Source organism: Myripristis murdjan, chromosome 17 (genome assembly GCF_902150065.1).
Source record: "Myripristis murdjan chromosome 17, fMyrMur1.1, whole genome shotgun sequence".
NCBI classification, from domain to species: Eukaryota; Metazoa; Chordata; class Actinopteri; order Holocentriformes; family Holocentridae; genus Myripristis; species Myripristis murdjan.
Window position 1 is genome coordinate 20,538,696 of NC_043996.1, and position 144,179 is coordinate 20,682,874.

A 144,179-nucleotide genomic window follows, 5' to 3' on the forward strand; every position below is an offset into this window, starting at 1 on the left:
ATATAAATCTCATGATTTGTCAGGTACATGATGCTGACCACTGTTTTCTTATAGCATGAATTAGGACTATATGCTTATCTCATGGTATTATATGACACACATGGGGTTTATGATTGATTGCAACCATGATGCAATGTAGTTTATAAAACTTCCATGACAACAAAGTGTGGAAAGTGCAGAATTATATTTATTTGTCAGCCATGAATTTTCATGATGGCGTCATATAAATCACATAGAATATAAAACGCTGGCAGCTGGATGTTTTTGAATGCACTTGTTAGCTGTTGGTAGTTAATGACTAAATATGCATCTCTCTGGCTCTCTGGATTTTTCCTATTGAGTATTGTTTAATTTAGAATATGGTGAGTCAACAACTAAAGGAGGGAGCATTTGCTATTCGACAAGTCTGGCTGAAGCCTAAGCAAATTTTGTTATGAGGCCCCCCCGGAGAATGCTCCTCCCTGACAAGTGTACAGTAGGCAAAGTATCAGTGCATAACAAAATGCCATTTAACGTAACAATCTTTATTAATAAGAACAAACAATATACAATATACAATGGCTTGGGGGCCTCGTGAAGTTCTTGCTCCGGGGACACTGCGGCGTGCACTGCCTTTACGCATGAGGCCCCCAGCACAACATGAGACCAGTTAGATCTCACTTTTATCATTTATCAATAAGTGCAACCAAAAGCCTCTTTGAGCTTTGAACACAGCCGATATTATTGCATGAATTTTAAGTGATGACAACAGACTAAAATACTACAGTACTAGTATTACCTGGGGACCTCTTGTAAATTTTAATCATTCAGGTCATCTTTGATCTTGTGATCATATGAACTGGCCATGTCCATAATTTGTAAAGTAAAAAGTTTGTTTTTTTGTTTTCTAAGACCTGCTTCTGCATGTCAAAATGTGTAAATATGTAAATATACCTGGCTAGTAGATGTGACTAGGCGTTTAATTGGGATTCAGCTTTTATATGAAGTTTGAACAGAAAGTTCAAACAAACTTGAGGAAAGCTTGTTCTCATTTTGCCTCCAAGGGGTCACTCTGCCATTTACCAGTCATTATCACCATTTAGTGACAAGGAATGAAAGTGAATTTTACACCGCTGGAGACTGTCTTTCTTGCCTGTTCACGTAAGCATCTAAAAATAACAAAAGTAACAAATGAACAAGAAAACTATGGTGGTGTTGGTGGTGGTTGCATTTTGAAAATCCACATAGTGTTGCTTGGTTGTTTGTATTGTAGCTCTTGAGTTGTTTATACTACATTATTGATTGACTTACTTAAAAGAATTTACATTTAGATTTTCTTTTCATGCATGCGCTAAATTTTATTGCCACAGTTGGAGCTTGATTACTTAGATAGGTGCATTACCATATGTAATAGCCAATAACAATACGTCTTTGTATTTAAATAAAAGATGGTGTGTTATGTCATGTGCGCATGTATTTCTTACCTTACACATTTTGCTTCAGGATAAGGGATGACACTAAAATAATAATGATGTTCATGAGACACTTTGGCTCCATGCAGAAGATCCTTCAGACTAATTTGACACATTCTCAACCACTTTCAAGAAAACACCCCTTAGCATTCATTGCAACTTTACAAGGGTTGTGTAATTTTTGCTGAGAAAATTAATTACCATAAATCTTACAAGGGTGGTTTGACCAACAGCAGACGCATACAAAATAAATATAGAAACTGTCAGTGCCTTTTGAGCGTAACACTCATCTCTGCTTTGGGTGATGATTAATGTATGCAATCAAAACATTTGCTGGCAACAGCAATCCAAACTGGATATTTTTATTACATCAGAGAAAATGTGATTTTTCTTTTCTTTTTTCTTTTTTTTTTTTTGTCAGTATCGCTCTTGTTATGTGAACAGAGGAAGCATTTTATCTGCATGCAATTGTGTAGTGAGGAAATAATACACAGAGACAAGCCTTTTTAGAAAACTCCAGTCAGTCTTTTGATTTAGCTTGTGATGGGGACACAGAGCAAAGGAAAGAGGTGATGATGCTAGTATCATCATGACTGCCCTGTCACTACACGTGGACAAACTGTGCAGGAGGGATAGGGGACAAAGGAGCCGATTAGTGGGACAGAGCACTCGTAATACACTCCCAGGGGAGCAGTAAGTAAGGCAGCTCAGTGCTGCAGCCAGGTTCACTAGGCAATTAAGAGAGCTGGGAGAGTCACAGTGGCTTAGCCTGATGCTCTGCAGCTCTGCTCCGGTGTTGAGAGCAGAGGGTCACTCTCAACCCCTATCTGTCCACCTGTGTGTCTTAATGCACCCATCCACACAGGCTGCAAGAGCTGAGAACAGAGCCAGTCAAGAGCCAAAGGGACAAGGAGGGGGGAGGGAGGGGGGTGCACAGCAGTACATGTGAAGAATTATTCTCCCCCTTTCCCCATAATTGTGCCTGACAGATCCTTTGGCTCCTCTCCCAGATCACTCGCAATACATATATTTTTCTTTATGCTCTTGTTATCCTTGTCTCCTTAATGAATTATTTATGGTGGTGGTGGGGGGGGGGGTAGAGTGAAAGGGTAGAGAGCATTTCCCTGGGAGTAAACATACCGATAAAAGGAGAGATGACTGCAATAAAATGATATGGAAGACATCATTTGCCCTTTTACCGAAATGGGTTTCAAAATAAGCCTTAATGTGCCACGCAGCATTTCTGAGCTTCAAAAAACACACACTTGGAGGGAGAGAGCCATGCAACTCAGCAACGTGAATCTCAGAAAAAAAAAAAAAAAAAGTTTCATCACAAGAGCTGTCTTAGCATTGCAGGGCTCTTTTGTTGCAAACTCATCCATCATAATTCATTTGTAATGCACGAACAATTGATCTTAACTGCAGTAATCCTGTCTACCACATAAATTGAGTAGAGATGGAATCCTCTTAATTATGTCATTTTCTGATGCAGTTTGTCCTCCTTGGCAAAGTCAGCACAAACAGCAGTCATCAGATTGTTTCCATCGCAGTCCTTCTCGCTATTTGAGAAAAATGTCAATCAAAAACTCGGAGGCAAAAACACACTCTATTGGAAGCAGCGAAATACTAAGCCCCCCCGGACAATCCTCAGTAGGTGTTTATTCTCTGGACCAAATTACAAGCAAGACAGTTCAGCAGGATTGATGCCTGGAGGGGGAGAATTTTTAACCACAAGCAGGTTCATGAACACTCCCTCACCTGGTAGAGGTCCTGAGAGAAATCTCTGCTCCAATTTACAGCTTCCGCAAGAATGTAGGAAATGAGTGTCTTGAAATGAGGAACTGAGTCCATGAATCTGGAGGTGAGGCGAGCACCTTCATGGAAAGATCATGGGGTAAACAATGAGTCTCAGCGGCTCTCCCCCCCTCCGCATGGCATGTCTGCTTTCAGGCTTTAATACCGGGATGCAGTCTTAGTTAAGGAATTCTTTTTTTTTTTTTTTTTCTTGGCTGATCTCATTCATTCTGCAAAGCTCTAAATGAGATGCACAGAAAAAATGTGGAGGTGATTTGTGCTCCCCAGTGTGAGTCCGCGTGAAGCCTTTCCTTTTGATTGAGACATACTTGCAGAGCTCCTTTGTTGCAGCATTGTATTAGGTCAGGAGAGGACAATGATAGGTCAGAGTGGAAAGCCTGTTAATTGAAGTTCTACATAATAAAAGAGGGGGGAGGGCAGGGGAGGAGGAGGAGGAGGAGGAGGGGGGGTCTGCACATTAATAATTGATCAAACAGCCGTTAAATGGAAATGTGTTTGCATCAATTAATCATCCCCCCAGATGCCACTAATCAGCCTTTTCCATCAGAGTATCATAGCAATCCTGCCGACTACACTAGCGGCGCTGAGCCTAACCCATCATTCATCATGTTTTACTGTGCTCTTAAACCTGGCCTCAAATCTATGACAGAGTGATTAAAACACCAGTGCCACTGAGTGCTGCGGGCTTTACTCACAATCTCCTAGAAATCGGTTGCAGTGTATAGTGTGTATCGGGTGAAACGCTATTACCATTTCCCCATCCGTTTTATTGATATTCTGAATTTTAACAGATTAGCGAGCCATTTTGCAACAGTCTGTGGTGGCAGCTAATTGCTCCTCTCAGAATATTCAATTCAAGCATTTCTGAAGTGGATTTCATGTGCAGGTGCCACCATTAGTGGATTTAAATCTAAAAATGACTGTGGAGAGACAAATACAAAGAAATAAATGCAATTAACAGCAAGAGCTGAAATAATAACAATGATAATAATATTACTATTGCTATGACTACTATCACAACTGCTATTACAGGACTACTACTACTACTAAAGTATTACCAGTGCTGGAAAGAGTACAACAAATTGCTCCTAAAGTAGAAGTACTGTTACCATGCTGATATTTTACTTAAGTTGAAGAAGTACTGCTGTAAAAACAAAACAAAACAAAACAAAAAAAACAAAAAACTGTTTAAATAAAAGGAAAAAGTAGCTCATTTAAAATGTACTAAGAGTAAAAGTTACCGAGTTACTTTTTCAGATTTGTTCAGCTTTGTTAGGTGTGATATTTCTGTGCAGTTATTAAAAGATGTGCGCACACAAGTTGGTGCATTGTGCAAAATTACTGAGGGTTGACCGAAGTGAGGACTCAGCTGACAGATGTGGAATAAGTGCGTAAATAATGGTTGGTCTACATGGTTCTCATCATCATCTCACCAATATTGTTTCTCTTTTTCTGCACTTATTCCACATTTTTTTGCAGTCTAAATGGTCCCTGCTTCCACTGACCTGCAATTTTTCATCGTCCAGCTTTCATTGTGAAATAGTAGAACCAACAAAGTCGAAGCAGGTTCCTCTTCTCATCTCTGCCGACTGAGCTTTTATTGTGAAACGTTCCACAACCTGTCGCTGATCATTTGTTCTCTGTAATGGATATGATTTAAAATGTAGTGAAGTACAGGTACAAGTAAGGTACAAGTACACAAAAAAGCTACTCATGGACATGTTAATGTAATTAGTTACTTCCACTTCTGAGTACTACTGCTACTATCACTACTATTGATACTGCAACTACTATTAGTACTACTGCTACCACAACTACTACTACAATTACCACTGTTACTACTACTGCTGCTGCTGCTGCTACTACTACAACTAGTATTACTACTCCATTAATACTGACATTGCTGCTACTACTGATACTACTATTAGTACACACAGTACTACAACACACACTACTACCACAGTGCTACCAACTACTATTCCTATTACACTGCTGCTACTGCTGCTATTACCACTACAATGTTACATGTAGGCTTTTCTTTAAATTGCGTGCAGAAAGTCTTGATTTGTTTCTGTGACAGATGAAGGTAGGCTCCAGCTCCTGTTCACAGACCGAGCGCTTCGCCGAGCTCAGTTTGTTTTAAATGCTTACCAGCAACGTATGAGGGCGCTTTATGTTTGATCTGTTAAAGGCGCAGTCTGTGCCTCAGAAGTGTCTTAGGTATTTTTTTTTACAGCTGTGTTTTCTGTGAGGAGCAGGCTTGTGTCTTTTTGTTAATTATTGCAAAGGGAGATGTTTTTTTTTTGTTTGTTTGTTGTTGTTTTTTTTTCATCTGTGTGCCATTCATATTTGGTTTGACATTGTTTGACATGTACGGAGGCGTGCTATATTTGTTCTTTCTCTCATATTGTGTTGTCGCTTTGGTTTGTAATGTTTGTTGTGTCTTGTGGAACCATGCAGGCTGAGCACCTTTTATATTTACTTAGAACTGGTAGTATTACTGTGGTGCTACTATTACTACTAGTACTAGTAAAGTACTGCTGCTATAACATGTGGCATGGTGTTTCAGTAGTAAATACTGTCAGTGAGACCAAGAAAGACCCATTTTCTATCATCCAAAGTGCACACAAAGGCCCAGAATGCTCTTCAACACAACAACCTCCACAAAAATAATAATAGCATCATGAAATATGTATCTGCAGTTTGCCATGTCTTGCCCGAGTCACCTAAGGATAAAGTGGTGACAAATACAATGCGTCGCTTCGAGTCACCTCCATCCAATCTCCCTGAAATCAGAGCCCCCATCTTTAATTAAGATGAAAGCATAAACTGATTCCTTCGATATTTACTACATCGGTGAACATCCAGGTTAATCCAAGCAGGGATTATCTCCACTGAGCGCAAGTGACCACTCATGTAATAAGCGCACAGGTAAGGTGAATCAGTTTCAGACGGCCTGTGGAGTCAGCCCCAAGTCCTAATATTAGACAATTCCACTAAGTCATGTTGGAAAATGTTGGCATTGCCTTTATTTAAAGTTTAATATCTCCAGGCTGTGTCTCAGGCCTGATGCTTTTGACATAAAAATGATCAATGACAGTAGATCAGCCCCATGGGAAGCGCGGGATACACATCACATGATTAATGGCTTTGCTGGCTGTCATGAACTATACTGGACCAATATGATGAAGGCTTCATAAATCATAAGAGTTCTGACACATGAAGTTTTTGTGCACTTTATAAAAGCCAACATTTGGTGTGTTATATTCACATTACTCTGCACTGAGAATAACAGGGGAATTTTTCTCACAATACATTGTAATTGTAGACTGCTAGACTGCTGTCAGACTGCTAGACTGCTGTCAGTGTTTCCCATCGCAAAATTTCTCCAATCCATCTAATTCCGCACAAAGAAATGTTTCTCGAGAAAACCTTTAATATGCCATACTGCCTTATTACCTTTCATAAATTAGCTTTGATATCCTCTTAAAATGCGCTGTGTGATTTTTCCAAATTTCCCAGGTGAGAATCTGTGTATAAGTGTTGCATAAATACAGCTACAGCATGCATGTATCTACAGGCTGCACAAATGCAGACACCAAAAAACAAAAACCAAGTGAAGGTGGTGAGACAGAGGGAGAGACAAAGTAAGAGAGAAGCAGAGAGGTGGAGGTCAGAATTAATAGAACTTTGAACCTTGAAAAAGCACTGCACAATAGTGAGGCCATTACAGTTATAATTATGCTCATTAGCTTAATATCTCGTCCTCCCTGTCGAGGATGATCCGCAACTCTATTGAGATCCATCAGCTTTGTCTCATGGGAGCTGGAATGAACATATGGCACGTTTAATGGTGTAAAAAAAAAAAAAAAAAAAAAAATCATAAATCTGCAATAATTGTTTATCTGACCAGACCTTGGAGAATACGGAGCATTTATGAGAACCCTATTGCAATACTTTCACAGTACAATACAAATTAAACATTTTTTTCCCCACACACACACAGATATAAAGGGAATCTTTTTTTTTTTTTCTAACAACCAACTGTACAAAAGTCAGCAAACCAAGTTATTACTTTTTCTCAGGTCTTGATACTATACTTTAAAGTTGAGGCTAGCTTAACTAACTGAACCATGAAGTAAATTTCTCAGAAGCATGATCTCCACAGTGAAAGTGATTGTGCACCGGTGGATGGTGCTTGTTTCAGTGTGGAATTGTATCGAGGGGATGTTGTCTTGCATTTAAAATCAACCGGCGTTCCTTGGCAGGGATGGCATCGATCTCTCCTGCAGGCCAGATCTTCCATTGTCTAGTTCACATGTACAGTCAGTTCTCCACAGCTGAGGTTTTAATCGTGTACGACAAGGTCAGCGCACAGTTCCATAAGAACATAATCACCCGCATTGTGGATCTGCAGGCGTCTTTGCAAAGCAGAGCTGAATAGTGTTACCAGGTAAATGGAACCAGCCCAGAAGTTAACAAATCACTTTCATTGTATGTTCCCATGTCAGATGTTCACAAACTTTTCTTTGGGAAACTTTGCTTGTCAAGACATTTTTCAGTTCTTTTTTTTTTTTTTCTTTTTTATGAGTGCTCTTTGTTGATGCCATATGTCCCTGCCTTTATTTTTCTATTGCAGTGGAGTGTTGCTGGAATGGAGGTGTTTGTTACTGCATCTCTGTTAATGATTTCACAAAGTTCACGAACTAGCGAACAACTGTTAACTGACAGCGCTTAATAACAAACAACCCCATGCCAGCGCCAGTATTTTTCACTGTTTTGACTATTTATGATTGTCTCTTGGCTCTTTGCGAAAATTTGGGGAAATTTCCCACAAAATCACATATTTTGAAGTGTGGTTTCAGTTCTTGATGTGGATCATACAGTAAGAGAGCTGTGTGGCGTCACTTTGGTGCATAATATTGGTAAAAGAAAAAAAAAAAAGATCAGTTTACGCCAGTCTTTTTTTTTTTGTTACTTCTGGATAATCATTGAACCATGGAGTGATAGAATACAACTTACTTCAATTTGGCCCATCTTGATTAGCCATAATAAGTGTCGATGTGGGAGTTATTGCTGCAGCAACCTGAGTTTAAAAAAAAAGTTTTTAAGTTTTTCTTCTTCAATGTGGAATTCATTATTAAAAGATGGAGGACTGCTACACAATGATTTGGTCACATGCACATTTCTCCATTGATGGAAATAATAAAAATTGAATTCATGGAAATTTCAGGTTGTAGTATGGTTTTAGGCACATTTACCCCCCCTGCATCTCAGTGCCTTAATAATTCATTAGTTAGCATGTTTGAGTAAATAATAGCCAAATAGTTGTTATTGATACCTGATGGAATGTGTCCTAATGAGTGTCATGAACCAGATGATTCATGAATCATTTATTATAGTGAATCTAGAGTTAAAATTTCCTTCAAACTGTGGAAAGAAAAACATAATCAGCTTAGCTTCAAGGCTGCCAACAGTTATTAAAAACACATTTTGTTAAGTGCGTCGCTCAGGGAAATAATTATTTTGAACAATTGCCGGATGACTGAAAAGACGTTTGATGTGTTGGACATTGTGTTTTACCTTTCTTATCGTTTTCACATGGATGGAGAACAGCCTTGCTAAATGTTATTTTAGAAGTGCCACTCATTATTGCACAGAGAGCCTTCATGGGAGGAATGTTTCTGAATATGCAATTAGCCATCGCACAGAGAAAGGACTTTGAAAGGTCGGCGAAATCTGGAAAAAAAAAAAAAAAAAAAATGAAAAAAATGAAATGTTGGTGTAATCAGCACAATCATATGTCCAGTGGTTGATGCAGAAGCCGGTGTTTGTGTGAGTGAAGGTGCCAGAGGACACCACATCCTCATTAAGCCCAGCATCTCGGGCTGGGAGCACGCAGGCCTGACCCTTTGATTACAGCCGAGCCGGGGACAAAGGCAATCCAACCAAACAACCCTCACCTCTATGATTAATACTGCATAAGCGAAGGCTCCACCATGCCTTTTTGATCATATCAGATAATTTCTGGCTTCCTTTAATAATAAAAAACAACCCTACAAACAAGATTTGAGAACACGGGAGAAAAGAGACCAGTCTCTCTTGAGATCATACCACATTCCACAACACTGGGGAGGCTGGAAAACATGAAAATAAATAAATAAATTAATTAATTAATTAATAAAAAAAAAAAAAAAAATTAAATAATTTAATTTAAATGTAATACAAATAAAATTAAAATACAATAAAATGTAATATATATATATATATATATATATAGAGAGAGAGAGAGAGAGAGAGAGAGAGAGAGAGAGGTGTGTGTGTGTGTATATATATATATAAAATATTGTATGATGTTTTGTTCAATTATTTCAATGAATCTAGGTGACTTGAAAATATCTGAAACAGAATATGGTATAACTAAACAAATAAGTAAGCAAGCAAATACATAAATACATATCTCTCATAAAGTGAATGTCAGTCTCCAGGCAGTCCAAAGCTGCAGCCGGTTTTGATCTTAAAGGCACATTCTCTTTGTCCGCAGCCGTGCGTGACTGTGTCACTTGAAGACGAATGAATAAACAGAAATTCAGCACAAAAGAAAAAAATAACAGACGAGCTGCAGATATGCCGGAGAAGAAAGCAGGTTAAGTTGTTTCTGCCTAAATTAAATATGGAAGAGGAGATATCAGATGTTATAAGAAGAAAAAAAAAAATGAAAAGTGATCATGAAAAATGAAAAGAGCTCAAGGTAATGTAGCTGACAGAGGTGGAATTCAGGAGAAAAGTCCAGGCTTTCCTTCAACCATGATTTCCCCAAGAACTAAAATGCCCAAGCTTTCTCAAACCCACTCTTCATTGATGAAAGTCAACGGGTTTGTGGAGGAAAAATGAAAAATACATCAAGCGCTGTAGTGCTTTTGTGTTATGAGATGACATATGTAAGTAATAATTCATTCCTTCTCTTATTTATTCCTAATCGTTCTCAGTGATTATGCTTTTGCCTATGAATTATTAGCTTCAACCATTAAGAGCTTTTCTTGGTGCTTGACACCTTTGTTCCCCTGCTTATCTTGGTTCTTGTCAAGATGATGGCTCTTCAGTCGCGAGATAACATTGAACTAAGATGAAATTCATTACATGTTCATGAAATAGTTGTGGAGTATGCGATAACCTTTAAGGGGGATTGCACAGGGCTCCTTTGATTCCAGGAAAACCGAGAAAAATAAGGCTGAAAATCAAACGAATGAAAGCTCAAAACTGCAAAATAACTGTTCCATGTAGCTGAGTCAAAATATAATAATTGGCACTGAAATATGCTGCTTGTTTGCTTTGTATGGCATAAAAATGGTAGGGAAATTGACCGCTGCCTCAGAACTTGACAGGCTGCAATATCTATTAGGCTTGAAAAGTGAGGAAAAAATACGGAGAAAACAGTAGCCTCTGCAAGCTCGATGCAATGTTATGACAGAGGGTTTCTGTGCTTCAGAATAGACAAGACAACAATGGAATATTTTGGCACTCAACACTCTGGTTAACATTCACTGTGTTCAAAAAGACTGTCTCATATTTTCAAGCCCATGTCAGAAGTGTTCTTGGTTTGAGAGAGGACAGAGTTTGTGTTGTGCAAACTGAACTCAAAGATATAAAATCAGATTTACAATTTGGTGGTGCTGCTTTGTAAAGGTGAACGTGGTCACCTGTAAATGGTGTGTGAAGATGTCTGCTGTCTGGTTTAACGTCCTGCACAAAGTGACTGTCATGATGTCAGTCTCAAAAGTTGAAATCGAGCCAAATTAGGTTCAAATACCTCGTCATGTTACTGCACCACCAAACTGATTTGGAGCGGTGTAGTGAGTGTTTTGGCTTGGCTGCCTTGTTGACTGTTGTAATAGTGGTAAATGATGCAAAGTATTGTGGATCTGTGGGACTCTGATGTCTCCTATTGTGGTAGCCATCTGCACGATCACATGCGGCTCGCAAGACTTCCTGAGCCTTTTTGGATGAGGGGAAACAAAAATGTTCAACTGTTGCGCTAAAGCACCACTGAAATGGACTCGCACAGCAGATTTATTGAAAATTACAAACTGACTACATTTTATTCCCCTGGAACACAAAAATTAAATTGTTTGTTGACCGGGTTTTCGGAAAAGATATTTAATTATCACCAGTGCTGGCTCACTGCGCCTGCTGACCCTACATTAGGTAATATTTTATACTTTGTTTGGCATGTAGTGGAGTCCTGCTGTGCTAAAGCTGAAGGATTTTCCAAGTGCCTTTCAATTCGTTTGTCGGCTTTCACTTGTGGCCTTGTGAATTCTGTTCAACAGATGTGCCATGCTCTCGAATGGAAAACCGCAAAGGTATTGTTAGTGTCTCCACTCTTTGTACAACATGTATTATCTGTGTAATTACACTGCAAAGTCGCTGTGAAGTTGAGGAAAAGGGCGGCGGGTAGTTCTGGAGGGTTATGATCAGATAATCTCTGTACAGGGTTAAGAAAAGCACAAGCACGAATAGAAAAAAAATATATATTGTCAGCTCTTAACTGCAGTGGGAAATTATTGGGGAATGTTATTCCAAAAGTAGAGAAATGAAATGAGATCAAGCTGACAGACAAGGTGTAAACACGGGTGCTCGACGTGGCTGCTCTTGGTGACCAGACGCTGCCCCCTGTCCACATGTGGCAGTGATTAGAGCAGGACTCCACTTAGCACTCAATCTAAAATAAGGACAGGAAGAAAACCCAAGCCAGAAGGTTTTTTTTTTTTTTTTTTTTTTTTTTTTTGTCCTTTGCAGTGCTATAATGCTGCCTATTTCATAATGTTCAAATATGGAGATGAGGACTATACTGTATTATACTTCAGTGAATGTGCAGCATGTAAGAGTGATTGAATTTTACTGTGTGCAAAAGCCCTGGTTTTGGTGTTTCACAAAGAAGAAGTGTTAAGGTAACTGTCTCCAGCTCTGTGGAAAACTTTTAATAAGTTGGCAGATGGATGTGACATGATATGTATGCTAATCTCCCGGTGTGAAACATGAATGAATATGGAATAGGAATATGGAGGAGTGCCATCCGCACCTGCTGTTTCAGTACACCTGGCCATTACGCTGCCGCACAGTTGCTGCTTGGACAAGTTTCCTCAAGTTTGTCCATCCTGTACCTGTCGTTGTGCAAGGCATATCTTCTTTTTTATTCAGTCTGACATTCAACCCTACACCGCTCCAGTGCAGTTGCTTAAAGGAGGATGAAGCGCCTGGGATTTTCTAAAACTGCATTTCCCCATTTAAAATCTGTCTTTTTTTTTTTTTTTTTTTTTTGTAACTTTAATTAGCTGAAATACCACATTTTTACTGAGCTGGAAATAAACAGTAAAACAGATTTTATGTATTATGTTTAATTCAAAATTGTCTCAGGGGAGCTATAGAGCCGCTCACTTCCCATCATCAAACAGGCAAATAGCGAGAGGGATCAGAGGAGTTAGAAAAGAAAGCTAAAGTCTGGGAATAATTACCATCACGCTGTATCTTAAAAGTTTCCACGGCCGAGGCTTAGACTTGTCAACATCTCATGCAAGGGCACCTTATACGGGGAGGCCACCGCATGTGCTGTTTGCTGGTACCTATAATCTCCCTGGCATCGTAATAATGATCATAATAATTTGATGGTGTGAATTATTAATTAAGAGAGCGTGGCAATCCGTTTGGGACCGGATTTAGACGCCACAGAATTCGCAGCGCAGCCCCTGCCAGGACAATAGAAGCACACATGGACACGGATACAGTGAAATCACAGCCGCACATAGACACAGACAAAGATACACACATCCACCCACACACAGACACACAATACAGTTACAGGAAACGGGGAGCATGGATGGGTCCAAATACCCAGCTAATCTTTGTGGAGTGTTTTGTCATCACTGGCTATTCTGTAAACCGGGCTGCTGGAATGCTGCGTACAGTAAGTGGTGCCCACAGCCAGTGCTGGGAGCGCCCCTGCCAGCCCGATGTGTTCTGCTTGCAATCACAGCCCACTGAGTCATGGCCCAGTGGAAAATGTCAGATAAACATCACACTGGGAATGAGGTGCCTCTCTCCCTCTCTCTCTCCCTCTCTGTGGCGGTAAGTAGTTTAAGAATAGCACACAAGAGATGGAAGTGCTTATTTTAAGTGACACCGATGAGAGTCAAAAGGTCAGACAAAATATACAAGGCCGAGCGGGACAACACAGCGCTCGGCGGATCAGATGACCGGGGTATACATTGCAGGGTATGATGTAAGTTTTAGTCACATTCAAACATCTTTCCTGTCACCCTGTATCATGTGCTGTCCAATGGAGGAAAATGCCACAGGAAACAGAAAGCAAGTGAAACAAGGTTGAAGCTCACAGCTCTACAGAGGAAACACTGCATCATGAATTGAGAGGTGTTTTTTTTTTTTTTGTTAGTAAAGGTGGCAAAAGGTTACAAGCGGTCTTCATTAGAACAAACAATAGGAAAAAATTTAATAAGGCTGCAAGCCCGGGCTTTGTCTTATTTTCAACCGTCTAATCTACACCTTCACACAAACATTCACACAAGCTTGTCATAATTTCCTGTGAGACCTGAAAAAACACGGCGAGGAACAGCTCTCACCGGAGGCTGCTGGTGTAAAAATCACAGAAGGGCCGGCTCTGATATTTCATTTCTGCTGAGCATTTCTCTCCTCATCGACCGGTGGGAGGAAGCCGCCTGTGAAACATCTCTTACGGTATCATGTTGTATTACACAAACTCTGGCGCCGTGCTGGAAGCGGAACTTTTCCACATTGTAACATTTTTTTTTTTTTTTTTTGTCAGATGTAATAGCTTTGACTTGTACTCGTTTAAACAAAACAGAATATGAAAAAGAGCTCCTTGGCTTTGAGGTAATTATAGCATGAAAGAAAAGGTTCAATAGCACATTATGCATGCAGGCTTCGTTCATGTGGCTTAACAAGTATAACGCACTTACTGAATTTCAAAAGACCTGTTAAAGCCAAGTTTAAAGTTCATCAGCGCCCAAATCTAATAGTGGGGCTCTGCATTTTAGGTAGCCAATCCTGACCTAACTTTAACTGATGTTATATGGTTAATTACCAATAAATCACCTTTTTGTAGTGGATTCTGACTCTGACTTATGTTCATAGGCCTCAGAGGTCAGACACCACATTGATTACAAGTTTTTATCCAAATATGTAAATTCTGAATCCAGCGTATTTTCCGTTTTGGAGAAAATCCATGGTGTTTTCACCCGCTCATCCCCGTCACAGTCGGTGATTTAACCTGCCGTTTAAAACTTGGACGTTTTCATCTGCACATGGTTCTGGATCCACTTGAATTCTGTTGAGGCTTTCCAAGCAAAATAATTATTTTGCTAACATAAAGCTAACACTGCAGTGCACATTAATTTTGTCGCTGGCTCTTCTGTGACTGGCTTTGCCCAATAAATTTACAACAACAAACATTCTAGCTTGCTGATGTGGCATTAAAAAAAAAAAAAAAAAAAAAAAAACTGGCAAGCTGGCTACTGTGTTTGTTTCCTATGTCTGTCTCATTTCTTTCTCCCATCTATTTAAATGAGGACATGAATTCTGAGGCCTATAGCGTCGCTGTAATGAGAGACCAGTGGGTGAAATGTCAGAGAAAACCCTGAGCTTCAGTCAGGTTGGAAGAGAGTGACACCAGCTAACCTTGAGGTGAAATGTGTAATCCAGGACTTGTGCAAATGTAAATAGTGACATCTGCTGTATTTTAACAAGTAGACCCTGTGTTAAACCCTCTGGCTTGGGGTAAAAGTGGTATTAGGGGATGAAAATCACAGGTTCACTCCATTTGCTTAGGAGTTGCCGTGGTGCTGCTCAGCTCTTTCCTGCAGCCGCGGCACAGAGAAGGAATGAGCAAGGTGCCGTCCAGTCCTTCTTCCACCCTGGCGTTCAGCTGCAGTGGCAGCCGGTGAACATGGCAGCAGAGGGTCTTTGGCAGGGCCAGTCTGGTCCAGGCTGGTCCAAGCTGCAGCAGTCTGCTGGCTGCAGTGCTGAGGCGCTGTGTTTAATTAGGCCCATCCTGCTGAGCCGCCGCTGTTTATTTCCCCTGTGACGCTCCGCTGATCTCCACTGAGCAGCCAGAGAGAGAGAGAGAGAGAAAGAGAGAGAAAATCTTTATGCACACAATTGCACACAAAGGTATGTATCTGCACACACTTACTGATGTTGAGACACACAGAGAACCTCACACCCTCACCATACAATAGTACACTCATATACTCAGACAACTTGCTATGTACACATTCATTTCCTGGAAAATTTCATTCTGAGCACACACAACCGCTTTCGGCAGAGCCAGAGGAGCCGCTCATAGTGCTCACCCAGTGATCCTCTGGTCTTAGCTTGCATTAGCACATTATCATACTGTAGCAGTGCGCTGGCTTCACACGCCTCCCCGCTCCTGTGTGCTGAGATGGTGAGTGCTCTCTATTGGTTTTGCCATCATTTGGACACATGATCAATCCTGCCCACCTCCCTTTGCTTCAAATTAGTGTCATGTTTCCCACCAAGAGAGATGGCCCATAAAATCTATTATTAATGTAGACATCAAACGTACACACAGAGTTGGGGTCCATTGGCAAGGTCACTGTTCTAAGAATGTGGATTATCAAACTTTGGCAAAGGGTTTCATGAGCACAACCTGAACGCCAATGGAATTTGGTGTGTAGTTCAAATGTCTTATTTTATTTTATTTAAATATTTGCTGCATACCTTATCTATGATTGTACGTTGTGTCTATCACGTAGGGCTGAAGGACGTGAGCCTGTAAAACAAAACCTGACAGATGTTGTGACTGATTCAAGATTTTAGTAGGAATGTTCATTTTTGCGTCATAATTTTAATTTTTACTAAAAAAAAAACTATTCAGTTGCTGAGATCTGTACCAAGCTAACATGATTTCGTACATATGAAAGTGCAATTTGCCAGCCAGAGTGCCTCTGTAGCACCACAACTCTTAACCCTCCTATAATGTTTGGGGTCAATTTGATGTTTTATTTAAAGGGCTATTTAGGTAGTCGACAAAGAAACATCAAGTACCTGACACATAAACTTTGGTAACAATTTTAATCATAATAATTTTGTGGAGGTTTAAACTGCTGGGGTCAAATTGACCCCAAACATAAAAGATGTTCGTAAATTTGAACATAACAGGAGGGTTAATTAAGAATGATATTTTGTCAAACCTTTTAACTTTATCAAATAATTATAGCTCCTGCCATGTGGAGATTGCACTTAGCCATACTGTGATTTTGATAATATTTAAATTATTTGTTCGGCCCTCGTGGTATTCTAATGCAACATCTCTGGAGAAACAATCAGAATGTAAAAATCTGTAGAAAGTTGAAGTCCTTGTTTAACAGTAGATGTAGTGAAACGCACGCACATGCACGCAGAAAGAAAATGGAGTGTATGTCAGCAGGGAGAACAGGGGGCAGTAGCCTGGTCTCCCTGGTGCAGAAATCAATCAAAGAAATGCAATAGCCCTGACAAGAAGTTTGGTTGGACCTCTGAGCTCCTCAGGATCCCTGCAGGGTAGAAACTCCGCTGAGTTCTTTTAAACATTAGCTGTTTAATTTAAGTGCGGGTCCAGTGAACTGGAAGAGAATTGCTGTTTATCTCCACTGGGTCTCTACGCGGCTGGGAGAAGCATCAGGTCAGCACAACACTGCTGCCAAACGGAGAGACAGAGATAGATGGATGGTCGGAGCACCTCAGTACCAAACAGCCCAGAAGACACAAATTTCCCTCCGTGTGATTTAAGCACCCGGCTAAACAAATCTGAGTGATGTGAAGATAGAGAGAAAAAAAAAAAAAAAAAAAACAGAATAATGTGATGTCTGCATGTCCTCTGCTAGTTTTTACTTTCTTTATTGTAATCCTGTCGCTGTAAATTGAGAACTAACGGAACACATGGCGCGTTAGAAAGCCAGTGTGACTACCCTGGCACTTACCAAACTGTGAAAGTGGGACTGGCAAAGCAGCCATATGCTCAGTGCCAGATTCTTCTTGTTGCAGAAATGGAACTCACACACACACACACACACACACACACACACACACACACACACACAGCTTCATACAAAATGCAATGGGGAAAAAAAAAAAAAAAACAACAAAAAACAGAGTAGGTGACTGTAACAGTATCCTGGGTGTTTTTCTGGGTGTCATGATATACTGATAACAGGACACTTATATTAATTTCATCTCAGTGTTAACATTCAGATGAGCAGTGTACGATCCCATAAATCCTATCCATTGTCTCGGTAGCAGCACCAAGTCGATACGATGTTCACAAATTTGATTTTGGTTCTCTGGTTTCTGGTACAGCTGGAGGCTGTAAGAATTAGATTTTTTTTAATCCTGTTTTTTTTTTTGTTTTTTTTCCTTTCTGTAAGCTAAATATGAGAGGACTATGTCATGAGATGCATCTCTATAGCGTCTACTTGGGTGTAGTAATTCCCAAACCACATGGTGTTACTGACTCTATATAATAAACAGCTTGAAAGTGACAAAAGAAATGACACCCAGGAACTCATTTGAAGTACACAAGTGTATGTGAAGCATAATGAGCTGCCTCCCTGTCGCTGTCACCTGCGATAGATCCATCAGGCTCAACATCACAGGCCTAATGACGAGATCACCCAATAGGATAAAATGAATACACGTTATGGTATGAGGTTGCCATGGCATTCGAGCATTGAAATGGGATGCGTGGCGGCGGATTTATTTATGGTGTTAATGTATTTCAGATGACCTCATTTTCTCTATCATCATGTCTACTTGACTGAAGAGGACAGAGATTAACCACAGAGTGAATGTGACCTCCCTTGTCCATCATTCTTCTCTCCTTCACACAGTCCACTGCACCCAGCTTTGCTTTTTTTTTCTCAGACTGGGTGTCCAGAATGACCGTGAACTTGGATTAAGGAAGGTCCTTGGCACCAGCCTTATTTCTGTAGGATGACAAACAGCACTCTCAAAGGGAAAGTGTTTATTTGATGCAAAGCCTTGGACTGGAACACTTGGAGAACGCTCCTGAGGAGGAGTCGATTGCCGCTGATGTTTGCTTAACCTGATTAAGAAATGCACTTATCACTGCAAGGGCACCAAAGCAATTGTGATTTGGAAAATGTGCACCTAGCTATTACAGTATTCATGTTTTTTGAGCCTGGCGACCTTAAATAAGATAAATATGAAACCGATAAGAAAAAATGAGATTCGTGCTCCAGTGTTTGACACGTCTCCCAGAGCTCTTGCGTTAAATGATCAGAAATATCAAGCGATAAAAAGTGCAATTCCCATGGTTAGGTGATGTTGCACAAAATGTTTTATGAGACACTTACTGGTCCTCGTTTATCAGCGTTTGTCGAATGTTTGGGCTGCAGAAAGCCTCTCTCTGAAAGACAAACATTTGTTTGGTGTGTTGAAAGGCGTCGGAATCCAAGGACTGATTCATAACACTGAACCTTCTTGCCAAATGTTTTTAAAGATTAGCCACAGTCTAACTGGCAGTTTAATTATTTCTGATTGCACATTATTAGCAGGGCTCTCTGTGCACATTTTTTATGTCGCTCGTTTGGCAAATGAATTCCATTGTTGATTTCTTTTTTTCTCCGTGGCGCTGGAGTTCAGGACAACACTGCTGGCACCGAAAGTGATTGGAAGAAAAAAAAAAAGAGCAGTGACAGGCATGAGCAAACAGTCTCAGCGTGATCAAAGCCACCGGGTGGAAGAGAACACTGTGTACAATGATTGGTGGGGGGGGGGGGCGGTGGTGGTACAGTAGTGAAACAAATCACTCCAATACAAAGTTTCTCAGACAGCGCCGTTAATAGGATGGAATGGAGATGTGGTTCACATCTATTTATCATTACTTCCATGCTAATGTTGAACAACGCCTCTGTGACCTGCACTCACTTGTGTCATAAGTTTACAGGCAGCCTGGACCTGATTTGAATGCACGGCACAAACGCCACTGCATCATAATTAAATAGTAGCATTTATTTCTTTTCATCTGAAAACATGTTACCATATTATTACCTCAGGTGTGACGGTAAACAACAACAAAACAGATGTCAGAATGTGAGGTCCCGGGCCCATTGCGTTGCACCATAATCAAGCTGACGAGATAACAACCTCTGTTCTGTATCAGACTCACAATCTGGCTACTTACTTAATTACCACATGACATTTCTCCTCTGCCGTGAACATTTCATATGGGAGCTGCATCCCCATAAAGGGAGGAAGATCTGTGACAGCCGTCCTCACTAAGCACTGTCATTAGATGGTGAGTGGTGGCAAAGTTCAGGAGACGAGCCCTGTGTTAGGCCTAATGGTTTCAAATTGGGATGAGGAGTCAGTGGGGACAGGATGAGCAAATGCGTATTGTGGGACGGTGGGACGAAAATGGAGGCAGTTAAAAGAGTCGCAAGTGTTTGAAATGTGGTGGACAATGTCAAAAATGTAAAAAAGGAGGTACTTATCAATTCAAAATCATAAAACATCACCCTTTTACCTCTTGATACACAACATCTCAAGGCGTTCCTGGTGCTGAGTTCTTCAACTACAGTGCAACTGATAAGTTTAAGACAAATATTTGAATATTTTTGAATTAAACTGGTGATAGCTGATACTTCACTGATACTGATATTCCACATCTGTTGCTCATCTTTTTCGTTCAAAAAATTCCAAAAAAGTGTTTGTATTCAGAATTTAATGGCATGGTGGAAAAGCCTCTAGTAAAGCTTATATTTTTATTAATAAAAATATAAACAGTAAGCATTCAAAGAAATTACATCATGTCCGTCATAGCAAGCCAATATTTGCTTATTAAAAATAAACAATTTTTGTTACTATGATGTATTTGTGATATGTTATGTATTTGATCTATGGTCTACTAATAGGAATTGTGCACTGTATGTTGTATGTATGTATGCATGTGTGTGTGTATATGTGTGTGTATTGTGTATTAATATGTAGATATATGTACTTATTAGTCCAAACTCACTGGACACTTCTGGGTCAGTTCCTTGGCAGGATTAAAATCAAATCAGTTCCCTCCACACACAATTAAAACACCACTCAGGAATGCTGCACTGTGTGTCCTCATTGTTATTTCTCCAAATGTTCCCGGAAACACTTTTTGCAGTGTCGGTTCCACTCTGCCCTCCTCCCTTTTCACAGTTTGGGTTTGACAGGCATCTGAAATACCTGGTTTGTCTGTGGAGCTTTTCACAATGCCCCAGATCCATCATCGCGGGGCCATTGAGGCTCATTGTGTGCATCCATTAACTGTATCTATGGTGGAGCCTCACAAAGGGCCAGCTTGAAGAGGGTCACTGGTGCGTGGGCCCCCACCCTCATAAATCTGGTGCAGTCCAGAACTGAACCTCCCTTGTGCTCAACTAATGGTGCTCTAATCACTCGTACTACTTCTTGGGTGGGATTGAAAGAGGGGGTATGGGGTAGGGCAGGGTGGGAGGGAGGTTGGGGTGTGAGTGGGGTGTAGGAGGGGGATTGTGGTGGGGAGTGTAAAGCATTACTCATTTGTTTTCAAGCCCTGAGACCAATGAGCCTGAACTAATCACCCGGCTTTTTGTCTTTTCCACAAAAGTGTTTCGGAGGAGCACAAATTGGCCGGCCGTTTTAGAGACATTTCCTTTGTCACGATATTGATATTAATCATTGTCGTTATCCCCACTCCAGCACAGTGATAATATCCATATGAATAAAATATAGACTGTGCATAAGCCACTTCTCGTGCAAGCTTTAGGACGGGTCTCATTGTTCCTCATTATTGAAATGGGTCAGCACCTCTTCACCTCTCCGCGCCGCTGTAGAAAAACATATGGGTCGAGAAAATGTCCAGAGACCTGCAATATTAATGCCTGTGTAAAGCAGGGAGGATCTTCTCTGCAGTGATATCCTGCCGTAAATATGAAGTTACATTTTGTTACAGTGCTGAAAGCCAGCCCTATAGTCATTATAGGCAGTAATTGGTTCCTTTATGATTGTGGATGTTTACAGCATTGCAGCATTGTTTACAGCATCTGCAATATTAAAACCTGTAGAGCCACTTTGAACTATGTTGGCTTAATGTGTTTCCTGCCACCTGCACTTACACTCATTGCTACAGTGGGTGGTGATAATCGTGCTATCTTTGCACAAAAGGCTAGCACGTAATCAGCAGTTATTTTCAACAATCTATTACAATATCGCATTCCTGTTAATCGGCAGAAGCATGTGAAAGTCAACTCATACAGCAGGCAAAGTTCAAGGCAAAAAAAAAAAAAAAAAAAGAATTAAATTCAAGCAAACGGCTTTGAAGTGGCATTATGTGGGTCAGTGGACTGAGACCATGTACATACCATGACGGCATGGGCTCCGGTCCAGCTTATGACTTGTGACCTGTGTCATCTTCTCTCTCGCTTTGGAGAATGTCCTGCTGCCTGCAATGGCTTTATTTTATTCATCCCTCTAGAAGAAAACTGTTCTCCGTTAAGTGTAAATGCTGGCTTTATGTAGGTCATAAATTGTTAACTGTTAGTTAATGTGTTTCCATGAGTTGTTTGACTACACAGCAGTATCCCCACCAGCACTGCCACGCTGGTACAGGTGTCCCACTAATTTGCCTGCAGGGCCCTTGGAATGACCAGCTCCCTTGTGTTCCACGACATCATCTAAATTAGGTCAATTTGAGAATGCTAAACAGGATATGTGTGTTGCTTCAAAGGGATGGTAGATCCAGTTAAGAATGGGGGTTTATCTAGTATTATTTTTGAGATCTATCTTTCTCTTAATCATCTACCAAGATTTGAGAGTTCCCAAAAGTCAAAAACAGTTGCCAGAAACACTTGTGATATTATGGAGTTCTCAAAGTTGCATTTTCTACACTAATCCATTCCAGCAGGGCGGCGTGGGCTTTAGTTCCTCTGGTGGGGTAACGATATCGTCCTGACCCTGGTAAGACCAATCAGCTGTCAAGCAAATTGAAAATATCCTGCTTGTTGGACCTGAAATAATTATGGCTCTCAGCACTGCAACATGTTAGCAATGTTTTCATAGATAACGCTGCTGTAGAGCCCACTTGCTGAGTCTTATAGCAGCACAATTGATTTAAGCAAGTCCAACCTTGACACTATTGCTAGTTAAAGTACCATATTAGATTGTAGAGTTTTGCTAGATTTCGCATCCTCTGATAGTGGTAGTTTGGTAAAATATTCCTCAATAAAATGGCAGGTTTATATCCAGGCATAGCACAAAATTGGCATGCCTCACTAACAAACTAACAGTTGCTTGGACACTGTTTCTTGACCCTGGCAAAGGATAAGAGGAGCAGTTGATTCAGTCTATCAAATGGGAGTGAAGAATAAGACTCACTAGAAATCAACTGATAAGCCTCTCCTGCATAGACCTCAGGCAGTTTCATGATGATGATTAAAAAAAACATTTTCGTAAAAAATTACCATCCCTTCAATACTTAGTACCTTGCAGTTTGTCCTCTGGAAATGAGGAAAATAATTTGCACATACTCCTGCACATTTTTCCTCGGTTGTTTCTTCTTTCCTCCTCCAGCTTTGTAGGCAGCTCAGCCAGAACGTCTCCCACTGGAAGCTGTGGGTGTCCTCTCACATAAGAGGTGCTCTTATTGGTTTCCCTACTGTACCCTACCCACACACATCCGTCAGTTCTCCTCTCTAAGCCAATCGGTCCCTTCAAATCCTGGCAGCCATCACAGCATCTGAATCTCAAAGAGACGTGTCCACCTTTATACTGTCCCCAGATGCTTGGAGATGCAGACCTGTGAGACTGACACGAGCAGAGCCAAAAAGAGAAGGATGTCTCTGCAGAAGGACCTCCGGTGCTTCTCTTTCCCCCGTACGGTGGATTAAACCTCAGGGGAAGTCCAATGCTTAAAAGACAATGACTTTTTTCTGCCAAACGCTGCATGGCTCCTGTTTGAATATAGCCAGTCCTATCCCTTTAATCCACATTTTCAGACCAATTATTCCATTTAGATAATAAACATTGTTGATTGCTTGATATACAGCATGATTATCACATTCACTGTACTCCCACACTGTGGAGAAAGGGATGTTTAGACTTGTCTAATCATAATGCAGAACTTAATGTGAGGTACTGTATCTTTAAAAACCTTTGAGTCTCTCCTCACCTCTTCACCGTTATTAGCAAATGATCTGTGTGACCTGCAGCTGATAGACTTTATGTTATGGAAAGCGTGTGGGCGTCCCCGCATGGCCAGTGAAATGCTTTTTTTTTTATTGTTTTTTTACATGCAGCTATAACAAAGGCATTCTTAATGGATCTTGAGGCTCATTTGGTGTTGCATTTTTCCCTGTGACACCGTGTCACAAGTTTAACTAAATGCTTTCCCTGATGTAATCTATATACAGTAACACTTTATTATCAGTGAAGCATACGGAGTAATGTGGCAGAGAAAGCCATCTCAGATTTTCATTTGGGGTAATTTCAAATGCGTAAACACAAATGTCGTCCTTGATAAGGGTGTGCGCAGCAGTCCAGCAATGATAATAGATGGCCAGTGATCCACCCCTGTGTTATTCAGCACTCCCCCAAACGTGCTCATCAGCTGCAGGGATTACCATTCTGCTCACATCATGGGTCCCTCTTCCTTGCCTGCCTGGGGAAAAAAAGCCAAAAGGCCAGAAAACATATCCATCCTTGCCCACCTTTTTGGTTGGATTTGGTAGCAATAACCACTATTGGAATATAGCAAAATAAACTAATTATAGTGTTAATAATTTCAGTCTCACTCACGCAATACAAATCCCATTTTTAAATGGAAGACAGAAAAGAATTTCACTCTCTTGGTAATCTGTGGTGTTGGAGCAATGGCTAATCTCAGAACTGGTGCAGATTTTGATTATATCATGGATAATATACGCATATGTTTGATCACTCTTTATTTATTAGATACAGCAAACAAACAAAACATGTATTTTGTCACTGCAGGTTCTGTCTTCCTCCTCAGAGCATGAAAACACGCCAGAATATTTCCCTTGGATGAATGACAGAAATTCATCCAAGTCAGACACCCAGTCAGCCTGTCAGTCCACGTCTTTGAACTTTGCTTGTACATCACAACCGAGCAGAACACACAGGTAAGATGCAGTGTGCCATTCTGATGTTTAAAAATACTTGGAACTTCACTCTTCCTTGCTGGATATCCATAGATTTTTTTTTTGAGAGTCTCTCCTTCCTTCCACACTCTCATTAGTAAATGATCTGAGTGACCTGCCACTGGAATGTGCCTGAAGCCGTACGGCAGGTTGGTCTGCGTCTCAAAATGACACCGGCATCACCATAATAATCCTCAATAGACACATGGGATGAGGAATATGGACTCGTTGCTGGTGTAAAACCCGGCGCTATACGATGAAGCCGCGCCAGCCTTATGTGTCAGAAAGCAGGCAGAAGGAAGGGGACAGTGAGGTGGAGAATGAGAGCAGGTAAAAGGAAAAGCAGTGAGACGAGCCTCACCTCTCTCTCATTATAAGGTATGATTGATCACAGTTTCATGCCATTAATGGTGTTGGAGCTCACATCAAGACACGAGGATAACAAGGTCGTGCTACCACCATTTTTTGCTGCCCGGTTCCTGGCTGACTTACCTCTGGGTTAACAGAGGAGGAATAACCTCTGATTTTGACCCATATTTCAAAATCTATCATGGGCAAATGGTTCGCTTTGTTCACTATTATATATTAGGAAATGCTTGAATTCTATAATACGTAATAATGCTGTGGGGATGCATGTGACAGCATATTTTGCACATGGAAGTTAAGCCTTTTCTGGATTTGGATAGTAATGCCATGTATTAGCGACATCTCCCATTTAAAACACTAATGGGCAGTAATAGATTTCAAGCTGTAGTGTGTTATATTAAATTAATTATCGATCCCAGCCTTGTATGCAATTGATGTCTCAGTCCCGAGATGCCTTGTTATTGATGTATTTTCACTGAGCTCATAAAGCATCTCTGAAACTCTGATGCGTAGGGGAACGGAGCTTCACGCAGACACACACCAACATGTGCAGACATTTTCAGTGGCAGAGATACATTCTGAGCCGTGCTTCATGTTGAGCTTGCGAGAATCGATGAAAAATAATTTGCATTTTAAAATAATAAATGAATATGATTGTTGTAATCATAGTTCCCAAACCACACGAGGACTTGTAATGGAATTTGTGAGGTCATAATACTTGGGAGGTGAATTCAGCAACAGCTCTGTTTCTTCATTTAACCTCATGCTGTGGATTGTCGTTTGGGATTTTGAAGCCACAGAGATGATTGATTCGTTCTGACAGGCACTTATTTTTGCTTGTTTATGTAAAATGAATAGTTCATGAAGTTTTTAAGCACTGGCACTGCTGTCTTCATCTGTATTTTGATACTGCCTGCTATTTGGACCAGTTTTTATCTACCAATATGTCTCTTTTATAGGGGAAATCTTAGTGATATAATTGCGGAGCAGTTTGTTTATGTGTGTGTTTGTTTATGTGTCCCACGATTCCTCCTCTTTTCCTTTTGGGTCAGTGATCTCAAAGTTGGCTTTAAGGGGTTTTGGGGTTGCTGAGTTGATTGGTCACGGTCCCGAGTCTATTGGACCATGTCCAACCTGAACCCTATCTCGGGAATGGAAGGAAAACTGCAGAGACACAGGACCGGTTCAGCGTCCCTGAAAACTCCCACACAAGCCTCAGTTCCTAGTCGCTACGAAATTCAGTTCCGGAGATCCTACTAATATGATTGGAGAGTGATGTGTGTGTGTGTTCATATGCGTTTCCCACCATTCCTCCAGTCCCCTCCAAACCACTCCATACTATCCCCAAAACTGTTCACTCACCAGTTGTATTTAATTTGGAATCCCTAGCTACTGTCACTCCAAACTACTTTTTCCACCGTACCAATGGTGACAGTTACACAGAGCATCTAATCTACCGGAAATAAGACAAGACACAAATAGTTGCACTGAAAATGCTGGAGAGGAACTACATTTTATCCAAGAATGTGAGCGCAAATCATCGTCAACAAGTAGTCATGCTGCCAAACGTAAGAGATTGGCGCGATTAGCGACTCTCCAGACAAGTCACGTAAGAATATGGAAGTTTTTGGAAGTATTGCTGATTCACCGTTAAATAATAAATAATAATAATAAGATAAAAATAGTTTTAAAAAAGACCCTAACTAGTCAGCTCATAATTTGTTTTTCATTCATCTTGTTCTGATTTGTTGCACACAATCTCCATGTATTGATGTCCAAGATATAGAAATTAATACGTATTTGTTTTCAACATATGATTGTGTTACCATTACCAACTACCATCATAGATCACAATGTGATTATGCATGTGAAGCCTCACTCTTTCGTCAATGGTGTCCAATAGGCATATGTTACAAATGAGTCTGTGTGGTACATCTGGTCTCCATATATTGCTGTTCAAGATATAGAAATGAATGAACTCAATTTCATCGAGTGAAATAGTAACATCGTATATATATATATTTTTTTTTTCATCTTTCCAATCCACAAGAGACATGCAAATGAGCCAAGGACACCAGGTTAGAAATAAGGCCCAATGTGACACTTCTGAAATCCCCTCTGAGTAAAATCTATGCCTGGACTTTGGACTTCTAAAGGACACAGCTTGTAAAACTTTTTGACACAGAGTGAGTAGACATTCACAATGAGCCACCCTGCTTTTGAAGCTGTACTCCACTTAGAATTGAGGGTAAAGGGTCAAACCAAGAGAAGAAAGCATTTGTAAAAACGATGGCCTGAAGAGAGATTAGGCAGCTGAGGGTGAAAACTCATTTAACATCATCCAGTTGCCGTGTAAATCTGTTTCACACCTTTTGAGGGTAGCTGGCGCAGCATCATATCAGCATGAAATACCAGTTTCAGCCATTTATCATATCAGGGAAATTTTGTCAATTGAATTTAAGGACTGAAGGGATAATAGGTAGTGTATCACTGCTGTGTTTATCAGTACCGACCCAGTCACAGTACAACGGGCCTGACAACGATGCGTTTTATTTCAGCGCTAGCAAATGATTTAGAGCTGCTAATTCAACATAATGTCACTCAAATGCAATTGATTTCGAACAAAGTTTGCACTTAAGGAACAATATTTTCTACTTGTTGAACAAATGACTCATTGATTAAAATGTGTTTAAATCAACGTGCGCTGTCTTATCACATCAACCATTGTCTGGCAATGTGTGAATGAGCACTGATGTTCTTTAGACTGTAGTCTCGAGTTTTGTTCCTGTGGCTGCTGTCACTGTAGCCCTCAGCTATTCATATGAATGGGTGACTACAATAGAGCCAGTAGACAGGAAAAATGACCCAGTACCCTCTTTTTTCCTCTATATAGACAATAACACAACTGTCTCATTGTACAATCAGCAGCACATTGATCTGCTGCTGTCTAGCCTTCAGCATTCACTATTTGTTAGCCCCTGTGCATGTAGAAAAAACACACACACACACACAGTAACAGGATTTTTTCTCATCGGGAGAAATTATCCAGCTATTGTGTGGATATGGCCAAAGGATATAAGCGTTAATGCATTCCATTTAATGGCACGAGGTTGATGGAACGTCAAGTGCCTGTACCAGTGTCAAATGACATATAAATCCAAAGGCACTCAAGGGAGGCTTTATTATTGCCTCCTTTTCCTTATTACTTCATTGACAAGATTTATACAACAATTACTTTATTTCCCAGGAAAAGAAAACTTTAAACCATCGCCACTTCCTGTTTTGCATAATGAAGTTGTTTGTTGTCATTTTCAGCTCCTGATTTGGAATGGAAAGCAAGTGCATCTTTGAAAGAGAGGGAGAACGAAAAAGAGTGATTTTGTGTGTGCATGGTCTGTGATTACATGTCCTTTGTGTAACCCATCGAGCATTCATGCAAGAGAATCCTCACCAAGATGAGAAAATGCTCTGCGTGCACTCATGGCAGCAGAAAGTGACATTGAGCGTTCACATACAAGCTGAAAATCACATGTTCGGTGCGATATGCATCTTATGAAAGAAATAGCGCTCATCATTTTTTTGTCTCAGCGCGCCTCCATTCCGTGACCACGGTGTCACGGCTGTGTGTGGAATGAGAATAATGGCGGGATGGGGCCTGATAAATGAGAGCTGATAAATCAGTATCGTGAACTGAGGCAGAACAATATCTGCTGGAACAGAGGGTGAGCCATTCTGGAGATATCATCCCGGAGAACAGAGGGCCGTAGATCAAGACTGGATGTTGGTTTGATCGCTGCATCAGCCCGGGACTCATGAATGGGCTGTTTCTGCTCTCTGTGGGTGAAGCAATCCAAAGAAATTGATCCACTGCAGTCAGACGGCAATGGTGTTGAAATGGGATTGATTGATTCTACATAGGTATATACAGAAATATATTAAAGCATGCACGTGCCCTCTGTGCGTGCTCTTTGTTGTCCAGCCTGCTTACTTATACATTCAAAGGTAGCACACGGGGGCTGGGATACTTTCAGAGATATGCTCTCGCTGCAGCAGGCCAGAAATTTATATCAATAGGCCGGGTAGCATCTATCTTCTCAAAGTCCGCCAAAGGTCAGGAACAGCATAACTTAGCGGCTGGTTTGCATCAGATTCCCGGCTGTGTTGTGCATGTTCACTGACAGTCCCCCCACGGTGGCGGGGCGTTGCTATGACCGTGGCTGTGACACTTGCTCAGCCATCCAGACACGATGCCGGGATGGCTCTCTAATAAATCTGGGATGGTGAGGGGGTGTTGGTGAAAGCATTGTTTCACAGTCAATAAAAGGGGCCCTGGGGTGCTTGTAGGAACTGCAGTGTACAGCCATTTTCCAAGGAAAACACCTTTACAGTGTTTTTTTTTTAAGAGTGGGGGGGCTGCAAGTTTTTTCATGTATTTTAAGATATCTTACTTTAAAAAAGAAAAATACAAGAACCATCTCCACAGCACATATTGCAGCATTGCATGTAATAGGAGAAGACATGGAGTCAGTGCACACGAGAGCCAGATTTAACGCCAGGATAGACAACAAAGCTCGCAACGCTAGCCAGTCAGTGATGGCACATTCATTATTTATTTGCTATTTTGTATTCCTGAGGTGTTTTGTGTGTGTATGTTTTTTTTTTTTTTTTTCAAGCACTCACGCAACATTTTATATGTCAGAGACATCCGTGTAAACTGGCAGATAAAGCCGATGTCATTTTCATTCAATATAATTAGCTTTGCAAATAATTTCCTGCATATTTAAATTCTCCCTGCATTACTATTTTTATCCATTGTCAGCTGGCTAAAATGTACAAATGAGATACTGTTTTGAGTAATTAATTTACCCATCCTTGCTGGAACATATGGCAAAGAAGCGACGACAATATGCCACTCACACAATAGTCATTCCAATTACCATCCAGTCAGTCCAAGTCAAAGATTATCATCCTCCAAACATATTGTCATTTTAAAACTCCCTGGGAATATATGTCTCGCTACGTCTCTCACTCTAACTTAACCTGACAGATACAGACTTTTCCCCGCATTGTTAAACAGCTGCTAACACTGCATGTCTGTAAATGTTACAAAACTTTTGGGTGTGGAAATTGAGGGAGCTGTGTAGCAGCTGGCTTTATGTCCTGGGCTCTCTTTAGATTGCCAGCATTCCTTTGCGGATAATCCATGATGTGAAATTGAAGTGCGGGGCTGGAATATCAATGCCTTTTCCTTTGCCCCCGCTGAGGGTTAAAAAATGAAACAGGACTTCAGTGCTTTGCGGATACGAACCCATTGGAGCAATCTAAACATCAGGGTGACAGTATGGCAGCGTAGGAGTAGCTGTAGATGAGTTAGAGCTGTGGAAGGGGCTGCATTAAGAGCTTTTATATACTGTAGCACAAGGCTGCGACTGCAACACTATTCCTGTTTTGTGTATAATTTAGCGGTATAAAATGTAGCCCTGCTCGGCCGGTCCACAGTCATTACCTGTGGGAACATTTAAACCGCAAAAAGGTGAGGTGAACTGATTTGATAAAGCAGTTTTGAGAGGGTGAGTCAACAACCACATCTGTGCCTGCTGGGGCAGGAACAAAGTAAAGAAAGTAGTTTGCAGTGGAGCTACCCATATGTTAGGGAAAGGGAACCGCAGGAACCACATTAAAACCAGGCATCTGGATTGAAAACCTCAAAAGCAACGGAAGTGACCTTGGGTGAATCAAATCTGACTCAGCTTGCAGTTGAAAAAACTGCCCTCCAGGTCAGGCAGTTTGTTGTTTAACACTACATCCGGCGGAGCAACATAAAATTTGGTGTTCCTTCTGGGAAATGGAGTGCATAGCTAAGCACATTCTGAGATAAGTGTTGCGCAGATGAGGCCATTCAAAAACAGCTCGGAATAACTCGTCAGGTCACGAAAAGGGGGAAGAACGAAAATACACTGATTTTTTTTTTTTTTTTTTTTGACAAGGATGTTAGACTGATTGCAGCTAATTTACACCAGTTGGGGAAAACAAAAGGCAACTACGGTTCAGTGGTGATTTATAATCGCCAGTCATTGTGTTCTGCGCGAGGAGTACAAAAGCAAACTTGCTCCTGTCTAATTCGGGTGAATTAATAAGCCATGTCTGTGTCTATTCAACTGGGTGCAAACAGTGAATTATGAGGAGGGGGAAGGAAGGGCAGGTGAAGGCCAAGCGGCTGATGGTCTGTGACTTTAAGCATCTAAAGACAGTTTGCACGTGACAGCTGGGGCAGATTGTTACCACTCGCACTCCCCTTGCACGCATACACACACACACTACACACATACAGTTTTTCACCCTCCACATTTCCCAGGAGTGCAGATACACCCCGGGTCCCTTGGGGCAGGTTTTAGGGGCGTCCTTCATCCTGAGGTCAAGTCCACTCCGGACTACAGCACCTCACACTCCAAAGCCCTGATAGCAGACAGGCGCTGGATGGATTTCTTATTTCCATGGCCTTTTGACCTTGAGTTTGCTTAGGGAGGCAAAGTCGGAGCTACAGAAATGATCGTATTGTTTTCTTGTTACCTTCCAGCCACATAACTTATCATCTCTGGACTTGTATGAGCCCTTAGCATGTATTTTTGTTGTGTGTGCAAACAACAAACTGATAATGAGTAAGGGTGTGAATGATTTATTATTCCTTCTGGTATTTTTTTTTTTTTTTTTTTTAAACAGCTATTGTCCTGTGAGATAGATTGTGCATAACACTATCTAATTAAGCCTCTGAAACAATGCTTTGTTTGAGAATAAACAAATGAATAAAGAGGCAGTTGTTAGCTCCAAAATTAGCATTTTATTTGGATGGTTGGGGTCAGAGATGTATAATTTGTATTCCAGTACATATGGTTATCCACAAGGCTTAAGTCCAAAACCTTTCCCAGTCTTAAAGCTGATTCAGTAATTAGTGCCTACCATGTCATACCATCCCACCCCCCTTTTTGGTACAAATTCAAACAGTTGTGCTGACAAGATCGCTATTTTTTTTTCCTATTTTTTCTATTTCTTTTTTTGGTCAGATTTTTTTTCTTTCTTTTTTTAATACAAAAAACTCTCTTAACTTCTACACATTTAATGTCACCCGAATTTTTATTTTTTTTTTTTCCACTTTGTAAATAAATTTTGGAAACAACATTTGTCATTTTTGTTGTCGTGAAAAGATAAAAACATGCAAAAAACTTTAATTTGTAGTCCAAATTATACATTTACAAGTTTGGAACTTTTTGCACTTCTTCATATACTACATCAAAAGAAAAGATAAAGAAAAAAAAAACATTATGTACACACATCTTTTTACAGTGAAGTAAAAGTTGAAAATATCAGATGATGACTAAGGCAAATGAAGTGTACATGGATTAGACCAAAACAGTTGTTGTTTTTTTTTTTTTTTTTGTAAAATACTACATCACTTCAGAAATAAAGAAAAAAAAAACTTATTCTGCTACAAAAGTATGATTGATTACTCCCTTTATTTGCAACCAGCTGCATAAGTTTAATTTTTTTTTTTTTTTTAGTGAAAAGGTCTAGAAGTCTAGCGTACTGTACAGTGCTGTTCTTAACTGTTTCTTCCCATCCTAACTAACAAAAGGATCCTCCATTTCTTCATCTTTGTAGTTTATTTAAATAATCATTTCCAACAAACAGGAGCATTGTGTAACCAAAGAAAAAAGCATGTAGAAGCATACCATAGTGTAACATACTTTTTATGTTTGAAATCACTCCAAAAGTCAGTACCATTAAAGCCTTGAACATAAAACTAATCATTCAGATCCAAAAAAATGTACAAAAAGGCACATTATATCCCAGTGCTTCTGTACTGTGAAATTCAAGTGTAACTGAGCGCATTCAATACCAACGATCCAAACGGTGACAGTCCACCAATGTTCCCTCCCATCGTCTCCAAAACTGGACCACAGCCTATGCCTAAGCCTTCAACAAGCATATGTATGCGTAGACTACAACAATAAGCCTAGGTTGGTTGTTTTTGAAAAAATTTCAGAATCATGTTTATTTTTTATTTTATTTTCTGCCACAGTTCCGTCACTCCGTCAGAGAATATCGGGATATCAGAAGCTGTCCACGTCCATCAACAGGAAAGAGAATTTTTTCTTTTCTCCTTCATTATTTTTTTTTTTCCTCATTCTTCAAAGGGGGGCTGTGTGTCCTAGTCGTCGCTTCCACCGTACATGTCTGCCAGTTTTCTGAAGCGAGGGCCCCAATCGTTGAGGTAATCGTAGTCCTGGTCACCCCCGCTGCTAGAGGAGTTGAGGGAGCTTAGGGAGCCAGCTGTGGAGCCGCTGCCCTCATAGTCAAACACCAGCAGGGAGTCATATGGGGGAGCGGTGGGGTCGTTGTCTGCCGCCTTAAGTCCCTGTACAGAAGTCAATAAAATACACAGTTAGATGAGGAGATTAAGCCCAGGCTGCACACTAACACTGTGTGCATCAGGAAATGACTCATATCAACACATCACTACCCAAAACAGGCTAATCTACTGCAAGCCCAGTCAGTCGTGCTCCCTCTTGTACATGTCCAGGAAATCAGGTCCTTGTCCGGATTAATCAGGCTCTAATGTTCGCGAGTCTCCACTGTATTTTGGTTGAGAATCTCCTGATGTTTCTGGGATGGAGGATTATCCAGTGCTTGATCAAAAGCCAAGATTGAGCATGACCAGCAGCCTCAGATCACTGGAATCCTCTGCACCGCTGAGGCAGCCCCTCCCCGCCTCCAACCCTCAAGCCTGGCCTCCACACACATTCACTCTGTTCAAAGGCCTAAACTGGCACTGACACTTTGTGGTCCACTGTCTAGACATCAATAATATCTTAAGTATTTCATATGTGTCTGACTACTGCCTGACAATTATCAGTAAGTGTGAACACTGTGGAAGAGATGAGAGGAGTGTGTGTGTTTTGTGCATGCAGGCGTGTGTGTATGTGCTATCTTGTGGGGCAGGAAGGTGGGGGTGGTTCCATTTTGAAGATTGTGCTTAACATTCCCAGAAGCCCTCATAGCATGAGGGCTCATGAGGTCCTTATGGATTGCTATTGATTTCCAACCTCATTCCTCAACATGACTCAGAAGACTTGATGGATTGCTAATCTAGCAGTGGAGATGTGCTTTGGCCATGAACCACTTTGGATCTGGTTCCTTTCTTTTATCGCTACAACTGAGAACTCCTCACAAATAATAACTGAATTAAAAGAAGCCGCACGACACAACAGAGGAAAGAGAAACCTCAGCTCGTTGGAAACTTGTCAAAGATTTATAGGTTCCTCCTTCCTGCCATTACGGTGCTGCAATGCTCTGAAATGAAAAGATGGATTGAAATAAAGTGCCAGGGCACTTAGTGATTATTTTCCACTTGTTAGCTTTCGTTAAATGTTTGCTCAGGGCTGTGGTGCTGATAATTTGGTGCAAAATATGACAGATGGATCGTTCATTACAATTATAACCGTCATTGCTCTGCTGGTTTCAGCCCCCTCCGTCTTGAACCGACACCCCACTGGCGGTCTCATAAGGTTACTCAATCACAGCACTCACCCCCCTAATTCCATTAAAACTGAGTCATCCACTGTGCTGGAGACAATCGCCTCTCTTAGTCAAATAGTGAACTGTCCTCACTTTGTGTTTTTGGCGTCACTCTCTGTCCTGCTGATAACAATAGAGATCTGTGCTCAAACTGACTAACATCCGTCCCTATTCAAAGATGTCCTTGCCAAGGCATCTAAGTTCATCTGAGACAAGGCACTACATAAAACAATTAATACAATCACTTCATCTCTGTGTGCCTCTGTGCAAGTGTTTGCCCTCCCTGTCTACCTGTGACCAGAAGAGGTCAAGTCAGGTTGGAGTTCATGTGCAAAATGTTACCCCCCTCTGCGGAAACAGGTTATTCCTTAAATAATAAACCTCTGTTTGGCCTTGTGAGAGGTTAAAGTCCTTGCGCTAAACCTATGCTTCATTTTTCGTCCCTCTTATTTAATTAAGAGCCAAAGACTCCCGGGGCATGGGGTTGTGTGCACATTCTAAGCTGAAAATCAGAGCTTCCCTCCTCCTCCTCCTCTTCCTCCCTCCCTGCTCCTCTGGCAGCTAGCCCTTATTGGTCAGGTCAGATTCCAGCTCCATGTAAGCAGCGGATCTACCATGACTGAGCTTCAGCGACATTCAAATCTGGGACTAAAAACAGACCGTGAATGTGAATTTCTGGGTCAGGATGCTCAGACTTGAAATGTCCCAAGGGTCTTGCAAGGAGCGAAACAAAAACACGTAAAAACACTCTATGATAAAGAACGGTTTGCATTTTTTCTCCACCATCTTTATAGAGTGGTGTGAAACACTCAGTTTTGCCCGAAATCAACTGCGACAACAGGTGTACTACATGATTTCAAGACAGTGGCAAAAAACACGAGTGGGGGCAGGGAGGTATATGGAGGGGGAGAGAAGAGCCGAAAGCACAAGTTCTAATCTAAAAACATGGGAGCAATCCAAAAACTGGGAGAGGATTCCATTTGTAATGCTGTGAACTCTTGGAACTGGTGAAAAATACATGACTCTTCTTTTCATTTTACATTCTCCCTTCATGCTGGAGTCAATGATGGCCTCAGGCAAACGAGGGCAGAAAGCCAAAGTATTGCTTCTCTCATCCCCTATTTCTATACAGACACGTCTATAACTCTGTTCTTTCTGGTGGAGAGCGAAGAGAAAAAACAATTATTTCCAAGTGAGTTAGTATCATGTGCTTTTCTGACTTGATACATGCCCGAATAGATATATGTGAGATGCTAAACATTCTCCTGCCACTGAGGAATGATGAAAACTATTTTCATAATAACTGGTTCAATTTAAAGTTTGCTTCTCTGACTACAGGCGACTGTACATCCACAAGAAATTAAACTCATGTGATATGAATCAAATTGTTTTTTTAGATATAATTCTGTATCAAACTCAAAGTTTAAAATGAAACCTGCTTTGTGGCAGCAACCCTTTCATTTTGGCTCCTTTCCCTTTGATTTGCGCTCTCACATTTTGGCTCCTTTCCCTTTGATTTGCGCTCTCCATACAGGAAAACAACCCCAGCGTTTTCAACAACTCTGTCCCATTAACAGTTATGTGATTGTTTGGGTGTTGGCTGGTAGTTTTACCTCGTTGATGAAGTCTCCGATGTCTCCAGGGTGGGGTGCTGCTGACCTCATGGGGTACTGTGGCTCGGGGTGGAGGGGTCTCTCGTCCAGACGGCGGATTCCCACGGGCTTGATGGCATCAGGCTCTATCGTGTCTGGCTGCTGGAGCTGGCTCAGGTCGTAATCCTGGGGAACACAGAGACAGATGGGAGTTAGCACAGAGCACTACTCCTCAGCACCAGACCTCAGACCAGCTTGATGAAAGACCTTGGCATGAACAAACCCCCAAACCACACCCATAAACACATTCTGAATAGAAAAGGATGTCGTAAAGATCAGATTATGGCAGACGGGAAGAAAAGTTTATCGTTGTTGGGGAGAGATTTCAAAGTTAGAGTGTAGTGCTTAATTTGAGTACAGGAGGATGAGGGAAACTTTAATCTGCTTGTTTGCAAGGTACAAGCGAAGGGACAATTTGATGTATTTAAAAAGAGACAGCATTAAGGGGGTCCAAGCTGAGGACCAAATCATAAGTTGCAGAGTGTTTGTACTTGTGAGGTGTGCAGCAGGAAGGGTGTGCAGGCGACTGCTTTGCTCTAATCAGTGCCCAGACACGGGATGGTGGATATGCATAAGCCATTGCTAATCCTATTAACATTACCAAGGCAACCTGACTGACTCGCAGTTTGTGCAAAGTCATGGGCAGGGAAAAAGGAAGAGAAAAGGAGGAGGGAGAGACACAAAGAAAGAGAGACACAAAGAAAGAGAGACAGAGAGAGAGAGAGAGAAAGAGAAAGAGAGAGAGAGAGAGAGAGAGAGGGAGAGATGAGCTGAGGTGAAGTGCAGAGTTAAGCTGAATGGACTGGATGGCATCATGGTGACAGAGCAGATATGATAGAGAAAATGCCATCTGAGAATCAGGGTGTGTGCCTAATAAGCGTGTATGATGGATTGTCCCTCTTTAGAAGATTTTCGTTAATCCATCCATCTCTAATATCCCCCTTCAAAATTGTCTTTGCTCAGTTGCACATGTACCTACACACACAGATGTGTGCGCACACTCACATGGGGGAAAAAAAATAAAAAAAAAAATATAATGAAAAAGCTGCAGTCACTGATATAAAAATAAACAGGAGAATAAATATAAACCCTGTGATGATGCACAAACAACCCAGACACACAAGCACAACCAACTGCGCAGGCACTTGACAAACACCTACTCAATTTCACACTAATAAGTATCATCTCAAATCCAAAACAAACACATTGATTATTCATGTGTAATTTGATTTCATGGGAATGAAAGTAAGCTAGAGGCCAGCTGAAGAAGAACAATGGTCACCACACATCACACAGGAAGTCGTTTTTAGTCAATTTCAGTCAGACCCCTGTGTAACCTTCTATGGGGTCACATAAGAGGTCAGGAATTAGTGACAGCAATTGCAACCAAGCCTTATAATGGCTGAGCTAAGCAGAAATGCCTAATGACATACCAGTCCCCTTAGGGAACTGACTCTCGACACATACACTGGCCTAGTGACATGCATGACCCACATTCAAATACTGGAGACTGAACACTCCAAAGCTCCATAAACATCATCTGTTGAAGGATGTAGCTGAGGCAGTGACAACAGTGAGAATTTAGAAGACATGACAGGAGAGTCTGAACCTCAAAACTTGACCTGAAATTAAGGTGAAGACTCTTGTTTGAAGAGGCTGCAGTTTCTCTAAGATTTCTTAGAAGAACTGCAAGTAGATTATTGATTTTCACAACAAAACTAGATGTCGTTTTTCAACTGGGAAAGCTGCATAAAGGGATAATTGATTTTTATAACAAAACCGTGTGGCATTTTTTTTGTCTGGGAACTGATTTTTTTTTTCCAAAGAATGTTTCCAAAACCAAATCGTTAAGAGTTAATGTGAATCTCTTTACTGTAGGCCATTTCAAGAGGGACTAAACTCCGTTTTTTGTTAACCTTTTTTTTTTAAACTTTTAAACTTGTGCACACCAGTTTCTCAATTTAACATCGTTTCTACATTATTTCTTCTCTCTCTGGTGAGCATGGCCTGATCAGCTGTCTTCTCTTGACAAAATGAGTGCCTCGCAACCCAATCCAACCAGGGCAATGGCAGCAGCAACTAAAATCATATACTCGGAGAGCAACCAATGGTGTGACACTTCAATTTCCTCCCCAGCGGGAGATAGGGAGAACAGAGGTGGGCATTATAAAGACCACATCGCTGGGAAAGTCAGGTCCATTTTTTACCCAACACTGACTCCCCGACTCTACAGACAAGACCATTTTCTCCTGGCGCCCTGCCCTCCTTTGCGCCACTCAAAATGGAAGCACTTTTTCCCTCAATAAATCTGTGCACCCGCTTCTTTGCCTTTGAGGGATGTTATATCACACAACAGTTTCCTTTTTCAACAAGTTCTCTTTCAAAACAGTTTCAAAATCACCAACTGTGACTTTATGTGTTCCATGGTTTCATGTGTTTGTGTGTGTGTGTGTGTGTGTGTACACAGTTTTGTGTGTTCCCTCCTGCCTAATCACGGGCAGATGTGTAATGGCTTTCCAGTCATATTGTTACCTTAGACGGAGCTTCATTATTATACCACAGCAGATGTCTGTCTCTAAATGACATCAGCTTTCCAATTACAAGTCTCTGAGGCTAATTTAGTGCTGAGCTGGGTCGGACTGGGGTCTCCCACTCATTGCTGCTGTACCTGAGCCACTGGACCACTTCAGCCAGCAGCAAGAAAAATAGCCCATTTGTTATATTACTGCCAATTTTATGAAATGATTCCATTCTGCTAACAAGGGGTCATTAGGACAATTGAATTTGTGTGTATGTGCGGTCTGTGCCCGATCACCACTACGAACAGGGTGTTATGGACATATAACATGACTGATGGCCTATGGCAGTGACTGTCAATTGTCAACACATTTGGCCCACCAAACTTTCCCATCCGACCAGGATATCTAGCATTTTTTTTCTTCCTCTATGGAAGCAACACCAGAAACGATTGAGATGGAAATTTTACTAGGAATGAATTTCGAACCCCAAATAACAGTGTCTGACCTGTGGGCTATATAGACGTTATAAATCTATGTGTCTGCTGATCATTAACTACCTGCAAGTAGCCGACATAACCCGGTGCAGGAGTTGGGTTTACGTGATTCACGAAGCTGCACTTACTTTGCTGGTTGTGCACTGAATAGGTAAAGCTGAAACAAATTCCCGTCTTTCATGAATGGAATCTGGCAAGCATGGGGACGTTTTCCACCAATCAGGACACTGCATAATAGTGTCAAAACCAGTTAAAGTTGATTGATATTGCCTGCAAATCAGGACTGCATTCTGCAATTACGTTTACGAATTACAGATTTTAACCATCACTCCTCTGTGATGGCAGAGGTCTGCACTAGTGACCGCTTCTTCTAGTTAAGCATGTAGTTATTATGGAATTTCCATTTTATTTAACAGTCTGATCACACTGGTTAATAAAAATAGGATTCATTTGGCAAGACAGCAAAAAATATTAAACGATGATAAACACAAAAACATATATTTTGTTATTTGTAAGTCTGGCCCCCACAGCGTCTGCTTGGAAATATTCTTGTTTCAGTAACTCATTCCAAAAACTCATTCCAATATGTTCAGATCCAACTACACTGAAATATTTGTGCCTTATCGATTCCCGTTTTCAATTCCCAAAGCAACTTTGCACCTCTTTCTTAATAGAAAAATTGGCAGTTTTTAATTCACTATGAAACTGACTCACTCCTCATTATTCCATGTTCTGCTATGTGTGTGTGACTGTGAGATGCAGTGACGCTCATGTTTGTTTTTGTTCTCCACAACACAGAAGCGGTTTAAGATTAAAATGAACAGATGGAAAGTGTAGCTATACTTGCATAAATCATCTAGTTTGTCCTCTTTCTCACCATGCCGGAACAAACTTCAGCTATAAGGACCCTGCTGTCGTACTGCAAGAAAGTGAACTGAATACACACTTTCCTAGCATTCTGAGAACACACACACCCCTCATGTCAACCTTGCTGTGCAGTGTACAGTTTTGGAGACTGTTGTCATATTGGAAGTAAGAAAGGGTACCGTCATTAATACAACAGTAAATAAAACAGTGATATTTTGGGGGATGGTAGTGATGTTTAAATGGACCCATTTTGAGATTTAGTATATTTGTGATTCTATTATGGTACCGCATATAACAAAGCAACCAATAAGCTAATGCTAATGAATATGATGGTAACCTGTGTGGGCAGCACCACTTTACCTGATCCTCCTCTCCTCCGCCTTCCTCATCATACTTGAGGATGTTGTCCCGCACATCATCCTCAGGATCAATGAGAAGCTGTTTGGCCTGACGCTCTTTGTCGCGCCGCTTCATCCATACCACGAACAACAGCACGAGAACTGGGAAGGAGACAGGGAGAAAGGGTGAACTCAAATAACAAAGCGTAATAACTTACATATTTTCATACAAATGTAATCTGATCCAGCGTTTTAGAGCTTGGATGAGGGCCTGATCAGGGCTATCTTTTTGTTAATCCTACAATAATCTAGTGATATCTCGGATGATGTTTAGCTCTCTTTATAATCCCTGGGTGTTTGTGTGTGTGAGTGTGTGTGTTTGTGTGTGGCATGCAGTGTGGTGAGACACTCACTGAGGAGGATGATGATGCAGAGGAGAATAGAGATGATGGCACCCGTGCCCAGACCAGCGGCCATGATGTGCTGCTGGTCGGTGCAGTCTCCATTGATGTCACACTGGCACACTTTGACCCGCAGGTAGGAGGTGTTGGACATGGGCAGGTTTCCTGAGTCTGTAATGATGATGGGGATCTCATAGATACCACTTTCAAGAAAGCCAATCTTCAGGCTCAACTGGGCATAGTCACCTGGAGGGAGAGAGAGGGAGAGAGAGAGAGAAAGAGCAGGAAGAGAAAACCGGAGATGAGTGAGGGAAAAGAAACATTTAACTGTTCAGTGATGCATGGTGCCTCCTTGTCAGAGTAAATAAATATGAAGTGGTGAGTTCAGAGAAAAAGCGGCAGTTTAGTATTGCTACTGTGCTTCAATACAACACAATACCATTCAAATAAAATAATGGCATGTTTCCTTAGCAGAGGAGCCTGACAAAACATTTCCCACAGTGGGGATTAAATCAAAACTATAAATGTAGTCATTTGCATGTATCATGTTCACAGCATGATTATGACCTTATTACTACAAATATGCAGCAAGAATTCCTACCTGGAAGTTGTGTCAGCATATCTAATCCAAAATACCGTCAGGATTTAGATTTGAACCTTATAAATCTACTGAATGGCTTTTGATAATGCTGCTTAGGCTAAATTCCCAGCAGCTATAATCCACATGCCTATTATCCTATTAAGATATATTCACCGCGTTTCAACTCACACTATCTAATCGCTAACACACAATAAATGAGTCCCTCCACTCCTGTGTGTGTTAGGAATTAGCATAGACAATTAATGACTGCTGGATATGGCTAAAATAATATATAATCGAGAGTTAGGGCTGGGAGATACGGCCAAAAATGTAACCACGATCAAATGAATGATTTCAGCCAATATAAATCACTATTTGAAGATTCATCAAGTAATTATTATGTCACATTTAAAGGCTAGTTTTTGCTTCTCTGTGAAGCTGTCTGGAGAGCGCTGTCTAGTAGGTCATAGCTGTACTGGACCCTATGTAGTGTACTATTCAAACAAATTTATTGACTGCGGTTTTAGATGTCAAGATCAAATGCTTTAATTGCTAACCAATAAACCGCTGAATGATTCATATTTTTACTAATTTTCTAGTTGTCCATATTTCAAGTTTATTTCCAGTCCATTTATGCTCAATTGCTTTACCACTAGCAAATACAAAAACATATATTTTGTTATTTATAAGTCTGGCCCCCACAGCGTCTGCTTAGAAATATTCTTGTTTCAGTAACTCATTCCAAAAACTCATTCCAATATGTTCAGATCCAACTACACTGAAATATTTTTGCCTTATCGATTCCCGTTTTCAATTCCGAAAACAACTTTGCACCTCTTTCTTAATAGAAAAATTGGCAGTCACTATGAAACTGACTCACTCCTCATTATTCCATGTTCTGCTGTGTGTGAGTGACTGTGAGATGCAGTGACGCTCATGTTTGTTTTTGTTCTCAAATACAAATATAGGCCATTGTTGCCCAAATTGGGTAGGGAGCACAACAGGGGTCCTTACCAGGGTCTCCAGTAAAAAGAAAAATGTGGCCCAGAATGAATCTATTTCCTTGACGTGAAAAAAAATCTGGGGACCTCTGATATAGGACATCCCTGTTCAAAAAACACCAATGCTACCTTGGTAACAGCTAGGTCTTACCACTGAGTCTTGTGATGGTCCAGTTTCTCCTAACATCTGAAGGCCTGTGGGCCAGCTCAAAGGCGAACGGACCAGCGTTTGGGTTCAGGTCTCCATCCAGTGCTGTGATGTTGATTGCATTCGGTTCTGGCTTCTCACAGACCTCTGCCTCCTGGGGGAACACGCTTGGAGCGTTGTCATTGATATCTAGCAGGTAGATCTGGAGAGTACCTGTGCCGCTTGCTGGAGGCACACCTAGATGGGCCAAAAAAAGGAAACACACACAGCACATACATATTTATGAAAATATTGATTTAAAAATTTACATATGGATAGGCATATATGCTATTGAAATGCACACTTTGATGCTACAACCATTATGCAGGCGACACAGAAAAGCAAAGCATTAAGTTTATTCTCTGGGTCTCATGCTAAAATAGGGCACTCTAAGCAGCTATTTGCTCTGGAGGGAGGAGACCCATCCAAACTGCATACTGATTAGGGGTGGGAATCACTTGAGGCCCCACGATATGATATTGTCATGATACTTATACGCCATGATATGGTAATACCGCGCTTTTTAAACATTTGGCAATATGCAAAATGCGATAATATATATTGCTGTTTTTGACATTATTTCAAATGCAAATTACGTCCCAAGGAAAACTTTGTCAGCATTTGTTTTATCTAATAAGATAAGGTTTTCAGTTACTGCATCTCACTTCAATCATTTATATTGCAGCAAAATGGGACTGTAAAGCAGACATACTGACCAACACTGTCATAAAACTTGGTGTTCAAGTATTGATACATTACTGCCATGCACAATGTCGCTCAATGTATTCTCAAATGAGTAGAAAGGCAGAAGAGAGAGATATCAGAACATTTGGTTAGCGTGTATGTGTATGTGTTTGTGTATCTAAAGAATGTCTTCCTGGCGAAGGACACGGGATGGGAATACTAAGGCAGACAAACAGAGCCCACTGTCGCTCCTCTCAGGCTCCTCTATGTATTCACTGAGCTAAGAGGCTTTTTTACCATTCAGGCCACGCTCAAAGGAGCTAGTCATCCAAACCTGACCCATTAATGCTGAGAAACCTCTTTATTGGTAGAGTTTTTAAGCCTATTGGCCTGAGCTATGCTCCGTAGAACAGGGTAAACCTGAACAGAGGTAAATCCTGCCAGTGCAGGGAAGAGGTGAATATATCCACATGGTGGCTGGTTCTGGGATTGCTACAACATTAACCTTCAACTAAGGTGGTCACTGTACCAGACATGCCGAGTGCTTGGTACAAGGTTGACCTTCAAGCATGGAGGCTGCTTTTGTGCCTGAAAGGGAAAGCAGTTTTCAACAGATTTGGTGCATTTGTGCACTATTGCCTTATACAAAACATCACAGACATAGTCAAATTGGGGTAAAAGATTGACCTTCGAAAGGTAGACTACATTGGTACCTTTTGCTGGTCTACCTTTCAAAAAGGCAGCCATTACCTGTCCCTGAATGCTCTGATAATAATGGCCTGGAATGGAGTGCGACTGTAAGAGGCTGGCTAAAACGCCTAAAACATGCAGCCAGTGCATCACAGAAACACTAAGAGGATATTTTTGGCAACTTCAGTCCCACTTGACTGGTTACGTACCGTTGTCTGAAGCCATGAATGTTGCATTGTACAAACTGTTCTTCACATAGGGTGACTCTCGGTCCAGAATGGCAATTGTTGTGATTCGACCAGTGTTAGGGTCAATCCTCAGCCAATTGGCTGGATCTGACAGTTTGGAGTATCTGAGAGAGGACAAAAACAGAGATTAAAATAGTTCTTAAACAGTATTTCTTTACCATCCATTTAAACTTCAAATAATATTCAACTTTATGCTGAATTTTCTGTAAGAGATTAACCGCGAAAAGTGAGCACCAGTCAGTTCAGCGAGACTGAAATTTGTTAAACGTTCTGCCCCACTGATTTGGGCTCATTTCTTTTAAATATCTGTAATGGTTTAACTAGTCTGTACTGTGACAATATTTCTGTCATCCTCCTTTTCTTTTCATACGTACCTGAGGGTTTGCTGCATGAAACGATCAGGGTCCTGGGCGGTGAAGGTGGTCAGTGCTGACTCAGGTATCATTCCCTCTTCCAGCTTAATGAGTTTGGGGTTGGGCTCGAAGTAGGGGCTCTCATTGACATCGATCACCCTGATGGAGACAGTGGCGGTGGATTGGCGAGGGAAGTGGATGCCTCTAGCCAGGGGAACCTCGTTCTTTGCCTCCACTGTTAGCACATATGTCCTGCTGATTTCATAGTCAATCGGCTGGAAAACAAGAACAGGAAATATATCTATATTGTCTTACATGTCAAAGTAAAAGATAAAAAAAACAAAGTTAATTAAACAGAATAAAATAAATACAAGTCTACACATTGTTTGCCGAGCAATGCAGTGGCTTAGATGCAGTCGCTGACAATGCATAAAATTTTGGTTGTGTGATACTGGTAAGGTAAGTGAGTAACAAAAACAACAAGCTTTTTGTTGGTGTTCCTGAGAAACCATATTGTGAACACATACAGACAGTATGCCACAATGTGGTCAGCTGTATTTCTGTGGTCAGCTGAAGGGCAGATAATAACAAGTAATCATCAGTAGCAAATGAAGCTGTGCACAAAATGCAGTCTGGTCAGTCCATTCAGAAAAAGCCTAACACGATATTATATTCAAAAACTATACTGATATTTGACATCAAATTAAATTACTTTAAACATTTCAGAAATTCCCAATCTCATCACAAAAGATTATGATTCCACTGACAAGATTGCTAAGTTAACAGTTTAGCAATCTGGAAGGGCAACACTGAATGAGTCATCAGCTAATTCATCATTAGGCTAAGCACACCAAGAGTTTCCTAGTTAGGCTGCAGAATACACTCACACCATATGGTGTAATTGCCAGAGCTTAATGGAAAGGCACATCATTTGCACAAGTTTCTTCAAAATCTCGTCTGCAGTTTCAGAGATATTGCATAAGACAAGGGCAAGGACGGGAGCTGATCTGTGCCCCACTGCTGCTCAATTCATGCTTCATGGAAAACACAAATTACTGACCTGCAGCATAGCTCACTAAAGCATATGTACTGTGCAGTGTAGCACACTAACAAGTCCTATCAACAATTCATTTGAAGGGTTGGACTTATGTGTATTGTATGTATTCAAGGTAAGCATCTCTCAGGGGATACAGGGGTGGAGTTTGGAGGGACAGCCTTACCTTGACGACGGTTACCAGGCCCTCGTTAGTGGTAGGATCAGTGGGCACGGAGAATCTGCCAGTGGGGTCGCCCCCGGTGATTTTGTAGACGGCGTTCCAGGCTGGTGTGTTGGGCTGGTCCTTGTCAGTCACCGTCAGGTTGGCCACGATGACATTCACACGGTTCTCAGGCACCTCACCGAAGAACTGCATGAATAAACCATGAACGTACAGCACAGCGAGCTGTTAGTGATACTGCTGCGGCAGCAGAAAATACACTGTGCCCTGCTTCAGAGACCAGCAAGGCCTATCCCAGGTAAATAGACAACTATAGCAACTTATCATGTCGTCATGGTCATCTCACTCCCATTCCTCCCCTGATAGCACAACAGTAGCTTTAGACATTTCAGTGATTCACAAGTGCACTAAGTGCCTCCTCCACTCTGGTAGATTTGCCACCCCAGTGGTTGCATGTGTCAACATTTGGAGGGAATATTACAGCTTACACACGGCTGGCAACTTGTATATCTGTGCGACTTCAAAAATGCTAGGCAGGCAGAACTGTGTAAGTGAGCAGAAATGATGGTTGAGAACATATAGCCACACTGGAGTGGTAATGGTCTTCCTAGTGCTTATCGTGTTGAGGCCTCAGATATCAGTTAGTTGCTTACCGTCTCAGCAGTGAACTCTGGTGGATTGTCATTTATGTCAGTGACTTTGATGACAGCAGTGGCTGTGTTGGAGAGGCCGTACATGGGGTTACCTTCCATGTCAGTGGCCTGGATGATCAGTGTGTACTGAGGCACTTTCTGTGGAGGAGAGCAGAAAGAGAAACAGAATTAAAACACTTTTCAATTGCCTTGTAGCAATGACAATCACCTAGTCACGTCTGGATAATATGAATATGTATGTATATCAGCATGATCGCATTGGCCTAACATGATTCAAATCAGAACTGGCAAGCTTCCTAATTGTGATGACTAATGGTGGCTTTCAAAATAATATGTTCCCATTTATTCCCTATGGGGGGGATGTGAGTTTCTGAATACAAGTGTGAAATTCACACCTCTACTATGCACACCATCATGAAGCTAACAAATGACTCCTTTCACATTAAAAGCCACTCAGGTGACGGACCAGTTGCTAGGTAATGAGAATCGGGCAAATTACTTTCACGGTGGCAACTGGCGGACATAAAACAGCGGCCCCAGGGCGGAAGTGATTGAGCAGCCACCTAGCCAGATTGCCCTCACTAGAATTGCACCAACTGGCTCCGGCTTTATATATTTATTTCGTTCTTTTCTTTAAAAAAAAAAAAAAAAAAAAAAAAATCTGAGACAGCTATGCCATGCAATTAAATGAAAGATTGCTACCATTTTTAGCGCTGGAAAGAGAAAAAAGATAACAGGAGTAAAGCTTCTGTTTAACAGAAGGACATGCAGTGAAAGACAAAATGAGGGAAGAGAATCATTTAGCTGCTCAATGATGCACACTTATTTACTCTTACATGGGGGTAACCTCCATGTAAGAGTAAATAAATGTAAAGTGGCCGAGTCCTTTTCTGCTGCTCATTTAGAGTTGGTAATCAGCATCATTCAGCTTGGTTCATTAGTTTTCAGCCAGTCTGGATTTTAGCAAAAAATACCAGCACTCTATTTTGTCTTCATATTTTAAAGAGGCACTGCTCATTTATGAAAACATAGAGTGTGATATATTGATATATACAAAGAATTGCAACAAGCAGCGAAGGGAAGAAGAAAATGAATCAATGTAATGGATGGCGTTCTAATGAGAGTGTGTGACAAAACAAAAAACAGACATAAGAGCAAATTAAAAGAAAGAACAGCAATCCAGACAGTATGGCAGAAAGAAAGGCAAAAAGAAAGAAAAAAGACACCTCTCGGTCCAAGCCTGCTGCCACTGTAATGATGCCTCCTGTCTTATTGTTGATGGTGAACATATTGGAGCTTGGACTCTCGGGATTCTGAGACAGGATCTTGTAACGCAGCATCCCATTAGCTGTTTTGGGGTCATCTTTGTCAACAGACGTAACCGTCATAACAAACGTTCCTGGAGGATGACAGATGAGATATAAAATAACTCCATTTAACCATTTAAAAAAAAAAAAAAAGACACGTTTTTATCTCTTTGTTTTTGTCAGTTAGCTGAAGCTACAATGCTGCTAATTGGCAATCAGGTCACAATAAAACTCAACCAGATTAAAAGCTTTGTGCAGTATTATACATCTAATGTACTTTCTTCTGATGTTGAAGTGGTATAGATTGCATCAATACATAACAACAGCTCAGTTAACACAGTGGCCACCCAAGAAATGCCATCAATACTGTTTGATCTGGTAACTGTACTGCAGCAGACTGCAGCTGATCCCCCGCTTATAAAACGTGACTCTGGGCCCGGCCAGTCTGGGATCTTACCCGGCTTGGAGCCCTCAGGGACGGTGCCATTCCAGATCTGATGAATGAACTCTGGCCTGTTGTCGTTCATGTCGATCACATTGATCACAATGTCAATAGGGTTTTCTACCTGGTTGCCGTTTAGGTCCACTGCATGAGCTCTCAGCTGGGGGAAAAAAGAACACAAATACAAACACATTTAGATTATAGTCCTATTAAAGAAAATCTGGCATTTGAAAACACATAAGCCATTATTTCTCTGTGTGCAGACAGAGAAAATAATACATTAAGAAAATATATTGGGGCAAATCACATACTAAATTGCTAATTAACACTTAAAACTGTATGAAGAAAACCAAATAGTTTCCAGCATACTCTTTACTGAGAGCAGAGTGACAGGATGCAGGGATGTAGCTCTGCTTTTGTAAAGCACACACCTTCCCCATAACAAAAGACAAATATTGATTTCAGCGTCAGATTCCTATCGTAACCTTGGTATTATTGTTAGTCAACAACATGCCCAAGATTATCACACTGAAATCAATAATATAGTTATGTGAATTGCCTTGGTTAATGTCTTTTAAGATTCCTGGAGACATTAAAGCACATGAATGAACAGAATTGAAGGCTAAATATTATACAGATTCAGGGCCAGTGTAATTTGCTAGGGGAAAAAACAGTTAATAAATATAGCCACCCTTGAAGGACCCGGAGGTTATCTTAATGTATTTAACACACACTCAATTCACTCAAAAGCCGCAAACTGAATCCTTTAAATTCTCAGACGGATAAGTCAGATTTCCTGGGAGACCCCCATCACGCCCCAGTCTTTATTGAGTCTGAGGGGGCTGTTTAGGCTACACATGATCCTTGAGCACATGCCAACTGGCAGGACTGTGCAGCATGGACAGAGAGAACAGATTTGTCTTGATAAACCAAGCTGGGAAAACCATTTGCAAAATACAGTCATTATTAAAACGGAGTTCCCCTCGACACTTTTCCAAACCAGGGGAATGTTTTTCCTATTGTGTCAGACTCACATGGAAGCTGGAGATGTGCTCTCGATCCAGGGGCTTGTTGACAGACAGCTCTCCAGATATTGGGTTGATGATGAAGATGCCGGTAGGGGGCTGATCAGCACCAGGGCCAGTCACACTGTATCTTAGGGAGCGATTTTTGTCATGGTCTGATCGGATCTGTGGATAAGCAGAATTTAGACTTAGTACTACAACAATGTAACACAATAGTGCCGAAAAATTGGTTGTGGTAGTTGTATGAGTAAAGGAGTGTGTGTGTGTGTGTGTGTGTGTGTGTGTGTGTGTGTGTGTGTGTGTGTGCATGTGTGCGTAGTAGTAGTATTTCAGCAGTTTTATCTTGGTTAAGCTGTCTATCCTTTGCACAATGTGAGCCAAGACCCTCTGTGCTACTCTGTGATACTCTGGATCTGTGCTGAGCAAACAGACTATTTCTTCATCCTGATATCATCCAATAAAGCCCAGTAACATCCCCCCTAATATGGCTGGATTAAATCTAATACATACAAATGGTATATACAGGACATAGCACTCAGTCAGGCAGGAAGTTTATGCTGAAAAAAAGCATCTACTTCTTAACTGACATGAGAGCGATTGCTTACCCTCTGTCTGCCACCCACACCCTGCCATGACCAGGGAATGGTGGCAAAATGAATGGGGCAGAGTGTGTCCTTGAGCCATGATAAAAGGAGTATAATATCTCAAAAGGCAACCTGGGAAACACTGCACTAGTGAATACTTTAGATATATCTCTGCCTCTAAATAATACCAGGTTACACTGGTACCGACTGCCCCCGGAAAGAAAAGATAAACAATAATGCAGCAGAAAAAGAATCCTGACCTTTAGCAAAGTGTGGTAAATATGGAGCATTTTGTGGAAGGCACAATTCTGATGTCTGTGGTCCAGCATGTGGGAGCTGGGGGCAACGGGGAGCTCCAAGGTTGTCATATCAAGCCAAAAAGCATTTTCTTTGAAGTCGTGAGCAGTGTGTGAGTGTATGTGTGTGCGCGTGTGTGCACTGCATCTTACCCGGACAAGTTCCTGTGGGAATGGGCCTCGTGAGTTCTCTGGGACATTGATTGGGGGGATGACCCAGTCTCTCTTCATGCGTATGAGCTGGCCGTCCGTGCGCCGCGATGGAAACACGATTTCCTTCAAATCCTTGGACATGACTGGAGGGGCAGCCTCTTCCTGGACCTGGCAAAGCAAATGATATCAGTTTAGGGACTGGGTAGCTGTTACCCACACAGTAAATGCGTAATATATGCCATGTGGTGGATGTTTTTTTTTTTTTTTTTTTTTTTTTCCTAAAACACCTCACAATTCCACGAGTAAACCCCCGAGAAGCCCTAGCGTGCTGACTGAGTTAGAACAAATTAATTGCAGTGATTGCAATTCATTGCCTAACTAAAATGAAAAGCATGGTAGGTTGATCAATGACCCTTCCTATGTTGTATATACAGTACAAAGGGAATTTGACATGGTGATAAAAGGAGACAGACAGCTATTTTCTGCACAAAATAATAAACTCTCTAAATGTAATTTAATACCTATTTGAAGTGTGTGTTCATTCAAAGACTCCACTCTTTTGTGACTTTGTTTGTAGCTCAAAATATCTCCAGTAATACAAGTGATGATATGCGTTTAAGCAAGTGTTTGAAAGGCTTTAGTGTGGCCACTATACCAGCCGCCTCATCACGAGCACTGGTTTGCATTAAAGGGCAGACCTCTTCTTATGTCCTGATAAAATGCAGCCACACAGACACGCCGGCTTCCATAATGGATCTGCCATCCTCCTTCGGCTGTAATGAATGAGATTTGAAACAAAGGAGGATGGTACCTGCAAGCCAGACACTAAACACACAGATGGCTCAAATTGCTTATGCTGCTCCAGAGACTGAGAAGACTGAAGTAGTGCCAGAGAAAGTTAAAATAACCTTGAACAAAACAAGGCAGGAAGGAAGAGAAAACAGAAAAACAATATGTAAAAGCTGTCAATGTCAATGAATGACAGCTGGAATTTCAGTGGAATAGTCACACCCATTGAAGTCTCTTCCCTTCTGTCGCCTGTAATTATTGACTGCTGATTTGGTTAGAAAGTAGCCAAGTCCTAAAAAGTACTGAAAAGTTTCCTGCGCAAACATAGAAATTAATTACCACTTAGCCACCTTGCAGCATGACCCATATCCTGCACTCCCCCTACTCTAACATCTGGGGAGCTGTCGGAGTGCTTCCACTAATCATGTTTGAAATCCGATTAGACTGCTTTCACACATTTGAAATGCAGAGAGGCAAGCGGACAGATAGCGATGTAGAGTATGCTTCAGAAATATCTATTACCCTATTAAAATGGGCGCAAGTGAGAGCTGTAATTATTTGTGACCTGTGTCTGGAATGATGAATGGCATGGTGGGTTTGTTCAGCCCAACACACATCTATCTCGGGAGTGCTGGAGGTCTACACCCATCTACGCTCTCCTAACCCCCTCCATCTTCTGACAAGGAGACTACTTCAGAATCCAAGAGATTGTTAAACTGAGTGATAGCCTAGCATGAGTGTCTGTGAGAGTGAGTGGGATGGATAATGTATTTATATATTAGATCTTTTAAAAATGATTTTTTTAAAAAATCCCTCTTTCAGATTCTGAAATGTTTCCTTCTATAAGACCACAGCAAAGTTGAAATTCTGATAGAGCTGGTGGTGGTATGGGAGGACACTCCCATACTAATGAGGATATTGTTTGGTTGTCATTGATTAAAATGTTTCCCTGGGGCTGATGCATTCACAGCACTAATAAAAAAAATGTAATCGCTGATGTGATTAAGAGATGCGTGATGATTCATGACAATAATTGTGCTGGGAGAGAGATAGCCGCTCCTGACCTCATAAACTTGCAAGATAGGGGAAAGCCAATCCCTGATTTCATAACAAACAAATCAAGGCAAAGACATCTGTTGTCTGCAGATACACATACAAAGTACAGCATGATGATGATACAGTCAAATAATAGCTTTTCTACACATGAATACACTTACCAATGTGAGGTTTTGACTTTTGTTCAAAAACACTGTAGCAAGCCTATGTTTATCTGTTTAGGACAAGTATGTATTTCTCTTTGGCTGCATGACAACAGTGACTAATGGTATCATTAAATTCACATACCTGCAGGAGTCCCTATAGTAAATGAGTGTCAGTGGCCAATGTGCTATGAAAAGCCCTGTTAAATCATTCCCAGCTAGAAGTTTAATTTCAGCCCAGCAGACCACTACGCCCACAGCATTGACAGTAACTAGACATAACTGTCAGCATTAACTTTTAATCTGCACCTACATAAAATACAGCAGCCATCTTTCCTCAGATTATCTGGCCACTTGTGTCATTAATTTGACAAGTACATTTCTTTAAGTAAAACAAACATCACCAGTGGCTTTTGTAAAACAAGTTGTTGTGTTTAAGGACATTCATTAAGACATGAGAGGGCCCATAATCTAAGATTTTACAACGATTTTAATGAGTACTATAATACGCACAAAAAGGCTCACTTATGAACAGGATCAGAGTGAAGAGTGGACAGAGAGGGGAAGGGGAGGTGGGAGAATGGGGAGGGGGCAGGAAGAGAGAAAAAGAGAGGAGTGTGTGTGTGTGTGTGTGTGTGTGTGTGTGTGTGTGTGTGTGCGTGCGTGCGTGCGCATGCGTGTGTGTTCCTAGCAAGTTTAAACCAACAGATATTATCTAATTGAGCAGGATCACATAATCCACTGTCACCGAAGTTAAAACCCCAACAATAGCACAGCCATTATAGTTACTTTTCATTTCCTGGTGACAAAGCAGGAGGGTGGGACATGTGCATCGCTTTATTAGTGCACTTCCTCTGATCCACAGCCAACCTCAATGTTGACACATGAGCACATGGTCATTCTAACTAATTGCAGTTGACTGCACAACGCGTCCAGTGGAATGGTTGAAATGGCACTCTGAAGCTGAGACAGATGCTTCCCATCCTCCGAAGCACTGGAAGAGGTGCTTCCCCTTTTGGATGATAAGGCAATAACCTCACCATTACAAGGCAAGCTCGCTGAAATCAGCTTTATGAGGAGCTATTTTGCATCTGCTCTTGCTACCCACTGACCGTGTTGAGTATATGTTTGTGCTCATAGTAAATTGACACATTAAGTTTTAATTAGCAAGCATCCATCCAGTCTCTCGGAACACCTGCTATAATTTAGAGAACAAGTCATCTGTGAATGTGCAGTGTGGCTAATAAGCAGAAGGTATTTGATGCGAGGGCAGAATTGATTATTCCACCTTTCTACAGCAGTAACATCGGTCAGACAATTGATAAACAAGTCAAAAATGTTACAGTAGCAGTCAAGGTTACGAACCTGCTGGCCGGAGTTTGTAGGCGGTGTCAGCCTGACTTGGGTCTCCCATTGTTGTTGAGTGGTGGAGTCCCTGGCTTTGATCACCAACGGCGATGCTGGCAGCGTTGAGAGATGTAGACTCCTGGCAGCATAAACTACTCCGTCCGCCTCTATCCGGAAGTCAGAAGGGTTGCTGCATTCAAACCGCACCAGACCACCTCGTCCACAGTCCACAAATCTCACTGCAAAGACAAAGACAGATTTAGGATGAGGGGATTAGCAAAAAAGCAGCACAGAAAAAAAAGACAAAAAAAAACTACATATGGAAACAAAGGAGTTGGGAGACAGACAGACAGACAAACAGCCAGCCAGACAGACAGAAAGAGGGTCCACAAAGGTTTTTCTGATTCTTCCTCTCGCTCATACATTATTCACTTCAAGCTGTGCCCCAAAGGTATTGCTCAAAACAGGTGCAGTGGAGGAGAGAGAGTTGGAGAGAGAGAGAGAAAACTATAAAGAAAAAAGGGAAATGTGCCCCTTAAGGGCTGTTACAGGAAAATAACTAAAATACCAAAACATTACCTTTAAAACCTGATGTATAAATTGGTCTGTGCCTAAATGCACTGTCCAGGTTACAGAAAATACATATAAATACATTTCATACTGCTAGATCTGTCTTCTCTGAAGCTTAGGTCATTGCATGCTAGCTTTGTCCCTCGATAACATGCAGGGATGCCTTCCGTGGATGGCTATCTCTCTTCAGCTCCTCAGGAGGCAGAAGAGTGTGTGTGCGTGTGATGTTTATTTCATCAAGATGTAGACACACAACACACATAGAAAGTCACACACATAAACACACCGCAGACAGGGGGCTCATGGGAGCTCGAGCACAAGATCCCATGGTGCCTCAGTGGCAGTGGTAAAACACTGGTTCACGTTACAGGTGAGTGACAGTACAGCAGGGCCTGCATAGCTACACACACACGCACGCGCGCGCACACACATGCGCATGCATGCATGCGCACACGTGCGCGCGCGCGTGCGCGCACACACACACACACACACACACACCTCGACATCTAAGAGCTTCATTGTCTGATCCTTTTGTGTGTATACATTTCCCCGGCAGCCCACCCTCATGTTTATAGCACACAAAACAGCATAAGGGGAATGGTGAAGTTCCTCCAGGCCATAGCGATCACAAAGTTAAGATATATCGCTTCTGTAGAGGTTCTGCTGGTGCCGCTTTGAATTATTAAAGCAGATGTGGAATTACTTAACAAAAGCCTTGAGGGAGGGTACCTAATCTTCCTTTCTGCTGCTACCTTAGGGACACAGCAATGTCTTCCTAGTATCATCTAAAGTCAGAGCACACTGAGCTCCTTTGGGTCTGAGGAAAGGGTGCAGTTGTTCAGCCTGGGGTCTAAAGGAACTCAAAAGTTTAACCCCAGGCCCAATTTAGTGGAGGAGACACATACATGCACATGCACAAACACACCAAAATGTACCATAACTTTCTGCTAACAAGTCTCTCAGTGATGACGGGTGAATTTAACACTTGTCTTGCTGCCTTTAACAGCAGGCAAGCCCGCTGTTAAAGGCAGCTAGGATGAATCAGCTAGGATGCATCCGGCCACCACACTGACAAAATGTACCTGTTCCTGTTTTTTCATTGGGCAAAGAAAGGCAGATTGGCTGAAAGCGACCCAGCAGGAAAAGGATGGGAAATCTTCCTCCTCACAAAAACCTATTATTGATATGTGAATATGGTGAAAGAAAAGAGTGGAAAACACAAATGCTTGTCTTTAGCAAGCAGGTGTCCCATACAAACTAAGATGTTTTCAAAAACAGAATAGTAAAATACAAGTGGGGGAGAGGAGGAGAGCAAGAGGGGAGAGAGAGAAAAATATGAGGTGTTGAGTTTTTATGTGTATGAGTTTTTAAAAATGGACATGCAGCGTGTACAAAATGCATTCATCGTGATGAATGAAAACACAATCTTGCCCCATTTTATCAAAACCCAAACAGAGAGGAACAAATCTGCAAGGACCCAGGCTGCATTCCATTACTCCATGCCGAACAATTTAAACAAACCATTTTCAAGCAAGAACTCAACATTGGTCCATTTTACCTCAATAATTCCATTCATCTAAATACTGACTGCAAACAAAGGGGTTTGCCTAAAGTGAGGCAGCACTGAAGGAGAACCATGACTTTTCATTAATGAAGATATGAGATGACAGGATCTTTCTTCTACACTGGAGCACACTTGATATTGACCAGCTGCTTCCAGGCTGCTTTTGTTCAATCACCGTTGACCAATTATTTTTTTTTCTTTGTCTGTTTGAACCTGGCCAAGCCGACATCAGATAGATGACCTTCACTCTCTGAAGGTTTTGCCTTCAAGCCAGCCGCCTGTAAATTCAAAGCCTTCAGGCAATCACCTAGCCCAAGTCAGCAGATACTCAGACAGAGGTAGAATACAGAGTAAGGGACTGTCAAAATAGCTCAGCTCTCAATACAGCAGAAGGCAGTCTGTAGATCTGAGAAGCTTTCCAGTGTTGAAGGTGAGGGGATTTCACTCACACTATCCCTTAATGAGGTGAAAAATCATCCACAGTATTGTCATGCAAATTTGTGTGCATGTGTGTATTATCTGACTGCATTTTATTTGAGGAAAAAAATGCCTGGAGGTGTAAGTATAAGCACTGCTTAATGAGCAGTAAATGAAGGAGGCGGTGATATACATATACCTGTCAACATTACATTGGGGAAAAAGGGAGATCTTTTTGGCCATTGTCAAATTTCTGATTGTCAATGTATCCCTGCTCCTATATAAATAGTATGCCACACATGAATAGAAAAATTTCAAGTATGTGAAAGTGAAATGATTTTATTGACTTTCAAACTCATAATAGCTGCAAAAAATACTATGCTACAAAATATACAAAAACTAAATAATAATAATTAAACACCTCTATTTAAAATACAGAACCACAGCCAAGGCCTACTCTTCATATCAGCTTTCATATCAGAGTTTTCTCATATATTTGCCCTGTGTCAAATTGGCAGCCAGGCAGTACCATGCACATAAAATTTGTACAAAAAATGAAATAAAAATATCCCACATCTAAGATCCAAAGTCTGTTTTCATCTGTTTTCTCTGTTGTCATTTTTTTTTTTTTTTTTTTAATTTGATGTTTGACATGGATTGTCAGGTAGTCTGAGAAAAATGAAGAGTGATGTATGAATTTGATTAGCCATCTTATATGGTAACAAAAGACAGACAAAACACCTACTGGATTAGATATGTGTGTGAGAAAACAGAATATTTTTGGGAGAAATTACCAAAACAGAGGAAAGTGGGGGACAGGGTTAAAAGATGATATACTGATATATAACTCATGTGATCAATTAAAACTAAGTCTTGCTTTGACCACCACTAGATGCATTAGTGTGCGATGGGTCTGGCTACTGGGCTACTACTGCAACATTCCCCCTCTCTGTTGAAACTTGGCTTCAAAGACATTCCCCCTTCCTGGCCCCCTAGGGTGCAGCCCATGTGTTTCTATCCTCTGTTCTATTGGCACATTTGACTGCACATCTTTGCGAACGTGTGTGTAAGAGCAGTGGTGCACTTGACTGCAGCGTTTCCCCTGTGAGTCTTTGTAGCCCAAGCCTCTTGTTGAGCAGCTCAGGCTCTTTAGCAGTGTCTGAGATTTGTCCATTGGAGCACCTCTGGGAGGCCCTTCAGCAGTCAGCCCCCATGGCAATTGCTGCATAAACTCCCAGCAGGCAGCACTATTTCCAATGATAATGAATAGGGATGTCTAGCATGTGTCTATTCATTTATCACACACACTCCGGTGGGTTATAAAACGGCAGCAATGTATAGTATGGCATTGCTTAAAATCTGGCTGCAGAAAGTTATCTATATCTAGATGTATTGGCTCTCCAAGGTAAAGGGGTAAAAGAGATCTTGGCCGCCACACCCTATCAGACATGTCGTCATGGACACAAAGATAAAGGCCTTTGCATTGGACAGAAACGCCGATGCAGCACAGGGGGACTGTTGGGAGTTAAAAAAAAAAAAAAAAAAAAAAAAAAAAGAAAAAGAAAAAAAAAGGGAGGCAGGAGGGGGGAGAAAAACAGGCCTGTCAGCAGAAAGGCCGGTCCAACTAATGCCCTGCACCGGGGCCCAAAATTACCTCCGACTCAATGATCCTATTCACAGCTTAGAAGCCCCCCTCACTGACAAGCAACACAAAAACCCAGGCTAACCTCTCACAAGTGCCAAAGTGCCTCTCCATTGTCTGCTCCATCACGTGATAACTCTAACTCAGACAGCCACAAAGAGAGAGAGAGAGAGAGAAAGAGAGAGAGCGAAATAGAGAGAGGGGAGAGAGAGAGAGAGAGAGAGAGAGAGAGAGAGAGAGATTTAATTTGGAACATGGAATGTGGAAACACATAAAGAGTACTTCTGTGATTGTACAGAGGCAAAAGAAAATGTTCCACACTTTGAGCTTTTATGCCTGCCTGCCAATACACTGCCGGTAAGTGTGCATGCTGAGAGTCCCTCTAATACGCTGTAAATGTGACAAGACTAAAGACCCCCCACTTGTGAGATCATTCTAATATATACCATCATTCATCTCTAGAAAGTGAGGTCACTGACAGTTGAGAAATACTCAGCATAGGTGTTTCATCAGAAGCCAGGGAGAAATGCAGACCCAGGCAAATACCCCATTGGCAATCCCCTCGGGCAAATGGTACAACACCCCTGACAAAATGCATTATTCACAAATGCATGTGACCAGGTTGTGTACAGTGGCCTGCACTAGTGATGAGACAATGCAATATGAAGCAGAGGCTCCATCTGAATGGGCTGTGTGAGACATCCATGCCAGCACCACTGTTTATAAGATCCTGTTAAGCCCCAGTGGAGGTTGCACTCTGGTACCACAATTCAAATTGCTGTGATATGAAATTCTAATCCTGTTCAAAATTGGAGGGAACGTGCTAAATTAAGGTCAGCATTCTCTAACAGCATGCAGACTTTGTGCCTAACCACAAAAATAACCTTCACAGCATATTCCATAATTGCCCAATTATTGCACAAAATGCTAAAAGCACAATGTACTAATGCTATTAAAATAGGATAGGTGCAACTTCCCATAACTGTGCATGAATATGTTATTCTTTCCAACCATATTTTTTTTATGCTCATAGTATGAATAAATTGTCCACAACCTAAACTGGTAATATGTAAACAAAAGCCATTGTATAACTAATCACATTCTTTACTTTCACATTATCCAGCTAAAAATACCAATCAGAGACTTGTTCTGAATACTGCAATTTTGAATAAATTCATGTACTTTTAAAGTGCAATATATGCAAGTTTTTCTGGTCCAAGTCCTCTTATGGGAAATAATCTTTTTGTCACTCTGATCCTGAAGTAATCAAAATGCGGTCCTGCTTTCTCCAATATTTATAAAATACAAACCATTAAAAAAAAAAAAAAAAATCTGTTGTGTCATACACCACACATTTTGTTTCAGCAGAAATCATTCAATGGTATTCAAAGCTTCTTCCTATCCTGGAAGGTAGTGACTACAGATGCGAGTTTGTCAGGAAATGGCAAAATATACTAGAGACGGTAACTGAGAGGTCTCTGGAACAAGAGTCTGCAGCGGCCCCACATATAATATCTGGGACTCTTAGTGGTGTTTCTTGCCCTGAAGCGCTTTCTTCTGTTTCTCAGTGGGCATCATGTTCTGGTGAGAACGGACAATATAATAATGGTAGCTTGTATTAGGCGTCGGGGTTACGTTCCTGTCAGTTACACATGCTGACACACAGCCTGATATTTTGGAGCAGCAAACGTCTCCTGTCTCTGATAACGATACACTTCCTAGGGGTTCTGAATCTGACGGTGGCTCTGTTGTCTAGGGGCATGCTGCTATATGGAGAACGTATTCTGCATTTCAGCTTTTGTGAGGCAAGTGTGGATGCGCAATGGTGGAGCCGTGGTAGATCTATGAGGAAATGCAGTGTCCGCTGTTTAAACAACAAAAAACAAACAAACAAACAAAACAGTTTGGGGCCAAATTTCAAGGTTTTTGCTTTTAGAAAATAATTCTGTAAGCACCTTAAGGTATTGTATGTTTGCATTTCCACCACACCCTAATAACAGTGAATGTAATGGAAAAAAAGGAGCTATCCAATCATTCTGCTTGTAGTAAACACAGAGGATGCCTAAGCCACTGTTTTGTTCATGACTGTTTACCACTGCTAGCAAGGGTAAGGATTCTTGGTTGCTCAAACAAGTCCCTTTGTTCCAGGGACATTTCCTCTGGAGGAAAAGGGGTAAAAGTTAAATCAGTAAATCTGAGATAGAAAAAGCTTCATCCAGCAATTTAGATAAAATAAGCAAAGCTGATACAGGGGCAATCCTGGCACCTGAGGTGATGCTGTGTTCCATTTCTAGATTGAATCAAAGACCTTTTCATTCACGCCAAAATGCCGAGATCGGGATGAGGCAGTTATAGTCTTGTTTTCGGTAAAGAGGGGATTCTTCAGAGAAAGTAAACTGTTTGTAGCTGAAGCTTGGATCTGGGAATGGTGATGCTGCCTTTTGCCAGACTAAGCCCTTGAAGGCACTTTACTAATGCGCTGCACTTCAAGCAAGCAAAGAATTCTATGCATTTATAGCTGGGCCTAAAATATGTAAGGGATTTGCATGAAAGTAACATGCAGTATTTGTACCCTGTTCAGTGTCTCTGGCAATTAAGAAAACTAAAGAGGAATTGCATCAGAGCATGAACATACTTAACAGACAGCTGGCTCATTTTCTTAGCCTGATTGCAGTGACCAATTCCCCTAGTACTCAGCTTGGTAGTTTATGCATATTGTTTTTTTTTTCTTGAAACTGCTGCTTCAATTATAGAGGTATGAAGAGGCTCCCAAAAATGTATTGATACCACCATCCCTTATCACACCTACCCACACTGGAATGCACAGTGAAAACATGAGCAGTGCAGACATCATGGTGTAAATATATCCTTACAAACTAGCAATCTGGCTCCTTCGGTGAAGAGAAACAACATTCCACTATAAATGTGATTTTGGTCTGTTCTTTTTCTTTTTACACTAGAATTCCTATCACATTAGCACAGCACCATTTGCTCTCCCAGGGTGCAGAAAGCCTGTTTGACAGCCATTGTATTCAAAGGATAATAACAAGGTAAGCAGACTGACTCCCCACTAGGCCTGGAGTCACCTCCATTTCCTTTTGGAGGGCCAAAGCTTCTCCCTATTAGCGTACAAAGGTTCTGTGTTCAGACTGAGCAATGGTTAGCCGCTGGGTTACTGCTAGCTGGTAGCAATTGGCCATCTTCCTGAACTGGTGCTCAGTAAGAGGCTCATATTCTGGTGGTAGAACAGCTTTCTATGATAAGAATGAATGCATGACAACCGTTGTGGTCTTTTGAGTAAGTAATACTTGGCCTTCTTAAATTAGCTATCTCTATGGGTTAATAGTGAAGGGGGAGCACAGGGGGATGTCAGACTAAGTCTAGGGCCTTTGTTGGGTAAATTAAATGATTCTGTGTTTTCCAGTGCAATGACAGCCTAGCATTGTGTGGATTACTGTGTCACTGAAGCCAAGAGCTGATAAGGCTAAGCTACATCCTTCTGCAGTTATCAGCGCATAGCTACTGGGATTTTGTTCTGTGAGCTATCGAGACGAGAGGCTTGATACAGAGGCTTTAGTGGGGTATTAAACTGACCACATTACCAGGATGTCAAATACTCTTACTCTTTATGATGCCTTTCAGCAAAGCTCTGCAAATGCATTCAGGTGAAGCTCATTATCAAGAGCATCACATTAATATGCTGGTAATTCAAATAGCTACAATGACCATGGCCGACAGCTTTATGGGAGAGATTGCCAGAAATAGCCACCTAACAGTATGTTTCAATGTCCTTTTAACTTCAAGATCAAAGAGAGATAATGGATGCATTTTTCTGAAGAATGAAAGTGGTAATTTTTACTGTAGACTCTGAGGGGGCTAAGTGATAGCTAAGTGTCGACATGTAAGACCAGTGTAGCTAGGCTTTGCCTACTGTGGGCAACGCCCAGGAGGCCAAACCCCTCAACATTATTAGAAATGGGGTGCTGAAGTTCATGTCCATAACAGCTGTCCTTTAACCTCTCCCTACCCTCTTATAAAGGTCATAGGTTTTTAATTGCTCTCTATCCCCTCATTCACCTCATAACTGCTGGTACTACTCACCCTGCTAAACCTGCACTGGCTTTCATGATTGAGGGAGAGAAGTAGCAAGGGGTGGAGACACAGAGGAATGAGAACAAAAGAGGGTGGGGGGCACAGAAAAGCAATCTGAGTGAGGTTGAAGGCCACAGGCAGGTTGAGACACTGAGATGCCTTTTCAAAATCAGACTGTGAATAATAAGCCATTTTATGTGTCCACATGCATCACTTTTACTGTACTGTGTATTACAGAGGCCATTTTCTGGTGACCACACAGTGCAGTAATACACGTTTTGGGAAATGCTTCACTGCCTCCTGCATCCATCTCTACTCTGACATGGTACTGTTACAGTACAATTTCCTCTCAGGCATTTCCAATTGGACACAAAGCTAACCCATCTCTGGGGTTCTGGTGGAACAAGAAATAACCATGAATATGAAACATCAAAGTTTGAACAACTTCAGTTGTACATCTTACGCCATGAAAACAAAGACACAATATAAAGTTTGAGCATTCTGTACAGTTACACACAGCTGCTTGATTTTTCAGTATGAAAACCACATTTTACATCTTTTTTACGTATTATAATACATGGCATCACCTTGAAGTACAGTTTCAGTGCCATCAATGTTGAACAGTAATGAATCAAAAGAAGGACTACAGTTTACTTAAATGTAGAGAGTGAGAAAGTGTAACATGCTCTAAAAGCTATAGTTTGGTGGTGGCATGGTGGCTAGCAATTTGTGCAAAAAAGAAGATGTCATCGCCCTCTCACATGCTATTCTCTGGTGTTTGACTGTTTCCACAGGTATGGCCACTAATATTACCCTCAACAGAACTCCAAGAGGTAAGAAAAACATGAAAGAAAAGGCAATAGCTAATAGCCTTATCAGCTGATTACTATGAACTCAAGGCCTTTGGTGCCAAACAGAGGATATTTTCTGAGAAGGCTGGATCACGAGGGCTGGGCACTAAACTGCCTGACTGCAACCTGTAATGAGGCATTAAAGGCCCTTTTGATCTCCAAACCACAGCCTCAAAGCTATTTAGTTCATCCCCTTGATCATTTCTGTCAAAATACCATCATATAAAGCAAAGGAAAAGAGAGAGCCAATGACCAGTGATGAGGTATCCTCTGTAGGCATGCTCATGGGGTCTTGTAAGACTTTTTATCTCAACAGCGGAATGACACCTGTCTCTGCCTTACTGCTCACAGCAATCCTGACTATCCTTTACATCACTACATGTCAGAAACAGAAACACAGCTCTCTTCACAAGAACATGTTGGATTAATATCTAAATAGCAAAATAGAGTATTTGACATTAACAATGATGACAGTTTCTCATATTCTAATCACTTTTTTTTAAGTGATTCATGCCTTAATAAGTCCTATCCATCAAATACTGCTGGCCAGCGGTATGGCCTACCACTAACAAACGGGAAACAAACTTTTGGCTGAGGTGAAACTGCTTCTCTGTGGGTAATGTTGACTTTTTAATTTCTCACACTGGTGCCAAAGAGATATACTGCTGCACTGGTTTGGCAGTTTTTTGTGTTCAAGCTGGATAATTAAGCCATTAAGCCATCTCATTTGGACCAAGTTGTATGACACCTTTACATGAAAACATCAAACAGCAAAGCATCAAAGAATTTGTTTACATGTGCAAAAACAGCTGCTAGTTTCTACACAGCTTAGACAGGCCAAAGTCAACACGCTTACCTCTCTGTCTAGCCAGAAAAATAAATGTATGGCATCCTATGTTAGACAGTAATTACTTGCCTAACCTGTTTCCATCACATCTTGAGAAAGCAAATTAAACAGACCTTATTTGAGCGTGGTGTCCTTGATTTTGTCTCCTCTGCTTGCTTGGCCTGCTACATGTGCTACAATCTGTATTTTCATTTATTAATTTATTTTTATATTTCATGTTCACTTTGAATGAATCAAAGCAGGTTACCTGAACTAACATAAGTGTGTTAAGCTCAGTTATGTGCTCAGCCAATTGTTGTCAATGTAACTGTATCTTTTTTATAACTTAGAATACCAGAATTCATCAATATTTCACTTAAATCCATAGCTACCTTGGTGTAAATTACATTAGGCCCTGTCAACTCAATGATCCAATCTAAATAAAATTTAACAGCAGAATTGTAAATGTCCTTGGTGACCAAATAAGACACTAATTTATGATATATGCACTCCAGTAATTATCAATTGATATGAAATACATGAGAGTAAAATATCTGGCAGTAAAGACTACAGCAGGTTTCTCACCATGCACCACACTCAGATGTTGCAATGAACTGCTGAGGGAAGATGTAGCAGGAATTTTGCATGTATGAACTCATCTATGATGATACAAGCATAGTGCTATGAACAAACTGCGCCCAGAGATTACAGAGATTAAATCATTCTTAAGATACGGAGAAAACATCATGATATGAAAAAAATTGCTACTGTCAAACACAGTGAGGTATTCTCCCAGTAAATAATGGGGGAGGCATCTTTTGGCTCTGCCAGATATGATGCACATCATCATCTTTCACGTCACCATCTAATTAAAATAACCTTCCAGCAGCGTGTTGAGGATTTCTGCATAGCATTGTGGACACGGATGTTCAGCTATGCCAGCAACTCTGAAGATGCCTGTAGGCATTTTAAGCCATCACACTACAAATTCAGATCGGGTGACGAGGGACCATTTTCTAGAGTCATTTTACTGTAAATGTCTGTTCAGTTCTGAGAATTAAATGAAAGTGGTTGTTTCATCATTCATGTCGAGAACTGACAGAGGATTTACAACTTTTATAAAGAATTAAATTTAAATGATTTAAAAAAAAAAAAAAAAAAAACTTTGAATACTCAAATTCTATAAAAAGCCTGTGATAAATGTTGACATTTCACCATGGAAGTGGTGATAATGGCGATGGAAAGTTGGATCAAGGAATGCAAATTAATAAAGATTTAATTATGGGGACAATTTTTCTTTGCATGTGTTAAATTCAACTTTGGAATGTGCCCCAAATATGGTTCACGGACAGAGACGGAACCTTTAATGGGAGAAAACAAACCACACAGTTCATTAGTACTTTGATTTACACTGGACAAACTGTGTTCAAATGAAAGTGCAAAAAGACAAAGACATTTCCCAGGAGCTCAACCAGTGAGGAAGCTATTTGTACGTTATCAATTCTGATAAAATTAACACGGCTGTATATTAGGACATGATTAAATTCTGACAAATTGTCTAACCTCCTGTGCTGCTGCTCGACATGGGGTTCATTAAATGCCACGAGGAGCCAGCTCAGGCCACCACAAATAATAACTACCATGCGTGACAGAGGTAGGTGGTCTGTAATCATACAGATGTGACACGCCCCGCAAATTTTTATGCACCACAGGCAACACTTTACGGTACCTGCTAGTGATATAATGTGAATATAAGCACCTTGATTGCCTCACTAATATTTTATTTTAAAGAAAAGCACATCTCAGCTTTAATTCTAAACTTAGTGCTGAATAAATTCCTGAATGTCCCACCCACCCAGCACAAACACTCATAGTTACACGACAGCGCAAAAATCATGTGATGTCAAATATATTGTGACAGAATAATATGAATACGCCAATTTACATGCACTAGTTCACACCATCTCTTTCACGAGTCATATACACAGTCTGGATGTCTAGGCAGCCTATTACATTGGAAGTACATAAAATAATACTCATTCTGAATATGACAACTATACGCAAAAATAATCATCACACTTTACTTGGATAGTCCAATGTCAAAGTCTATAAATATTCAGTGTCTGGCCTGGCTAATCTTTGGGTTTGGAGGTGTACCAAATAAGAAACTAACTGCTGAATCTTGCTGAATGTCTACTTTTAGTCACCTGTAACAACACATTAATGTCACTGACTGTGCCTATTTCAGAAATGTGTCAATTAGTGTGCTGTGTGCTGATGTATTGCATTGTTTGGAGCAAAATGGCAACACTTGGATCAACCCATGCAAGTCATGGAGGGAAAGAAGGTTTGTCACAAAAAACTCAAGCCACCATCATTTTAAGCTTGTCCGTTTTTTTTTTTCTTTCTTTCTTTCTTTCTTTCTTTTTTTTTTTTTTTTTTTAAATCAGAAACCCAATAATAGAGCAGTCTGTAGAATTTTGTAGAGTGGCTCACCACTATGCACACTAGGCACATTCAGTATACACAAACATCTAAAATGAAAACATCCTAGGGCTCTATCTCAACTTTTTTTCAAGACAGCAAGTCAGCACTGTAAGTCCATTTTTCATTCTTTATTGAGTTTTGTAATGTTAGCAGGTGATGGTGTTATCCACTGCTGAATATTTCAAAATGCACTTAAGACGTGTATGCACTTTCAGAAATGGCAAGAGCTTGTTTATTCACCAACTAAGTTGTATTCAGATAGGAATTTAGTTCAACACAAAAAAAAAAAAAAAAGAAAAAGAAAAAGAAAGAAATAGAAATGGCTGTTAAATTACTCAACTAATGGAAAAGATGGTATACTAGTTAACAAAAAAGTAATTAGAATCGGTCCTAGTCACCTGATACTTAATCGAGTATTAACATTGTACAATCTAAATAAATAGCCTCTGAAATAATGACAGAGAAAAGTAACTAAAAACAACAATAAAAAGAGAGGCAAATACAGTTCTATATTTAATATTCCTTTATAAGTTAGGCCAAACAACTATTTTTCAATTGCACTTCTGTATATTACCCTCCTTCAAATGCTGTTCAATTTCCAGGCATAATGACTCAATACTAATTAAGTATAGATTGACAGCTAATGAAAAAGGCATGGTTTGTGCAGCAGCTGTACTTTCACAGGGAATAATACTTGTGCCTTCTTTGCATAGCTCTGTTGTCAATCAAACCCATGCAAATCACTAGCACAGGTAAAGACTGATACGGTCCGCTGCATCCAATTACAAAACTAACCACACACACAAACACACAGGTTCCATTTGCCTTCTTTCCACACACACACACACACACACACACACACACTTTGCTTCAGTACGTCTCCATGCTAAAACAAAACAGAGTATTCATTTAGGCCAGGTGCAAAAAATGACCGATTTACACAACATGCAGTGTCTATAAAAAAAGACCAATTCACCACCCTCAGAGGGGATGCGTTTAATTTTTATGTGGTGATGCACTCATTTATAACATGTATTATAAAAGCCACAGAAAATAAATGGGGGCATGGTACCAGTCCCTGCGCCATTATGTCACTGTGCGCAAAGCCGAGTTGCATGTTCGTGCTGATTTCTTGAGAGTAAAGCTTAATGGAATTCCTGCACTCTGCCTCTTCCTTGGGAGAAGTCGAGGCATGGGGAGAAGAGACAAGGATACACGTGGATCCTCTTTGGCTGGGAAACAAAGCCGCAGACAAAGGAAGGTGAGGCTGACAGCCTCTGGAGAACACAATTATACTGTAAGATCGCAGATAGTTCTCTCTCAAAGGGAAGCCTGATTTATAAGGCATTTTCACATGTGGAAACATCAAGTGTGTACACACACACACACACACACACACACACACACACACACACACACACACACACACACACACACACACAAAGAAAAACTAATGCATTCTGCCTCACTGCTTATGTGCACCTATATAAATCAACAAAAGGGACATTGATGTGGTAGTCAGTTAAAATCACATGGAATGGAGGAATGGACTTTTAAATTTCACCCAAATAATATTTGATCAAAATAAGAAATTTAAAAATAAGGAGGAATTTAAATACACTTTCAATGAAAAAAAAAAAAAAAAAAACCTCATTGTGGTGGGCAGAACAGTGCTTGTAGCCTAAAGCTAACAACAACCCTGAGTCTCTTTACTATCTTGCCACACATTGCAGGACACTGGAAAATCTCTCTTCAAAACTCCTAGGAAAGCACACCAAAACAGCAGACAGATAAACTAAAGGTTGTAGAGGCCCTGAGTTTAGAAACCTACAGACTCTGAAAGGCAGGCAGAAACAGAAAACAGAAAAGAACAGTCCTCAAAACAATGATGCCAAGGAAGAGAGGCTTTTTCAAAGAGAAGGATTAGGGCAGCTGCCAATACACAGGGTGCGCACATTTACCACTGCACATTTGAATCAATACGTGTCAAATTCTGCTTGAAACACAATTAGCCCGTGCTTAAAGAAAAAGAGGAAAAATACACTGAAGGAAGATTAAAGGCAAGCACAATGTTCCTCTCAAAAGCTTTCAAATTCAACACATACACAGCTTTTCAGACACATGACAGCTTGTTATGAGCCGCAATATTTGAAGTAAGCAAATAGAGAGGAAAGCATGCATTTGTAAGAATTTACAAATGATTAGAGATGTAGGCCTACTACCGATCGATCGGCCAGTGACCGGAATCAGACGATTTTAAGCTTAATCAGCTAGTCTCAGATATATCCGATTCTGTGCCAGTCAAATTTACACGTGCCACACAGTGGTTCAAGTTGCACATACACAACAGCACACATCATAACGAGAAATGAGAAAGTAAAATTGTAAAAGTTATTTAATCATCCATGCTTTATTATGAAGATACAACTGAATTTTCTATTTAAGCAAACTTATAAAAAACATTTGTGAATGCTGTCAACTGCAGCCCTTTGAAAGAAAGAATATCAGAATCAGCAGGCGAGACTTTAAAAACAAATCATAATTGGCCAAGAAAACTGCAGTTGGTGCATGTGTACAAACAATGTCTTAATGTGTCAACTGAATATCGCCCTTTGTATGGTGCTGGTTCCTGAGGACATCAAGCTACAACTGAGATATATGCATCTCTCTGCTAACCTACTTTGACCTGCTTGACCCTCCCCCACACACAGTTAGTGCTGAGAGGAGATCAGCTGAGTGGAATGGAAAGGAGGGGGTGAAGGGATAGGGAGCTGTGGTATGGAGAGTAGTATAACACCCATCTGTGCAAAGCAATTAATGTTGGTTATCTCAAGGCTAAATTACTCTTTTTTTTTTTTTTTTCAAAATGATAGCACAGACTTGCATAATTGCACTGATTGCCTGATGCAGCAGACAAATAAAGAAATCTCATATAAAAGCTGTTTATGATCCAGACAGTTTGTAGGCTTTGAGAACTCAAATCATCTATCCAGAGTCAGAGGGAAGGCTAGTGTAAAGTGACATGGAGATCTCATGTACCAATCAGAGTTGTTGTAGGTCCCTTTTGCTGTTTTTGTCTTTGATGCAGAAGTTGAGCCTCAAAGGCTCAATGCAGCATCAATTTGTAAGAGACACACATCTTTCCATTAGAGCTGCTCACTTTCATATGCATGACTTCTTTTTACTTCTGACCAAAAGCAATTTGACACAATCCAACCCACCAAATTGACATACTGCATTGGAGGAGTGAGGCTCGCCTTCACATAATGCAGTGTGAGCAGCAAGCTATTGCTCATTGAAACTGCACGAACAATTTGATCATTTCAAAAAGGCTTTTTCATTCCAACATGCAAGTGAAATGGGCCACATTTTATCTTTTTAAAGATGTAGATTGAAAAATAAACATGTAAGCATTGGTGCAACATGCACAAGACAATTATGGTTTTGCTTAAGAGCAAATTCTGTGTCACACACCACAAACACATAAAGATAAAGAAATCCAAGAACAACACGTGTAATTATGTCGAGCAGTATGTAGCAATGCAGTATCATAATACATGTGGATAATGAGTCGTGGCAACAGTTGGGCAAAAACAGGTCTCTCCTCTCACATGTAGCATCATGGGTAAGAGAATAGCAGGGCATCACCGTGCAGGAGCATGACTGTATGACTGGGTTCTGTGAGAGGAGAGCCCTCTTACCCCATGTAATCAGCTGAACAGAGTGGGTTCAGAGAAGGATCTGCGCAGCTGTGCTTTATTACAGACACAATGAGTCCCAGATTAGGGGAACTGGAAGGAGGAGGGAGGGAAGGGAGGATCAGGGGAAAGGAGGGGAGTGAAAAAAGTGGAAAATGACTCCAAACACATCTGTCCTCAGTTTGTCTTGAGCTAAAACACCAAACCACAAGCATGGCCATGTACAAATCTGTCTCCACTTGGACGGGCTGCCTGCGGAAATGTTTCCAGACCTTGGGTTTTTAACGCTAGGTCTCGTGGGAATAGTCTGTCTCTTCTCAGTGATAGCGACGCTCAACAGGGTCACAGTAACATCCACAATGGTGGCACAAACAAGTCAGGATGTACTTGCTTGGGGCTGATGTATATGTGAATGGTTATAGACAACTGCTGGCCTTCAGTGTGTCCCAAGGAAACAATCAAAAGTGTTCTTATCATGATCCAAAATAAAAAAATAATGTTTAACATGACAGAGAGTTACTGCTGTTTCCATTTTTCCCTGTTGCAGAATCTCTTGCTTTGAAAGGTCACCAGAGCAGCCTAATCTGTCATTAAGCAGGGTAATTGTTCTGCAATTATACAATGCTTTCAGGCCAGGCCTGACAGTGCATTTACCCAGCTGCTGGGCTGTCAGACTTCAAGAATGCAAGCAAGCATGATGCCTCCACCTGAGTCACCACCCGAACAGACCCTAAGAGAGAGAGGGGGGGCGGAGAGAGAGAGAGAGAGAGCGAGAGAGAGAGAGAGAGAGGAAGGGAGAGAGAGAAGGGTGCTATGTTTGGTCGGCACAGTCCTGTCATTCTGCTTCAACGGTACCTCTCAGGCAAACAAAGATGCAGGTTCACAGCATGTTATGCCAACAGAGGCAAGATTCACCAGGAAGACATCCCACTGCCATTACAGCTGCTCTGTGTTTACTGAAAAGCCTTTCTATCCCCCTTTGAACAGCTCACACATAAGGAGTGATTACACATCAAACCACCCTAATCCACCACCCAACTCAAGATTCCTGATATTCACCACATTTCTATTGCTTTCCCCCTTAACACATTGTTTGAGTACTGACAAATGCCAATTCTGAATTAATCCCACAATAAATTGTAATGTAGGTAAGAGAAGGATCTTGTTACAGTGTTAAGTTTTTCCTGTACTGCAGTTCAATTACTAACATTAGGAACCTCCAACAAATCTGAATACCAAAATGTGCTTTCAGTTTTGATGGATACTGAGTCTGTTTTTCATTTTTGAGGTAAAGCTGTAGTCTAAAGTTGGCAGTGGCTGGCCGGCAGGCATCTATAACATACGCAGGAAATAGTTGGAGGATTAAATTGTGCCAGGTGGCGTCCCATTTTCTTCCAAACTCCCCTGCTAGGCCTCCAGGTATAAGAATAGCAATTCTGGAGACTGGGATTGATCCTATTCTTTACAGCACGTGAACAGGCGAACAGGAATGATGGGAGGTCTGCATTGCTTAGACTGTGGCTTAAATTGCTGATCAGCTGCCTCCTCTCAGGCTGGCTCAGGGCACTTAGCTCTACAGTTATACACACATATCTGATTCACTGCCATGGGTGCTGAACTTGTACATTTTACTGGCCCAAGCTCATTGTTTTTATTGTCTGATAAATGTAATTTTAATTTTTTGTGTTGAGCAGGGTTTATCTAGACCAAGTATGTGAATGTGCTCAGATGCATGTAGGAATTCAGACAAGTTATCCATGCATGATAACAAAATAACTTTTTTTCCCTTCTGTTAATATCTTCTGTGCACAAGGCATGATGCAGCTGCTTATTAACCAATATGATCTCCTCCGCTACTCTATTTCCTCTAGGACCACCTCGGACAGATCAAGCAATATACATGGCCCAAGATGTACGGCCTAATAACTCATATTATATGAATTCAATAACACATGCCTATAGCCCTGCATGGCTGTTGATGGTGCAGTAAAACAAACTTTAATATCCCAGTGTGTTAGAACTGCTAATCTTCAGCTCTGAGGGCAGTGAGGCTGTAACTCACTGTCCATGGCCACCTCACAGCCACTGCAGACTGTATTTCTCACACTAACTCTATATGGCAGCATTGAAGAGATGTTCCTCTAAAACACAGACATGGCACTCATAAATAACACATTCAGTTGATGTTGTCTAACCTTACCAATTCTATGATGTTAGCATATTGCCTCTGAAACCCTAAATTGTGCAACACTGTCTGATTCACAGCCTGCAGTTGTATTCTCGGGCAAATATGACACTGATCATTTTTGAAGGTTAGCCATCAGCATGTGACTTGGAGTTCGAGGGCACAGAATTAGTTACCAGAGGTGGGGCTTTGGCAAAGTTAGCAAAGGGTATTTGCAAAATATGGCATACAGTGCAATGAGGTCACAGAATGCAGGCCAAACCTTGTCTGTTGATGCTGCAGTACCCTTTCAATCCCCTTCAACAGATGGTTTGAATCACGTGCGCCAGAGTCACACTGAGTTTTGAAAACACATGAAAGGTCCCACATATGTGTAAAGCTTGTGCTGATTAAATAAACAGAAAAGCACATCACATCATTCCTCTTAAAATACTGATATGAATATTGACAATGTTATTTTGTCATGTGGCCACAGAATTCAAAAACAGACAGCAATGGAAATGGACTGTCTGCAGTGCCTTCAGGCAAATATCAAATTAATGTTTGAAAATGACATTCTCTATACCTGCACAGTACTTTACATTTGAAAACCAAGACTATGACTACATGATGCTGCTGGAACATCTGGGCAATTTTCAAAACATCAAAGTGGTTTAAATCAGGTACAGAAACAGCCCATTTTTAGCTGTATAGGTAACTATTGTGCTCATACAACCTTTATAGTGGTGGCACAATCTTATAAAGGGAACAAATAAACTCAGCCTTCTACATGTGAGCATGCAGACCAATGCAATAACCAAAAGCTGCCAATCATGCTTAAATAAAGGTTAAGGAAGGTTTCCCGATTTTGAAGGACATTAGTTTCTATAAAACTATACATTTTTCATTTAAAAAGTATCTTAATGTACCACGTAAAAACCAACACAACACAAAAGGAGATGAGAAGGTGCACAAAAGACAACTGAACACCAAGAGCCATTAAGTCCACCTGTGCGCCTTCCATTACTGAGGTGTTAAATAGAGCACTCTCATATTCATTACACCTGCACACAAAGGGAGGGCCAGACATATGTTTTCAGGCTTTGTTTAAAGAGAAGGGAGCAAAATGGCAAATGAATGTTAACTTGCGTTCATGGCAGCAGTTCAAGGCTATTGAGTTGCTCAGTGGAGACTCAGACCAGCAACGGTCAGTAGGGGATACTAGCTGGGAAAGGGCGTTGTCTGTGAACCTCAACACGTTGCCCCATCTTGTGTTACAGGTCCCCCCCATCCTTTATGTACTAGGACAATAACAGCTTTTGGGATGTGGATCTGGTTACCCTCTTGACCAATGCCAAAACAACACGGGGAGGAAGCTCAGTTACATGACAAGTCCACTGGTGTTACTCCAGGAACACTATGCTGTTTAGATGCCTCAGGGTCCTGATATGGTAACCGTAAACACACAAACACATACACATATTTTCATACACACAGAGAGGCTAAAGAGGCGTGACAGAAGAAGATAGCTCAGGAGAGAGAGAGAGAGAGAGAGAGAGAGCGCAAGGGAGGCAAATGCTCAAACTGAAACATTATGAACACACATGTAAGCGTGCACACACTCAAAATAAACTCTGTGTGTAGGAAAGTGATTGTATCATCTCCTTTGCACACTGCTCTACATAATGTGGGCGTATAGGGGTCAAAGATCATCTCCATCAAAAATCCCTTTGAGTGAGGACTCACAATGGGCAGTAGTTGAATGCCTTTAGCTTAGCCACCAGGGGAGAGTAGCTCTTCCCTCGCGTATGTGTTCCTCCATCCCTACCCACACCTCTGCAATATCCTGTTATTCACTAGGTTTACCTTTTGAAAAGCATCTTCCAGCCTGCACTGTAACCTGAAGCAGTCTTTTGCATATCAGTTTTCAACCAAGAGTAAGAGGGAGGAGAGCTATGCAAGAACAGAGGGAAAATAAGACAGTAAAAAAATTGCCTCCTGAAACAAAGAGTGAGAGGAAGGGAAAAAGCAAAGCTCTGCTAGTAGCTGTTTTGTAGTGTCCTGGTCCAGGGGGAATCCATGGGGCTTCTTTCAGTTGTCACATTAAAAAGACCCATCCATCAGACACAGAGCTCAGTGTGATCCCTGCTGACTGGCCAAGGGGGGACACTTTCCACTGCACTGGCCAAAACCCCTTAACCCAGCTAGTGTAAATAAGATTTCCACTGGCGCTCATTATGGCCTGCAAACAAAGAAGGCCATAACATTCCACAAAAGAAAGAAAACAATGAACTCAGAGGCATGGTTGAAGGAAGCATTTTTGCACAGTAACCAAGCGTAGCTAAGCAGAGAGCACACCTTTTACCCTGAACAGAATTCTAAGCATAAATCGTCTAAATATGTGTGGTTCATTCAAAGTTCATGCAGCACCACCAGGAGAGCATGGCATTACGAGGGCATTAAATCAGATTCCTTCCATGAAATTTACAGTTGTTGTTTTCCGGTTGGGACTTGAGCCTCAAAGAGGACTATTGTGCCGGAAGCCTTACAATTAAGTATGCAGCCTTCTGTCAGAATATTACCCGATATCTCAGAGTGTCCGCAGCTGGGATGCTAGTAGATATTGTGTTGCACTCTGAGCTAGAGGGTCTGGGCAGGAAGGAGATAACATGACAGCTGTAGCGACCCAGGATACCAGGAGGACCTGGAACCACAAACATTTGCCTTTCTGCCTCACTGGAATCCACATTAGGAGGTCATCACCATTACAGCAAACCCCAGACATGCCCCCGCGGCAGCTGTGCATGGGGTTTAGGGCCCAAACACAAACAAGAGATAGGGTGTTCACAGAGGGACGGGTGCTGCCATGCATATTTGACACTATCTGACACACTATCCCTAACACTGTGGCTGGAGTAAACTAGATCAACACTTCATGACAAATAATTGCATAAATCCAAAAACACATTTGTATTTACTGTGTATGTTAGAGAGAGTAAGGGAAAGAAATGAAGGGAGTGGTAACACGATAAACCCCGCTTGCATCATAAATCAATCATGATAATATCACTAGGGGCTATGTGATATTACACCAAATACTAGAATCTTTGATGTTGTCCCTGCATATGTCCCACTCAATCATCCTGAGGTCTTCTTTGGAAGAAACCCTGGAGTAGACCAGAGGGAGCAAACCTTTAAGATCAATGTTACATATGGTGCACACCAAAATAGGAGGGAACAATGCTCAAGAGTTAGATTTAAACATGGATAGACAGCTGGTGCTGAGGGTTATGACAGCAATGGATTCTTAGGGAATTCAGTCCCCTTTTTTTACAGCTGTGGAATTGTGGGCAAACTGTGGAGCTTCTCTGGTAAGAACATTAAAGGGCTTTTATGGGCCTGCTAGCAGAGCCCAGGTCACTTTAATGAGGGACAGTGTCCAGCCTATGCTCCTCCCTTTAACTGCATTCTGCTTCACAGCCCACGGTGGACCCTCAGCCACATCAGGGACATCTGGCCCCTCCATCTACAAACATGCCCTTAATGGGCAATTACAAACTCCAGGGCCAGGGAATATGCTTTGATTTACAGTTCCAATGTATCCAAACCCAGAATCCTCCGTCTATCATGGCCACATTAGGTTATATGAGACAGGAGGCCCATCAGACCTAATAAGCCTTATCCTTTCCAGAGGATGGCCATTAAACTCCCCCCTACCATGCCAGCCCAGCCATCAACTCCCAGTCTAGTAAATTAAACAAATGAATGGCTTCCTCACTATTACAATTAAAGCATAGAATAACATAAAATTATGAAGCTCATTATAGCACTACTCCATCTACACTCAAGGCACGGCCTGGACAAACTTAATTATAAATCATGTATAAAGCAGGAACAGGATCCAAATGTTTGCATGCATGCTGTCTTTTGTTTAAGCCTTTCAGTGTCTGGTTCGTATTCAGTCTGATATACGCCTGCAGTCAAGGTTTCTCGCAGGACTGTGAGAGAGGAGCAAGTTACATACTAGGGCCTTTTGGTTGCCCTTGACAACCCATGGCTTTTGCCAAGTTGAGCCCTCTTCATTTAAGTTCTCTCTTCTTTTCATTTTTCCTCCCTTTTTTTTCCAACTGGGGGTCTCCTGCCTTTATTAAGTCCCCTCCCCCTTTTGTTACAAACACAACAGTGTTATCCATGTCAAATCCATTGGAGATGCCCTGAGGAAGTCAATATGGAGCCAATAGATTCCCTGCTTTCTCTGTGGAACTCCTTGAGGCTAGAGAGGTGAGCAGAGCTTAAACCATCAAGGATAACACAAACAACTCAAACAATTCTTTATCTTACACAGATTTTTTTTTAAGGTAGAACTGGTGTATGTTTTAAAAAAGTATTCAAGAGCTATTTCCTACGCAATCATTCAAATTTATGCAATCCAGTTTCATAATCCACTTTTCTGCTTGGTTTTTCCACAGTTGGCTTCTACATTTTAAGGTGTTAAAGAAGTGTTCCAGTAAAGTTTTTTTTTCTTCCTAACAATGTGACAAGTAAATAAGAATTTCTGGAGCTCCCATGCTGAATGGAGAAGCCGGACACAGTAAGGGAAAGAAAGGAACTGTTTTCAGGAGTGTTAGCACGCTCAGAGCCACTGAAAAGAGGATTTTTGTATAAACACGTTAATCTGTGTACTGTATTGAAGTGCTTAACAGGCTGAGCACAGAGCAAATTCCAATGCAAGGCAGGCAGCGAAGAACAAAACAATTCAATCTGACAGTTTATTCCTCTTATTTAAGTCAGGACATGCAAAAATAAAAATAATGTATAAAAAACATTTTCTGGAGGAGAGAAATATTAACACAAAAGAAAGGAGAGGGAAAAAAATAATGCCTGTTTTCTGTAAGAGTCACTTTAACAGGTGTCCTTTTAGCAATTAACACCTACCAACAGCCTTTCACCCCTCTGCTCTGAGCTGCAGGTGTGAGGAGACCTAGGTGTGACCTGATGAAAGACACACTGCCAGTGTAGTGCCAAACAGTCATTTCCTGACACTGATAGGCCATTCTTTATCTAGCCTGGTCCTGGAAGGTATGTGTAGCCACCACCAACACCCACACACATCACTAACAACAAAAATAAACCCTTACCACCAGCGTGGACACTGGTCACTGGCCATAAAAAACTGGCTGTTCACTGCATGGTATACCAGTAACAGATAGTAAATGGATCAGACAGAAAACAGCAGACAGAAATGACCAAACACGGCATCACAGGTGAGAGTATGAATCACCACCTGCGTGCTGCTATTTCACCCAGTCTTCCCTCTGCTCGCTCAGTGGCCGGATCTCCAGAAGTGTCAGTGAATACTAACAACGAGCTAGTGTCTCCTGGGCCACCGTACAGCAGGCATAGCGTAGAATCATAAATGAGCGACTTTGACAGAAAACACACAGGCTTAGGGACAAAATAAGGTTGAAGGATGAGCAGCAGTGGAGGCAATGAATTTAGAGGTTGGGGGATTTCGATATGACAGGGGGTAGTTATTTGCTGGCAGCAGCAAGCCCTCTACCAACAAAGGGCCTTTCATATTTCCTGTGAACAGAGACAGAGACTCCCATTAATCCCTGAGGGAGGGCTCATCTCAGACTTCTCCTCCGCACATAAATTACTCTTCTTATGCCCTTCCTCCTATTACTGTTCAATGTTTACAGCATAGAGAGTAAAGAAAAAAAGTGGAGGAGCCAGCCACACATCTTTAATGTGTTAGGCCACTCTTAAAACAGTTATGTCGGCGCTAACTCATAACACATGTGCCAACATTTGCTTTGCTCCAAGCCAAAGTCAGGAAGCTGTGGCAACCCCTCTCTTTATGGTCCCCCCTCTCTCTCTCTCTCTCCTTTCTGTCTGTCTTTCTCATATGGGAGGAGCGCAAAAGCTCTGCCCAGCTGTCGCATTTTTGAGCAGATGAAACCCACTCTGACAGGCAGAGTACATGCCAATCCCCACTTATCCCACACAGAATGGAGTTAAACAGTGGTGCACAGCTGCCTGCATACACACGCTTAGACCCCTTGGTGGTCTGGTGCAAGGCATGATAAGCGGCTAAGGAACCATCGCCTCGCCTGTATGGTACGCCAAGGGTGGATTTGCAAAGAGTGGGAGAGCAAGTGAGATAGAGAAGGAAATGGAAAGAGAAAGGAAGAGGGAGAGAGGGATGGAAGGAGAAGAAAAACTCCCACTTATGCGTGTGCCCAGTGTCTGGACCACCTTATTTCAAACAGACACAAATCGATGGTGGTGCAATCACATTTTCCAAGCATGCTGCAGACGGACCAATAAATAAAGGCCAGGGATAATCAGAGGCTGGGATTGGAGGGGGTGGGCTGACAAGAGGTTAGACACTGCATCAGCTGTGGCCAGGTTGCATGGAATTTTGCTCCAGCTGTCGACAGTGCCCGCCACCTAATACTGCACAAGCCATACATTTAATATCTCCAACAGGCCTCTTCAGAGGGCTTCTGGAGTTCTAGTTTCCCATTATGTCTATAATTTAAAGCAGCAACGGCCACGGTGTGTCTGTGAAATTATACTGATTCCAGTAGTGTTTGACAGGTGGGTGTGGACAAATCATTGTCATCATGGAATGCTTTTCCAGTCGTGGGACTCAGGTTATTCATTTAGGCAATTCTACTTTAGTACCAGCTCTGTGGTACTGCAGCCCTTTGTATGATTCAACACTATGAATCATGGGTAGTGTGCACAGCTGCAGGCATGACAAAGAAGCAGGACTTGCATGCTTGCATGTTAATAACTAGTCTAAAATATCAAACAAAAAAGCAGATTTTTATTTGCTTCATCTTGTATTCATCAGGTCTTTATCATTGTAAAACCACAGATCTCCTCTATAAATCAGTATGGGCCTACATCGTTTTTGTGCAGGAGACTGTTTCCTGAATGTGGGAAAAATACAAAAAGTCAATAGTTTCTTCCAAGAGGCATTAAAGTGTGATCAACTATCCTAGGCACTCAACGAGAAACACAATTGAAATGCAGCATTTTTCAGTGCTTAAATCACATTAATCAAATTTCTTTTCAAACAATTAATCATTCAACAGATGCATAAAAAAGCCAAGGCCAGTGCTGCCCACTGTCACCCGATACAGAATAAACCAACACAATGCCTTGTTTGTGTCATTCGGACCTCACCCTTCCTAGACAACACATTCTTGGTAGGACACACAGAGACAACGAGTAGTTCACATTCACATTGGTTCACATAGTTGTCTTTCCACTATTACCAATATGGTTCACTTTAAAGAACAAGCTCTCTCTCCTCCTGTGTGTGTGTGTGTGTGTGTGTGTTGGGATGGGGGTCTGCTCTGAAGAAACAGTCTGGACCAAACTAAATATACATGTCAACCAGATGGTTTATATTCTTGGCCAGTCACCCACAACATATAAAGGGTAGGAGAAGAGATTTATCAAAGACTATGTTACCCCATCAGCTGGCACCCACTTGTCCACAGTCCTGGCTAGAGGAATGAGCTCTGTGATATGGAGCTTTTGAGGTCCAAAATAGACCTCCTCCCCACACATACTTCTGCTAAGATATTACTTTTCAGTTCTGTATGTACATTTTAAATGAGTAGTCTACCTATGCAGACACACAATCATAAATATCTCACCTCAACACATAGGCATGTCTCACATATACACATAGCACACTCAGAGACACAAAAAAACTGGAACATTAGTCATTTTATCTCATCCTTTGGCTATCCGGTGGCAAATAAACAAACACTTGAAAAATTCAACAAGCTAATCTAAATGAATACCACAGAGGACGGGTGAGCCACCATCAGTGAATCTTTCTCTGCTTGTGCTCTATAAATGAGGCTATAGCTAAGCCCACTTGTAATATCTGAAGTATGCATGAATCACTGAACAAAGGAACAGCCTAAGCTTCCGCTACATTATTAAAAATGTCCTTTAAATTGGACCTCACCGGGGACAGGCTCTAATAACAAACACACAGATATGGCATAGCACCAGCTCTGTTTTTCTTCATCTATTGCTTATTTCCACCGGGATGTGATAGTGGTCCTAGATACGCACACTTTTAACAATGCATCAGGCCCAGATAAGCTTTTCCAGAGTCAATAAAAATGATTTTAGTTGAACTCCATTGGGGACAGAGTGTGATTATAAACACAAGTGGTGAATTTGGAAAAATAAAATCGTAGCATGTTGATCCAATATAAATGCATGCCTCTCTTGCCTCCCACCAGGTTTTACAGACTGGGAGCTTTGAGGGAGGATGGGGGTGAAATAACATGCGGTCAATCTCCTCTATCTGTGGCTCTGTTGCTCCACAGTCCACACAACATTCTTGACATACTTCATTTTATTCAGATGTTCTGGTCTGTCTCAGCTTTCTTCCCTTGTCCCCCAGCTACAAATGTACAAATCAATCCCAACTGAGGACCCATGGAAGATAAAAAAGACTTTTGATTGAAATAAAACTGTAAAGCCACTCTAGCAGTGTAAATCCCCTTTGCATAAAGACTTTGATCACTGATTTAGAATCCACAAAATCCCTCATCTGATAATGATGACCTCAGATCAAGATGAGCTGCTGTAATGTGTTTGTGCTGCAAGTGTTAATCCTTCAATCAGTTCACGCATTGCACGCTGATCTCTCACAGACACAGCACATGCACCGGAGCATTGTGATTCAGCACAACTCCTGCTGTATGTGCCTTCAATTTCTATTTCGGCAGAAGACAATTGGTCAAACAGTGTAAAGAAGTAATGATTTAAATATCCACTGAAAGGGAAAATTGGAGAGTAAAGTTGCGCCTCTAGGTTTGATTCAAAGCCCTGCTTCTTAATAAGCCCAATTCATTTTCCTCTTGGGCCTTACTCCCTCTATCACTGGTGACAGCCGTGAAAGGTCAATAACCTTGGCTCATAGCCCTCATATGGTTAGCAATGCCATAAATTATTGGTTGAGGCCGTTATTCCAAACTCTTCAAGTCAGCCGTAGGAAGCTTATCTTCTACAAAGGTCACAGTGCTTAGAACACTTAGTGTGACAGTGAAGGGCTGACACAGAATCTATATAAGATTGAGTGTATTGCTCTCTGGTGGACTAAGATGGAGGGTGGGGAGGTGCTGGAAAGCACCTGGAAAGGGTTAGGATTACCTGTGTTACTGTTGGGAAATTACAGAGTGTGCATAGTGTTTGAGATAAAATAATCATGTCAGAAGTGTGGGAAGTGTGAGTTAATGTTTTGCACAGTTATAACAGCAAAATATTAACTCACTTTATAATTCACTTAATAAACATATGCAATTTCATAGAAGCAGCTGATAATACAATTTCTGGATGATCTCATCCTATATCAACAAAAGCATTTTGTTCATTGTGTTGAAAATTTACATGAGACATGCATATACAGTAATCAGTCTCCAAATCACACTTTACCTATTTTTGGAATGTGCCTTCCTCTCAGCCCCTCATTGGTGCATAAAGAACACTCAAATTATTTTATGCATGCCAGAGTCAACATGCATGGAGCATTAAACAGACCTTCGACTTGTACCAGTACTTATACCCTCCAGTAACCCTCTAGCCCCCCTCCACCCCCTCCCCTGCTGAGCAGGCAGTGCTACAGGAAATAAAGTGGCGACATGCTGCACGCTCTTTAATGCTTCAGTAAATATCGACAGAGGGAGAGAGAGATAATATAAACCCAGACAACGCAAGCCGCAGAGCGATATGTTGCTCACCGCCATAACGTACGCTGAAATGGAAACTAGAAATCTCTGCAGGTCAATCATAATATCTGTGTTGTAATGGCAGTTACTGGTGTCAGCAAGGCCGGGTAACAGTAGATCACTTGGAGTGAGACAAGTAATATGACTGGCAACATACGCTCATCTGATGAGCAAACAGTTTGGGTGGGTGCTAGGAGGTGATGTTCCCAACCACAAGATTAAATTAAGGAGCTAATTGAACATAAATCAAACTACTTTTTTCCCCAAAGACATGATAACAAATACCAATAAATGTCACCTCACCGGGGCACAGAATGATATGATCAATTGACAGAGGATGTTACACAGGTACTCATATCCTTTTTCTTTCTCCCAGACACACAAAGAATGTTTTGGTTATAAAAAAAAAAAAAAAAAAAAAAAAAAAAAAAAAAAAAAAAAAAAAAACATGCCACAGGGAAATATCATAAACACCAGTTCCACAAAACAGTTAAGGGCCATCTATCACAAATATTACCAACACCACTAAAACAGTGCTTCACCCTTATAACTGAAGTCATAGAGTTACCTCAAGAAACAAACTGGGTTGTTTGGGCATGCAGAATGTAGGACTAAATGCTTCCATACTGTCCATGCATTATTCAATTAAGCCACATCAGTCACTGAATGGAGGCCAAGGAGCTCCTCCATCTTCAGGCTCCTGCATGGCAGGGGGGAGGAGAAGAAGGGAGTGGCGGGGGGACAGTGGGGTGGATGAAGGAAGGATGCATAAAGGATGTCACGGGATACGACCTAGCGAGTCATCACAGGCTAGCATCCAGAGAAGTGCTGGTGCGTTGAAATTGAAGCCTCTGCCAGAACACAATAGTTGCCATGGCCTGCAGGAGGTAGCTGTCTCTTCCCAGGCAGGATATTGGCCTTTGTGAATATGGTTACAGTATCTGGGTCAATTAATGTATCCCTGCCTCAAATTTCTCTTTTGTTGTCAAGGAAATAATGGCTTGCCAATTCATGCAGCCTCTTGAGCACAGCATGGGGTTTAAAACACTGCGCTGTACATGCACAAGGCTAAACACAGGGCTAGTTCTGTTTCACTGAAATATTCTCCACATTTGCTCTAATTATCTCATTAATATATTCATTTTAGCATTAATTTCTCTACTTGACCCTGCAGACAAAGAGGACACCACTCTGCCTCTGCTCACTATTTCCTGTTCACAGTTATATGAGACAGGTACTGCTGCTGAATCCAGAACTTACATTGCATCCACAGTGATGCAACTTTGTTTTAAAACAGCATTTTAAAATTTAAATCTATGTGATCTGTGTTTACATCAGTGTTTTAGCACCACATCAGAAACAATATCTGTCTATATTAACAGAACTAAAAATGCATTAAAAAAAAAAAAAAAAGGCCATTCATGTATACTGGGCATGCACATACCAGTTTAAACAGGAAGCATATTGTTGGGTACCTGGCATGCCGACCCAAACACCGGCTCTAAGCTGAAGGCTAGGCTATTGGAGAAATGAGATATAAACCATCTATTCCCTTGGTGGTGATGTGGAATGTGAACTTGCTGGCCAACAAGTCTGACAAACAAGCGGATCTGGTTAGAAATCAGAGGACCTATGGGACTTTAGTCTACTATGTCTCATTGAAACATGGCTAACCAGCAACACTCCCAATGCTACCGTAGACACGGTCTAGGTCAGACCATTGTGAGAGTTGACAGGGACACTGAACTACTCAGCAAAAGCAAAGGTGGGGGACTTGCAATGTTTATAAACATCGAATGGTGAAACTCAGAGCACGTGAAAGCTAAGGAGATGAGAGCATTATCCATTGCAGGAGGAAGCTATAATGATGGGAAAGGGGTAACCATACACGGATGAAATCAGAAATGGTCCTGTAAAAGGTACCTACTGGTCTATGTTTTGGCTTGTCGTACTTTGTCAATGTGCGTCATCATATTAAAACGCATCTGTATCTGCCCGTCCACATGACTGCGAAAGACTGGAGTATTCAAACTAATATACAGCTGTGTATCCAAAAGTCTCCGTGTTAGGGGTTTTCAATATGGCAAATATAGCAAAATGTGCAAATGTAGCAAAAGTTATGCATTTTAAAACCAAGACATATCAGTGTGGATTAGGCAGCCAAAGACCACACTGTTGTCTAAAAACACCAAAGTTGAAGTTAAATATATTTCCTCATGGCCAAAGAATCAAACTAGAGAGAAAAATAGTAGAGACTGGGAGTGGCTTTTTCCCCCCCTTTACATGTTTGGCAATGTGTCAGAGAGAAATGCAATGGAAAACGTGAGGGCTGGGCTCTCTATACCCACTAGCTTAACATAATGAGAAAAACAAGCACAGCAGAGAGAAAGCAAATCAGAGTCTGACAATATTGAAAAGGGGTTTCAGCATTGCTCAATAAACTGCTGGGGCAACACTGCAAGCAGGGCTCTCTTTTTAGAGCTGGGATTGGTAGAAGAGATACAGAGTTGTTCACTCTGCTGGCCAAAGAGGCTGCCCCACAGAGGATAAGAATTCTGAAATCCAAAAATCAGTTCTTTAGAAAAATAAACAATTTACTCGACAGTGTTGATCTATTGTTAAGTGCTAGCTTGCATTTTCTTTTCCACACTGGTTCTGGTGTTTCTCTGGTGAAAAATAACACTAGCCTAGTTATATGGAGGCATATATGCGGAAAGTCAGGTCAATACTGCTATTTATACACGACCTCATTACACAGTGAGGTCATGTTATGCACTTTCCGGATGTTTTTGATGATATATAAAACTCATATCTGAAGCCGAGTGGCAGGCAGACCACACCGCAGTCACCAAGAATAATTCCAGCCCCCCTCTCGTGTCATGACCAAGAGCTTATAAGAAAGGATTGTTTTAGAAAAAGAAATTAATCTTTTCCCTTTTGACAGTCTCAATGATTGAAGCACACACATCAATTTCAAAATCTTAGCCATAGCACGTCAAGGCTGGAGGGCCCAGGTGTGATCTGGAACTAAATAACCTATAAAACCTCCTAACCTTCACATGACTGGGTGAGGCAGCAATACAATAAAAGGCCTTTGTTTCAACTCTGTATCTGGTCCCTACAGATTATTACCTATGAAATATTCATTGGGAAATACACTTATATGCAACCCTGTGAGAAACAAAAATTATCTACATTTAACCATTTACAATCAGATTATAAAGCAGTGTCTGAGTGCTCACTATCCATCTGAATGTAAAATTTAGTGTTGACAGCGATGGTCTGGGACGCATAGTCTTTACCAACAGCTGGGGTTTAAAGAAGCCTCCGTTGAAGGAATCCCCTCCTCCGCCTCCACCTACACACCACAACCACTGGGAGCTGTCTGGGGTTGAACAGGCTAATTTTATGCCAAGGACAAACACCCACACACACTCACAGGAACAAAAGCGAGGCACCTTAACTACTGCCCAATGTCAGAGTCACACACACTCTTGGGCGCCAATAGCGGGGGGCAGGACTTGAGGCTGATATGTGCGATAGGAGCCGAAGTGTTGAGAAGCCAGCCGGGCAATGTCAGCTCTCTATAAAATACCTTATCTGCTTTTAAGCATTTCACAAGCCCCTGTCTGCCTCCAAATGTGGAGGTACGATATGCAGACGACCTGTTTGATAAGGAAGCACGGGCTAAAAAGGTCAGATATAAATAAAATATGTCCTCTCCTGCCACACCACCCAGTAGGTCCTAAAAAGCACCAATCGCCACCCCCACAAATTAGCCACAGATGGGTGCACTTGTTTTAATGTGCTTACAATATTATTATTTTATTGCTATGATATGGACTTAGGGCTGAGAAGGAGCAATAACAATGTGACAAATGGCTGCTGGCCCTACCACGAGCACTGGACTCAACCACTACTTCTTGTAAATACTGTAGGACAAAATGACATCAAAGGCTGCATTCCAAAACCATACACCACCAAGATCCAATCAGCAGGTACAATATGTGGCAGTTATCTAGGCCATGGTGTTTGCAGAAAAACAATGGTGACGAGCAATGAAAATTTATAGGGGCTCATAACAATAAAGAATAAAGCAAATTCAACCCAAACCCGCCAGTGATGCTTTAGCTGGGAATTGGAGCACAGCCTTCATTACAACATATTGATCAGTCCAAACAAAGACCCTGGATTTATTGATCCATGTGCAGAAAAAAAGACAGAGAGGGGATGAGAGGGAGAGCAATGGACTGGTCTTACAAACAAGTTTACAGTGGAAGTGCTGCCTCGGCTTAAAAAAAATGAAGAAGAAAGGGATTTAGAACCCCATCAAACAGAGACGCACGGTCACAGGGTTGCACTTGATGTCCAACTATGAGAAAGAGATAAGAGAATGTGAAAGACGCAGCAGCCCCCATCATATAAAAAGGCAAGGACTTCTTGGCGCCCTACTGCTTTCCGTTTTTCTCATCTGCCTGTATGATGGCTCCTCCGTGCTTATGGATCTCATCTTAAACGGGGATTTGAATATTAAGGAAGTCATGTTTGACTATTGAATTATTCAGCAATGGCACAGACATCAGTGCTCACCTCGTATGCCTAAAACAAAAAGACCTCAACTGCACACCTTAAAGACAATCTTTGTATAGCACACACAGGCTTCACCAGTGCCACTGTAAGAAACACTGAAACCCTAACTACACTAACTATAACACTAGAAGAAATATCAAAATGTGTGCCAACCTATTCCTCACAGATAGAAAATGTGTCTTTACTGAATATTTCAAGAAACAAGAGATCCTGTATGTGGTTTAAAAAAAGAAGAAAAAATAACACAGGTTTGGAAGTTGGCTGAGCTCAGTTGTTCACAATGATAGATGATCAACTTCGTAGGTCAGGACAACATGTGCTGAGAAGTGCCATACATTTGGGGCCTCCCTGGTGAGGGTCAGGACCCTCTTGGCTAGTCTTCCATTCGTCTAGAGCTTGCCAGAAAACCCCCACCATCCTCATCTCTAATACTGGAGCTGTAAAAAATGGTTGAGTCTGTTGCTGAGTACTTTGGCACAGTTTATAGGAGAGGGTTGAACAGGGTCACGTCTGACCAAACACAGGGGCCTCTCAAACACATCTGAGATTGGCCCCAGCTGTACCAAGGGCCATCAGAGCTGTGACAGAGCGCAGAGAAGCAGAACAACAACATGCAAAAGGACTTAGTAAAACAAAATGTGTGATTTCACTCACGTAATGTTTCTCTTGCCAAAAGGGACACATTGTTGTTTGTTTTAAAGGATCAAACGGTGCAAAGGGAAGTAATTACAGTTAATGACAGATTAATTGAAAGTCTTATGATGTCTGTTCCTGCAAAATCTTTTAAATTTCTTTTCAATGTTGTCAGTGCTAACACTGAAACTAATTGTTTTATCCACATTATGAAACTGGTCAACTGTGAATCCTTCTCCCAGTTTGTCTGTGGAGCCAGCTCATTGGACCTTCCTGAAATACTAGCTATTAAAAAAATCATTTGAACCAAGGTTAAAGCAGCCTGTAAACATATTTTTCTTTCATCACCAGAGCACACACCCCCCAAAAAAGAAATAAAACAGACGGCTTTAGGGTGGAAGAAAGAAAAATGAAAGTAGGATAGATAGTTGGGGGTAGGGATGGCAGAATAGCAGCATAAGAGTGTATTAAGCTCAATTAGGCTTTTGGGCTTTTCATTAACCCAGTTTTGGAGAGGGAAGCCTCTGCTGAATAATGCTCAGGCTGACTCACTTTACAACCCTGCTTTAAAGGCCTCATCTCAAAAAATAGCACAATGTGTGTCAGCTCTCTAAAGCCACCACAATTCCATTAGACACCCTAGGGCAAATGGCCTGCAGCCACACTATACCTAAAATGAAGTACAATTTAGTAAAATGAGTCACCTTACCAAGCAACTGAACAACCTAAGAGAAACACTGGATAAATGTTTGGGGAACTTTAGCCACATTCCACCATGTGACTGTGTGGAAATGAATAACCATGTTTGGTCTTTCCTCTGCCCTGAACAAATACTCCAATCTTTAAGGCAAGGTCATATGGGCCCCAGAGGGCAGACAATGGGAAGACTCCAAAGCCCGATGTGGTTTTGCATCTGCAAACAATGAGCGAAACCTCCCTTTAACGGATCATTGGAGAGGAGGTCTCGTAGATAAATAATTGTCCTCCCTGGCTCTCCTCTCTGCTGCTCTGGCAAGCAACTTAAAAAAAAATGCACATTAACAATTCTATTGAAAATCAATGGGGCATTCACTTGGCCAGCTAACAGTTAAGTCTGAATATGCGCCCCCGGGAATGTGATTAAATCTTACAATCAAACAACTGCGTTAACTGTGCTGGCTACAACTGTCATCATCAAATACACAGGATGTGCTTAATTTAAGGCATACAATGTCAACTGTTTGCATCTGAATGGCTTCTACTTCCGGGTTTCACACACCTCAGGATGTGTATTATCTTAATCAATAACAAAGAAGGGCCTGCAATTAGATGGACAGAGATATTCAACAGCCCACCCCCACACCTACTCATTCATATCTAGCTTGAGCAGCAATACAGCAAAAGCAATGGACTCATATGACTGTCACCCTATACACTGGACTGATAGTGTTACACTGATATTCCAAACAGATCCTGTTTCAAAGAAGAAAACCACCCGACCCTGCAGCCTGAGAGTACAAGTCTGCACACATTTAAATTAGCTGACTGGTTGTTATTGTTTTTTTTTTTGTTGTTTTTTTTTTTTTGTTTTTTGTTTTTTTACATAACAAGAGAATTTTAGTTCTGATGTAGTGTGAATGGAAACTCAGGTATGTTAAGTAAAATGACTTAAAGCAAGATTCACCCAATCCCTATGGTGGCATAAAGCATTAGCTTGCCACATGTGGTTACAGAGAAAAAAAAAACACCAGGTTCTGGTCAAAAACAATATACCAAATCAGCATGGTGAAAGCAAAGTTGAAAAACTTGGGGCAGACTCTACACACCATGGGAGCTTTGTCTTTCAAAACATGCCACAGGAACTTTTCATTAGCGAATGGAGTTTCATTAACATCATCCCACGCTGCTGAGCCCTGCTGCATTACAATGACACAGGAGTGCCTCTCTGTCAAGGAACCCTCCACAGAGCAACAACTCGCTGGGGGAGGGGAGAGGCACAGAAAAGAGGAGAGGAGGCAGTGAGGGGGGCAAACAAAAGGGAACCTGATTACCCCTGGTCACGGCTCATCCACAAGCCAACAGAGAGGGAAATCCATCACCTATAGGATCAAACAGAAGCTTGTACGCAAGGTAAGGCCCAGTGAAAGCTCTACCCACCCCTCTAAGATCCCTCTTCCCCTCTCCATCAACCTCTTCCTTTCCTCTCTCGTCATTGCTACCTCCCCCCTCCATCTCACTGACTCACACCAACGGCAGCCTGCGAGTTTTAGGCACAAACTGTGAAATCCAACGCAAGTGAGAATGTTTTCTGGTCCAAATGACCTCAAGGCTCTAACCTCTCTAATGGCACACTGGTGATATATTCCAGTTTTATTACCGTCTGTAGGCCTTAGCACCGTTTCACGGTAGCTGCATCCTCACTTTGCCAATATTAAACTCCAAAGAGGCAGTGTTGGTCATGCCTTCTGCAATGTAATGGCTTATTGCAAAAAAAATCATTATTTCGTGCTTTCTTGTTTTGCAGCAGGTTATAGGTTGGAAAAATAAAACAAATCAAAACCCACTCACTTTATTTCCTACACAAGGCCTGTTATTCTAACAAAATATTGGGTAAGGTACTTAAATTGCTGTAAGGGAGAATTATTGCCAATGAGTGGGATTAGAAGTATAAAACTACATTGCAACTGATCATGTTCCAGGATGGTTCGATAAGGAACCTTCAGGCTTGAAAACGTTCTTTTGTAGCAGAACCTAACAGATATATAGACATATACACTGGATATTGTTTAAATACTAGAAGTTTGTTGTTTCTAGTGCAGTGCAAAGGTACATTAATAATATACTATAGCAATAATCATTCCATCCACCTGCATATTGCACATAATATTCACTAGATTGTTTGATTAATTAAAATTGCGTAAAAAGGGGCATTTATGTGTTTGATTCATTTTGATTCACTGCAAAGAGAAGTGTCTCATAAAATGGACAAAGGGTGAAATTTCACTTCAGTTTTCCAACTTCTGATGACAAAGCCAGTAGTGAAAATCCATCTCAGGAAAATAGAAAATGCAGTAACAACACAAAATATACGATCTAGCATTTAAGTAACAATCTGCTTATGCTTTTTTTTTCCTCTTCTCGGAAAAGAAGGAACTAAGTAAGCAAAACTGACAGAAGCTACATAAAGTTAAACCAGATTTGAGTTGGTTTACAAGCCAAACTACATGACTTGTAATCCCACACTACCACACCGGAGCTAATTGCTTAAATATGTCAGGCTCGCTCCGATCCTCCCCTGAATGTAACACATGGAGTGAAACCCACACATACGCATGTGTGTGCCCACACATACACTCGGTAAAACGCACACAGAACAGGCATGCAAGCAAAGAACAGCACCAAGAGAATTTCCCCACTCACCGTTGAAAAGGGGCTGTCCTTTCTCTGTAATATCTGGTACCACTGCTTTGTATACATCTTCAGAGAAGCCCGGCCTGCATGGAGGGGTGCCCCTGCCCTCTGCTGTGATCTGAGGTGGTGGGGAGAAGGGGGGGGGGGGGCAAGAATGAGTCATAAATCAACCCTAAAAAATGCGCTCTAATATCTCCACAACCTCTTGGTCACGTTCTGAAGTCCCAACAGTTGTACTAAAGCATCTGTTGTTTTTATAGCAGGCACCGCAATTAGGATAATGAGGCCAAAAGGGTTAAGCATTAGCCAAAAAGCATGGCTAGGCAAGAACAAGCTCCATTTGTCTCCTGGTGGGGCCTGGGCCCAGGCTAGGGCTATAGCCAATGCTCCCAGCCGGCCCCTGTGATCACTACACAACTCTGGACAAATACTCCACTTTGAAGTACAGGAACAAGGTAATAGAAAAAGTAAAAGCCAACAGTTCCCACTTTTGTGGCAATGAACCCTTTTGTGTTTTAATGCCGGAACAACCAAACATAAAAAACAGTGTGGTGTCTTAAGAGCTCTTTTCCTTTTCAGTTTGTGAAGGAAAAAATTATGTGTTTAAAATGAGCATATTGGGGATACGCTGAGCATTACAGAAAATGAAAAAAAAAAAATATATATATAAATATATATATATATATATATATATATATATATATATATATATATATATATATATATATATATATATATTCACTGGGAATCATTGGGATTGGTGTCCAAAAAGGATGAATCAATAAAGCAAGAGATCAAAATACCTGGGCATTAGATCTCAAACCCACATATGCAACGTAACGTTTTTAATTCAGCAGTAGATAACACATAAATCTACGGTGAAGCAGATACGGACTAGATACACTGATTCAGTAGAAACATGTGGAAGTCTACTCCAACATACAGCATTGGCATTAACCTAGCTCTAAGAGCAGAGGCCCACCCCCCATTTCTTTACATGCTCCCTGAAAAGAATGAAAAAGGAGAGGAGTCCCACTGAAAAAGAGCATTGTGGGTATCCGTGCCACTTGCCATTCTGAAGTGGAATTTAAATGGAAAATGCTTAGAGAGGGAGGGGGGTGGACGGAGTTGCTTTTCAAGCACGTTACAACACAACGGCACCACAATGCACATTTCTCAACACGGTCAACATATTACAAGTGTTTATAAACTCCAGATTTCATTTATTTGAATTGCCAAATGTTTGCCCCCAAAAATTATTGCCTGTGGTAACTGCTCAGGAAACACAATTTAAACGCATTGCTCTAGGAATGGAGCACTTGTAAATTGTAACCTGTATAGCTACACAATTTAACCCAAGTACACAGCCAGGAAAACAAACCAGGGGCATTCATATAAAATAATAATAATAATAATAATAATAATAATAATAATTGTGGTGCAAAAGCCGAAACCATTCCCATCCTTAGTGCTCGACAACAACCGTCAACTCAGCATTGTTCGTTTTAGTTTTTTGTAACCTGACGTTAAACCAACATTAAGGCATTTTTTTTAGTAAGGTTAGGCTACTTTCGTGACTGTTTTAAATAGCGTTCACAATGGCACCGAGAGGAGTCGGGAGACAGGGCACACGTTGAGCAACACATAAATATTAACAAACCTAAACTACCGTTAGCTTAAATATAACCAATGACTAACGTTTCGAGGTTAACGCGGGCCTGAATCACTCAACTTAACAATAAAGCTTCACAGGAATCAACTCTTTCATTAAGCTAACGGTAAGTACGACACTGGAAAACACACACACACACACACCGCTGAATTTTAAAACATCTTTCTGGTAGTTTGTAAAACACGGCGTCTCGTGAACATACAATTAAATATCTATCACCAAAAGCCGACCAGCTGCTGCGAACACCAATTTAAATCGTGAATTTGGGTTACTCGTTATCGCAAAAGGTTGTTTTCCAAACTGCATACTAAAGCGGTTTAGCGTGTAACGTTAAAGTGCAGCTTGTTGGAAGCTAATGGCCGGACGGGCTCGTAACTCCAGCGGGCAGCAGCATCTCCACAGCACAACAAGCACCTTAACTGTCCGGTGTAACTCCGCTTTGAAACCGCTTTCAAACACCATTACCTGCAGTCCTGCCAAGACCGCCAGCAGAAGCAGACCCCTGCCCTCGTGTAATAAGTACATGGGTACACCCGTGGCTGTTTAGTTTCCCCCTCGGAATCCGTGATATAAAATATCCGTCTGGCTCAAGTCTGGTTGCGGTGAAAAGGTCCCTGTGTTACGACAAAGGAGGCGGCAGCAGCAGCAGAAGCGGCGGCGGCGGCAGCATGTAGCAGCCTCCTTCCCTATCCAGTCTGAGTCTGCACTCAGTACTGAGAGACAGCAGTGCCTGGTACTGAGGCTGCTGCTCCCTCCCATCCACTCCAACACACACTCACTCAAAGAAAAAAGGAAAAAACGGCCACTAGGCGAAAGCCGCCCATCTCACTGTCTCTCCCTACTGGTCACAGAGCCAATTCACCGCTGGGATAAAGCGGATCCCCTGTTATCCCGACAAGTTGATCATCCCAAACGAAAAGAGCACTGTAGTAATGTCCCTACCGGGGCCTTTGCAGTTTGTCTGGGGTAACCTACTCATTACAGTGACATTAACCCTCCCGATACCTTCAAATTTACTGACATTTTTTTATCAATTGGGCTCAGTTTGACACCAGTAACTTAAACCTCCAGAAAATGATTACCCACTTTTATGTTAGGAACTTGTTTTATGTTGTCGACTACGTAAATAACATTTTAAATAAAATATTACCTCCCCCATTCAACCCCCATATATGTCAAAGTTCTTGTGGGAATCATGTTTCCTCCTAAATGTCATATGAACTGGACTGGTTCTCACACTTCTACAGGTATGGTTATGTTAGGTTAGGACCTGCAAGCAGAGGGAAGTTTTTTTGTTTGTTTTTAAGATTATAAATGGTTCCTCGTTTTCATCCAAAAGAACTAGAGCAAACGTGTGTAAAATGTTGATATTTCTCATATGTTTTATAGAGCTAAAACAGCCTGGTGTGAAATTGACCCCAAGGAAACACCGATGCATACAAAATGTGTACAGGACATTGAAAACACCATCATGTTAATTTCATGTTTACCCAGTTGTCTCCATTAAATTTGGAAAAGTCATGAAATATGAAGCAAGAAATGATGTTAATCATGTATTTAGAGGCATTAAACATTGAATGGGGTCAAATTGACCCCGGAGATAATATGAGGGTCAACTTAAATGATGATATTTTAAATTGATTTTCTGTGGTATGTTTTTTTTTTTTTTTTTTTTTTTTTTTTTACTTTTTTTAAATATTTAATTTATTCTAGGACTGTAGTTCTTTGCTGTGCTTTGCGTGAATCCTTATACCAGTTTTGCACATGTGATGTTTAATATGAAGTGAAATCAGCCTAAAAAGGTCAGTAAACTCTATTCTGCAAATACAAAGGTGGATAAAATGAGTTTATGGGTTTACTCTCCACTAAATCCTAATCATAATGAGCCTATATAATCCCCAGGCCAACCAAAGATAATGTGCCTATCCTACTTTACTAGCCTATACATCCAATTCTAATCTAATAACTCCTTTTATGACTAAATACACTACAGGGTTGTTAAGTTCTAGGTTACTTCTACACTTTGTGCTAATATTTCCACACTTGAAGTTCAGCTTTATGTCACCATTTGTGATTTGCTTGTTTAGCTTCACTCAGGCCTGCCTTTCTATCCTGCACACACTTGATTTATATGCGACTGTCAAACAGAAATATTGAGCAAAGTGAGCTAAATCATGACAAGAGCCATTACTGGGTGTGAATATCCAACAAATTATCTAAACCTCTTCCTAATGTATACTGTAGGTTAGGTTAACAGCCACTGTCAGTCTTTAGTGTGGCAGCATCATTCATCAGTATTTTGACAGATTATTTATTATTCAGTAGTGTAAGAAACTGGCAGTGTGTATGTATATTTCAATATTTATTCAATTTTCTTTATATTCTTATCAGCTACAGACTCCTTCAGGAAAATGCTATCTGTTTTGGGTTTCAGTTCAGGTTGAGTTTGTCTGCCTGTCCTGCAGAAAGTGGCTCTATTGATCATTAGACGACAGACTTTGATCACATTGGCTTTAGATAATTGTTTACTATAAATTTGATCAGAAGGATTATTAATTGTCATTTGATTGGCATTCATTGCATGCTTCTTTATTTTCACAATGAAAGTCTCTCTCTCTCTCTCTCTCTCTCTCTCTCTCTCTCTCTCTCTCTCTCTCTCTCTCTCTCTCTCTCTCTAATAAGCCTATTCTGTTTCACAAATGTCCCACTCAGTGTGGAATTTAAAATTTTGCATTCTATTCATTCATCTTCACTTAAGCCTAGAATCCCTAAGTAAAGCCTTTTTTCATGTTCTCCTAAAATATGCAATGAATAATTCCCTTACATTATCTACTCATGTGATACAGCCTGATGAAGGTTAAATTACCTCAGTTGTGCTGTTGACACCTAATTAACTATCAAGAGATAGCTCTATGGAATAGATCTAATCTGTGGCACAGGGATATTTCAGTTTGGTTACACTAGGAAATATTTCCTCCTTCTCCAAACAATAAACAAGGGCTGACTTTTGGTTCACCTCCTCCTGGGTAATCTGATGTTTTCCAAGTTATTGGTGTCTTGAGGTGCAAGAGAGTATGCGATGAGTACAATGCTGCTCCCCTCCTCCTACAAATCAAACCATCCGCTCCAGAGAGTCTGTTGTAATCCTGAACAAACAAGAGCCACTACCACATTTGACGTAGTGTTCAGCGTACACAGGAAGAGAGAGGGATAAATATTTTTTGAAAGTGCTCACTCATGTGACACATAAAAATTCTGAAATGCTATGAGTGACTGTCATTTGACAGTCACTCATAGCATTAATAGCACATTGGCATGATACTAATGTTATCGATTTGCATATGTAAACATACATGTTGTGTAATATGTAAAGACCAAATCATTAATTAAAATGAATCCAGCCCCTCAGACTGGTATTAGGTAGCCTATTGCTTACATAATGAAATCTATCCATGACTATTTATACTCAGTTTATCTCACAGCAGTGATGAAAAATAACATGAGAGCTAACTAGAGTTTTGTCTTTAAAGGGAAACAGATTCACCATGCAGTTTTTTCATGTCATTTGTTGTGACAAAACTGGGCGAGAGATCAAGCTGAGTGACCTGTTGATAATTCATATTGCATTCTCTACAAATTGGTAAGTTTTACGTAATCTAATCTAATTGAGAGTGGGATCAAAATGCTCCATCTCTTTGATTAATGCAGAAGCTGTTATCTTTCATCAGTACTCATCTATGCAGGGAGGGGAGGAGGCGTTAGAGGGAATCCAATTAGGACTTGGTGCATTCAATCAAACAATATCATGTTTCATATTTGATAAAACCATTCTGAGCCCTTGAGAACTATGTGTGCAGCAAATTCCTCAGGCCTGCGTAATGTGAAATTGGAATGGTTTAAAACATGTAGTCAAAAGAGAAATTCAACATGCAGGGTTTTGATGGAGTGTCCCGATCAAGGTCGCTGTGTGGTGTATGGTCAATATATTGTCAGAGCTGCAGTGTCAGTGCAGAAACATAATGTTTTCCCAGCATGTGTGAGGTTGCCATATGATGCATGTTGACTGCCATGCTGACACTGCGGTTGAGTCTTATAAGTGCAGGTGTCCGAGGGCTGGTGGCCCAGTGGAGTCTTTGAATCCACACCTTTTACTGCGCACAATTGGATGCAGAGCGGAGCATTGCTGCATGGTGGCCTTGATGGCACTGGAAGAAAAATGGACGAGGTCAGCAGCACTTTCACATCCACGGCACTTCTTCATGCTGACTTTGTGTTGATACAGGGATATCATGCACACCCACACACTGGACTGCATAGCTCAGTCATTTCTATTGAAGGCAGAACATAAATGACAACATGCTGCAACACAGCTCTGCATAGATTCTCTTGTGAATTTGCCAAACTGCTATTATTAACTGTCACAGAGATAGATTCAGTATTTTAAAATGCCACTGAGCCTCAGCATTCAATCAGTCAGAAAGAATGTCTTCTCTTTTGGTATGAACACACATATTTTGACCCCTCTCAACAGTTGGCTAATTACCTTGTTAGCCATTGGCAATTCCATGCATGTCAAAGGTTGCACTAGAACAAATTAGTGAGTGGAAAGGAGCAACCCAGCCTTCAAAGCCATTATCAATTCCAATCAAGCTTCATTGTTATGCATTCAATAAAGAATCTCCAAGGGCCACAGTAATGCTCTGATTATTCTGCTCTTGTGCCAAATCGGCTCATTCAATCTTTTATGCCATTTGAACAATGGAGCCAAATAGAGTTGTGAGTATTCATTTATATGCACCCATGTGTTTTTGTGTCCCTGTACAGTTTGAGCATGAATATGTCTTGTCTGGTATTTTTTTAAGCTATATCACCACCATAAGGAAATGCATATGGGTGAGACAAACATATTGTAATCATTACTTTATGAAAGCTCATTCATTACTTTAAGAAAAACGATTCTTGTAACCTGATGGTCTGACTCGGTCGTTGTGTGTGAATCTATGCAGGAACATTTCAGCTGAATGTTCTCATTGTAATTCCTTGTGAAAAAGCATTGTCGACAAATAAAGGAAAGATGTTGCTCTGCTGGCTCTGGCAGTCCCCTCTCGTCTTCCATCCTCACACAAGTGAATGTCTGCCCCAATTTAGGGATTGTACTTGTAGCTGGGGGCCACATCTGCTTGCTGTGTGCTGGCGTGGCACAGAGATCTAATAGCGATTGATTGGGTGATTAAAGCAAATTGTGTTGAACTCCAGAGCAACCCAAGGAGAGAGGCAAGCATTTTTAGTGATGCAATAACCGTGTGGCTATTGATTTTGAATGGCACATGTGCCACTGAAGAATCTTGTGTCTCAATTATAGCTGGCTCGCTAGTTGTTATGTATTTTCAAACAGGCCATATCCTATAACTTTGTGTGATAGTTATTTTGCTGTCGCTTTGTTCACGTTTGCATAGCAAAATTATTTAGAAAAACTATATATGTATGAGGGACGAAAAATGACAAAACAATAAATAAATGAATAAATAAATAAATACGCATATAAATATATAAATGCATAAATAATTAAATTAATAAATATTTCTACATTTATTTATTTATTTATTTCAGTTTTTATTCATGCATTTATTTATTTATTTGTGCATTTATACATTTATGCATGTATTTATTTATTTATTTTTACATTTATTTATTTATTTATTTATTCATTTCTACATTTATTTATTCATTTATTTATTTATATATTTATTTTTACATTTATTTATTTATACTTTTATTTATTTCTACATTTATTCATTTATTTATTCCTTCTTTTATTTCTACATTTATTTATTTATTTCTACATGTATTTATTTATTTCTACATTTATTTATTTATTCCTACATTTATTTCTGTATTTCTACATTTCCACATTTATTTATTTCTGTATTTCTGTGTCGTATGTTAATCAGGTGGGCGGTTCTTACATTAGTCTTAAGCACGATTGGTTTGTGGGTGTGATCCTATCCACTGCTACTGCCTGGACTGGCAGTAGCAGTGGATAGCAGTGGACTAGCTAGCTACTAGGGCATTAACAACGCCAGACTTTTCCATGTCGTCGACGTTACGTCGACCCGTCAACACCGGGAGATTTTTGGGGGGCTAGTGGGGCTCTAACCGGAGGGAGGGAGGGGTTGTAGTGGAGCACCGACCGGGCGACCGGGGGGGTGAGGAGGCTGCAGTGGAGCGCCGACCGTGTGTGTAGTCGGACTACTGGAAGTAGTCGGTGGGTGCATGATTTACCACATCATTTGCCAGTGACCTTAAATCACTGACGATGGCTCTCAAAACGCTTTCCATTGCGTTTTACACAGTAGCTAGTAGGGCATTAATGTAAACATCGACCCGTCGAAAGTCGAAGAAACACCCACACACCCACACACACGGTCGGCGCTCCACTGCAGCCTCCTCACCCCCCGGTCGCCCGGTCGGCGCTCCACTACAACCCCTCCCTCCCTCCGGTTAGAGCCCCGCTAGCCCCCCAAAAATCTCCCGGTGTTGACGGGTCGACGTAACGTCGACGACGGGGAAAAGTCTGGCGTTGTTAATGCCCTAGTAGCTAGCTAGTCCACTGCTATCCACTGCTACCATGACTGCTACTGCCAGTCCAGGCAGCAGCAGTGGATAGGATCACACCCACAAACCAATCGTGCTTAAGACTAATGTAAGAACCGCCCACCTTATTAACATACGACACAGAAATACAGAAATAAATAAATGTGGAAATGTAGAAATACAGAAATAAATGTAGGAATAAATAAATAAATGTAGAAATAAATAAATAAATGTAGAAATAAATAAATACATGTAGAAATAAATAAATACATGTAGAAATAAAAGAAGGAATAAATAAATGAATAAATGTAGAAATAAATAAAAGTATAAATAAATAAATGTAAAAATAAATATATAAATAAATAAATGAATAAATAAATGTAGAAATGAATAAATAAATAAATAAATAAATGTAAAAATAAATAAATAAATACATGCATAAATGTATAAATACACAAATAAATAAATAAATGCATGAATAAAAACTGAAATAAATAAATAAATAAATGTAGAAATATTTATTAATTTAATTATTTATGCATTTATATATTTATATGCGTATTTATTTATTTATTCATTTATTTATTGTTTTGTCATTTTTCGTCCCTCATATATATGCAGCATGAATTTGTTAAATCAAATACGGAATGTTATGGTTTATTCTACTGGACTGAGTTATTCAGTTGCGGTCCAAAAATATATGGACTATGCAGGCTATGCCAGAAGAACGTCATTCGTTCTTTTTTGTGTGGAAACGCTCGCTACACAGATTGCTATGACTCAGTGCTCCAGAGCAGAAGATGAGGAGTGGAAAGCATTTGAACAAGTTTCTGTGTCTCTCCCCTTCAGCACTGAATGAGAAAATAATAAATGGCTGTGCTGTTGTTGTCTGAGGTGAAATGAGAGGGTTTTTAATGGCTTGATCTTCTGTACATTACAGGTCAACTGGTTGACTGCACACACACTCGTACACACACTTGCATGCACATAGGCAGGCACATACACACAACTGCATATTTTAGAATGGTTTAAAGTAGCACTTTTTTCGTCTTTTTATATCATTGACAGTGTTTTAGTTAATAAACAGCGACATTCCACATCATTTGCTCCGCACTAACTTCAGCAAAAATGTGAGCCATGCACTAAAGCAAAATGTGCATGGCAAAGAATAACCTATAAAAAAAAAAAAAAAAAATCACCACAGTGATTTGATGACAAGCCTGTCTCATCCCAGGCACAGTGTTATTTTCAAAGTGATGGATTACTTGAGTTTTTGGTTTTTTGTTTGTTTGTTTTTTCACTCTCCCACTGGTGTTCTCAATAGTTCTCTCAGAGGTAAACAAAGTTGACCAAATCATCATCATCATCACTCCCTGTGTGCGATATTCTCACCATATCATTCAAACATATACTCCTATGGAGCTCGTCGCAACCTGAGTGCCTCTCTGCTATCTTTGATATTTGCAGCTTGAAATCTATTTCCTCTTATCACTATTGATCTGCAAGAAGACAAGCTGTCTGGCCATGACAGCCTGGTCTGTCTGATTTAGGGCTGGACCATCAGCCTGTCTGAACACAGAGGCCTGGATGGATTTATATGAACGCTGCCACCGATGATGATGCACCAGTCTGCCTGTCTCTCTCTTTACTTTGGACTTTCCTATCAAGAGCTTAATTTTGGAGGCAGTCAGGGAATGAGGCACATTTTTGTAATCACAGAGGTAATGAGATTAGTTTTTATTTTATTTGTTTTGTTTTGTTTTTTTAATTTTGCCTTAATGTTTTCACATTTATTAACTTGCTTTCATGGAAATAACACACAAACCTGATTACAAGTCCATGTGATAATAATTTCAAAGGGCTTAACAAAGTAGCAAAGGACTGACTTCCTCTGAGTTTGCAAGATTGTATAAAGAGCGAGAAGGTGTTCACTGCAGCGATAAACTTCATGATGAACAAATTCAATAAAAGACAACTACATCACCTTATTACTGCATTGCTGCACTTAATGCACTACTGATGTTTTTAATCAGTGATATATTATGAGAGCAGACAGTACTGTTGATTTAACGCTCAATATATATTAATGAGATTAAAAATATGATGCTAATAACCAGAAATTGCTGTAGTACCTAATGCCCTTGCCTTTGTGTACTACTAGTATCTGTTACTAGTATCAATTTTCCTTATTGTCAACATAAGCAGGATTATTATCTGGTGCATAATGCCATTCTCAATAGCTCATTAACAGCCAGCAGGTTATCATATGCATGAGATACTGTCTTTTTTTGTTTTGCTTTGTTTTTTATCAATTCAGAAAAAAAAACAAAAAAAAAAAAAACTCTGCATCTTTCAGCTGGATCACATATGTGCTAAACAGAAAAACAACACTACCAAAGAAATTATCTTCATACCATAAGCTGCATGTGAAGTGAAATGTTGCTGTTTGTGGTGATGCAGTCTGCCTCACACCCAGAAATAGACTTTCCAGCCTTAAAATTCATGAGAGCACCACTGCTGGCTTGTCCTCAGGCTCAGTAATTAGTAAAGCAAGGTCCTAGATATCCAGAAACATGATATATGTGATTACCACCAAAAAATTAAAAGATTCTGTGTACGCAGTATTTTGTTTTCTTTGAAGTTGTTAGTCTTATTTCTGTGGTACTAATGGTTTGTTTAGCACAGACAAAGGTTTTAACTAATAAAGTTAAAGCAGACCAGACGGGGTTTAGACAACTTAGAAGGGCATATGCGGCCAAAGCAGCAGATGTTAGTGTCAGGCTGCTTGAAGCGAAGGGTGCCTCATTTGGCTCGCTCAGGAGGTGATCATGAGACATATTGCCTTTACTCTCGTCCTCCACATGGACACATGACTGCATTCTTTATCCTTTGGGGAGTTCTACAAGATTGTAGTATCAGAGGGTCAGTAGGAGTCGGTAAAAGTCTGAATTCAATAGTGTCTGGTTACAGTTTTTCATAGGTTTCCAACTGATTGTTTTGAAAACTCCAAATCCTTATCTTTTGACTATGATGTCAGATGCTCTTTACAGTCCGCAGAGTTTGATTTTGTAAAAGTTAAGCAGAATGATGCATAGTTTTGACACACAACCCACACAGCTCCCACACACAGAGCATTACAGCTCCACGTTATGCTTTGCCACTCCACCCACAGGACATGAGCGAATCTGTCTCTGAATATGGTAATCTCAATATAGTTTATATCACAGCTTCTGCTGTTATTCACATATATACAGTGATATCTTGATTTTGCATCGCTGACTCGCTTTCATTGCACTGGGTTCCAGAATATGCCAGGTTTGATTCACTCGCAGGTATTTTCACAAAAAGTTGCTCAGGAGGAAAAGCTTTGAGATCAGTTGTAGCCTCAGTCTGTGCTTTTTTAGCCACTCCAATTCCTCTCTCACCTTGGCTTTTCTTGGTGTCTAATTGGGTTTCATCGATTTATCCTCCATGATGCTGGCTTGGCCAAGTCTCTGCTGACCCTGCAGAAAAACATCAGCCAGGCCGTCTAACAGCACTCTTCCTGCTCCACTCCCGCAACATTCCCTATACAATGAGCTGTGAATGATTGTGTCAGAGAGCTGGAACTGAGTCAAGCTGCTGCTCCAGTAGCCCTCAGAACAGAGCCATAGATTAGCGTCTCACTGAAACAACAAAAGGCTCTAGGGGTGGTGGTTGTACCCCTGTTCAGGGACTCTTGTCGGACTGAAGAGGGAGAGAGCAAGGGGGCCAATTGGCTGGTGTCATGAGGCCTGAGGACACAGCCGCTCATCTGTGCCTGAGCAACCATGTGTCACCTTGAGCTCTCTGGAGGAGGTGTCCGGACACAAACCTGCTGGGCCAGACGGGGCGTGAAGAAGGAGGGAGGACAAAGAGAGAGAGAGGAAGCAGAGCTAGCTTTCCAGCTTTCCAATGTGACAACTGTGACTCAGTGACTGAGAGAAAGCTAGGCAATAACCTGAAGGAGATCCAAGCTGAGAGTGGAAGATAAAAGAGAAAACCCTCACCTTTTCGATTTTGCATACAGCAATAGAGGGGATAAGGAAAAAAGGATATAATATAGACAGAGCTTTGATACCAACTGTGTCCTCGTTTCCTCCTCTCCACTCCTGTCCCGGCTCTGCCATGCATTATAAACGGCTGATTATGACAGTGACAGCTCCTCAGGTGTGCAGTATGCTAGATTTGTTATTAAGCTCACAGGCATTGCTATCCCTCCCTCTTACCACCTGCACACACACACTCACGCATGCATGCACACACGCATGCACACGCTCACCCACACCCACATGCACGTACACACTGCTCACAGCTGCTGTGTCAGCGGGACTCTGGGGCCAGAGAAAGGATATTACATGAATCAGCTTCATACAACTGGTGTGCGCATAGTGCTATGATCCAGAAGCACTATTAAAGTCATGCATGTACCGCTTGATTAATATTGATGTTTGAATGGCTTTAGATTTGTTTAATTTTTAAAATATTGTTAAATTTTAGTGGATAAGATGGTCAAATATGCATTTTTGCATATTGCCTATCTAGAAGCCTGCTAAACATCAGAGCTTGCAATGATAAATCTTTCATCCATAGGAACCGTAATTTCAAATCACAGGGGACGTCACGTGATTATACACTCAACTATGACTTCAGAAGCAGAATGATCTCAAATCAACCTTCTGCTTTTAAGCTAATCTGCGAATATGGGCTCTCATGATAATGGCTACAGCGGTGCATGCCAGATTCATCACATGTGAAGGTTATGTTTGAGATCAGCTGCAATGGCTAAAGGCAAATTCCACCCTGAAACATTTCAACCCTCTTAAAAGCAGTCATTGTAAATGTACCTTACATTTCTTGGCCCATTATGTTGCGTGGAGCCATATGTTTCTTGTTCCTGTGGACAACTACCCAATTGTGGATGATGTGATGTCACATGGAGATATTTCCAATGCAGTTGCAATGGACTTTGACAGCATAAGATTTTCAGCTGTCTAAAACATCAGTGGTAAATATAAGGTTTCAAAGCGTGAAGGCATCTATCTGAAAGTCCCATTTTGCATGAATATTCAACAGTCAAACACTGAGAAATTTATCAAGGAAGAAGCATTTCCTCTGCTGACAGTACCATCAATAGACAAAGATGCAATACAGCCAGAAGACGTGTGTTTTATGTAAGGGGTGTAGCCATGATCATACAAATGCCCACATGTTCAAGAACTAGTTTGCCCACTGGAAATATTTATATGCCCATACACCCACTGTTAGGGCAGGCCATTAATATTTTTCTTTAGCTTTACGGGATTCAAATTACAGATATCTGTAATTTATTTATGGCTAGTCAAAATACTAATTTACGGTATCTCTAAACACATTCAGACTTGTCAAAACGCTAATTTAAAATATCTTTAATTACATTTTGACTGGTTAGATTGAAATTGCTTTTGCCAAGATACCTATAATTTAGTCTGACTATCTGCAATATGAACAGCAGATATATTCATTTAAATATTAAACAGGCAAGGCTCAAATTTGAGATATCTAGACATTAAAGGCCTTAACAGACGGTACACAGCAAGGTCTTTGCGTTCCATGCCATTCACATTGTGCTCTGCGTGTAGGCACAGAGTCTTCCCTGCTCCTGAGGAAGCGCGACACAAAATTCGCAATCATTTAGCGGATGTCGCCATAAAATAACCTCCACTGATTGGATAGCCACTGGCCTATCACTAACCCACGCAAAGATTTCACATGCTCGAGCTTTTATGGCAGCCCCACTCCAATTCAAAGTGAATGGCACATTTGTGATGCTGTGTACCATCTGTCAAGGCTTCAATTCTGACAAGTCATATTCAAATTAAAGATGTCTTAAATTGATTAAAGTTTTTAAAATTTTCTTTGTTTTGATATTTGAAACAGAGACATGAGTAGTCAAATTACAATACTGATATCTTAAACTGGAACTATGAACTGAAGCAGAGTGGAGTTCTACAGTCAAACGATCTTTTAAAATCTCTACAAAAGTTAGAGAAATTTAGGAAGGATTTTACATACCATAATGTGGAGTGACCTATTATTCTCATTGTGATTAGTCCAAATGCGTTTGAAGATACAGGATACTGAATTATGATTCAGTCTCCTCAAAATGCAACTGTAGATTTCTGAAAGTCATTCTTACACCAGCCGTTACAGCATGCACACATGATTGACAGTTTGCATTTCTTTGTAGTTCCTCAAGTGTGTGGGAGATAATAAATATACAATTCGCTGTAGATTTCTACAACAGTTCCCTGGCAAAGGTCTTATTTGCTACAAATTCCCTGAAGATAAGCCCTCACCCTTTGAATAACAATAAAAATAGAATTACAGAAATCTTTAATTATTGTTCTTACTAGTCAGCTTGTAATTGCAGATAGCTTGACTTATGATTCTGACTAGTCACATATAATGACTCACCAAAATGTGTTTTTGGACATCTGCAGTGTGTATTCACAGCCATTCAAATTCAACTATTTACACTTGACTGAAAAAGGCAAGTTCTCTGGAGGCAGCTGAATTTCATACAGTAAAACTTGGGAAATCTCTAAATGAAGTAGAATTTGACAAGGCAGGGAAAATGGGAAAACCGAAAATGTAAATTCCAAAGCAATCACAGGATAACCCCTGGAATCTATTAAGCACTGCAGACTGACAATATGTAGCAGTGAAACATTATCTGAGGGTGGACTTTTCCTTTAAGACTCAGCTGGTTGTCAGGGCTGCTTTGGCCTCTCCTCGCTTGTGTGTGAATATAACACTGAGCATCTGCTGCTTCGGCTCTCGTCATCCTGCTCTCTCTTCCCTTTAGCGCTTACAGTATTTTTAGGATAGAGGGGGATTGGCTGAGTACTGAAATGAAAGAGCAAAGATGGAAGGAAAAATGCTGTGTAAAACAATCAGGGTGAGCGGTATTAATTTCAGGGCATGTTTAACAAAAAAGCCACACACAAAAAACCCCCCGAAAAAAACTAAGATTCCTGAGGTGTTGATTTTGAAAAGTCTCCTTGCATGGCGTTTCTTGTAGTGCCAGTGTTGTTTCTGCAAGGCCCGTGGCTCAGCTCTCTAATTTGCTCCAGCTTTGGCTCCACTCTACCATGTAAATGCAATCAAGTTGCTGACAAAGTATTTCTGTTGGCAGAGCTGCCGTCTGCCTTCTCCATTAAAAAAAATAAAGAAATAAATAAAGTAAAGCGGGAAAATGATCTAAAAATAGAAACATTAATCACTTTGCCAGGCCTCACTGTGGGAAGCAGTAACTTACAGAGGGTTACGGCTTCACCTTTTAAAAGCCACATTGATTTCATTGAGCAGTTGGTTATTTTTGCGTTCCTTCATATGTCATGAATATTTTTAACCTAATCTAACCTGGCAGGGTTAATTTTGTGAGGCCCAGTATACAGTAAGACAGATTGCTGACCTTTTGACATACAGATTCATAGTCAACTTTTAATTAGGTTCCATGTTCAGTTCATTACTTTGCTTTTCTAATGCAGGCAGATTGCAAAAGGGAGATATATTAGATGTGATCTAACCTGAGAAGGTTAACAGAGCATTGCCCCCTCTACATTAAGACAGATTACCCAGCGCTGCACATGAAAAGGTTATATCAACCTTCAATTAATGCCTTTCCAACTTTATTTATTCATGCCTTACTTTGTGTTTCTCACACAGAGTACAGAGCAGTTGATGATAGTGGAGTGATGGTTAGGTAAAGAGCCCAAATGTTAATGCCCTTGGACCTAATTTAGTCTGTTTCCTTCAGAGTCAAAAATTACCTCTCATAAATACATCATTAGGCCCTCATTTCAGGTCTGCCTTGGGGGCCACATTGGACAGACATCACCGTGATGTGAGGTTGCTGCTACAAGGTTTTAGCTGAATGGGTCAGTAATACCTGCACAAGGAATCATTGATGGAGTGGGACATCATTTGTACGATTTAAGGGATCTTAATTACCCTTTTCAATAATTTAAGTCTTGCATAAACAACTGTATCAAGCCACTGCACTGGGGAGGTTCATACAAGCAAGGTAATGCTTTGTGCTTTTTCACATTCCTCAGAAAACGTAGTCTAAAACATGCTGCAGACATTTATAAACTTTAACTTTTAAGTCCTATCTAGCTCTGTTTTAGCCCTGACATCTAATGTAATTTAAACCTTGTTTAATCTATGTAAAACTGTCCAGTGGCAAGATATCATTTGGAATTTTGGATATTGTAATATAATGATTTATAATGATTTTAAAGGCTTCATTACAGTAAATGGATACAATTGTGTGAACGTATTACCTGTTCTATTACTTGCCTCCACCTTCTTGGTCATCATATACTTATTACTAATGATTGTTTATCAAAAATGTATAGTGTATAAGTATTTTATGAACACACCAATAGCCCGCCCGACAACATCATCACAGTATTGATACTAAGGTATTTGGTCAAAGATGTGATATTTTATACTGTCCATCTTGCACAGCCAGCCTTGTGTGGAAGGATTTCTCTTTGAAGTGTGCAAAGAAAATAGTGAAGGATCTATGTTCCAAAATGAAAATTTTAATCAGAGAGGAAAGTAAAACACGTAGAGGAAATGTAGGCATTATGTAAGGATGTGGCCAGCTGTTAGTCAGAGCCATGGGCACTCTGGCTTACTCAACAGCAATGAACCTTGGGGACACTGTTTGAGCATCTGTTGGTGGGAATGCCAGGCCTCAGACCTCTTAAAATAAGACTGAAATGGATACTGACAGAGAAGCTCTTATGAATGTCATGGATTCCTGACTGCAATGACAAATTGTATAGTAGGTAGAGTTTAGGATTCTGGTGACAAAGTGTCATCTCGCATTAGCCTGGCAAAGATAGGCGGATCAGGCTAAAGAAGGTGACAGTGAGGTGGAGAGAGACAGCCGGCAGACGAGACTGTTCACTCTGATGGGCCTCTGCTGTTCAAGCATTGGGAGGAAGAGCCAGCATATCCAAACCATTTTTTAGGTTTCACACCATTCAGTCGGAACCAGCTGGAAGAAGGTTCTCCATCTGCGCGATCTCCCATTCCAGCGCTGGCATTTTTTAGTGTCTTTAGATTGACAAGCTCAAACACAAATACAACTGAGAACACATCTGTTTATTTTGATATTCACAACCACGCGATTTGAACTAACCTAGTGTGTCTCCATGTTACACAGCAACAATAGGATCAAAGCTATAAGCTCCTCTGCTTATCAGACCTCAGTCATCCACAGTATGAACTTGGAACAAGCCTCTGACATTCATTCTCCCCCCTGGCATCTACTTGTCACATTGGATATCATGCAATGTGTTGGTAGGGTGGAGCAGGACGCTGAGTTTTACCTCCTCAAGTTACCAGTATTTTATTGGAGCCAAATGATTTACATCAAAGACATGTTAATGCTGATGCTTTATCCCCCCTAAAATACTTTGCAAGCCCTTTTTTATGATTTCCTGTTGAAGTGCAGTGATGAGTGGATGCCTTAGTCAGACAGGCAAAGCAGAACAGCAACTTTGTGACTCCCTGTCATCATTGGGGGCCTGCCAAAGCTCTGAGCCAACCAGCTGGACAGCTTTATTGTCCTTTACCAACCTTCACTGAGAATTGTGATAAAATAAGCCAAAAAACATGGCTGAAGATTTGCAACATGTCCATATCTATTGCCAAAACACATTCCCCCCAGTGTGTGCTATTCTGCTGTTATGCATCAGAGTTAATATGTCTCATGCGCTTCTAAAATGCATCAGACATTTGAGATGTGTTCCATCATGAGCGTTCACATCAGCGCTGGTGCTGGAAAAAAAAAAAGAAAAGAATAGTCTTAATTGGATGCTGGAAATTGTCCCTTGCAATATTACAATGTTAATTCGATTTATATCCCCTCTGAAAGATTTGAGAGGACAATCCAACATGTGACTGTCTTCCTGCATGCAAAATAGGAAAAATGTGTTATCTGATAATGGCTAATTAGATTTCATATGTGAATACTGACATGTTTAACAGACTTATCCTACCAGTGTCCTTCATGGACCATCTTCATATTTATGATCACCATTAATCCTGCCAGCAGAGACGTCTTGCTCTGTGTGTATTGGCACAGAGCCACTCAATAATTACAAAAATAATTTCATGTCTTGGTAGATCTGTTGATGTTAAGCGTTAGCGCAGACACTCTTTTCAAGTCTGAATTCATTTTTTCAGTTGCGGACCCGGGTCTTTGTAAAATGGCTGAGGCAGGCTTAAGTAATGTATTAGCAAATATGCAGTGGCATTAAAATGGATAAATGCTGTGCAGTCAGAAAGACAAAGGCCAGTCCCTGCAGCATATACACTTGTATGTATGCATATATGTAACCTTTATTTATACAGAGAAAAGACCTTGAGAGCGATCTCATTTCCAAGGTCACCCCGATTAAAGTACTTATAAAAACAATCATTATATTAAAAAAACAATAAAGCACCTAACAATATATAAAAATATTGAATAATAAAAAATATGAAAAAAAATATAAAACAAAAAAGCACCAACAACAATGTCAAATTAAAAATGCATATATTCGCACTGCACTCATTCAGCTGAGATTTAAAATGACCGTAAGGGATTACCTTGTCCAGTTTCAACGTCTGCTTAATGTTCCGCTTATATGGAGCATAATATTTAAAAGCAAGCTTCCCATTATCAATTCTTACATGATAATTGTTAAAAACCAGATAGCCTTGGGATCTAGTACAGTGCGAAGATGATCTACAATTTCAAAGACATGTCAGATACCCAGGGAGATCACCAAGAAGCGCTTCGTAAATAAATAAAATGCAGCGCCGCTTTCTTCTCATTGCCAATGAATGACATCCAACTTTCTCATACAAAATACAGGGATGTGTTCTCAAGCTATCCCCAGTTATGAATCTAGGAGTGGAACGGTAGACTGCATCGAGAGGTTTAAGAGCTGGTTTAACAGAGTGTTTGCTCTGGTTTTATGCTATGGAACTTTTTTGAGATCGACATTATTAATATCAGTGTTAGTGACAATGTCAAATTTTTATTTGCTCACGCCTGAAATGCATATACACCAGTCATACTCTGTATCATCTAGCGGAGGGGTGTCAGGATGAGCCAAACTGACAAATTAGTCATCAGCAGTGTTGATTTGTGAGAATCTCTGGATCTCTTGACCCACACCAAATGTACACACCCCCTGTTAAAGGTACACTATCCAAAAGGGTTGATTGACGTTAAGACTGTTGATGGCTGTGTGCACAATGCTCTCATCGCCAACCAGACTCACTGACAGGTCAACGTGGTGTCATGACTCATCAAATACAGCCAGCCACTTGGGCTGGAGCCCTTGGCGTCAGACACTGAGAGCAGCCTTGGGCGTGTGAAATTGACGCACAGATACAAGGACTGTGTGGACTCTATCAGGTTTAGTCAGGAGGTGTGATTATGAATCCGGCCAGGGTTGTCAGCAAGATACGCCTGCGTTGTTATGGTTGGCTGAGGGCTTATATCAAAAGTTTTACTGTAGCTTGAACATCATATTTTAAAAATGCCTCCCTGAGTAAACCTGATAGAGTTCACACAGTCCATGTCCCTGGGTATCAAATTCTGATGCCCAAGACTACTTTCGGCGTCTAACCTCTGACGCCTACAGCTCCTGCCAAGTGGCTGTATCTGACAAGTCGGAAGTGTGAACAGCCTGGATAGATTACAGTACACGCCTATGCCGCGTTCATGCACACATCCTATGGTTCAGACTTGGTTCCAACTTCCAGGTTTGTGAAGTGAGACGTAAAAATCGAATCGTGTTCATATGATTTGGATGGAAATATGTGATTAGTTTAGCAAGCAAATGAAAGGCTACCTTTCGACAGCAAGCGTAGCCTGTGACTGGTTTACAATAAGCAACTGTTAAAGAAAGCTGTACAAATAATTTGCTAAAGTGATGTTTAAGTAATGTATGACTCATGATGTTTTAATGCATGAGTTGTTTCAGGATGTATAATGAATTCCTGCCACTCACCATGAACAAATGATCAAGTCACTATGACTTTATGTGTCTAGTTCACACCCAATAGTATGAATGTTCCTCATCAGTCATGTTAATTAATGTTAATTTACAGTTATTTCATACATTAATTGATATGCAACCAAAAGAGCTGGATTCCTCTTACATAAAAGTTTATATCTAGCCCATGCATTTGCTCAGTCTCTCTGAAGAAAAAAAAAAAAAAGCTTCATATTTCTATGAGAATGGACCGAGTGGTGTTTTTGACACATTTACAACATAGTGGGTGGAACATGAGTTGTTGTTTGTGTTTTTAATTGTGTTTGTGTTGCTGAAAGCAGTGGAGTGTAGCACCATACAGGGAAAAAGCTACTAAAACCAAAATTATCTAGCAGGTACCAACTGATAAATGAAGTAGGTTTCCACATTTTGTCTAAACCAGATGATTGTATCTCTGTTGTTATAAATGTGGCTGATATGAAGATGCTGATAGATTGTGTTAATGATTCTGTCCAGTCAGAGCATGCTAGGGTCTGTGCTTGTTTTGTTTTGCCCCTACCTGCTGCTCTGGTAAATGGGATGTCACTAATGCTGGCACACCAACAAATTGAGCGGTGAATCTGCATACTGTTGTTGCAGCTTACATCATTGCATTCAGTAATCACCCCTGATTTACTAATGGACCTCTATTAGAGCGTCTCCCCATGTTTGTGCAAGGCAAATTATGTGTGGTTGTGAAATGGAGACATTATGAAAGTCTAAGTCAAAGGCACACACCGGCTTTGCTGAATCAAGTTAACTTTTTGTTTATCTGATGCAAAAGCGGCTTAGTGTAGTCCATGTGGTCTACACTCCAGGTTATCAAAAAGAAAGAAATAATGTTGGCTGAGTATGTTTGTTCAACCTCTACTGGGTGAAACTCACTTACCAGCTGAAGTCTGTCAGCACGACCTGGTGAATCATGTCATGCCACAAACAGAGAAATGGGGTGGCCTGTTCTTTCACCTCCCTTGGTCTGTTTCAGCCCATGGGGCTGCCTGAAGATACAATGCTAAATATGAATCCTGAGTAGGGAGGGATGCCTATAGCATAATTCAAATATGCTTTCAAGGTCATGAAAAGGCATTTCAGGCAAGAGCTAATCTCATGCTAAGCCATATTGACTTTACTGCACTGCAGACCTCTCGGAGACTACTTCTCTCTGTACTTTCAGTGGGCCAACATACAGTACAATATTAGTTAGGATTGGACTTAACAAGCTACACTAACAATATTCTCCATTCTCTTTTGTCTGGAATGAGAACTTGAAGACCTTTCAGTCTTCACTGCGGTTGAAAAGTGGAATAAAATTGTAAAAGTACTGATAAGACCATTCCTTGGTAATATATGTTTATACTGTGCTGTAGTTGCTGTGTTCATAAGCTCCAGATTCCAATGTAAGATATTAATCACACTTTGCACTTTCCTTCCCAGAAATGGTAGAACCCCTGTGCCTAATGAAACAAACAAGTCTGAAGTAATCTCAGTCAGATACGCTGAATAAATATTACACACACTCACCCTCTTTCCCCTGACTTTTGTTTCAGGTTTCACTTAAGCTCCAGCTGAAACTACTTTAGTGACATATGAGATTTCACCATGGTGCTGGCAACCCCTCAGTTTCACTGTATGCCAACACCCTGAGATATCTCAAAAGGTCTGGCCCTGGGTGCCTTTTACCATGACGCCTTGGACACCAGGAAGGAGAGTTGGACCTGAGTACCGGCAGTGACGCATACTCCCTTATTTGGCACTGCTCCCACTAACAGTCACATGTTTTAGGTCAGTCTGATGGCAGTGGGGGAGTACAAGCCAAATAAACAGGCTGTCAAGTTACACTTAGAGTTGGGTATCATGTAATGACATAGTGAGTGCCTAATATAACCAAGAATAAAAGCCTCAAAAAGCACAATAGAGTTAAAAAAAAAAAAAAAAAAAAAAAAAAGTTGCACCACTAGAGATGATCATAGTTGTCAAATCAGCAGAAGGCATTAAAAATAGTGTACAAAAATGCTCAACAATGGTCTGGGTATTTAATCAATATAAAGGTAACAATTACTACAACACACTTAGACATGTCAAAAAAGCTTGTTTTACTTTTTAGCAATTACACACACAAAAATCCAGGTGTAACATGCCGGGAAAAAAATGGAAGTAATCTTGAGAAGTACCATAGAGAGAGGAAATTCCCTCCTGATGGCCAGGCAGAAATGCAAAAGGTGCCGACCCAGTTACAAACAATACAGTCAAAATACAAAAGAAAACACACTAGCAGACAACATAAAGACAACAAAAGCAGCAGGGGGGCTCGACAGAGACAATATTAATGTCAGGCTCTAAATGTTTTCCATTTAGCTCATCTGAACATGTCTCAATTCTCACACATGTCATTCTTCTCTTTTAACTCAAAGACAACAAAACAGCTATAGAGGGCGTTCTGAGCGAATCAGTGGGCTACTCTGCGTGATCCTTGCTTGTAATTGCTACGTTGCAATTGAGATTATCGCCTCCCATTTCTTTGAGTAAAAATCATATTTAAAATGTTGTTTTCCTAAGGAGTGGTTACTGTGGTTGATATGACATCATAGTAGCTGGGAACAGATTAAACATCAAATGAATAGATTGGCCACCCCTGGAGATAAGAGATATTCACTCCCATTGTTTATTGGATATAATGAGCATATACAGCTTATTCAAAGGCGCAGCAAAGCATTTTTCTGATGCCTAAATTTAGTTGAGCATGGTTACCATCAAAGCCGTTCTGACAGGGAAAACAAACACAGTAGGCTGATGGGAGAAAAAGGACTTGTTAAAAAGAGAAACAAAGTATCTTTTGGTGTCAAACTGTCGCTGAACACTACTGATAAAGGTGCAACAAAAAATATGTTCTCCAGCTGAAATGTTGTGGATACAAGTGCTGATGTCAAAGGCAATGACAGGAGGGATCTAGAGGGAGCTATCATGAAAAGGGTGTTGTTGTATACCTGACGTGGTAAATCTCTTCACCTAATAAATGATGTGATTTAATTTCCTAAATGACGGAGCTCGGTATTCAAACAAGACTTGTGTATTTGGAGAAAAAATGCCTACACAGTCTCCCCAAATATCTCATATTAGAGTATAAAGTTTGTTATTTCATCACAGAGGAGTAGCTGCATTTTGCAGATTTCTAACAGCAGACAGGAGATATAGGAATCGTTGTACACTGAATGTTTGTGCAAAAATTTAATAATGTGTAACTCTAAAAGTGTGATATTTATTTAGGTACTGGAGAAAGCCTAGATATAGATGTGTTATGGCTGCTATGGGTTTCTTGCCAGCTGATTGAGATGAATTTAACTCGAAATGTGAGATAATGAGCACACAAGGGTTTCTGCAAATTCATTTTTTGTATTTAGGGCTTTTTTTTTTCCTTCAGCCAGCCATCATTTACTTCTTACCTGTGTGTGCAGACCATTGAAATCAGGCATTATAATGGTGTTGTTGTCCACAAGGCCAAGGAGGTTTCTCAGGACTGCAGTAATTACAGAGACAAATCACTTGTGCACATCCTAACTGAATTCCACATGGAAAGCAGGAAAGCAATTTATGAACACATTATGGCATTCACCGGAGCTGCGGTGCACACGCAGACATGTTTTCAGCCATATGAACCACTGTTGGTGGAAAGATCCTTAAGTTTTATGACTTTGTAACTCACTGCACACACCGCAGACAAGATGTTCCAAAATACGGTATTACATGGCCACAGTAATCACTCAGCGAAACTGCAGGTGGGTCTTATTTGTAAGAAAGCTTCTTAGTTAGGTAGCATTTTTAGGAAAAATGGCAGCTTTCTGGGCTTAGGCCTGTCTCATTACAGTAGGACACATCATTGGTTTCTTGAATTGGCAAAACATTAAAGCGCCATCAAGTGCTTCTTTCGCTGATTAGTATATTCCATAAGACCATGTGGAGAGCTGAAAACTTTAGCTGCATCATAATTTGCCCAGCACAGCCACCAGTCACAAGCAACTGTTAATGATAACTCACCATTAACTAGACATGATTTACACTTTTTTTGAAAGCATTATGGAAACCGTGATGTTTCCATGTTTTTCTAAATTCATGAAACCTTTATCTGGACAAAATTTGTTACTAATAAGGGACATTCCTCACTAAGTACCAAGGTGACATGAAGTTTCTTTGTAAATGGTGGATTTTTCATTTGATTGTACATAAGCCTGTCTGTCTGATGCATGTGTGACTGTTACAGTATTTATATGCCAAAGTTAGTGGAAAGCATTAATAGAACAAAAATACTGTATGCAAGGTGTCACGGGATGCTGTTCCAAAACAAAAAGCACAATGCTGGTCCTTTTAATAACAATGAGAATACCTGCTATTTTATTTTGAAGGGATCAGAACAGCATACGTGATGCACAGTAGTGACAAACGGATAGAGGAGCCACTGTGCAGTTCTATATTGCCCAGCGAGCTGTCAGCTGTCTGTTTGTGCTGTGAAGTCTGACAGTCCTGCAAGTATCACTCGCAAACAGGGACTCTTGGTTACTGGACAAAACAGAAAAATTGTGTATGCTAAATGCAACTTGGAGGTTTGAACAACACGTTGATGTTTTCAGACTTTCATACTGTAAATTTTGGCTCCACAGTTTTTTACACTCCTGGTAAAAGTTAATGATACATTTTTGATATGGCTTCCAGTGCACTGCCAATATGTCCATACTGTGCAAGAGCCTCAGTTTATCGTTTGAAGTATGGCACCCCATCAGCAAATACCCCACTGAAATTTAAATGTGATGGAATGCAGTTATCTTTTTATGGGGATTTAGATGGAGCTGTTTGGAGTTGGGGCTTCCTATTCATGTATTCCGTCACCATCCAGCTGCTCAGCTGTATTACTGAATTGATGCACTGTGACAGTCTTAAGCTATTTTATCTCCTTTTTCCATCGTATTGAGAAATTACAGTTGATATAGAAAAGTCATGGTTTTCCACCCGACACGGAGTCATCTTGATATAGCTCATAACACCATCTAAGCCTCCACACTGAGTTTTGTTCCTCAGTGACCTGTAGATCAAACTAATGGACTATTGGAGACTGTGCACACCAAACTAGAGAGGTCTGAGCTACTCAGTGGTTTAATGGTTCTGGGCAGCTTCTTAATTACAGGACAATCTCTCCTGAGTGATTTCCCTCGCATAGCAGAGCAAGGGAATTATACATTTTCACCTGATCAATACAATGAGGATGTTTAATAAAAAGGTACATGAACAGTGCATGAACAGGCTCCATCAAATCAGATCAAGAGAGACAACTACCTCAGAGAGACAGGCAGCAATATAATACATTAATATGACAGAAAAAAATAACCAATAACAGACCGCAGAAAAACTACATGCCTTTCAGATATGCAATGATTTTCCTTTGATATCATAAAGATGATGATGATTATTGCTATTATTATAATTGTTTTTATTTGTCAAACAAAATTCTGTGTCCACTGCAAGTGCTTTACAATGTAAAGCCATACTAATGCCTCTTTTCCACTAGTACCTACTCGGCTCGACTCAGCTCGACTCTACTCGCCTCGACATGGTTTAGGTGGTTTTCCATTACAATTGAGTACCAGCTCACCGTGGGTGGAGTCGTCATAGGAAGGCGGCGCACCGTCCAGCTCCCTCTGGATTCTTTGGGCCGCCACCAAGCACAGAAAAGTCTCCACCTCTTCATTTGACCACCGTACCGGTTTGCTTGCCATTTTCCAACTTTGCCAATTTCAGTGATGATCAATGCGCACGGTCGCTGTTGCCGTTTTTTTTTTTTTAATGCCGGGTTTGGTTTTTGTGCAGGAGTCGCTCTCATGTGTCATCGCTCCCCGTCCAATCAGTGGCCTGCACGGCGTTTACGTCACATTTCGGCTCGACTCAGCTCGCTTGGAACCCCGGCTGAGTAGGTCCCAAAAATAGTGTCTGCTACCAGGTACCACCACCTAATGGAAAAGCTCTCAAACCGAGTAGAGTCGAGCCGAGTCGAGCTGAGTAGGTACTAGTGGAAAAGGGCCATAACAGGCCAGCTTTCTTAGCTGGCATCCAACAACATTTTTCCAAGTACTGAGCTTGTTCTGTGTGCCCTCAACATGCTACTTCTGAAGGTCTGTCCTTGCTCTCTCTTTGTATGTGTGTGTGTGTGTGTGTGTGGGTGGGTGGGTGTGTGTGCGCACACAAATTCTCTGATGAAGCCCTGACTTTTGTTCCAACAATTTCAGCGGGTCAGATGTATCATCCATTTTACTTTGGCCAGGGCTGGTATTGATCTCTGTTAAGTGTAGCTTCTTTTTCTCCCTTAGCAGATTCCTGGAGCAGCAAAGGAAAATACTCATTTTAGAAGCCTACTTGGGATTATGAGCACACACTTATACACTGTCCATCAAGACCAGCGGTAAATGTTGAGATGTTACAGCAGAATAATGAAAACTGATGCACTGCAGGTAAATATATTTGCAGCACCGCATCCTAAAATAACATTGTATGATTGCATGTGAACTGCCTTCTGTTCCATAATTGTGTTTCAAAATTTCTGCTGTTAAGTTCCCTAACAATTACTTTTTACGTTTTCGACCAGATTGCAGTCACTGTGCTTAGGTTTACTGAGCACTTCAAAAGAATTAAGACATTGTTGGCAATTAACGCTAACCGTAAAATCTCACTGAGGCATCTGTAGGATTCACACAAGCTCAAGTCCTCTTCATTTGACCTAATTAAGAAAACATATTGCAGGGAACTGAAAAGTACAGTATATGGCAGGAAGGTTATTAATCAACTTTTGACAGTGAAAAGGAAAAGGAATGCAACTGATTCTGTAATTCTATAGCTCCACACACTTTATATTGGGTTTGCTGAACCATTGTCTGGGAAACAATCTGACATGCACCATGGTATGTGTCCTCTTTTGAAGGCCCACTACTCTCTCTTTCTGACTTAAGACACACATTTTCCCAAAGCAATGACTGAATAATTTAGTTTTTAAGTGGGATTGCCTAAAATCAAAGAGTGAACTTGTCTGGAGTGCCTTCTCTTTGGCCATGATAGTGTAGAGTACTTTCTGTCGACTCACTGAAGTGTTTTTAAAATTAATTTTGCAAGTGTTTCATCAGCCATGCATAATTTTTCTTTGATGCACATAGCAGACGATGGGCAACATCATGCTCTGTTCAACTGATCTTTGCGTAGGGTCACTGAGCAAGTGACAAGGCTGTTCTTTATTTGCAGACGGCTCAGTGGGCTATCCCTCACATCAGCGGTCCCGTTATGATATGTTCATCAAAGGACAGCTTAGCGCTATTGCGAGAGTATGGCCGGCTTTCATTTGTTAAATTTTGGTCCAGTTCCTACCGCGTCTCACCTCAATGACGTCGTGACCCGGAAATGGACAACTCCAGTTCCAACTAAGGGTGCAGGAACTGGAGTAATTGCAGGAAGCAATTGCTGTTCCAATTGCTTCAGAATCAGGCAGAGGACACTTCTCACCTCCTTCTCACACTCTCTTCTCATGGAGGACGCCAAAGTGCAACCTCCACTGGAATCCTCTGCCCTTTTCTTCGATCTCAATGGCGTAGTGCAAACCAACTTGCAAGTGCAAAGCCGCCACCAAGCTGAAACACCAGCTGAAATATTTGAAATAGGCCTAATGGGTGCACCTTACCTGCTACACTGGGGTAAGTGTTGCGAAATCAATAACAGATAATAACCCAAGCAAGCTGCTCACTTCATTCCTATATGAGTAAAAAGGTCAACACCACATTGCAGTGTCTGAAAATGAAGTCACATGCTAAATAATGTGCTGGTGAATTACTCGGTATAGGCCTAATATGGTCACATTCACGCCTATGTGGTGACTGCAATAAACAACAGCCACTAACAGCCATGAACAACAGCGGGTAATCAGTTGCATCAGATTTTTGAGTCACCGGTGTGTCAGAAATGAATGCCTGAACTCAGAGAATGTCACTGGATTTTATTCATATTACTGCTACTACTACTACTACCACTACTACTACAACGACGACAACGATTACCACAAGTACTACTACTACTACTACTACTGATAATAATAATAGTAATAATAATAATAATAATCCACATATTAGACATTATTGTCCCTGTGCACACACACACACACACACACACACACACACACACACACACACACACACACACACACACACACACACACACACAAACACACATGTGGCTGGTATCACTTTTTAATGCATTCATGTTGACAACACATCTGTAATCTATGTAGAGAGACCCTCCCTCTCAATGTCACAGCCATCTGCAGCGTTTCCGTTGAGGCTGGCACGCCTATAGGTGGCACAGGACAAGGATGTTCCATTTGTGTGAAAACAGTTCTCCTCCTCTCTCCGTTCACGTCGTCTCCTCTGTTGTTTCCCTCTTGTTTCCTCCGTGATGCTTCATCAAGAAGTTAAGGCTACAATATAGGGCAGAGGGTATCTCATTGCAACTGGAGTGCCGGGTTTGTGTTTTGTGTTTTTGTGGCAGAGAGGGAGACATGCAGATTTGGCAGAGGCTCCAACTCATGAGGGGGAATCTGAGTTTAAATTTACAGCATATTGCTTGAGAGCCATATAAAGCCTAGTGATTTTCCTGTATTGCCTGGGGTGAAAAAGCTAAATAAGCTAGCCTGTGTGTAGCTAACATTAGCCTTGTTATGCAATGTGTCCATGCTTCATAAACACTTGCAGATGCAGCCACTGTACAGACTGAAATAAAAATTTAAAAAAAAATGGTAAATGCAAAATTACACTGATAAGTGTTACACAGCCCGACTATACTTGCACTGGATAATTGTCTTTAGCTTATCAACTTACTTAGTGCATCGGCCCTTACCAAACAAACAAACAAAATAAATAAACAAAATCTGGTTTACAAGGAAAATTACATTGGGTAAGTGGCATAACTAAGTCACATAACTAACTTTGATAATTGCATCTAAATGGTTTTCACTGTTGACCAACTCACAGATAAATTACATGCTTATTCTAGTTTTGTTTTGTTTTTGTTTTTGTTTTTTGTCTAAAAAGTCCTTATTTTTCATTATTTCAGTTGATGTTTCTCTGAGTATTTTCAGCTCCACAAAAGCAAAGAGCATGTCCTGTGCCTGTGCTTGGAAGTGAGCTGGTTGGGTTAGTCTGTAAATTCACTCTGTGACTTTGAGAAGTTCTCCAAGACCTCATCCAGTCACACAATGGACTAAGCTGGATGGGAATGATTCAAGACAGACAGAGATATCATCCATCAGCCACTTCACCTGGGCCTAATGGCTTGCCTCAGACAGGCACGTTTGACTGTGTGTTTGATGTGTGCATACCACATGCCCGCCTACTCTTTTTATGTCAGAATATCAGCAGGCAGCACAGTGTCAGTGCTCACAAATGGATTTTCTAATCCACTTGTTTGCTGAAAGTTCTTTCAACCCACCTTTTTGAAGCCCAAGCCAAAAATGTACTTAAACACGTGCATCCCTTTAGACTCCTGTCTGTCTCACCTACCGGCTGTCATTGTGTGTTTTGACTGGCTAATACATTTCCGTCGCAGAGACAGACGCAGGCAGGAAAGGCGAAGGACATCAGGAAAGCTCAAATAATGAGATGTCAAGCAGGGCAGACCATAATTGTTAATTACATTTATTCCAGTGCTTTTGGAAAGCAGCCATGATGCTTTCAGGAATATAAAGTGGTGTCCTCAACATGTTCCAGGTTCGGCGTTTTAAACGGCTCTGAGCAATCAGTCCTGAAACTCAATAAGCAAAGCCCTATTCCGATCCGCAGACAGCCCATATGTGCCCATATGGGGTATAAAGACAGATGTACATGTTAAAAGGCTAGATAGATATAATATGTATAGCATTAATCTAAGTGATATACAGGTTTACTCAACATAGCCACTGACCCGTCCATGTGCTTTTAGTTTGCTCTGCAATACTTAAAGCTTCTCCATTAGAAAAGAGTTTTAGCTCTGTGTGGCAGGGCGTAATAGTTTGACATCGTGCAGAAAGAGAGGTGTTTCATGTCAGTTAGCATTCAGTCCCAGGATGTTTGCTTTGACCAAATAATGTATGTTTGTCCCAGTCCTTGTTATTGGCAGATTATGCGAGAAAACTGACCTTTATTCAACTTCTGCAAGTGGTGCTATCGGCAAAATGACTCAGCGTCAAAATGACACCTTACATAAGATCTGTAAGCAATAAAAAAATTCAAATCAAATCAAATTGTGTAGTCCATTTATACACCAGATAAATGATTTTCATTTTGCAATGGGAGCCCAGAAAACAGGAAACAATCCACTAATTGATTTCCTTTTAGATGTTAAAAAAAAGAGAAAAGTGGAAATGGCTTGTTATTTGATTTTTGCTTTGCATTTATTGTCATCAAATTTTGTACAAGCATAAATTAATCAATGGTGGAAAGAGTACTACAAACTCCTGTTACTTTGCTGATATTTTACACTATTTAAGTAGAAGTACTGCTGTAAAAATCTACTGAAGTAAAACTAATAAGTATCTCATTTAGGATGTACATGAAGTAAAAGCTACTGACTTATTTTAAAACATTCACTTAGTTAGGTGTGATCTTTTCCATGCAATTATAAAAGAATGAGAGTACACAGTTTACACTACATTCTTGTAAAGGTACATTGTGCAAACGTGCAGGGGGTGGATTGAAGTGAGGACCCTGCAGAATCAACTGGCAAATGTGGAATAATATGATGGTCCTCACCTCCATTGACCATCAGCCGTTTTTCATTGCGCAGCTTCAAATGGAAATTTGGAAACAGCAAAAAGTAGACCTAACAAAACAGAAACAGATTCCTCCTCTCACCTTTGCTGACTGAGCGTTCATTGTGCTCAATCTGTTATTGATTATTTGTACTCTGTGAATAGGAGTAAAAATGTAGTGAAGTATGATGCTCAAACAAAAATTTACACAAGTAAAAGAAAAAAAACTTACTTAAAGTCCTACTACACAAAAAAGCTACTCAGTTAAAGTAACATGAGAAAATGTAATTAGTTGCTTCCACCAGATGAAAAAAATGTGTGCATAGTCCTACAGCAACACAGTAAAATTTGGGGTAAGGGGTTACTTTAGTGTTGACATAAACACTAAAGTAATGACGATGGTTTCTCAGTCTTTGATTATGTATTGGACAGGGCCAGTTGGTAAAGTCTGTAGAGCTGCTGAATGTAAAAATCATAAGTGCATCCTATTCTGCTGGCCTGCTCTGATTCTGCAGTGTCTGCTCTCTTATCTCCTATCCAAAAACACAGAAAAGTGTTTCTTGTTAGAGGCTGGCTGAGCATACCGGCAGCCCGGTCCCTTAATTGAATTCTAAAGAGAAACTGTCAGTCATTCTATTTTTTTCTTTTCTGTCACTCCAATGCATTGTTGGTGCAATAAAGGCCTAGACTCAGGAGAGCTACAAATAACATTTGATTTGGAATCAACAATTCTGCTTTTTACACACACAGGAACACACAGACACTCTGATGCACATATACCTTCCCAATATTACTTGCCACCCCCAAACCATCTGCTGTCAGACATTAGTAATTAGTTTTATGGCGTTCTTGGCAGTCGGAGTATGGCTTCACGATAATCAGGCTTTTATTGTTTTGTATTCTATTGTTAATGTTGTTGTTGTTTTGTGGCTTGTCCTAATTAAAAGTTTGGACCCTCTAGGAATTAACACAGTCTGCCCTTTTTGTCCTTCTATATTGCTCAGAGCAGATATGGTGATGATGAAACGATGAAATGTCAACATGTTATAGAATCAGTTCTTGGGACTGCAATGTACATGAGGTTCTGTTACCACAAGCCGTAATGACTGTGTGGTTTCCAGGTTGCTGGCACTTCTCACTGTGGAGAAACTGTGATTACAGTTTTTTCTTAAAAAGTTTTGTCTCACAACCAGCTAAAGTAATTCAGTTGATGGAAAAACACCCCATGTCTCCACTCTTTAGGTTTCTGTGACATTCTTCTATTTTTTTCTCACCCCGACATCCCCTGGGTTTGGTACAAGTCAATATTCTCCCTGCATCTCTCCCTGCTCTGTTTGTTTTTAATGGGTTTTAAGTTGACAGCTGGTCAGAGCTGGCTGTCTCTAGAATCATACGTGTTGTCTGCGGTGTCTTTGGTGCCGGAGTTCGGTCATCGCCGCCGCTAAATCCACTTATACACAACCCACTAAGCTCTCACATTCAACAGCACACATTAACATAGACCAAAATCTTTCCAGATAAAATGAAGGACTTGTTCAAGCAGTGGGTGAGAGAGGAAAACATAGTGCAGCTGGCACTGAAGGGAACAAAGATCCGATCGTGATCCTTAGGGCACAACAGATGCAAGTTATGAAAAACTGGATTCACTGAATTCACTTCTGATCAACAGATCTGATTCATTCAAATATATTTTTTTTCCCTATATTGGCATTAGATTGTGAGTAATGCTGCTAGGGCAAATGGGATCAGACTGTCTGTCTTATTGAGGCGCAGTGTGAATCTTCACCATCAGTCAGAAGTGTGGAAAATATCTCAGAAACACCCACTGTATGTGGCATTTTATTAGACACCGAGCCTGTTTTTCAAGCCAGAAAATGCATATATAATTGTATTGCAGCTGACACCTTATGTAACCAAATGCAACAGTGAGGCTTACACATACACAGTCTTGCTGGCATTATATCGCACAGTGACTGCTAAAATAATGCCATCTATATTACAGTATTTATATCCCTGCCAACAGTTTTTACCATTAATAAGAAATATTTTGCGTTGTTGCAGTATGACAGTGTGGAAATTTGACATGTTACCTTTCTAGACAAAAGAGATTTTATTTTCCCATTTAATTTCCAGTATTTCCGCTCCAAAATTGCATGCCATCAGCAGTATGATGAGTGCAACAGCATGCATGACTGAGAACCAGATCTTTATGCCCCAGTTTATCCAGAAGTTTAGAAATGAGAAAAAATTATTTTTATCCCTGTTTCTCTCTGTCTCTATCCCTCTGTCTTTTGCTTGTTTTAACATTATTTTCTGACACTTCAAAAAAACCCTGTAAAACCACAAACCATGTCTGCGCAACACAACTGTTTTCTCAGTTCTAAACTTGGCAGAATGGCTTAAGTGCCATGGACTATCTAGGTGCAAAAAATGTAAATGCATTCTGTTCATCCAAGCCACCCACGGTGTTCATGGTCATTTATTGCATCAATCCGTGGCAGCCACTGGCATTCAATAATACATTTTTCCCCAATGAATTGGTGGAGATGTACTTGTTCCCCATGATGTCTGGTCTGCAGTCCTGGCAGTCAGCTGTCACTTATATTCTCATCAGAATGTCAAGACAACCTTGTATGCAATTAAAAATTTAGCTTCATGAGAAAGTGGTCTCATCATTTTGACCATTAAAATATTAAAATCAGCAATGCAGACTTAAAGCCAGCACTGAAAGTGGCCTAAACCATGCTGCTCTCATGATCTGCAAGCAAACGCAAAACTCTTTGCTCCCAATAAATCATCATCAATCAGTGATTACTGAATTATTGCAAATTATATGACAAGTGACAAACAAAATGAATACTAAGACGTGATTAATGACCATGGCTCTTTATTTGAAAAATTAAATACTGACAGTGAAGCAACGAATCCTATTTGACCTTCCTTGAATCCGATTATACATTTCTGATTTCTTAATAAACAGAATGTAATTATAATAATCGTTATTGCTGAAGGTTATTCAACAGTGGATCGGGTTTGTTTCCTCCTCTCTCTATTGAACGGGAAAATTTGAATTTATTTGATCATTTTCATTACTGGTTTCCCTAATGTATCTCTTTTTCCTCATTATCCAAAGTTTGCTTTTTCATTGCCCCTCAACCCTTGGTTTAAATGTCACAGCATTATATATTTACACTGGCTAATGACCTTAGCTGATAGCTGACCGAGAGAGGGGCTCCAGCTATCTCTTTATTTAACACATGGAGAGTAATGATTTGCACTCAGAGGGGAATCTGGTGAGGGCTGGACATTTCAGTCTGTGTCCTCTAATAGGGCCTGTCGCCGGTGATTAGGGATTGTTGACAGGGCGACTTGTAGTGCCAGGCACCAGACGCCGCGCTTAGTTTCTGTTTCCCCCATTTATTACCTCCTGCCCAACTACGCTCACTACCAAGTACTAGCACACACACACACACACACACACACACACACTCTCTCTCTCTCTCTCTCTCTCTCTCTCTCTCTCTCTCTCTCACAGACACACTACTTTTGCTCATTATGTCAAATATCAGATGGTGAGACAAACATTGTCAAATCATGGGGAGAGGTTGGCAGTCTTTCCTCCTACGCTTCCCAACAAAACCTCTAGGTCTCAGGGCCACACTGGCTATCACAAGCCAGCTCTCTCATCATTACACACTGGTTAATAGCAGAGCATCAGGACTTTCTGCAGGCTGGAACCAAACTAATTACCCTGTCATCTTTTTTTCTCGTGTCTTTGAGGCTCCTGGATTTTCTGTGATTAGTTTCATCCATGTCATTTATGAAATGGTTCATGGGCTGCAAACTATTTTCTGTCTAAATTAATCAACAGTGTCCTTTCTTCTTCTGCTAAAAAGGGCAGACCCTGGGCTAATTGTAAAGGGATGGCTCCGTCTCAAAGTCTCGCCCCCAGTAGGGAAAAAGAGGCCTAAATCTCTCTTTCAGAGCATGGGCCCAAGTGTGACAGCCCATTCCTCTTTCCATTTCTTCCCCATGCCTCTGGAGATCAAACTCAGGTTCACCCTGGGCTTAGAAAGCGAGGCCACCAGGGATCAGATTGTAATTGACCTACACCTTTGACCTGTGCTTGTACACAAACTGTACAATCATAGCGTTGCAGGCCATGCATACTGAATAGCCTCTATTTCTGCTGTGTGCTGAAGGCTAAATTAATTTGTATGGAAGTCAAGGATAACTAATGGGGCAGCCCGGACGAATAATACAATAAGTGCCCTCCTATTCCACAGTAATTCAAACTCACAAGGCTTATTTAATTATATATTCTTGCAAAATGCAAGCTCAACCCCTTATGCAAAAAGAGAACCTAATGGCATACTAATGCATAGTGGTAGCCATTATGCATGAACTTCTTCAGCCTAAACTAGCATGAAAGACAATCAAAACCACAGCTCCCACAATCCACACTGTGCTTCATTTTTCAGAACAGTTTATTCTTTTGAAATCAGCCATTAATTGCATGGCGTTAATTGCAGAGTGAACTGCAGATGACCTCAGCTGCTCTGCTGCTGTGGTGTATACCCAGAGAGAACAGGATAATAGATGTGCTAGAGAGAAAAAAAAAAAAGCTCTCAGAGGATTAGTCTGGGGTTCTCCTGTGGCAAAGCGGAGCTAGTATATGATTTTTTTAAAGTAGCAGTTGTCCAAGAAAAAAAATAAAACATAAAAAGAGGGTGCCGAAATTTTATTTTAAGGTGATATCCATCAGTACGGGCAGAAGGTAAGGCCGCAGAATCATTCTCTAGACTTCACTAGCTCGAAGCATTCTGGACACCGCACATTTGACCTTTCCTTGTCGTTATTCATCATAAATGGTCATTAACCTGTGACACAACTACCGTCTAGCAATCATTTGCAGTCAGAAATCATTTTCTCTCATGGAACAATACAATCCACAGTTGAGCTACACCCCACAATGTAATCTCCACATGGGAGCAAAGCCATCAAAGCAAGCAGTCACAGTATGACACTGGCCAAGGGGCTGCCACTTGTCACATGCGATGACGGTCACATAGGCAGCCTCAGTGCCATGAGCCTATCAGTGGCCATGTTAGCTGATATGGCCCAGCCCATGTGCATGCTAGCGCTGGCTTTAATCGGCCATCATTATAACTAATGGCTGTAATGATGTACATTTTCTCCCCAGCAGGACAATGCAATTAGGATCAAGTGAATTCAGTATCTCCCCAGGCAACCCCCAAACCCTCATTCTCTCACACTCTATTTAGCCAAGCTTGTGCATATGTGTGTGTGAGTGTTTCTTTGTACTGTATGCATGTGTCATATATTACATAGCATGCTGTATAGGGGCCACTGAACTGGCAGCCTGTGGGATGAATCTGGCTGCTCTGTCATTTCAAAGACACCCTTTGATTGATTCTGAACAGCTAATTAGCAAACAAATATATAATGCGTGCACCTTGTGTACTTTTTAACCAATAACAAATTAAGATATTCCTATTGGTCCCGCCTTGCCGGTGTTAAGGAGTATGTAGTTTCCAATTGACAAATGCAACACAGAAGTTATGGCAACTTCTTGTGTTCTCCAAAGTGTTACTCTCCTCTCTCTCTATATATAAAAAATCACAATAAAAACAGGTGATTTTAACCATGAGTGGATACAGAAAGATTCATTTGTGCCTGTCGGTTTGAAGCTTGTGTGTTTACTGTGCAGTGAGAGCATCTCTGTAACAAAGGAGTGTAATTTGAGGCATTTTAAGGCAGCGCACTCATGCTTCGACACTCCCTCTTCAGTTGGCTCGGAGGCTCATCGCACTCAGAGAGTACTTAGAACAACAAGCCTAATATACCAAGGATGCATCACCTCTTGTTTAAATCCATTAATTGTTAATGAAAGGGGTGAAAAAAAATTACCATAGAGACAATTTAAGCTGATATTTGTTGCTTTTCATGTGGGCGCCACAGAACTTGGATCAAAAGTGGAAATAGAAAATGCCCAGCCCCTCTGTCAGTATCACTTTCATATGGTCTTTCATCTGGCTTCCATGTAAAGTAAATGAACGGCCTTGCCTGCATGTTAACAGCAAGCATGAGAAACAGCAAGTGTGCGCAAACATGTACTGTAGAAATCTCTTTGTTTCTGTTGATCACATTGCGGCGACTGGATTATTCATCAAACAGAAACTGCCTCGGTAAAAAAAAATTCTCACCACTGCATCTTTCCGGGTTGTTTGGTTTGGTTTGCTTTGTTTTGTTTATGAAATGGCATTTGAAATCCCTTCCATTTCCTGAAATCCCATGTGAAGTTCCAGACATCGTACATTATCCTCGGCCAGTGATACGTTTCATTCGGTTTGCATGTGGATCCAGTCAATTAGTGTGAGTTTGGTAGCCAGTTGAGAAAAAAAAAAAAAAAAAAAAAAAAAACCCTTTCACCATTTCAGAGTCGATATACTGCTTTCAACATAGAGAGAATTTGGACCAATTTTGTCCCCTGTTCGACTTTTGGTTGCCATGGATACTGTGATCCTAAAATTTTACAGTAGAGACTGTGCATTTTACATTAAGAAAAGGAACTGGTGGGTCTACTTTCAGCTGTATATCTGGGCTACTTCAGACACACACACACACACACACACATACTTGCACACGCACACACACACACACATTCACAAACATACACGCACACTCATGCTCGTCAAATCAAGCTATGTCTCCATGGAAACTACAGTCGAATAAAGGGAGTACCTTAATCTCTTGATAAGTGCTACAAACTCCACTCTGGTCTAGCTAAAGACATTCTCTTATATAATATAATATGATATTAAATTCAGCGTATTAAATTCAGTGTGTGAAATATGTGACGCCATTACTTTCTATTACCCAGAGTCACACGCGCTGACATGCGGGACAGCTTTCCAATACATTGTACTTGGGGTTAATTAAAACGTAATGGTCATGTCTATATTTCTAATAGAGCTGACAGGAGCTCATAAGTCCATCAGATAAATTAGATATGAAACTAGTGGCGTGGGTAACCAGACCACTAGTTTCATATCTAATCAGAGATGCAGCACTGATGATGCCCACTGCTCTGGTTCAGACTTGCAAGGAGGCAACAGAAGATTGTTAAATTGTTTATTTTGTGCACTAGTGATTACTGTGGAGAGATGCAGATTTTTGTTTATTGAGAGCAGCAGGTGACTCATAGCATTGTGCAATGAAAATCGGTTGATGAATGCTAGGACATCCCATCAGAAACATAGAAAAAAATAGCCATTTGTCCCAATATGGGGTGTGAATCCTGTCACTCCCCTGGCGTTAGCGATTTTGGATTTACTATTTTATTCTGGTGAACAAATATCAAGCAGTGATGGATGTGCCAGTTTCAGGTCAATTCTATCTATCTCCAAAAGAACAATACAGGCTCTATCTGTTTCCCATCCCCATCCCCTGAGGCGGTGCTCTGATGTGGATGAAGTGAAGACTTATCACTTGGGTGAAAGAGGGGCAGCTGGCTACTGTACCCATAATTCTTTGTGTATTTCATTCCATGGCACTTATCTGCATTAACAGAGAAAAAAAAAAAAAAAACATGAAAAATGAAAGACTGATCGTGTCTGTCTCACACTGTTCAAAGAGTTTCCTTACTACAGACGGAGACACATGACAAGCATGTCACTGCGTGTTCAATAGAGGATAATGAGACTGAGAAAAATTAGCACAAGGTAACAGACAGAAAAAAATGATAACACAAAGTTCAAAGTGATTTTGCTTATATCACATCTCCTGTAGATTTATTAATTAAAAATAGCTCCCATTAAAACTCAGATGCAAAGATGGGCATTCGGGTAGAATACATCAACTTATTTTTCATCCTTGAGCTGTAAATTTAGCTCTTACTATAAATGTTACTTAAACCAGATTTATCATGTTTCTACTTTAAAGTCAAGTCATTCTAAGGACTGCTGAGGATAAACTCTAGTAAATGTTATGCTTTCTTTTCCCAAAGGCAAGTGAGCAAAGATAATTTGTTTAATATAAACACATTTCCTTCTGTGACACAATGATTTAGTTGTGGCGGCTGACACCTCAGAGCTTGGAGTTAATTCTGCTGGCACTGAGTCATACCGAGCGCATCTCCAGTCAAATCCTTTTTTCAGTAAAAGCCTATCGCTCTCCGCTGTCCAATCCCTGGAACCACACAGTATCAGAGGAAAACACTGTAAGCCCCCTCAGCCGAACCGCACCTAATGACAATGAACCCTGCATTCAAATTTAAAACTCCACACACACAAACTTCTCCTCTGCTGTGTCTTTTCTTTCTCACTCAAGTTTCATTTTTATCAGCGCAGTACTCACAGCATCAATTAATCAATCCATCAATCAATCAAGTTTATTTGTCACATGTAATCATATGAGGTACAATCACAGTGGCATGCAATCCAGACAGTTCCTTCAATTTAGGCATCAAAGTGTTGATATAGGATGGGAGTGGTAATAATAATAAATGTGGGGAGTGGGGAGTTGGGGTCGGAGGTCACATTTAGGATCCTGGAGGTAGAAGCCCTTCTTTTGATTCTCCTAGCCTCATTCTTTAAGCTCCTTATGTAAATATCCTTGAGGAATTCATAGAATATATATTTTTGACATACATATGTACAATAGGCATATATAGAATATAGGGTGGTGCTATATTTACCATGAGATAAATGGTATATGCCATGAGAAATGTCTTGATAAAGGTGCTCTGCTGAAATGATGACAGGAACAAGATGCAGCAGAGGTGAATTTTGTATGTTTGAATTTGTTTCTACTGGGTCATCTAGTGCAGATCCGGATCTTTCTCTGCTTTTTCACGGGTGCCAGTGGCGTTCCACATTCATCATCAGAAATGCACCCTAAATTGTCGTTATGCAGAAGTAACAGAACTGCAGCACCTGCATCATTAAACTTGGAGCACGAATGTGGACATTAGCTGCCCTGAAACCCAGCTTGACCTTTCCAGGATGACAAGGGATCGAGATATAAAGGATGTTTTTTTCATGATTTCCCTCATTGTAAAAATGCTGACTGAAGTGGACAAATGTGGCAACAGACTTGGCAGCCTCACGGAATGGAAAAAAAGAAAAAAAGATGCGTCATTCAGTCAAGAACTCAAAAGCATCTGCAGCACTTGATCTGTAAGTGCTGATATCTGCAGAAGAGAGGGAGAAGAGGAAACGGGCCTGCCAATTCCCTGTATCCTATAAATAACAAATTAATATAGGAAATAAATTATGCAAATAAATGAAACAGTCTGTCTTCATCTGGAGTAAGATGTGAGCATTAGAAAAAAAAGAATGCAGATCTGATTTTCAGCTGTACAGCTTCAGCTATGATAGGCCTACTTTTGGCTTATGGAAAGTCTTAATGCAGCGAATTAATGAGCAGAGATGATATGCTATTTTGGTAACTATCTGTTAAGCACTGTATTTTGTATAAACCTATAAATAACATTTTTCTCAGTGCAAAGTTTTTCTTTCTTTAAATGATTTTTTATTATGATTATTTGGGTATGTTGTTGTGACTTTTCAAACAATGGCTTTTAAAGCATCTAATTTTGCAATTTGTTCGGGGAAATAATTATTAGCTTTATAATATATGCATTGTGGTTCACATTTTTTGATTAATTTCTATGAACGGGTGGAAGAAGAGAAGGTTCACTGAGCTTCAGGGGAATACAAATGACCCCCTCAATAAATGTCACATCTTGCTGGATTCTGTGTGGATAATGGAATTTAAAATATCTCTTAGTTTTGCAAAAAGGCAATTTTGCAGTGGGTGACTTTAAATAACCAACATATGTTTCAATTAAATTAGATTAGATTAAATGAAACTTTAATAATCCCTGCGGAGAAATTGGGCATGTATTGCTCAGAATACCTTAAAGAGAGATTAGAAAGTGACAGGATTGTCGTCATTTGGCCATATAATCTTATTTTAAGCCCTTGATCTGTCTATTACCAATTCACCTGTTTTGTTAATCTCAGAATTTCCCCTAGAGAAGAAAACATACCTCACATTGCTAAAAATATCTATTCCCAGAGGCATTTTGAGGTCTGAACAGCACTATGAACATTTTTGGCTTTTTTTATCTGTCTAAAAATACAGACAATTGCAGTCAACTGACTGAAGTTTTTTTCTGTACAAGCCTAAAAGTTGGTAAAACAACTTGAAATGCATAGGTCAGAAAGCACAGGCTTTACAAAGCATGCAGATATTATGGTGTACTGTACATTTTAAATACATTTTAAGGACATCAGTATACTTAGCAAGGGCTCTAAGGTTTGTATAAGCTAAAGCTGTAACAGTTGCTATAAGAGCTGCAGCCTCCAGGACAAAAATGCATACTGTTTGGCAAATGTTTTTATCCACAGTGAATCCAAGATCACAGGTGCGTACCTTTTTAACATGAGTGGCCCAGTGGGAATAAAACCCATGACCATGGCTGTGTAATTTCCATTTGCAGCTCATTGAAGTACACAGGAGCAACACACCTCGAGAATATGGCAGTAGGTTTTCCCAGGTGTCCTTCAGATGTTGCATTACATAGGTGTAATAAATAATTAGTAACTAATGTATAAATGGGGATGAAACTCAAGGTTTTCTGTGAAATGAGCCATAGTTTGTCTTGCCTCATGTGATAAAGTATCCCTGATTATCCTTCAATCCTTTAATGTGTGCATAGACTTTCTGTGTGTGCAAAACCACTGACATAAACTCATGGTCAAGAGGATTGTCTTGCACCAATCAGGAGTCTTATCAGGATTTTATTCTCCCTAAATGGGCAATTTGGCTCGAAGCAAGTAGTTAAATCTATGAAAACACACTAAAACAAAATGGGAAAAATAAAGGAATAAGACTGCCAGTAATTATTGCATGGACAGGTAAGTGGGGAGAAAAGGAGAAAAAGTGGGGCTATGAATAAGTGTGTTTGTCACAGGTGGGATGAATCAGTATTGTGAGTTTTTTTTTTTTTTTTTTTTGTTTTTTTTGTTTTTTTTTTTTTTTTTCCTAAAACATACCCTCAACCTGCAGACTATGGAAACTAATTCAAATGACCCAACATGAGGGTTTCCAGGGCTATTTAATAGTACTTGACAATCATACATCACTGAGGGTGTGACTGCTGAGCGCCTGTAATCTTAACACTAGCATTTCCAGTCTTGTTGACTAGGTTTTGTTACAGACACTCAAGTTAACCTGGTTAGATCCATGACAATTCCCAGGTATTTGTAACTCTCTACATATTCAAGACTCTGGCCTTTAATACAAATTACAGTGGATTTCTTCTTTAAATGAATAACCATGTCTTGTCTTTTAGATGTATTTTAAATAGCTCAAGGCACAGAAATTAGTCTGAACTCAGCCATGCTCAACCACACGCCCATGCATTGTCTCCTTAAGCTGCCAACACATGATGAGCAGTCTGAGGTGCAATCCAATCTTTGGCGAAGGTCAGATCTCAAACTAAGATGAGGTCTGGGGAATTTTCACCTCTGTCTTGTGCAGTTTCAGCACCGCTGGTTTCCAGTAGCAATATTTTGATTGGCTGGATCGCGTGTCATTCACCGGCACAGAATTTTCATCAGAAATTACATCACCACAGCAGTTTTTTCTTTTCTTTTCTTTTTTTTTTTTTTTGGCAGCTCGTGGCTTAAATTCCAATCTAATGATGTGAATCTCAATTTTAGCCTCTGTGTTACAGCTGAAATCTGTTATGTTTTTAGGGGAGTATAGATGACAAAACAGAATGTTATCATTATCATTATTGTTGTTATCATTATTATTACTGTTATCAAGTTAACCAACTTCAACAATGAGGTGCAGATATCTTGACTTAAGTCAAATCATTAAGAAAATGTCTTACTAACACTGTTAGGAAGGAAAAGGTTGTATATGTGACTGGAAAAAATATTAAATGAAATGCATGTAAGATCTCAGAAGCAAGGTAAGATAGGAAAGTAATTTAAGGAGAATCTGATGCAGTGTGTCTGCAATGTGATAGAGATGACAAAATAAATGTATTTATTGCAAAAGAAGCACACTAAGGCTTGAGAGGCTGGGATATATAAAGTGAAGATAGGCTGAGAGCAGAGGTTCAAGCTGGGGTTGACACAAAACAGTGCATTTTATTGGCGCTGCACAAGTGGAGGATTGATGGATGGATGGATGAACTTTTGATAGTTCAACTCCACTGAGGGCATGAATCTCTGTGGAAAATGGAAAAGTTACAGTAAGCTGTGAGAAAGGGAGAGTTGGAGGAAGACTGTTCGGTTGATTTGAAGGCGCTCTTTGAATATAAGGCTTGGTAATCAGAACAGACCAAAAATAGGAACATATGAGCTTCAAAGTATATGGCAAGCTCACCTGCAAGTATGTAAGAATGCCTTCATTTGCACAAAAAGTAACATGGTGGGGGTGCACTACCCAGTCCTGGATGCCTACTTTGATTCATAGTGTGGCATTCTTAAATAGCAAAGGATAAATACATAGACCAGATTATAGCTGGAAATAGACTGAATGTGAGATCAAACTCATCAATCAAGCACTAACCTCAAGATCATGGTTATTACAGACACTGCAGACACTTTTTCTGCACAGAAAAAAAGAAACATAAGTGAAGTAAACAACCTTGGGTCTTGTTATTGGAAAAAGCACATTGACACAGAATTTTAAAAAATCAATACAGTAAGGTCAGGTTTCAGAATGTTGTGCTGTGTTATGTAATTAATTACATGAACAGAGCTTGATGCATCTACAAAAGTGGATCCATAAAGCCTGCGTTGGGTATTTACATCAATTGCAGCTCCAACACTACTGAGGTCAGAGAGTGCAGAAACAGGGCTTCCATTATTTCAACAATTGGAATCATTGTTATCCCCGTCTTTGCAAAAATGCTGTTTGGTTTCTGAGAACTGGATAACATTGCCCAGTCATTGCTGCTTATGATTGGTGTGTGACCCATCTCGCTTTGAAAATGCTCCATACCTGCTTATGCATGTGTAAAAATTCACAGCTAGTAGCTCTGCATTTAGGCCATGATCTAGCAAACCTATCTATCTAACACCATGCCAGTTGCTGCCAACATTAGCTGAGCTCAGTTTCATTCAGATTAAAGCACATCCAATGCAGAAATTCTACAAATGAAGCCAATGTTATATGAAGCAAGACATAGCAACTGGACAAGATGTTAAGTTGCTCTTGAATGAATGATATGCTCATTTTACCTGGATCTGTTTGGCCATTACTTGAATCATGTGTTTCCCCGGCTCCCTGAAGAGCTAACTGTTAGCAGGCAGTGCAGCACATTTTACTTCAAGCATAGCAGCATGGACTGCAGCCAAAGTGCTACAGAGCCAGAGCAGCCTGCTGACGCTCGTGAACACACTGTCGTCATGGTCGCTATGAAACCGCGACTGGGCTCGTTTATGTGGGCCATGCAGGGCCAAGGAAAGACACTAATGCTGCCCAGAGGAAGAAGGCCTGCAAGAAGGAGGCATAGACAGATTTTCAGTGAGCAGCTTTTGTCGGAGTGAATGGAGTGAAGTAAACCACTGGTACAAAGAGTTAAATACACCCATGAGTTCAACGGGGTGCTCGCGCTTAAGGTGCGGTCAGGCATCGCAAGTGAATGTAGGTGAATGGTCATCATCTGCTGAGCGGAAATTTGTATCCTGGCGACTTGAACGTGGGAGGTCCAGGGTCTGCTTGTAGTCTGCTCGAGTGAGTGTTGGTTTTGCCACTTAAGAATGTTTTCTAAAGATTAGAGAAGGATTCCGGCATTTTTGCTGGTTATGAAAAGGAGGAGAAGGAGAATGATGAGAAGAAAAAAGGAGAAGGAGAAGGGTTGTAGTGGGCAGACGCAAGTTGTGTTATATAAGATTGGCTGGATACACACTGCAGAAATAAAACTTTTCTCAATGACACAAGAATGCTCAAAAACTCCCTGGAAGTGGGGCCAAACAAACCAACTTCTCTGCTATTAGTTGAGTACATGAATTTGAATTTGTATATATATTTATATATATATCTATCTATATATACAGATATATATGCATACAAACCTTTAGGAGACTGATGGCAGAATGACAACAGTACGTGATGCCAGTCACTACAAGCACAGTGCTCCTCGGTGTTTTCTCCTTGTGTGGCTGGCAGAATTGCAGTAATAGAGCTCAATTAACAGGAAATTGCAAAGCGATGGAAAATTTGCAAGCCTCAAGGCACACAAATGAAGGGTTTAATACCTTCCGCAGTTTCCCTTGTTTCACTTGTACATCTTTTGATACCCGCCATGTCAAGATAATTAAATTAAGTCCATGAAAAATTAATACATTACATTTTCATTTGCATTGTATATATTGTATGATAATGGTATGCAGCTGTGTAATAAAGAGCATTACAGATATCCCTGAACTGTAGGCCGGTTATTAGGTGCATGCCAAGTGGTCGAAGGTGGGGTAAAACCAAAAGCTCTGTTTTAAATCCTCATATTTTGTCAAAACACATTTCTTGGAATTTTATATTCTAATACCCTCCAGTTTCTTGTATCCACATGTATATTTGAGAAGTGGCTATCTTGAGGGCTTCTCCCCCAAAGTTGCACCAAAATTGCATCAAGCATAAACTGGTTTGACATTTCCTGAAGTGAGTTAAGTAACAGGCCAAATAAAATATTATTTCAATATTTTTTGTGGTCTGCATTCCACTGAATGTGGATGATTCATGATAACATTTTCTTTTAACATTTCCTAAGCAATTCAAGACATTTTCAAGAGCAGGAAACAAGTTAAAGGTGTAAGAGAAGGGAAAAAAAGTTTTCTTCTTCCTTGAAACTTTTAATGATGTTATGTGGCTACTATGAGTTTGTACTCCCTGTAGTGGCATCCAAATAGTTGTAGGCATTGGAAGTGTTGGCAAATTATGGTACTTCATACGGCCCTGTGCCTGCCAGGGGTCTGAGGTCAGTAGTCTGCTCGGTTGTGGGGTGTTTTGGTTGGTAACAGACCAACTGTGCTGTCAGATCACAGCTTGAAAAGAGAATCGCAAAACATAATCCCACTTTTACAGGAGTTTAAATGGTTAAAAGTACTGGCGAGTCTCTCAACTTTTCCCACATGCAGACACCTCGATGGGTTTGGACTATCCTGGGCCTCCACTGCTCTCACCACAGCGCTCTAACAGCCTATACTTTGATGTGCGGTTAGACGGGCAGACATGCTGCAACAGAGACAGCGAGGAGAGAAAGAGGAGGGAGCATTAAGTTCAAGGCCAAGTTAGTTTGAATTCTCACTTTCATGTTTGAGAACACCCTTTCAAAGCCAAGACTTTTAACGGCAATAAATAAAAGTCGCTGGAGTTCACTTCTTTATCACGGAGGGCCAAAAACGGCAATGTTTTTTTCCTCACCATTTTGTTATTGATGCTCAGCACCCTAACCTGAACACGGTGCAAATGAGGGTAGCCTCTCAACTACTGCAAATATGGCAGCTCACAGTGAGTTGCAAGACTTAAAATAAATGGTCCTTGCATGTGTTTTGTTCAGAAGTTTGGAATGTGAAACTGATACGGAGCTCGTTAGCTTTCTAAAAAGGCATCAAGAAGTTACGGTCATTTTCTTTCATGAAATGATTCTTTGAAAGCTTATCTCTCATCACTTTCAGTGAACGTCCTAATAGTCGTCATCATGACGAATCACTATGTCATGGATTGGAAAATATCAAAGATATCTATTCTCTTATACATTTTCATCAAAATGAAATCATAACCTGACATGGTGATGGAAGATATTCTGCATAGCGGTAACCCTCGGGCCATCTTTGGCAACATGGAAATATTCACACATTTGTGAGGGATGCTCCTTAGGAATAAATGTAATTTCATGGAAACATGCATGGAAGAAGTTTCAAGACTGTAATATGAGTCTATGATTCATAATCACTTGCCATGCCATTGCTCACGGCAACCAACATTAAGAGATACTGCCTGTGAAACACAGACAACGAAAAGAGTGTCATTAAAAGCTACTCCCGCTCAGCAAAGAGTGAGACATATGTTTCCTGCTCTCTCATTCATAGCAATCTGTCACTGTTAGCGGTAGGACTATTTGCTGGGCCTTGCCAGGCTCCCTAGATAGGAAATATGAGAAGGGTGATTTTATTTAACAGCTCATTTAGCATTCATGTATAGTACCTTTAGCCCAGGTTCCTAATGGCCTGGATCCCCCAGGATTTGTCAGAAGATGTATGAAAATGCAAATATATCAGCGGGAAGTGCACCCTGCTCTCTGGGCGTGGAGACAGATTCAATGAAACTGCAGCAAAACTTCTGGCTCACCTTTCGAGCGGGAGCCTTCAGCTTGTTACGAAGAAACGATATTAATGCTGAACTGCTGTGTGTTGTTTGAATGTGGCTGTGACATAATCCAGAGGTAACTGCAAAGTTACATAGACACATATTGATTATGCAATAAATGGATTTCAGCTGCCTTTCCCAAACTTGGCAGCGTGCCAGGCGGCTCGCCACTGGCCACAAAAAGTAAAGCAGAAATATTGGCCTTTTGCTAATGTGATGTTGGGAGACTGAAGATGTTGACTATGAAAAGAAGAGTTGATAACCTATCATTCTTCTCCTTCCTCTTCTTCTTCTTCTTCTTCTTCTTATTATTATTATTACTTTCAGTGGTAGTAGTAGGAGCGTAACATAAAGAGTGTGTGTGCATTCACCTTTATGGCACAGTGTAGCGTTTACAGGGCATTTTTTAATCACTGATTAGTTTTCTGTGTTGTATAATCCCTTCAGGAACAAAAGACACACACACACACACACACACACACATACACACACACAAACAAACACACACGAAGCAAAATCAGCACCACTCTGAGCAGACAATAAATCAGCAAACCTGAGCATACGTTATTCCTCTAGCTTTTGCATCCAAAACAATCCACTTAATTACATCTCTTCCCCTGATATCTGCCTCCTGTCAGCCGGCTGTGTGAGAGTACGAGTGAAAGGTCATGGCGATCCTTTGCCGGTTTGGCGCTGGCTGCCCACGTAAAAAACAAACAAACACACACACACACACACCACACACACACACACACACAGAAAGAGAGAGAGAGAGAGAGAGAGAGACAAACACAGAGAGAGGGCAGAAACGTCCCAGCCAATCCCATTAGAACTGAACTCCTCCAGGGCCTTGGCCCCCTGTCAGACAATTAGATACCAATGACTTCTGTAATGGGTTTACCACAATGTATTACCTGGCACCGTCCTACTCCAGCTTCCCACTCCCGCTCTCACCAGAGACAATACAAAGCACACCAGTTCCCCTTAGACATTTAAAAGGGACTTTTGAGAGGGAAAACACTTGAAGAGGCTCCGTAGGTTTTGGGGGGGGTTTTATCAGGTGCTGTAAAGTGTCAGTCCTAAGTGTTTGTAAAGTGCGGATGTCCACTGTCAGCTCCAGCCGCCCTGACAGCAGATGTCAGCTGGATCACTGCCAAGCAGACCTCTTCTCCAACAAGTTATTTTTCTCTTTCATCTCATGTTCATTGTAAAAAAAAAAAAAAATGGCAATGCTGTAGGCATGCCTCTTCTTTTATCTGAACCTCCACCACTGACAGTCCTATCTTAAAAAAAAAAAACAAAACAAAACAAAAAAACTTTTGCTTTCCATTACAAGCCGGTTGGCCGTGCCAGTTTTATTCTAATAGTATGAACTGTAGCAAAATACACAGCTTGTGTTATTTACAGTATTTTTGTTCAGGAAGCATAGCTCAGAAGGTCAGTGCGATTGCACTCAAAATGACAAATCGGCACAGCCAGGCTACTCTGCGTGATACAATTTTAAATGAAAAATTCACATATAGTGAAATATATTTCAGTGAAAGTTTTCCTATAAGAGTTGAGTCAAGTTAAGATTAACAAAAGAGTGAGGATGCATTAGTGGGAGTCCGGTGCTTTGACCGAATTACAGAGGTTCCCACGGTTCTCACTAACTGTCTGATAAATGAGTGTGCACTGTAGGAGGTATATTAATCGCTAAAGCCCTGTGTAGCTGCAGCTGAACTGAGCCCACCTGGCTAGTTTTTACAGGACAAAGAGTCAGGCCTCAGTATTTTATATTGATTCAGTGTTCAAAAGGGCGAGTGTGTGTTTTTTTTTTTTTTGTGTGTGTGTGTGTATGTGTGTGTGCATGCATGTGTGTGCATGTGTGTGCATGTGTGAAAAGAACAGGTTGTCCTCTAGTATTGAGAATTTCTCTCTCTGCGCATTCCAGCAAAATCACTTGTTAAGATAAATACCCGGCGTCTGTCAGATACCACACATTTTGTATCTCAGCCTCAATCCGCGGAGTGAGAACTCTGTTTAGGGGAGATGAGGAGGACAATAAAGTTTAACAGCTCATTTAGCATTCATCTACAGGACAGTTTACTCTGCAGTGTAGCTGCTCCAGGGACAGAGCAGAACACCCACTGTAGTCGAATGCGTTTCCATTTGAACAGAGCCATGTTAGAAATAAAACAATGCTAACAAGACAGTTTAACCTCTCGCCGCAGAGAATGAGATTTGCATCAGTCATCTCTTACCACTCCAAATATGGATGTAAGTGGGTGCTCTGATGTTGTCAAGACTAACAAGTTTCGGTTGCTGTGAAAAGAAAGAAAAAAAAAAAAAAAAAAAAGGTTCAGCTGTTCTAAAAATAGCCCATTTGTTTCCCTCTTTTTCCTTCTCCTCTCCTGTTTCTGTCTAGTGGGAGGGTCTCAGCTTTTTTCTTTTCAGTGCCCAAGAACGGCCTCTGAGTTGGGCGCTTGCTCAACTTGATCCACTTTTTTTTTCACTCTCACCGCTTGCCAATTTTCCTGACAACTGAAGCAGAATGCAGAGGGAGAGAGAAAAGGGGGTTTGAGGCTGACGCAGGAGCATGACAGCCTGTCTCTGCCCTTTGTAATGGCTGTACTCACCCTCTAAGCATCCCCTCAGTCCCCCCCCCCACCTCCCTCTCTCTCTCCACTGCCTTACCAGAACAGGGTTTATCATCTGTGATAAAGTACCCACAGTCTGGGAGGAATCAGCCCTGGATGTTTATTACATTAGGTCAGCGCATTCTAATGGAGAAACTCCTACAGACCATGTCATCGCCACAGGGCAACAGGGGAGCGGATACAGAGCAGCATTACTCCCACTTCAACTCCCCCCACCCCCTCACTTTCATTCTTTATCCCTCTTTCTCTTTCTTCCTCTCCTCCCGTCTCTTGTTCATCATCTCTCTGTTGCTTTTTCCCTTTCACACATACACACACACACACACACACACACACACACATAAATGGGAAAGGAGGTCATACTCGATTAGAAAGCTGTTATAGTCTTTAGCATACGCCATTTATTTGACTTTGTGTAATTTGAAAATAAATAAGCAATTATAGATGTCTCCTGCTCACGTACGCAGCCCCGTCAGATTCCATTTATTCGTCAGAGACAGAAAATTGGTTTTCAGGGTGATAATGATGTTCCTCGTGCGATGCCTTCGCGTGCACGCACGTCTGTGTCTATTTGCATGTGTGTATTTGGCATGTTATGTGGCATTAATTAAGCTCTTGTGCCATATGCCTTTTGGAGCAGCTTAAAGGGAGATACCATATTAACATTCTACATTAACTCTGCTTAAAACAGCAATTGGTGTGTTTCTGGTGTTGTTTGGTTGGTTTATGGGAGACAGAAGTGCGCACTCTGTTTTTTTTTTTTATGCTGGATTTCTCCCCGTATGCTTGTTGAACATTGATGAATCTACAAAGTAACCCTCGCTGATTTACTTTTAGGGGTTGGCACTGAAACCTGACTGCTAACACTTTTTAGATCGCTTTTTTTAGATTTTTTTTTTTTTTTTTTTTTTTAACACCTGCTCACCGTTAAATTTTGGCTGCACCTGGCAACACAGCGCAAATTGTCAAATCCAAGCTTTTAAATAGTGTTGATGTGTTTTAGGTTGGAATTTTCCTTTAACTGAATAGAAGATGATTTTGTAAATGCACTCCAGCGGGACACTTGTCTTCTAAATATCAGATTTCATGAGCTTTTTCTGAACGTCTTTATCTTTTATCTCGTCCTGTCCACACGCAGTCTGGAAATAGCCTTAACGGTTGTTGTGTTCCTTTATTTATTTCTGTCTGCATTACCGTTTCCCATGCTCCTTTTCCATCTTTATACATGGTTTCAGTCAGCCTGGCTTCTTTTAAATCTGATTTTGAAGATCTGATCATAATGCAAGCAAGCAAAGTCAGACCAGTCACTTAATGTTTTCCAGCAAGTTCAAGGGATAAAAATGCACTGCAAAAATACCCAGTGTCTGAAATATTGTTTCCCTTACAAGAAATAAATAATAAATAAACCTGCAAATGGGGTGAGAAATTTAAATTTGTTCTCAGTGCAGTTTCACATCACTTTTCAGGAGTTCTCTTCGGCAGTTTAAGTGATATAATCAATATCGATGTTGTTTACTTTTAAAGAAAAATGAGACTGAAGACTCGATGAAATGTCGTGTTGAAATGTTAACATGAATATTGTTTGCAGTGTGGCACTAGATGCATGGCTGCGGATTGTGACACGCTCGTCTGTTTCAGGATCACGTGAGGTTCAAATAACTCAGCAATTTCATCTTCCGCTCTGCTTCTGACAGACATTTGCTTGCATTTGAAGCTGGTGAGCTTTACTCCGCTGTGCTCACTTAGCTCAGGTGTCTGATAAAACATCAGCTGCCAACTCACCTGAGGCTCACAATTAGCGCGCGGCAGCTGCTATGCTTTTTGTGCCGCGACAATGCAGCACACCGTGGACACAGACTGTCTGTCAGCTTCGCAAGATCAACCACACCGAGCGCAAAAAACCTGTCCTCCTCCCTCTCCACTCTGTTTCTTTTTACGTGTTGTTCTGATTTTGTGGATGTGCGGTATGCGATTCACGCAATACGCTTTCTATGCTGCATGTCAAGTGCTAAGTGCTAGCTATTGCCTCGAGCGTGCCAGACATTTAAAGTTATTTCTGTTCATTTTCATCGGTGTGTGCTGTGGGATGGAAGCAGTTCTTCAATCCCTGCTGCTTGTTGACCCCCTGTGGAGAGCAGACAGCCACTGGCCCCTGGGTAACCCTGGCCAATGCGGCATCAATGGCCACCGTGGCACCATTAATGAGAGACACCGACTGTTTGTGATATGAATCACAGAGAGGGCTGTAGCGCTCTCATGCTGTGTTGGGCGCACTGTCTTTTAATGATTATTAGGAAAGTCAGGTGAAAGCCTGGACAGATGGTTTCTCTTGAGGGATTCCCTATTAGGAGCAGCTGTCACAAATGAAACCAGTCACCTGTATTCTAGTCCTAGCCCCTACACATAAAAAACATCTTATCATTAAAAAAAAAAAAAAAAAAAAAAAAGGTACATGTGAGGTGCAAATGAGCAGGCTAGAGAAATGTTCTTTTTTAACTCAGCCTGAGCATCAGTGGTGTATGAATCCATTTATAAAGCAGTCTGGGTGAGTTACAGTATTAAATGCCCAGTACTGGAGCCCAGCAGGTCCCCAGGGTGCTGCTGGACCGCTCCGTGTCATGACTCAGGTTGGATGATTTGCTGTCTTTATTTAGAGCCACTTATATCCTGCTTAATTGAATATCTCACATTTGCGGGGAGGGGGGCTTTTATTCGAAGCAATGCTTGGCGTATTGTGTGCTTTTCTATAGTGCTGGCAAATATTACATCCAGCAGCTTTACATCCCTTACAGATACATGAGCACACATGAAAGCGCACAAGAGCAAACACAAGTGAAAACAAATACTGCACACACACATGTACATGGAAAAAATGTGTGCACATAAGCACACACACGCCGCCAAGGAATGAATTTCCAATCGCAGAGACTTAACTGAGATCACCATGGAGGATGTGCAGGAATAATAACAGTGTGCGCTCATCCTGTATAATAATATGTGTTATTGTACTGTATAAATCACTGTCCACATAAATAAAGGTGTGTAAATATCTTCAAAGCGGAGCAGACAAAGGAACGCTGAATGTGTTATGTCTCTGCCAGTGCGAAAATCCTTTCCTGGAAGCAGTGCAGGTACCCGACTCAGTGCCTCTATTTCTCCGTCTGTGAAAATGTTGTTTTTCTTTCGAGGGAGTGAAGGTGCATATCTGCTCAGAGAGAAACATGTTGCTACTGTACCAAAACAAACAGGATAAATCTCACCAGCAGAGGCAGTGGTGCAGAGACAAGCCTGACAACAGCCGCAGGGCCCAGCGACTACTGCGCGCTACCTAATCAAGCAGGCTTTTGAAAACATTGTGTCACTTTTATCCAGGCAGAAAGAGGGGGGCGAAAGTGGGCTTGGGGTGGCATCTGAAATAATAGGAAGGCAAAAGAAGGATAAGATTTATTTCCCTTCATTTTTTTTTCTTGAGTGGCCATGCTTCAGGTGTTATGGAAAAGCGTGTAGCGCAGCAACAATATGCAGCAGAATGGAGTGTGTAGGAAGCAATAGGAACAGGCTGTCTCGCAGAATAATGGATTTGAAGCATTGCTGTGAGCATCTAAGCCACCGCTATTAAGTGATCCAAGGTGAACGCTGACTTTTTTCATTTTGTCGGAGCCTTTATTTAGATGTGTATAAATGTTTTCCTCTGAATGTGACCATGTAGGCAGTGACTGGCAGGCACTTAACAGTGTTTCTGGCTGACCCTGGAAATAAAAAAACACTCCACTGAGTCGAGCTCAGTCATGATGGAAC

General features: G+C 40.8%; 1 protein-coding gene across 1 annotated transcript; it reads right to left on the bottom strand.

Annotated features, from left to right (window-relative positions):
- Nucleotides 1-32,256: 32,256 nt before the first annotated feature.
- On the bottom strand, nucleotides 32,257-92,592 carry cdh2 (cadherin 2, type 1, N-cadherin (neuronal)). The gene is made up of 16 exons (XM_030074469.1): nucleotides 92,290-92,592; nucleotides 90,162-90,270; nucleotides 53,477-53,697; nucleotides 50,124-50,291; nucleotides 49,100-49,255; nucleotides 48,081-48,225; nucleotides 47,543-47,715; nucleotides 46,317-46,454; nucleotides 45,667-45,852; nucleotides 44,468-44,721; nucleotides 44,055-44,197; nucleotides 42,436-42,669; nucleotides 40,716-40,949; nucleotides 40,325-40,464; nucleotides 36,046-36,210; nucleotides 32,257-33,272 (listed from the first exon to the last, which is right to left on the bottom strand). Exons 1-16 carry the CDS (start codon nucleotides 92,347-92,349, stop codon nucleotides 33,066-33,068), a joined length of 2,733 nt encoding a protein of 910 aa, XP_029930329.1. The 5' UTR covers nucleotides 92,350-92,592; the 3' UTR covers nucleotides 32,257-33,065.
- Nucleotides 92,593-144,179: the final 51,587 nt, after the last annotated feature.

Coding starts and splice junctions, on each gene's coding strand:
- cdh2 (XM_030074469.1), bottom strand. CDS start 92,349: ATGTACTTATTACACGAGGGCAGGGGTCTGCTTCTGCTGGCGGTCTTG. Junction 50,292..53,476: donor CTACAAACTCCGGCCAGCAG/GTTCGTAACCTT, acceptor TTGCTTTGCCAG/GTCCAGGAAGAGGCTGCCCC. Junction 49,256..50,123: donor TCCCACAGGAACTTGTCCGG/GTAAGATGCAGT, acceptor GCTTATCCACAG/ATCCGATCAGACCATGACAA.